Source organism: Heloderma suspectum, chromosome 4 (assembly GCF_057233095.1).
Source record: "Heloderma suspectum isolate Gila_16-S chromosome 4, 16-S_ref, whole genome shotgun sequence".
Lineage (NCBI taxonomy): Eukaryota > Metazoa > Chordata > Lepidosauria > Squamata > Helodermatidae > Heloderma > Heloderma suspectum.
This window is the reverse complement of record NC_139461.1, coordinates 142,903,015-143,047,193: the sequence shown is the minus strand read 5'-3', so window position 1 is coordinate 143,047,193 and position 144,179 is coordinate 142,903,015. Positions and strand designations below refer to the sequence as shown.

The following is a 144,179-nucleotide window of genomic DNA, read 5'->3' as shown; positions in this document are numbered from 1 at the left end:
AATATGGCCGCAATTAAACATAGTTGCTGCCAGGGGCTGTGCAGTCAGATCCTATCCAGCTGGAATAGTTGTGGTACTTCCACCAGCAGCTTGTGCAGCAGTAGCCTCTGCATGCTGTCCTTAGAAAGGGCTGGACATTTCCGGTAGGGCTCCTGGGCCTTTCGAAGCTGTGTGACAAGCAGAAACTCAGCAGGTAAAGCTTTTGTTATCGCTGCATGTCAGGAAAACCTTTAGCGCCTGAATTTCTGCTTAGCATGCTGCCCTTAAAGGCACAGAATCCCTATTAGAAGCAGTTTTGCCTGCCATTAAAATGTGATCTGCAGGAAGAGAGAGTCTGTTGGGTTGATGTTGGAGCATGTATGTGAACAATGCATCTCTGTACATGTTTAGCTTATCTGACCATACCAACTCAATTACAACAATTAGGGTATTACTCTTTCCAAAATGGTAGGAGGGAGCCAGGAGAGGTGAGGTGACCCAAGCGTGACGCAGTCACACCATGCCCCCTACGGGACAGTCCAAGAGTAACATCAGTCCTCTGCTACCTGCTTGGCAGGAGATGGCAAACATAAATATGGGCATGTCCCTGGCCAGTCAACCATTCACCTGCATAGAAAAAAGGGAAGGTGTGCACTCACAAGCACCATTAGGATATCATGGAAGCTCAACTGTCCCCCTGTCCCTGGTGACCATAGTTTCTAGGGTTAGTGGCTGGTTTTGCTCCTTCTCCACACTGTCCATTATCAGCCCATTGACACTGCCCCAGAGAATGGAGCCAGATGTCATCTGCATAGTCCCACCTCTTCTTTTGCGTATCCACCTCCTGGGTTCACTTCCTTGAGATGACAACAGAACTTTGGGAACCAGTTTTGTTTCATTGGTAACTGATTACAGCTCACTAGTTGATACTGAAAAAGGGCATATTATTTAATTGTTTTTGGGACATCATGATGTTAAAGTAAACTTTTAATTGTACTGAATGATAGGGCTACAGCTTGGTCCAAATACAACAGACATGCAGCTGCTCCCTTCATTCCAGAAGCCTATTTGTTGTACCAAATGTTCATTAGGGTACTGTGACTGAAGTATTTTGTGTGACAATGAATGTTGACATACACTTGTGCATATTGAGAATTCTAGACAAACTTGTGAAAATCTGAAAAAGCAGAGATACCCTGAGGGATGTTGGCAATTATCTAAATGGGGCTGTCAGCATTAACTGAAGGATCTGATTTAAGCCTACTACTTATGCAGTCAAATTAAGAAAGTGGAGTATAGACACCTTCACCATTCCCAGCATGTGCTTAATGCTATTCTCTAGTTCTCTTGTATTAAACTACTAAGCAGTACCAAAGAGAAACATTTCCACACCTGCAGGTCTCTGCTCATATCGCACCTGCAGATCTGTCTTTACACAGTAAGTGAGATTGTTTGCTTCGTGGATCAATAATCCCTTATCAAAGTCAATTGGTTGTACAGCTAATGGACAATATGGGCCATGAAGCCTGAGAACATCAGAATTCAGGCTGTTTCTAGGTGAAATAGAAATTGGCCCATCCATAATCCCTTTAATATATCAACAGCAAGCGTATAGCAGTCAGAAGGCTGATTCAGATGTGAATACAAAGTGAGGATCTCAGATGCATGTCGTATGCTTCTGTTTCTGTTGACAATAGGAAAACCAAGAGCTTGGGTGATTTTCAGGGATGCCATTTAGGTATGGAGGGGCAGTCTCTTCCTCTGCCTTTCAAACTGTGTGTGATTACCCTCAGGAGTACCAACATCTGGGGCCTGCTCTGCTTACTTATACGCTGAGTGTCTATTTTTATAAACAATGGAGTGAACTTATTCACTTTGCACACAAATCAAAGATACAAATCCCATTGCTTCAAAATTAAAAAAAGGTGGAGGGAGACTATCCTATATAATATATATATATATATATATATATATATATATATAATACCTATATATCTATATATTTTATTTCCATGTTTGAAATTTAGCCTTGATTATATCTAAGAGTGAGCCTTTGGGTCTTGCTGAACTTTGCTCCCCCGCCCCCGCCGCCACCCCAACAAATCTGAAATGGGGCCTCTGCCAATTTTTAAGGGGATGATCAGAGTGCAGTTCCATGTGCTCACAGCTGGGAGCTGTACTTCACAACCAGGGCCTTGTGATGTGTCCCAGGGAATGGCAGGTCCCTTTCCCTCTGAGACATTTCCACACATACCTGTTGTGGAACAGATGGAGAATCAGCACCTGGACTTGATCACTGACGTTAAGCCTGCCATACATGCTCTTCCATCAGCTAACTGGTGGAAGAGTGAAAGAAAGGGATGATTATGAGTGTGCCTTGCATAGGTTGCATGAAGCCAAGAACTGCTGTCAGCTAAGGAGGAGTTACACTAAGGGATGTCAACAAACATATGTAAGGTTTTGTTCATGGGAGGTTTTCCATAATACACATTGACGGTTTTGAAATTGTTCCTGTGTTGCCCAACAATGAGAGACAGTGCAGCTCACATAGCAGAAAATCCATAGTTCCTAGACACTTGCTTACCACGGAAGAATCACTAGATGTTGACCTTCAGTTCAGTATGCAGTATGAGATGATTCAGGGAGATAAGAGCAACTAATCTGTCAGTCTTCTCTGACTTTTTTATTGACTACCTGACATATTGTTATTTCAGTGTCAGTGTCGGCTGTACCTTGGTGTCACAAAAAATATGATTCATACACCTATTGGGCATTTATTGGACCTGAGACTGAAACCTTCTTATCAAAAAGGCCTCCTTTAAAAACAGGAGTATTTTAGATAAAGTGGGCCAATAAAGTTAAATGGTCCAAATTTTCCTCCAGTTTCTTGACACACAGTCCTCAGGTTAAACTTCAGAGTGCACATCACTTGTTTATAATTACACTAAAGCCTTAACACAGGGTTTCTTATAATACTCTGAAAAAAGCATGTTGATGGTGCACAGGTTTGAAAATAATTCCACAAGGGCAGTATTTCATGGAGAGTTCAGTATTGCATTGTAAATCAACTCATTGCGAAATTTCAACATAATGCTGGGCTTCAAAACTGTTTTTCCAACAAATAAAAATAAAAGTGATGGAACATCAGAAACCTTTATGGAACTTTCCAAGGAAAATGTATTGATGGGGCTGTATCTGCGAAAGTCTTTTATGTACTCGTTACAGCATCTCAGTTGGGTGCCATGTTGCAGAGTGATGGTTTACAAATAATTATTTGAACACTGATTCGCCCAGATACTAAAAAGCAATTATTTTATACTTTTTGTTACTCCATTCCACCACCACCCCTCGCACACTTCATGCAGCTCAAGTTGGTTTATGCAATAAATTGACAAGGTTCAAAAATGTGACGCCTCTGAACTTTCTAACCTTCTATGAAAGGGAAGAATTCTAAGAGCAATGGATAAAATTCAATTAACTGAGATGACAGAAAATAATCTACTGAGCAAATACATCAGGCAATTGGAAGCTTTCAAAAAAGAAATAACCTATTTCTTTCCTTGTTATCTAATGATACAGGGGTTTATTTCTCTACCAGTTAGAAATCTAGTAATGTTCCCTAAATGCTTTGGCAAGCAATTAAGGCCTTTATTGTGTGACTAATTCATTCATTTCCACAGTTAGCAATTAGCATATAGCATTAAGTACTCTATCTCTACCATCTTAAGGCTGCATGTTTCTGTGTGTGTTCATATGTGTGTGCTTATGTATACAAATTATGTACATATTTGCCCTGACTAGTATACATGGGCTCCATATGTGGTGCTTTGGAGAGGTTGAGATCTGAGGGGTGAACAATGCAAACAATGCTATTACATGTGCTTTTCCAAGTGTTTGACCCTTCCTACACCCCTGTTGTCACTGTGTTTCAGTGCATATTCCTACTCCTCCCATTGTTTTCCCATACCTGTTCCTCAGAGGAATCCCAATCCCAAATGATGGTGCACTGAAGGGGGACAGAGCCATATGCATGGAAGGATCTGGCCCCAAGCAAGGATGTGGCATCTGCTTTTCAGTTCTTGGTATAGATCAGAACAGGAGCGTCTGCAGTGTCTGAGCACAATCCAAGGGGAGAATTTGCTAAGCCAACATGTGACCAGTCTCCTTCTCACATTTTATAATTGCTTTGATTGATGTCGCAATCAGACTCACTAAAGGACGATCCCAAACTGTGTAATTGTGAGCCTGGTCCTGCATTGGTTTCAGCTCATTAATGAAAGCATCACCCATAATTATTATGCCCCCAAAAGCATTTCATATGCACAGTGACACACTTCAGGGTGTGTGATCGCTGTGTCATAGACACACTTCTCAGGTGCTGGCAGCACTTGACCTTTGACCTTGCTCCTCACAATTTCATCTCAGTCATGCTTCGGTGGCATTATAGGCTTATGATCTCTGATGATGCCTGCTTACTAAAGTCTCTGAAGTAGTCCCACAGGCTAGTGGAATTACTCATAGGTAAGGCGTGTAGGAGTTGCTTGGCTGCTAAGGATGTGTTTAGATGTGTAGCACACCCCTTTCCCAAAGGCTCTGAGTGGGTGACAGATTCGGCAAGTATTTAAAAAAGCCTGACATGGAAGTTCATAACCTACATCAGACAAAAGAAATGGGAGCACAATGAAGAGGAAAACAAAATAAATGATGGGGGGATTAATAAAAACTACCCTCAGGAGCACTGTTCAGGGAGGACAGGGGCGAACAGTCACTAATCCCACCTTCCCCTGCCCCAGGTTTCAGACCATATGAAAGTATGCTCTGCAGAACTTATATCTCTGGTTGACTCCCTGCTTCTACAAAGCAGTGACGTGTTATAAACAACTAAATAGGCTTGTGTGCAAAGGAGAAAGAGAGTGAGCGTAGAGTGACAAACCATCACAGTTCTCGTGTGCACCTCTGATCTAAAATTGAGCTGGTTTTCCACTCTAATGTCCACTCTGAGTTCCAACGCTAAGTATGGAGTTTTCACCATAGAGAGGCCAAGGCCTAGAGCAATGTCAATCTGCACTCACAGAGAAGCATGTAAAACATGGCTAGCATTGCATTAACGTTGTTCTTTGGGGTATTCATGGGAACATTCACCACATCAGTGCCCATTCAGCAATGGTGTGCATATGAATGATTGTGATATCGCTGATACCACAAAAAATTTTTAAAAATAAAATACACCATTTTGCTATTTTTGTGGTTAGCGACAAAAGGGCAAATTGAATGCTTGAAGTAAAGTGTTTCAGGTATTCCTTATGTGGATACATTTTTTACTATCCTCATAGAAAGTTCTCAACTTTTGTAGAATCTCAAGGAACCTTCCAGACCTTCTGAGAGTCACATTTTCCTCAGATGACTTAGAATGTTCTTAGCCATGCCCTCTGGAGAGTGTATGAGGCAGGACATCACCAATCAGTCAGTGAGATGTAAGACCAAAATGAAGTGAGGTAAAGTGGGAACCCAGTTGTGATATTGTGAACCTTATTTAACTGACAGTTCAAAGTTGGTTTTAGTTATATGTTGTTTGTGTATATTGTCTGTGTGCTTTTATGTAAACGGCTTCTAAACTTTGTATATTGTATTTTAATGTTTTAACTTCTATAAACCGCCCACAGAGCTTTGGCTATGGGGCGGTACAGAAATGTTAATAGTAGTAGTAGTAGTAGTAGTAGTAGTAATAATAATAATAATAGCGTAATTGTAAAAAAGTACATGTGTGTTAAGCTTGAAGAGTAGTGACTAATGAATGTCATATTTTATGCAACACCACAGATATGAACTGAGCCCCTGTCCACAAACACAATGGCATAAAATGTAAGCAAGGTGTTAACAAGCTCAGGTGATAAACATTGTGCCTGCTACTACTTTGATGGGAAGCTGCCTCAATTCACTGTGGCCTAAGGAGACAATACACTGGAAGATGACATGACTGCTGCCAAAGAAATGGCAGAAAAGTTCGGAGTTGAGCCTGTCTTCAGGGCAACTCATATTCATCAGAAGAAGAGACAGTTTGGTTACTAGTACAGAGATGATGTAAGGGGAAACTTGGAAGCAAAATTCTTCCCTCAGTTTCTCTTTGACTTGCACAGCAGAAGCCAGTGACCAATGGGCCTCCTCAATGTGTTTCCGAAAGTTGCAAATGGGGACACCACTCCACCACCCAACCCCGTAAGATGTTAATTGTGTCTCTCTGCTGTGTTCCCACCAAGATTGGAGCCACAAAGCTCAGATTCCCTATCTACTGTCAAGGCAGGGCAGCTGCCCAGCAGGGCAAGGACCATGCTGGTGAGAGTGCATGGGAGCTGTCCAACCAAGTAGGCGTCTCACACCAAGGAACAGGTCCCAAGAGGTGTTTTGCCAGCTGTGATCTGCAGCACATGCCAGTTCTTGCTTCCTCACCCAAAGTAGTATGCTGCCAGATGTGTACTGCACCATCTGGCCTGTGCCACACTCTTCACTGGCTCTGGCTGGGGTCCTGGGGCTGATTGTGGAGGATCTGGAGCTGGGGTGTATGACCAGTCAGGATGCCTCAGGGTGGTTCTACAGACTCTCTGAGTGTGGAAACTTCCAGGTTGGCAGCCTTGGGGTGTTACTGTCTGCTGACTCCCCTAGTCCTCACACATATTGGGGCCAGGCAGTGAAGCGGTCCAAGGAGGTCTCACCTAGTGCGAGCTCTTGGTTGGTCCTGGCAGGAAGGTGGTGAGACATGATGCACTCTTCCTCCTCAAGGTCTTTCACATGCAGATTCTTCCTGTGTTGTGTGTTCTCCAGAGTTTGCTGCTTAAATCCTCCTCATTTCTGTTGGATTTCGATATTGTCTAGATGCCCATTCCAAATGCTTCATTGGGCATGACCACCACCTTGTTCAATTTTGCAGATGTCTTATTTAAATATTACTAAGGTGAGGTTTCACTGCAGCCCACACTACATTTGTTTATTTTCTAAACGAGCCAAGCTGCACTGTAAAGACAGCAGTCATTTCCTTGGCGGAAAAAAAGGAAACATCTTTTCGTGGCCTCTGCAGTTTCAGCACCATCTTGGGTGGGCCATATTCTATCTTCATTGTGTTCTATTGCACTGAGTTGGCTTTAAGCCCTCTAGACTTGGAAACATGTTATCTTTGTTTCATCCCACATGAATCCTCAGCTTTTATTGATCCAAGCCAGGGCTGGATCTGCTATTTTGTTTTTTGTTTGTTTGTTTTTATCATAGAAAGCAGCAGAATTCTGGAGTTATGCCACAATCTCAGCTGGATGTCATCATGTCATCCCCACCAGCATATCATGAAGTGACATCAATGATTAACACAATAATAGAGGGATGTCACTTCATGATATGCTGATGGGGCATAAATAAACAATTAACATTTGGTGAAGATGACTTTTTCCCAAGGAAATATGCTTAGGACTGAGGTGTAAGGCCTCCCTGTGCAAAATGCCTCTGGAAAACATTGTATAAAAAAGAAGTTAGCATTTTATAGGAGTAGATCCTAATCAAGAATTGTAATGAAGAATCAACCATCTTCAATATAGCTTTCCTAGGGGGGTAATCTTTCTTTGTATATATGTTGCAAATATTACATCTAAGGTCTAGAACAGCACTAAAGAATGCTGGTTTCCTCTCAGATTCCTTCAACCCATCTGCCAGTTGGGGGCATCCTGAGACAATAGAAAAGCTTTTACAGATCAGCAGCACAGACTCTCAGTCCAGCCAAAGGGAGCAATTTCTTTTCCAGTGGGGTTTTCCACATGATTAATTCCAATATTCATTTTTAAAGGCATTTATTTGGAAACAATGTATTTAAATAGCATTGTATGTTTTCCTCTAGGTAAATCAAGAATCATAGGTGTATATCAGAGCAAACAAACAAACATATAAAAATGAATCTGATATTTTTAAACCCGTGATGTTAAGCCAGTGCAAAAGGCCAAAGGAAGATTGTATTTTGTTTTAAGCCAGCCAGGCTTTGTGTTTCAGTCATGGGTGGATTAAGACAAGATGAAATATGAGATGTTTACCCAGACGGTACTAAATTTGAACCAAGATATACACCAGAGGTCATTGGAGCCTGCATACTCTGCTGGTATAAACTGCATGGTGTACCTTCAAAGATGTCTAGTGGAACTCCAGAAATTTATACCAACTGGGAAGGTGGCCAGTTGACAGTTTCTGCCCCAGTACAGAGTGGCCATGTAAAGTGAAGGAAAGCAAGTTAATATGAATTATCTTTTGGTAGTGATTATGCTCCTTCTCACCTCCTGCATTATGTGATCTCTCTTTTTTGCCTCCTCTGAGCTCTTTCCCATATTGAAGCCCATGTGCTCTGTTCACAGAACAGCACAGAGGAACCACTGAGAACGGAGCCACCTTCTATCTGCATAGTTCCGCTCCTTCAGCTGCATAGCATACTAGATAAAGACCCCTTAGGTTTAATGGGTGCAGACAGGGCTGGCCCTACCATTAGGCAGAGTGAGGCAGTCGCTTCAGGTGGCAGATGCTGGGAGGAAGCAGCAAGGTATTCAAGGAGAGAGCTGTGTGCTTTGCAGCCTGCTCTGCGCCCCTTAAGTTAGCCTGTTGCCTTCAGATTCAGTAGAGGACATTGTCTCATCATTAGTGTTGAAGACAGATTCATCTGCCTGTCCAGACAGATTTGGTACATGGAATGGGCGGGGGTACCATCTTGTCCTTTGCATCAGGCAGCAAAATGCCTTGGGCCAGCCCTGGAAACAGAGAAGTAGGGTGGGTGAATAAGTCCAGTCTGAGTCTCACTTACCACCAGCCACTTCCCAAGCAGAGGAGGGTACCATTTATTCCACTCACTACAACAGCAAGTCATCATTCAGCAGGGAGTGGAAGAAGGTGAAGAGTTCTTCTTTCCCCATCCCCTCTTCTCCATCCACAAGTAAGGCCATTGCAACAGGAAAAGAAACGGGAGCATCTACACCAGCCTAAAATCCTGCATTTAAAACGGGGCTTTGTGCTTCCATTATAAATGCAGGATTACAACAACTCCCTTTTTCACGCTCTTCCTTTTGCCCCTCCTCTCCCCCGCTCCCCGTATCTGAGTCTTCCATGTCTTTCATTGATGTCGCTCCTCTTCTTGCCGCTTTTCCTTTTTTCATGAGGGAACTCAAGCGGAACACAACGGGGTAATTTGATAGCTCATTATCTGAGATCTATTTAAAAACGGAACAAAGGGCATTTAGTGCAGGAGACCTTGGAGGTTAACGGCATCATGTAAAGAGCTCACAAACTTCTGCAAGACAGCCATCTCAATAGCAGGCTAAAAGCTCAGTGTGAAGAAAGCCTGGGTGGGGCCAGGCAGCCTTTTCAAAACGTGGCCCTGCCCCCTCTTGCCCCAAAGTGAGCATGGCTTCCAGGCCCTGAGAAGGTGGTGATGGGCACTCCTTCAGGATGGTGGTGGAGGAAGTCATAATGGGATGCTGCTGTATTTGGAAGCCAGTTCCAAGGAAGGGGACGGACGTAGTGGCTCCCACATTACCACCCTAAAATAACAAGGCAAGCTGCAGTAGCATGCTGGGTCCATGCACTTGAATGTTGGGAACCCAGATAGCCCTTTGTGATCTATGGATGAGTGTTTTATTTGGATTTCTGCAGTTAAAACATAGCCCACTTCCACCTAGCAGGCAATTTCAGAACACCAACGTGTATGGGGACAGTTTAAAATACATAGAATTGATCTGGCAGACCCTTGCTCAAGCGAGTATGCGTTTGCAAGGTCAGGTCCCATGATATTTACAATGCTGATTGAAAGTAATTCTCCCAGTCATATTTAGGACCCAGTCTTTATTTAGGAACCTAATAAGACATGGATTCATTTAGTTTCTTTGAGTGTAATGGCTTCCATTTGAAATTAATAAATAGGAGCAGCTAAATACATGGATTATATAGTTGTCACTCATACATACTGAACTGAACTTCCAAATTTTCATTAAAATGAATATGAATGCAAAACGTAGTCTAGGCTGCCTTACAAGGTTGTTGTAATGATTACTGAGATGATGTATATGAATTAGTTCAAACCCTCAAAAAGGACTATCAGGGGTATCACACTGAAATGGTTAGAGCAGGAAACGACTTAACGACTGAACAACAACGACAAGGCAATCTGGGGCCCTTCAGATGTTTTGGACTGACTCCCATAATCATTGACCACTGGCCATGCTGGCTGGGGCTGATGGGCATCATAGTCCAAACTATCTAGAGAGCACCAGGGATCAAGTGCAGCCCCTCCACCAGTGGGATGGAGACTGCTGGTGGATTGGATTTCCCCTCTCCCCCTGCAGCCCCCAGACTTCCTCCGAAGGTTGGGGAACCCTTTGAAGCAGATTCGGGAGGGGTGCCCAGGGGGCTCTAGAAGGGATGAGAGCAAGGAGAAGCCTCCTTGCTTGAGCAGCAGTTTGCTCACATGACATTGGATTTAACCCCAGGTTGCCTACTCCTCCTGGATTAGATGGTCAAACCCACATCACCACATCTCCAAGGGCCCCGCCTGTCCTTTTTCAGAGAAAGGTAAAAACACACCACTGGTTTTAACATGGAAGGGGACCACTATAAGGAGCAGTGGTTAACCCAGTATTCTAGTCTGTCCCCTTCTACCTCTTTCACTAGCACCTCCTTCAGATGTTACACTCCTCTGCAGTTCCCAGCTTCTCTCATCTAACCACCTTCCCACATGCTACCTGCGCTGCAAAATCCTTTCATGTGCCCAAACAGCTGCCTCCTATTTCTGCCAGCTAAACATCCCTGTCACCAACATCTCCCTTGCCACTTGTGACAAGCCATCACCACCCTTTTCCCATTCTACCCTTTCCCCAGTAAATACTAGCAAAGTGAAAACTCCATACTCTGTGACAATTGCACTGTTAACGTAAATGGAATGCTGCATGCCAAAACATTCTAGAGCAATTGGTAGGCCATCTTCTTTGCTTATTAAGGACATCACTTACTTGACCAAGAATTTGTTGGGAATATATCAGGAGTGCCATGGGATGCACCAGGGACTCCAAAGGGCCTGATAAGGCTCCTAGGTCTTATGTTTGACAGCACTGATATAAAGGGTGATGATGATGATAACGATTCCCCTCAAATATCTGTTCAATCACTGCTTGAAACCAACTTTGTAAATTTTCAATGCAATTCCATGCCAATCTCTGTCAGATGTACGCACATTATATCGCCTGAAGCATCCTGCACATCTGGCCTGAAATGCAGGGTCTGCCTTCTTCATTTGAACCACCATGGCCATTAAGGGCAAGTGAGGGCATGCCATTCTGTGTTGGTGTCTGTGTGAAGAGAACAAGCATTTTGTCAGGTAGAAGGACAAGGACCAAATGGGCAAGGAAGGTTAGACATTACAAAAGGCTAGTTGCTGAGTGGAAAAGTTTACAGGGGGAAGCAGAAAGGTTAGGTTTGATTTCCACACCTGAGAAATGCTGTGGTGCCTCTAAAAGACTATGCCTGCCTTTAGGGTGTCCTACTGGCAACAATAATTTTGGGTAGAAAAGAGGTGGCAGCAGGACTAGAACTCAAGCCTTCCACAAAGCTACTAGAGAAGGCAGAAGACGACAGTGCCTTGGCAGTCTCCCAGAAGCCTAGTCCATGACATAGACTCTTCCTTCCCTTCAAGTCCCATGCATAGGACCCAGGCTTCCCAGCCATTTGTCCAATATAGAAGACAACTTTTCTGGAGCTATGGCTCAATAGAACAACACAGGCTTAGCATACAAGTGATTTCAGCTTTGGTCCTCCTGTCCTATGGACTCCTGAGGGCTGAGAAGATACATACCAGAAACGTGGTGTGATCTTCCATTATTCAACTGCAGGGAGCGGGGGCGGGGGGGGACACAGCTGGTGATGTGGGACAGGAGGTAGGATACAACTGCTGGAAAGAATGCAAAAGGAGAAACTTACTCCTCTGTCCCCCTCCTGGATTTTAGTATGCAGCTGCCACCACTGTGCAGTGACAGAGGGGCCCCATGTCCTTACTGGTGGGCATCACAAGACGGCAGCAGGGGAGTTGACACACAAGCACACAGCTGATGAATAGCCAGCAACACCCAGCACAGACACAGGTCAATGATAGCCAGCTACCCTCCACCACTATCCCACAATGCCTGCAACTAAGCCTCCGCCCCCTGCTTTCCCTTGTTTGCCATTCACCAAGGGTGCTTGGGGGTGAATATTCAGCTGCCAATTACCCTTGGTTAGAATGCCAAACTGCATTCAAGAAAGATGCCATGGCTTCTATCTGGGGCAAAAACAGGCTCAGGATGCATGAAAAACATTCAATTCCTTGGAAGTGTAATTAAAACGAAAGTCTCTCCAATGTTGTTTACTGACTGTGGAAATCTGTAATGTTTGTAGCATTCTCCATATGGGTTCAGTCCTGTCAGTTGCTAGGCCACCTTTGAGCCTTGCAGAGTGAACTTGGGTGGAAGCAGACATGATGAGAAAAAGGCCTGGCCTTTGTTGAGATGACCAGTTTCTCATCCATTTATGCAGTTTAGTAGAATATTTATCACCTCCAATATATTCCAGACATTCCAAGAACACTTGGACTCTCACCTTCAGCTGCAAAGGTTAAATCTGCCCAAGTAAATTATAGCTTTTGCTGATTTCATACCTTATTTCTCTATCTCTCTCTACCTCACCCCCCCCCCTTTTTAAGGGTTTCAGTTCTGGGGCATTACTCTGGGCACAATCCACTAATATCAATGGGGCTTGTGCAGGAGAACTTCCCAGTGGATTATGCTCTTTGTTTGCTTCCCATGCCCCCCATCGATAAAAGAATGGTAGGCACTGCATTATACTGTTAATTTTCTTTCCGGTGTGTTTGTTACCATGACTTATTTTGTGCCTGCTGTATGAGTTACCCAATTGTGTATGATGATTTTTAAATATGTTACTAGGAAAACACTTTCTATAGCTGGAGCATCTTTTGATTATGAATGAGAACTATGTGATCCATGCAGGAGTGTTTATTATTTATACAAAATATATAAGCAGGAAGAGTTGTCATAAATCACAAGCTGGTATTATTCTAGGGGTTCCTGACAGCCATATCTTTTTTTTATATAGAAAACTGGAATACATTAAATAATATAGGCACTGGGAAAAGATTTCAAAAACTGGATGATACTTGCATTTGTTCCATTCATTAGGTATAGCATTTAAAATCTAACTCCATATAAAGTAATCTTTAAAACACACACACACAGAAAAATTATGCAGAAGGCTATTCTATTTCCATGCATTAGCTTTCTGTTTCACTATCTAAGAATGCAATAAGAACAATTGGCATCAAACCCACGGGGGTTACTCATCTTATGTACCTCATTTGATGGGGAGCTTGGAAAATATCTGCTGTGTAACACGAGAAGCTGAGAAACAGCCGCCCTGCACCCAAACTGAATGGAGAGAACACGTTTCTCTGTTTAACCAGCACCTCACAATATCGATGACAAAAGAGGGTTACTTAGGGTGCAGTAGTCAATAGTCCTGCCTGAGCGTTCACTAAAACGTTTAATTAACTACATTTACCTTTTAAAGGAAAATTCATTGCTGTGTTTTTTTCTTGAGGTGACTAGTGCTTTTAACCACCGGCTGCTAAAGTGCATCCAGTGTTAATTAGCATATTTATGATTAAGTAGATTTAGCATGCAGTAATCATTCTCTAATTCAGTAAGAACTATCTCTGGTGAATAGTGGACATTAATGACAGTTGCAAGAGCTTAGATATTACATAATCACTAATTACATTCTGCACAATTAGTGGCGACTCCTCCATGTGCATCACTAATGGCTGATTCGTGTCATCAGCCTGTTCTGCCTGTAAAGAAATATAACCAGCCTGCATAATTTTCTGATTGTATTAGCATAGAGAAGGACATTATTAATGAAGTTTTGGGACCATGAAGAGGTTTTTATGTATGTGATGGACAAAAGCAAAAAGGCTCTCCTCAGTCTCATACAGATTTTGCCTTGATATACGTGTTGTTCATTACAAACCTCAAAGCCCCACCAATTTATCGTCTTCTTTTTTCTGATGCAGATATCAAATGTGTTAGGCCTCCATTTACCATATGCATATGGCAGAAAGAAAAGAGGAAGCTGACAACCTAAACAGTATAAAATTACTAGGAAAAAGGAACCATACAAAGCCCAGTTACTGAAACTTGTTTTGAGGAAAATAAATCACACAGCAAACCTTTTCAATAGCTACTGCATTTAATGAGGAACTATTACATATGAGCTGTTTGTTGTTTTTAAAGTATTAATATGAATAAAAACAGCACTTTTACAGAAGAAGTCTAGTAAGTCCCACCATGTTCAATGGTGCTTACTACATTATGTGTGCGCGTTTAGGATTGCAACTTAATGTGCAACATGCTATACAATTTTAACACAACATATTGCCTTTAAGTAAGCACAGTAAGATCACATTTCCCAGCACTTCAACACTGGATGCTGCTATCGGTCCATTCACCCAGCACAATGACAGGGGATGTGTCGCTAGCCTCCTAAAGACAATAGCCTTGCTCCAGAAGAACCAGGAGAAAAATGTACCCTATATATATAGAACGAGTATCACTCTTGCAATAGCACTACAATCACAACAGAAACACCAAAAGAAATGCAGAATCAGTAATGTGCATTATTTCACATCACAGGACTTCAGAGGCAGAAGCAGACATACTCCACAGATCGCAAACTTGTATTCATATGAATAATCCTTATGCACTGGGGAAATATTATTGGATGCCATATAGGTGTTAAAATGCCCTAAAAAGATCTTGTTGAGATGAGTAAATGTTGCAGACTGGAATTGTCTGTATTATATCATTTATATTTATGTTTCACAAAGAGGTTATTGGATTTTGGAACAAACTCTGTATGTATGTACAGTGGGAAAAAATAGGCTCCTGAAATAATTCTGACTAAGATTAATGGAACATAGTTTGGGGACATGGGATCTAATTTTGAGTCATTCCCCCATCATTTCACATGTAGGCCTTATTAATTTGCTACAGCAATACATGTAATAGAAAAAGAAATTTAATATTTAGTGAGAAAGCTGTGCTATTGATATTTTTGCTCATATCTCTTATTAACATAGAACAGTTATTTTAAAATCCCATCTATTTGATGTAACCCTACTCCTACAGTCACCAGTGGCAAACTCCTATTGATTTTAATGGATCAGGTTTGCAGCCCTTGTCAATTATTTCCCCCAAGTGACTGTCCCTGTTTCCTCTTTCCTGAATCACTGTCATTATGAATGGCTCAGCGTTCATTTTGCTAGTTTTGCATGACATTCTATTAAGTAACAAACATCCTGACAAATTAGATAATTATTTTCCATTCAACAGGGAAGAACGCTATTCTGGATCAGTGGCTTCCATTCAGGGGAAGCAAAAGCTCATTCACAGTCTAGAAATGTCTGGATTCATGGTAAACAAAGAGGGCTACTTCAGTGAAAAGATTTAAAAGTTAGCATTTTAGAGAAAATATCGTGGTGGTGATGAGATTACTAATTGCAATTGAGATCAACTTTTCCTTTTCTTCCTTCAGAATTAAAGTAAATATTTATTCATTTATTTTTTTATCACCCTCTAGGTTAACAGTAATTGCTTTTAGAAACTAGAAGCCAATGTGTATTTGAAAACATATAGGACAGTGACTCCAGCTTAGCAAAATGGTGAAAGCTATAGCCTTATTCATTTGCTACGGCAATACATTTGAAACACAAAAATTGTAAAAACCCAATCAGAATCCATTCTAATGAGGCTGCTCCAATTCTTGTCAATTCATATTTTAAAAAATGAACTGAATTACTACACTGTTACAAGGAACATCAAGAATGTGTGGCATTGGTGAAGAACCATATACTGCAGCATTCTCTGAAATAATATATAAGGCCCACCACTGTGTAACAAGAAACAGAATGCTATGAGGTAAGGAGAAAAGGAGATTGCTCATGTTCAAGCAGAGTTCAGGAAAGGCAAAAGCAATTTGGAAAGTCCAGCATTGGTCAGGACAACAATAGCTTAAGAAAAATAAACAAGGCTGCTGTCATAAGACCTTGTATTTGCTTACCTCCCAGTACATTCGTATGGACTAAGGTGTAAGAGCTTGATCTACAAACCTGTTAAGCTGGATTTAAGCAGCGAACTGCCTTAAATGCAAGTATTGTACCAAATGTATTTGGTTCCGTTTGTTGAACACCCTTTGATCCTTAGCCTATTATTCAGAAGTAAGTCCCATTTTCATGTGGGGCTTAAAATGCTAGCTAGTAGCTTGGAAAGCTCCAGTTCCTTTATTCCATTTCTAACCCAACCTTTCAAGTGATTCAGGGCAGCATACATGGGTTTCCTCCTATACCAACCCTATGAGGTAGGTTAGACTGGGAGAGAGTCACTAGTCCAAGACCAGTCAGTCAGTTTCATCATGGCAGAGTGGGGATTTGAACCCAGAACTCCCTGATTTAAGTTCAGCATGCTGTTTTTCACACTGGCTCGCCATCGCACCTGTGATATATTAGCTACTAATACACTGGCACCCTGATCTCACCCTTGCAAGTTCTAATGATTTCAATTGCATCTGTCTCCAAATAACTCTGTTAAGGACTTCAACCTTGCATCCTGATCCTAAATACACTGGACACAATGCAGAAGAAGTTAAGCCTGCCTCAGTATTGCTGGGAGGGAAAACACACACAATGGGATTTTAAAACTACAACAAACAATGTTGTTGTTGTTATGATTATGATCCCACCCTTTCTCACAAAGAGACCAGGGCAGCTAACAATCCACAAAAAGCATAATTAAAATGATGACTCTAAAATCACAAATATTAATACAATACAATACAACCAGCAACAGACTCAATCAATCTGTGGGAATCAGTGGGATACATATCCTCCTAAATCAGGACTGGGCAACTTCAGAGGGTCCAGGGGCCAAGTTCCCACTTCAAGAAGCTACTGTAGGCCACTGCCAAAATTGCCTTGCAATTTGGTGGCAGCAAAAAAGCCACATTTTCACTTTAAAACAAGGCATGCAGGGAGTGCAGGCCTTGTTATAACACATAATTGCACCCCTGGGAGCCCCAGAGAAGTGTGAATTTGCATTAAAACAAGGTGTGCGCTCTCCACATATCTTGTTTGAAAGTGAAAAGGGGGCTTTTTTTGTCACCACTGCTATGCCGCTGAAATTTAGTGGCAATGTGGTGGCAACTTCGGGGGTGGGGTGGGCCACAAAGAAGGCTGGGAGGTACATGTAGTCTGCAGGCTGCATTTTGCCCACCCCTGTTCTAAATACATGCAGACATAACTAGAATATTAAGCACCAAATGCTTCCAGGATACCCTAGTGCCACATAAACATTAACAGAAGTAGCAATAATAGTAGACATGCATATCCATTGTGTTGTTTTCTTTGTTGTGCTCATATTTAGGCCTTATTATTACCTTTGCCTTTCTCACCCCTCTGTTCTCTTTCCACTAACAACGCTTTGATTGTAGACTCCTTGGGGCAGGGCCTTGTTGTTTTTCTCTTGTAAAGTCTCATATACATTAATGGCAGTATATGTGTGTATAAATAAATACACATTTCATAAGTAAACATTAAAAACAAGAGTACATACTACCCTAGTTCTGTGTTGTTACAGGAAATTCAAATATTTACTGCTGAGAGACTGAGCAGAAGCACAGCAGAAAGTGACATGGCCAGTTCGCCTGAATATTGTGCTTGCATGCTGTATGCTGACAGAACTAGGAGTCTGTAGTACGTCCACCAACAAGCAGCTAACAAAAAAGGTTGAACATTAAATGGAAATAATATGGCTTAACATGGGGTAGAATTTGCAAAGTTGGCAAGAGGGGCAAATTTAGTAGTTGGGTAATAAACATATGGGGTTCGATCCAGACTAAGTTAGTCATGACTAAATCCCATTGATTTTAATGAGAATGAAGTTCAGCTAACTTATTCTGGATCCAAACCACTTCTATTAGGTTGCTTTGATCCAGTAATCTCACATGGATGCAGTGGAGCTCCTCAAACCACAATTTCCCCATTCTTTTCAACAGGGCTGCCTCTTAAAATGGAAGTGAATTAAGCCCAAACACACAGTGCCATTATACTGTATGCCACACTGTCTTCTGAGCAGGGGTAGCGGGGGGGGGGGGGAACTAAATGCAAATGTCATGTTGAATTTGGAGGAGGTTACAGTGTAATCCTAAATATGTCAGAAGTAACTCCTATTGAGTTCCACAAGGCTTACTCCCAGGTAAGTGGAGTGGACATAGGATTTGCAGGCGTAAAGTCCATTGATTTCAATGGCTGTCCGTGCCCCTAACTCTGTGCTGGACCACAATATTTAGAGTTGTGAAATGACCAAAATCTAAAAGAAGGAGAAAGCAGAGTAAATGACAATGAAACTCCCCACACTTCCCAAATCCCCAGTAATTAAAATAAATTCCTACTTTATTAGACCTTCAGGATATGGGAATAACATATTTGGACCTGATCCAGCTTCCACTGAAATCACAAATAATATTTTTTTACTGGCTCCACTCAGAGCAAGGCTGGATGTGCAGTTTGTTAAATGATGCCTTCTGGCCAGGCTGCTATAGGCCTAATTTACCATGTAATCACTCTAATTTCATGCCAGTTAGGTTCTATAGAAATCCGTGGTGTCACCCTGTTGTAAAACAAGAATCACACAATGCCCCCACTGGATTCGCATGTCAGCGGTGTTATCAGGAGCTGGCTTTTAACTGGGTCCGATCATACAATTTCCTCTGTCAAGACAAGCCTCGCATTGCTCTGGAGGCTGCCAACCCCCCCCCCCCTTGGCAATTATTCAAGTAGATAAATACTTTCATACTAGTAAGTTCTTATGGAAGAAGAAAATATCCACTCATGAATAATAGTTACCTTGGATTTCCAAATCTCTAATATAAATTGGGCTAGGATTATGCTCTCTCTTTTTCTGCATAAAGGAGCAAGTCATTAGATTTAGTTTCACATGATCAGATAAGATTTAAAAACAGTTTATGACATTTCCAGTGTGTATTTTGAGACAGCTGACAGATAATGTAATCCATTCCCTAGTCAGAGAGCACTAGGTTTTGAGAATCAAGAAACAGTCTTCAGAGATTAATGTTCGGCTGTAGCCTTTAGGTTCAATGGCCTGATCCTCAGCTCATGCAAGTCCAAGCAGCTCCAATGTAGATATGGCCCAGATATGCATATACCTACCCAGAAATCAGTGTGTGGAGAGTGCAGGGAGCACAGCCTTTAAAAGAAGCATTAAGGATTGTAATATAAAAAATTGTGACCAACAGAACAAGTGTTCTCTCTCTCTCTCTCTCTCTCTCTCTCTCTCTCAAAAACTGTGCTGTGCCTGTTTGCTGGGGCACAAAGGCTGCATTCTCTGTGGATGAAATGGCTAATCGTGTCACTGTTTTCTTTTGCTTCCAAGAAAGGATATTTAGAGGTTTCTCTTCTTCCCAAACAGTGCTCTCTTCTTGGATGTGGATTAAATGCAGATCTTGGAATCGAAGGGAATTTACATAAGTGCTGTTTGTCAAAGCAGAAGCTATTCCTTACATTATCACCCAAACATTTAAATCTTAATGACGGGCATTGTTGCCTAAAAGATGGCGATTTTCCTGCTGAGAAACTGCATTAGATTCAAGGGACGCAGCTCATTTCCATTCACTCAGCAGTCTCTCTAGAAATGACATGCAGTGCTTGAAACTGTTTATTTCCAAATTCAGGCCTCCTCCGCATCAGTCATCAGCTTCAATTACCAGTTTTCCTGGAGCCGAGCCATCAGGCAGCCTGACATCAGGGTCCAACCTAATTCCCACCTTCTCCAAAGTCAAGAGCATAATGTGCAGATGAAAAGGTGGGAAATAGCCTGGACTTCATTAGCATGCAGAGCCTGCTTGTTCATTTGCTTGCTGCGAATGAAAGTTCTGACACTCTGGCGCTTTCCTGCAATATGAGAAAAAGGCCTCTTCAGAGTATATGATGTCCTTACTGGCAAGGAAAGGTCATCAAACAGGCAGACACTGACCTTGCTCCCTGCTCTTCATGACTACTTTATTGATTCCAGGAACACCTCATTACATGCTGGATCAACATATTATTGCCATGTTCAGTGACTGAATTGTTTACAAGTGTCTTTATCGCCGGCAAAAGCCATCCACATGATGCACGACTGCACTCATTTGGATGTGACCTGCCAATTATGTGTTATCCGATATGTTGCTGGGTGTCTTGATCCTTGACCAGGTCTGCTGCCCTGCGTCAGTGCATCCCATTTACTACTTCTCCCTAACCGCTCTTTGGGAAAGTATCCATTAGCCTGTCAGTGTGTAAATTTGTTTTCTTACCTCCGCTACAGGAAATCGGGAGTGTTATTGCGCCATCATTTGCTATGCATGAGGTTCATAATCAGTTGGGGGAAGGATTTTTTTTTTATGGTGTCTCATGATAACCTACACAATTTGCAGTCAGTATGCATGGCGAGAGAGTAATGGGACTTGTTACAGAGCCACACATATAGGCCCTACAAGAGAGACCTGTCATATTTTATTCAGGCATCACTCCTGAAAAGCCGTTGCAAGGCCGATGGTTTACTGGCAAGGGAGAAACCAAGAAAGAATCCAGCACCACCATCTTCCCAAGTTGCTGGTTGCCTGGACCTAAAGGTTCAAAACTTATCACACAGGGAATGGATTTTCTCCTTCTGTGTCTGTTGGTTTTTCTCCTTGTAGCTTGCATTATTATCATCATCAACTAAATGCATGCTTGATTTTACTTTGGCTTGAAGCTAGCAGCAGCAGCAGCATTATAGGGCACATGATGTTCTACAGAAAAACATAAGCAAAAGACTGGTTCTTGCCCCAAAGAGCTTATACCCTAAGAACCCCATCCCATTATAGCTCCCTTCGTGCGTTTTTCCTTGTGAAGGGACTCCATGCAATTAAAGGATAGTGCAGCCATGCCACAGGCCTTGGTCCTGACAATGCACCCATGTCTGGCCCCACCCCACAACCTCCATGTGCTGAGAGAAGGTCTGAAGGGGAACTGGCTGGACTTGTGGGAGCCTCCTCCAGGCCCTTAACACGGAATAATGTGTGGAAGAGGCTGATATCCTAACGGAATGGGAGCCAACTGAGTAGAGCATGTCTCCTTCCGATAAAGATCTGTTTGGTTCAAGCACAAGCGCAATGTTTGCACATGACTGCACACACTTTTTGTTTTGTTTTATCTTTCCTTCACCCATGCATAGGAAACTGTATGTGTGAAATGGCCCAGAGAGGCTTTTACTGACGTAGCTACAATGGCATCTTTTGGTAAGTCAGGGTGCTTTTGCACATGCACTTTTGGTGCTGTGTTTGTCTTAGGATATTACCAGCATCCACCGGGAGTATGAATTTTCAATGCTTGTGCATGTAAGATGTCGAGCACCCCGTATACAAGAATGCTGCAGCTCCTGATGTGGTGAATGCCTATGTGAAGCTCCCATCTGTCATGTTATATTGACAGCTGGTTGAAGACTTTCTACCTATATAAAAGCCAGTTCCCATCTCAGGTTCCAGTCCCATTCTCTCATCACACTACATAATGGGATCCAAAGAAAGGATATGCAGATGAAGGATTGGGGGGGGGGGGGGCTTTGTGAACTGGGACTCATTCAGTTATATAGGAAGCGGCCTCATGCTGAGTTGAGTCATCTAGCTCAATATTGTCTTCAGAAGGAATGGGGACCTCCAGTCCGTGAGTCAAATCTGGCCCGCAGAGGTACTGAATCCAGCCTGTGGAGGCTCATCCGAGGCCCCACCTCCTCTCTCAGGCCCTGCCCCCCTGTGTGGGGATTCCCAATGCTAGAGGAAGGCCACTCCTTCTCTCTAGCACTGGGAGAGGAATCCCTGCTTTTCTCTCCAATCAGCGATTGGAAGAACAGCTGGCATTGTCAAGCTGGGACTCAGATGGAGTTTGGAGGGCTTCTCCAAGTGCCCGTCGGCCGAGCCCCTGCGCACACCACTTGCCATCACGACTGGGATGGTGATGGCAGGTGAATCCAACACACAGTTCAGCCACCACTCTTCCAGGGGCCAGTTCGGTACCTAGCTCCATGCCTCTCTCTGCATGGAGAAAAATAAAAGGGGTGGGGTGACATTGAGGGGGGGGGCTTGGGGAGGGGCCCCATCCCAGACATCATCTGGCTTACTGGGTTGACCTGAGTGACCCTTTGAATCAAAAAGCATTTCCAGCACTTGGTCTACACTGACTGGCAGCAGCTCTCCATGGAGATACCAGGGATTGAAAATGGGATCTCCTGCATGCAAAGTATTTGCTCTGCCACTTGGATCTCAAACCAGACATATGGATCATCAGGGACAGGAAGTTTGGTTTAGCCTTATTCCACTGTAGCCTCAAGTGCACTCAGTTTTTTTCTCCATCTTGAATAGCTGCCATTCACTTTGTAGAGAGAGAAAGCACAGAGCACACATAGACCTACTAAAGTCCCCAAGGGTCTGCAGTAGACAAATGCGTCCTCCTCACATATCAAAATGATGGGTAGTTTGCTAGTCCTGTTACGAAAGCAAGCCACACTGCAGCATGCAGTTCTCCTGAGCTTGGTTCTCTGAAACCCAGCCATAGAAAACGCAGCCAAACAAATACATCTCTATGAACATTTACTCACGTATGAGACAGCTCAGAATGTTTGCATCCCGTAATGTCATTAATTATTTTTGAAACTGTAAATTTTCACACACTTCCTTCAATATCTAAAAAAATCTATTGAGGTTTTGGAAGTATGAAAATGTATTTAACTCCAATCAATCATTTGCAAATATTGAATCAACTAGAAATTCTTTGCTCAGTGGACAATTGTATTTTAAAGGAAAGCTCTCTTGTCAGATTATCAACACTGCAATTAAATCAAGCAAAAGCTTTGAGTTATGAACACCACATAACAATAAAGACAACTGGTATTACACCGAGTAGTATTTTTCTATGCACAGCTTTTGTACATGGCTTTTGTAAACACTGGACTCTGGTTCTTTTTGCTGCGGGGAAATTTTTCACTGACACTGAGCTCAGATAACTGTCAAATTGCTCCTGGAAGAACCCTCGGGGACATGCAGCAAGCCATACAAGAAAAAGGACTGCTGTACAAATGGTTATGTCCTGGTGCTTAGGTGAGCTGCAAGGCTAGGTGTTCTGACCAGTGAAAGCACTGAAGGAAATCCTTTTATTAAGAGACTGGTTTTCTCAAAACGCCTCAGGATGTAACCACTAGTGTAGCTGGCTGTAATCCCCACCCCGCCTCGTGTTTGGCCTTTTTCTACGGCTGTTTTTGTATCCTCCTTTGTCTGTCATGCAGAGGCCCAGTGAAAGAGGGTGTCTAGCAGCTGATCTCAGGCAAAAAGCATCTTTCAGTGTATAATCTAGCCAGAGGGAAGTTGAGGACACTTTATCACTTCACATAATCAGGTTCCAGGCCGAAGTTGAATAAACACTGGAAGATTGGCTTGCATGCATTGAAAATTATGATTTGAAGATCTGCAGATTGTTATTCCTTTGAGGCTCTTTGGGACTGATGGTTTGGGCTTTTGTAGCTTTTGATGAGCCAAAGGGATGCTTGGGTCATCCAGGCTCAATTAGACACTAATTATCTCCACCATCTACCATGCTCCTAAGCAAAGCCTGTGGTCATCATATAAAGTCTGATCAGGCAATACAAGTAATTATTGTTAGGTACACAACCTGGTGGTACAAGGAAAGTTAATTTCTATGAACTACAAAGCTGTAGCTGAAGATTTTTGCACTTAATTTCCCATGAATTGTACTGAGGGTTCACAAATGTGAATCATATGTTAGAGGATCTGGAGTTATGTTAGTAGCTGCTGGGGGTGGGCAGCAGGGGGTGGAGGAATAAGTACAATGGTAGGGTTTGGAAGAACCCGTGTTATTTTCAGCTTCAGTGGATTAATGTGTGGTTGTGGATGAGTCACTTTGTATCTTAATTAGTATTCTATAAAATGGAGGTAATGAAGCTTTGTAGCGTATGAGGCCAGGTACAGTGTCAGTGATTAAAGAAATGTGAAAAATTACTGAAATTCCCACACGGGACCTGATGTTTTGGTGGCACTGGCAAACAAAGCTTGCATTCTGCAAGCATAGATACATTCCTGACCATCACTATAAATGACAATCCACAAAATCTAGAGGGAATCATATGAAAGAAAGAGTCCTGCAGCCATGCACAGTGTAAAAGATGTAGTTCAGTTTCTTGTCTGCTAGACTGCTACCAATCTGGCAGGGTCATGATGCAAACTGGTAGAGTCATCATACAAAATACCCCATTTTCAGGTTTTTCTTATTATTGTGGTAAACCAAATTTCAGCTTTCGACCTGTTGAGAAAGACCTGTTGAGAAAGAGAGATACCCTGGTGAATGAGTGAGTCAGGAAGGTCCAATCAACTTCCTATGAATGTATGAATTCACCTGGCCCATCATCATCATCTATATTTCTATACTGCCCCATACAAGAAGCTCCCTGGGCCCATGTCATGCTTAGGAATTCTTACTGCCTGTCATGTTACAAATACTAAACTGAAGAGTGGCATAAGTTCACCATGTTATTCAGGAATAAATTATCAGTCTTTTGAGAGATGCTTTCAGGTCTACATCCTGCTGAGCTCAAATACTGAAGCATTGGAACTGTGGACTTCCTGATCCATAACTCACAGCACAACGCTATGCATGTCAACTCAGAAGTAAGCCCTACTTAATTCCAAGGGACATCATACTGCCAGGTAAATGTGTAAAGGTTTGCCTCAGTTTCCTAACCACTAAACTATACTACCTCTTTCACTGTTTTTTCATTGAGATATGGCTAATTTAAAATCTCAACACTCTTTCACTCTCTTGGTCCCCTGTTCCCTTAGGTTTTACACTAAAAACAGAGCCCTAAATAGTTAAACTCTTATTTAAACTCCATTTAGGGTGTAATCCCATGCAAGTTTAGACAGAAAAAAGTTCTACAATTTCCAGCATGCCTGGGGCATGCTGGGAATTGTAGGACTTTTTTTCTGTCTAAACATGCACAGGATTGCGCCCTTAGCCACATTTCTGTCTTGCTCATTATAGTCTTCCCACCTCCTTCCTTCCTGTCTTATAAAATTCTCTTCATTCCTCTACCCCATCTCTGATTAAATGTTTTCACAAAAGCAATGAAATTTAGTATTTTGATGAATTCATTTTTTCTATAAATGATGTCAATATATTTACAGTGACAAGCACCTTGCTGTGAAAAATATCCTTAAACTGTAGTGCAGTACTATACTGCATTAGAGGAATAATTTCTCCCTCTTTGGAAACTTTAAAATGCAATGCATAAAATTAGAAAAATAATATTCACTCACCAAAAGGAACCTAATCAAGATCACACTGTCTAGTGTTTTCCACTACATCTGTCAGCCACCACAAAACTAAGGAAATTCTCAGCTGTATCCATGGAAACTTAACCCATTCTAGTGTACATTCACTGTAGATCCCGTTCCAGCATGAAAATTCTGTGGATGTAATTAAAAGTTTTTGTATCTGTGTAATAGTTGAGGTATACATTGAGCTTTGCCAGAGTGGGTTATGACATGTTTTTCACTGTGTAAACCCAAATATCTCAGTTAGGAAACTCTCTGTTTTGCAAAATCACTCTGATAAAGCAAGTATTTTCAGCTAGTATAATTTTCAGAAGAAAATTCAACCAATCAACAAAAACCTTTCTGAAGAAGATGGGTGGGGCAAGCCTCAACCCCTTTCACCTCACCCAGAGGGAAACCAGTTCCTACTCCTCTGAAGGTCAAACTAGACATGGTATAAGACATCACACTTACAAGTAAAAAATTAAAACTAGCTATGGGGGCAGGATTCAGATTAGGGCCAAAGTGCTACGGGAGGGGGTTTAACCATTTGCATCCCTCCCATGCCATTTTCCTAACTGAAGCCCCACTGTCATTGTCTCTTACTTCTCAGCGGCTGGGGCCTGGTTGTAATGATTGCTGGAAGCACTGGGTAGATCCTGGTAGGGTGTATCTGCCTATGCTAGACTTAGGGCTTCTTCACATGGAGCTTTTATCCTGCTATTCAGACTGGTTACTCATGGAAGTTTGCGGGTCCTTTAGATGACATCTTTAACCTCCAAGGCGTCTCCTGCACTAAATGTCCTTTATTCCATTTGTTTAAAGATTGGAGATTTAGAGCAACTCTACACGAGCCTAAAATCCCACATTTAAAACAGGGCTTTCTGCTTCCATTTTAAATGCAGGATCACTACATACTCCCTTTACACATGCTTCCTTCCCCCCTTCTCTGAGTCATCTATATGTTCCATTATACAGCCACTAGATGGCGCTAGATGGCCTAGCTCCTCTTATTGCGGGATTTCCTCTTTTCAGAGGGAATTCAAGTGAGGTAATTTGATAGCTCATTATCTCTGATCTTTTAAAAAAAACTGAATAAGGGTCATTTAGTGCTGGAGATGCCCTGGAAGTTCACTACGTCATCTAAAGGACCTGCAAACATCTGTGAGTAACCAATCTCAACAGGAGGATAAAAGCTCTGTGTGAAGAAGCCCAATGAGCTACAATGCTTGAGTGCCACCTGAGTTCCCTCCGTGAAAAAGGAAAAGCTGCAATAAAAGGAACAAGACCAATGAAACATATGGAAGACTCAGATAATGGGGAAAAGGCGGGGAGGAAGCATGTGTAAAGGGAGTCCATCGTGATCCTGCATTTAAAATGGAAGCAGAAAGCCCCATTTTAAATGTGGGATTTTAGGCTGGTGTAGAGATGCTCTTTTGATGGTTCATCAATTATTCCCTCTCCCCAAAGAACTCTGAGGATTGTAGTCCTGTGAGGAGAGCTAGGAATCTAACAGAGAATTATCGGCATTCCCATGGAGGTATATACTACAGTTTTCAGTCATTCCCTGGGAAGGGGAAAATACTTCAGCTAATTTATGTTTGAAGTGTAAATATGTCCTTGCAGCCCAGTCCTAACCATGGTTACTTAGAAGTAGAACTCATTTATTTCAGTGGGAGATACTTCCAAGGAACCAAGCTTAGGCTTACATAGTACATTCTTCAAAGCTGCTTTCCCGTCTATCAGCTTGTTGGAGGTGCTGCTACACTGTGCACGCCTGCTCTGCCTGCCCGATTCATTTTCCAAAGCTTGGTGGCCTTGAGAAAAATTCAGATTTCTATGAACAATAATGACTAAGGACAACTGAATAACAGGACAGTGCTAATGGAGGCATTTTAAGTCTAGCTAAAATGGCGCCAACCTCCAAAATTCCTTTAGAAATGTTGCGATCTAGATTTATAATAACAGTTGTTCAGCAATTGATGTAAATCTTAGAAGATGACAAAGACAGAAGGACTGCATGTTTTTGTCAAAGTGCTGCTTAGAAAAATATTTGGTGCGTACAAAATATGGAGTAAGGATAAGAGCCAATCAGGAGAACCTCTTCAAAGGGATAGCAGATTGGACCCAGGGCTCCACTCACAGAAAGTGCCTCTGCCCAATTTGGGGGGAGGGGGCTGTCTCTCCCCCTCCACACTACTGGTCACTCCATTCAGCAGAGTTTCCTGACCCTCTGTAGCATTTTCAAGGGTCTGGAGTAGAGGAAGGAGCAGGGAAGTCTGTTTCCATTAGCCCAGTTGCATGTGCCTAAATCTGGATCCACCCCCTGGTGAGCAAGGTAAGAGGGCAGAGAGTAGAATGGAAAGGCAATATGATGAGAATTGATTTGAGATGGGATGAAAGGCAGATTCTGGATCCTGCAGTGGAAGTATGAGAACTTGAGCTGCCTGGAAAGACAATATAAAGACTGCCTTTGATGGGAATGGTGGAAATTCAGTGATCCGGAAAGTGATTAGCAAAATTATCCAACTAGAACAGAGTGAACTGTTTTCTCTTTCCTGATACTTAAGCTAGTAAGGACGTAGAAGAGGTGGAATATGCTCTTAGTGGAAAGTGGCCTGTTTATAGAGACAGGGGTGATGCCTCAGATGGTTGAATCTTGTAAAGCAAGAGTGAACTTGGTCAGGACGCGGTGAATCCACTCTGGGTTTCAGTCAGAACTCTAAAGGAGTTATCCAATGTGCCATTAATTTTAATGGGTCTACTCTAAAAATGTCTAAATCGGGATTCAATCCACAGTGCTTAAATAAACCTATTGAATTTGCAACATTTTTAAATAACTGGTGTGTATGTTTCTGTTTTACTGGAATCCAAAGAATCTGTATTTGCTCTTGTCAGTAGAGGGCACACCATCTTACTGCAAGATGGCACCAACTTTATTATGAAGCTTGGGAGATGGTCATCGTGTACAGCAGAACATTGTTTATAATATTGTTTGGGTTTTCAAAACTGATTTGATATTATTTTTTAATATTGGTTTTAATATTAGCTGACCAGATCATCCCATTCTTGGGAAGAAGGGTAGGATATGACTTTTAAAGTAAGTAATATCCCATCCCCTGGAAAGAGAATAGAGTGCTCCACCAAAATACAGAAGTTGGCCATTGTACTTATTAAGGATAGGCATCAAAAATACCTTTGGCTGAGCATCTAATGGACAGAAAAGCAAATGGAGGACATCTTTAAATGTTCCTGTGTGGCAGATACAGTGTCTGATTTTATAGCTTGCCCTTTTTATATAGGCTCATGCCTCACATGAGCTGAGACAAACCATTTTGCGGTTAGGCATGATTCTGCACACAGTTCAACATTGTGGTTAGGAAGTAGTTAAATGAACTTGGAATTCCAGTATGATCTGATTTGCCTCTTAGAGTAAAAAAAAGAAGTCCTTTTTTTGAAAGTCCAGTTATTATTAGACAAACAGACCCACTGCAAAATTTATTAAATCAGTTTAGATCTCACATATAACTAGTTAACCACCACTTGTTACATTCAGACAAAGCAACTGAATTAAGCTGTCAGGGTTGCTAGCAAGGAGGTAGGTCAGGGCCTTTCCTCTCCTTTTTTTAATTGCCTGTATATTATGGCTTTGGAAAGGGACTTTTTGGGAAATGTATCCCACTGCTGGGTCGTGCGGGGTCCCATTCTCTATATAATCTGTTGCTTCTAGCCAAAATACAGCACTTCAGCTAAAGAGCTCAAACGTTTCTTTCCAGAAGAGTTGTGTGATGAGAACTTTATTTCTCAGACGTCTGCAGTGAGCAAATACAAAAGAGAGATTGAGGACATCATCCTGAATTGAAGTGAACACTCCTGGCAATTTTTTTGTGCTGTGATATTCATCCAGCTCTAATAAGCTAAGTTTCTCTCATTCAACCACATGCCTGACAGTATGATCTTTTTAAAGGAGGTCTGGGAAGGGATTTGTTATTAGGGTCTTGAAGAATGTTTGCCAGTATTTAAGGATCAGCTCTCATTACAGTGCAAGGACATCTAGTTTATTTACTTCTTATTCAAGACTGCTCTGAACTCTGGTGTAGTTTTCAATGACTTCAAGTGTTAGTCTAGTCAGTGCCATATTTAAGAGGGAAAGGAAATTGTTCTCCTGTGTACATGTGAGTTAGCTACAGAGTTAAACAAACAAAATATTAGGCAAACTTAAGAGATGATCTAGCCAAAGTTAAGCACTTTGAGCTTTGTTAATTGTACTGGAAGAGTTAAGCACATGCTTAGCTTTCTCCCATTAAAATAATGAGATTTTAAAGTACTTAAATGGATTGTTCCCAATTTGCTATGAAAACATACTTTAAATGATACCTCTATTAGGAAAACATTCCAGAGGAGTAGCAGTGTTAGTTCCAACAGAAAAGCAAATAGTTTTGTGGCATGAACTGATGCCACAGAAAAGATTAACTGATTTGTTGTGACATGAGCTTTCATGGATTACACTCATTAGAGCCATGTTGCTTGTTGCAACATCGTCTGAACATCTGACCAAGTGGGCTCTGGTGCACAATCATGTATGCCACATAATTCTGTTTGTTTTTTAAGGTGTCATAAGACACCTTATGCCTTATGGTATTTGTGCTATGGAAAGAATGTCATAATATATCCACTCAATTATCATCAAGGGTCTATTCACACCTGCACAAACATCTCTTGATTACTGTATATTTGATTATTCTCAGATTTATCTGTGAACTGACTTCCATGGAAAGCACTATGTCTGAGGTGAACACTGGGTTTCATTAAAGTCCAATCTGGTGCTGAATCTGTGATTCACACAAGGTCACCATGGGATGCTACAGTCATCAAGTGATGAGAATGCATGGGTAAACCAGCCACAGGTTCCTCCCCTAATCTCCATTACAGTTCTTGATGAGCAAGGTATGGTAAGAAAGTAGGGGAACTGAATCTGAGGTTACTGTTCCTCTCCTTAGCCTAAACCTTATGAAAAATATATGAAAGCCCTAGATGGGGTGTTGGGTGGGCCCTTATCAAAGTGGGACAAGTCCACACATTTCTGATCACTTGATGACTCAGCTCTTGAAGATTCACAGCTGAATGCATGAGCCCACTCCTTTCCAAAGACTGGCACTGGAAGTGATAGGATATTTCTGCAGATTCCAGAAAGCTATCTGCTATGTTAGTCTGTTGTGGCAAACATGACGAAGAATCTTGTGACATCTTAAAGACTAAAAACATGATTGTGCTATAAGCTTTCCTGCTACTAAAGTCCCTTTTGCCAGATGCATGAAGTAGTATCCTCAGCATACAGATTATATTTACAAGCCTGGGTAGGGTACAGAAGGGGAATTGCATTGGAGGCGATGAGAGCAAAGGAAGTTTTTGTCTGGGGTATTATACCTGTGATGATCCATTCACACATACAAGCCATCACTAGATATGGACTGTATGAGCCAGTGCACCACTGGCAAGGACATTTTCCAGTGACAGGGTTTGCTTGGTGGTGGTGTGTGTGTGAGAGGGCTGTCATTTCTGTCAGGCTTGTGGAGAAAAAGCGCCCACCAAATAGTGGCCCAGGTTCCCTGAAAACCTTGAATCCCAACATCCTTCCCATGCCTCCCCCAGTATCTGTAAGCATCTTGAATTAAATCTCATGGTCCACTCTTGTTATTAATTGCTGGCCACTGATTATTTTCATCCATCATTGCTGGCATCCCCACGCCTTTATTGAAAGTTGCTGATTAGGAAGATGAAACAAGAAGGGAGAAAGATACTGCCCAGGCAACTACCTCACCCCAGGCATGAAGGCTACCTACCCAGTGGCAGGCAAGCCTTCCCGCCAGAGGCCTCGCCAAACGTTTCAACTCTGAATAGTCCTGGCTTGGCAGATAATTCAGAAACTATTTGTATGAGCTATTTATCAAATTATTATCTGCACAGATGTTGTTTGGCTGAAGAGCAGCTGAACCTTCTCGCTGCCAGCCGCGGAGACAAAGGTCTGGAGGAATAATTGAAGATGTGCATGGAATATTAAATTAATTTACTGCTCTTAATTCTTATGCTAATCCTGACCTCTCCTACAGCCTATCAATTACCCTGCATAGAGGAAGAAGAAAGAAAGGAAAACAGTTTCTTCTTCTTCTTTTAAAAAGGGAAATATTTGCAATGAAGCCAGAAGCAAAGAGTGGGATTGTTTAATTGAAGCGCCAAGTCACAATTACGTGGCTTGGGAAGCAAGATTTGTTCAGTAGACAGAAAGGGGGGAGGGAGGGAGATGGAGGGCGAGTTTGTGAAAATAGCTGTGCATCTGCCAGGACTAAAAAGGACTCCAGCACTGGCAAAAGGAAACCTGGTTGCATCACCACAGCCATCACCACCACCTCTCCTTCAAAAAGAAATGATTCAAATGAACTGGGGCTCTTTGAGAATCACTGGAGTTTCTTTGTGCATGTCTGAATGACCAAGACCCGTGTATCTTTTTGGTGTTCTTTTAAAAAAATCCACCTTAAGCCAGCACATTGCCCCCTTGTCCAGGCCGGGTGGTTTGCGTTTCTTCTTGAGCAGCTTGCAACTCGCCAAACTGACTGACTCTGTGCTCTTGCGCAGAAGCATCTCCTTTTGATGGGGCTTGCACAGGTGAACGTCCCGCAGAATCAAACCAATTGGGTTCTGTGAGATTTCTTACTTTTGTTTATTTACTGAACTAAGGTGGAGCCTTCTTTCTATTTCTCCCTTCCAGGTCGTTTTCTGGTTGCATGTATGCAATATAACACAACAAAAAGAGCTGATGTTTACTATAGGAGTGGATGGTCTGTGGCCACACGTTAGAAAAACGAAAGAAAAAGAACAGACACGCACAGAAGGGCCAACTAATATTTATTTTGCCTTTTTTTTTTAAAGGAAAAATATAGCTAAATCGATATTACAGATGGCATGAGGTCATTCCAGGCAGGATGAAATGGGAACTAGTTTAGAAAAGGGCCTTTTTTCTAATAATCAAGAAAGGAAGAGATGTTTGGCGTGGGGGTGGAAGAAATCGCTTTTGGCGCTGTTTACACGTGCAGCGTTTAGTGGGCGTTTAGCCAAAGACTCCTGCCTTTTCCCTTTCATGGCGATTTCTATTACGGGGTAAATAAATAGGACCAAATAAACGCGATCCGTCTATTCCGACTCCCCCCCGACGACCTTTGGGAGACCTCGGCGGCGCGATGATGTCTCTCCAGCGCCTTCGCCGAGCTCCAGGGCTCTGCCGCCTTTTCAGCTCTCCGCAGCCGCCGCCGCCCTCCTTCTCCCCCGGCTATTCCACAATATCAATTAATCATGCGGCAGGCAAACAAGGAGATTTATTCCACTACAAATAGCCTCAAAGAGAGCTGCTGAATGGGGGTGATTAGCATGAGAAAAGCGGAGCAAAACTCCACAGTTCAACAGCTAAAGAGCAATTTGATGGGGCTGGGATGGGGAAATTACTTGATTAGCGTCTGTTGGAAAAGGATCACGCTGAAAGAGCACCGCAGTCGTGGCACAGCCGTAGAGGCGCGGATCAAGCCGGGCGACCGAAGACACCGAGGCAGAGAACCCTGCAAGCTCCCCAGGGCAGGGTCCTGCGTTCCTGTTGGCGTGGGGTAGAAAGAAAACCCTCGCGTTGGCAGGAGAGCAGCAAGATTATAGCGCTGGCGGCCGCTAGGCTCCGATGAAACGTAACACCCGCCCTCCGCCCCGCGGAAGGAAAAGCCACGCCACAAACATGGCACCCTCCAAAGTAACGGGCCGCCCAGAGCTTATGCGCGTTTACGGTGAACTAAGCTCTGGTCGGTTGCCGTGGAGCTCACTCTTAAATCAGCGAGTGCACAGGACTGTAGCAGCCCTGAACATTTACACTCGTTTCAAGGGCAGTTACTTCCAAATAAGCGTGCACAATAGAGAGGTGGCTTGGACACAATCCAGAGTTAAGCACCTTTTATTACTTTTGATTTAACTGGAAATAAGTTTTTTCTCGCTCTCTCTCGCCCGCGCGTACACACACAAACACACACACACACAAGGTTTCAGTCCTATTCACACTTACCTGGGAGTAGGCCCCACTGGATGCAGTGGGACTTCCGAGTAACCATGCATAGGACTGAGCTGTAAATCCTGCGCGCGCTCAGTTGAGTAAGTGTGGACTGAACGCCATCTTTGGCTCGACCACGTTCATCGTGGTAGGCAGTGAGGCGAGAGCGGCCTGAAATCCGCAGTCTTCGCTTCTCCCGAGGTTGCGGATCAGGCTGCGCGTGTGGGATAAAGGCCGATTTCGACGCCAACCTGCCTGTTGATTCCTTGAAAAAGGTCGCGCGCTGGGCTTTCCCGGGGTTCCGCGGGGAAAGATCTTCTCCCACGCACCTTCCTCCGCGGCTGCCTTAGTACGCACAACGTGGGCCAAGCGTGTGTCCGGTGCCGTAGTCCTGGAAAAGGGGCATGACCGTAGTTCCAATGCAGATATCCCGGAGGGGCAACCTCGGATCCGTTGCAGCAAAAACAACAGATTTATGGTGACATAAACTTAGAGGGCCAAAGCGCAACTCTTTAGGTGCAGCAGGCAGGTATATCTACCCTGAGCACAGACAGGGAGAAGAGCGGTCTCATTTTATTTTAGTTGAAAAGAACGAGCAGGCGAGCGACCGAACGAAAGAGGGGCAGGCCCAAAGGTCGAGCAAGACAAGAGACAGCAGTTGATATGTTACACCACTATGCAGAGCAGAAATGAATACAGAATCCAATCAAAATGAATGCCAGAGCCAAGCCATGTGTGTGACTTGCTGGGGCACTGGTGATACCTATTTTCCAGAGGGGTTGCCGCTGTTGTCGCAAAAGCAACGAAGAATCTGGTGGCACCTTAGAGAGGTTATACATATGTCATTATAAATAGCTTACTCTTGAAGATGCAGAGCTAGTGCCAAAGGGGCATACAATAGGCACACATGCTTTGATGGATGTTTACTGGGAAGCCCCTCTCCTAGTGAAGATGTAGATATTGGGCAGATTTACACGGCACCGCAGTCCCCAGGTGTGGATCCCCCCGCCCTGCGTACCCTATATACTATACATAAGATATGACTTCCGTTCTTATGACATTAATGACAATCGTATATGCTGTGCCCTGAAACCCAACTGGATATACAACTTGGCAGAAAACATTTTGCAGCTCCTGATTCTAAGCACATCCCATCGATTTTCAGGGGACAGGATTTCCAGATCATAGCCAGCGCATGGAGGCAATAAGGCTGGAGAACTCAAGGTAGTGAGTCGGGGTGTGCACTGCTTAGCAACGGAAATGGACCAGTGGGGGGATAGTGGCTCCAATTTTGGTGGGACTGTGCATCCATTCTGGGTTTCAGTCAGAACCAGCCAGAACTCTGAAAGAACTATCCAAAGCAGGGACCCTACCCCCCAAATGGGTTCAGCACCTTGCATAGCTCCTTTAGAGTTCTGGCTGGTTCTGACTGAAACCCAGAATGGAAGCACAGCCCTGCCGAATCGGAGCCGTCAGCCTCCACTGAAATGGGCCACCTCACCCACGTCATGGCAAGGGGTGGAGCCAAGGACAAGGGTGACGTGGATGTTATCCAGATAAACATTCGCATCTAGTAGATTCTAGTTTGCGAGTTGTTCCCAATCCAGCAAGAGAATCTGGGTGCTACTGAAATGTTGGCCCCTGTTGGATTCCCCATGTATTTAGTTTTGGGAGTTTGGAGGCATAGGATCCTAGGCTAAGAAGGTCCAGAGGGACAGCCGTGTTAGTCTGTTGCAGCAAAAAAAAAAATTTGTGGGTCCTTAAAGACTTAACACTTTTGTTAGGGCATAAGCTTTCGTGGGACGCTTATCCCCAGATGCATCTCGTCCATGGAACCTTATGACATAATAAATCTGTTTGTCTTTAGGATGCCACATGACTCTTTGTTGTTTTAGGTAAGAGGGGGTTTCGTTTGGGAGGGACGGTGGGATGGGCTTCTTAGCTCCTGGAATAATGGAAATATATACACTGGTATATAGTGTATAGACCAGTGGCGGCTGGCGGCTCCAATTGTGGTGAGGCTATAATTCTATTCTGGGGTTTAGTCAGAACCAGCCAGAACTCTAAAGGAGCTATCCAAGGTGGTGAGTCCTATCCCCAAAATGGGTTCAGCACCTTGGTAGCACATTTAGAGCTCTGACTGGTTCTAACTAAAACAGAATGGAAGCACTGTCCCTCCAAAACTGGAACCACCAGCCTCCACTGGTATAGACATTTTGCTTGAGTGATACTCCCACCAAACTCAGTGGGACATTTCCGGGTGAACATGCATTGGTGCAGACTCACGGCTGAAGTGAAATCCAAAACAGACATTGTTGCAAGCAAATGTATGAAAAACAGAGAGCTTCGGCTATTGGGCGGTATAGAAATGAATGAATGAATGAATGAACCAGACACAGGACTGGTTCAGACCTGCATGTTCATTACTTGATTGCTGCAATAGCAAGTGACTACTTGAATGTGTGAATGAGATCTAACACAATCATTTTCAATTGGAGCCAGTTCACACATTCAGCAGGAAGTCATCACGTGGGTAGAGAAATCAAGTTAGTATGTGCGTGTCTGAGCCAGCCCTTTATTCCATGTTAGTATGTGTAGAATCAGATCGGATCAGTTAGAGAAGGATCGAAGCAAAACGTGTCTGTTTACACTAATTTATTTATTTATTATCCCACCTTTCTAGCAAAAAATGGCAATCAAGGTGGTTACAGCTTTGCAGAAGCGCTTTCTCCTTCTCTTAAGTCCTCGGTAGGTCTACGGTGGTAGGCAGCAGTAATGTGGTGATGTCCAGCTTCTGTATAAATGTCTACTCTTGTCAATACAAAGGTTGAGCCAGTTGCAAAAGATCTTAAAGGCCCTTCTCCAGGAAGGAGTGGAATGGGAATCAACAGCTGCAATCAACGACTGTCTTGAAAAAAATAAACCAACAATTCAATCATCCACAAACCTCAGAGAGCAGTTTGATCTTTCCTTTCAATTATGCGCCTTGTTTCAATGCTATAAATGTTGCCCCCCTTTTGTTCTTTCTTTCTTGCAGGAGGTTTAAAGAAGTGTGGGCTTTGGCCAAAGAATGCAGTGATGCCCTGCTGCTTATCCATTAGTGCGGTTGGGCTTGCTCTGAGCCTGGGCTTTTAAATGTACAATAAGGAGCATGATGCGGCTTGCCTCACTGGCTCGGGAGACATGCCAACTGCCATTCACCCGGATACCTATTTCCAGGCACTCCACACCTTAAAACGCCAACCCTAAAAACACTGGTATCACGTACAGGAGAAAGCGGGTGAGGTGCTTCCAGAGCGAGGGTTCCTGGCGCCACCGTTCAAAAGGCACTGAAGAGAAGCGCTTTCACTAGTTGCTTAGGAGGCTCAGAGCTTTCAATCCTAGCTACACTTACCTTAGGTATAAGTTCTATAGAGCTCAGTGGGATAATTTCGTCGAAACACGCATAAGCTTCAGGAAGGGTTCTAGCCTGGCCTCCTCGCAACATGTCAACTTCCCCTGAGCAGCTGGGATTTCGTTTTTAAGATACTTATTCTAAATAGCGGGTTGTTCAAACACCCAGGAGGTTGCCCTTGAATTCTGATCACACACCTTCCTGAAAATCTGAATCTGCAAGTTGCATCTCTTCAGGCAACGTTCAGTGGAGGCTGTAAATCTGCTCTGGGTTTCGTGCAAACCAGTCAGAACTCTAAAGGAGCAACCCCAAATGGGCTCAGCACCTTAGATATCTCCTTTAGGGTTCTGACTGAAACCCAGAGCAGATCACAGCCCCACTGAAATAGGAGCCATCAGCCTCCACTGGAACAGTTGGCATCCTGCACTCAGATTCCTTCCCTTGTTTAGGTCACCTACCAAAGACAGTTTTTTTTTGTCGATTGCAGGCAGGCTTAGTGGGCTCTGCAGGATGCCGTGAGAGCCAGTGTGGGGTAGTGCAGGGCTGGGCAGGAGGTACCTCCACACCACTAGCCAGTTTCCTGTGGATCACTTGGTGTCTGCTGGCTGCTGGAATTCCCACCTCAAAAGGCTGTAGTGAGGATAAACAGGAGAAATCTTCCCTATGCTATCCTGAACTCACCAGAGGAAAGCTGAAAGCGTGAGGATGAAGTTCTCAATTTGAAAACAAGCTAGGTCAAAGTACTGGTTTTTAAGGCTTGCGAACCTATCAATGGCATTTATTGCCAAATAAATATGTAAGTGAACTGCCCAGAGAGCTTCAGATATTGGGAGAAATAGAAATGTAATAAGTTTAAAAAGTGGAAAATGTGCAAATGAATTCAATTGGGTCTATTTTTTATATAAATGGCAAGGTCAGGCTTGCTGATACGTTCAGACCCAAATACACAAGCATTTGTGGCAGGGATTGGCAGACGGGGAGGGGGCGAAGGGCGGTGTGGCGATTCTGGTTACCATGAAGTAGGCTGTCAGTCTGTTGAAGGTTTACAGCAACCACATTAGCAAGAAGCAGGGAAGCATCTGCGCATGTGCAATGCATTTGCGCTTGGAGCAGGTTTCTCCATCCTTGCGCATGTCAGTTTCCACACGGAAGCGCTTTCTCAGATGCTGAAGGCTTGCCTAAATCTGTCCCCCCCCCCCACTGCTGCTGCTTCTCCGTGTGGTCTTTCAGGAGTATTTCAGATGTGACAGAGTCCATTAAAGACCTTGCTTTAAGGGTAAGCAGTCTCCACAACAGAGCTGTCTGTTTCAGTTGTCATCCGCTGAAACCTATGCAGTGTGATCCTAAACAGGTTTACTCAAAAGTAAGCCCCCTGATTTCAATCGGACAGGGATGTCCTCCCATGTAAGTGTGCAGTTGTACTTGATTATGCAGGAAGGCCAGATTTTAATCTCTGGGGTTGAAAGTTAAGGGTGTTTGCGTTTAAATTTTGATGCTATTTTGGTTTTGCCATGCCACTGTATTAAGAAAGGAAAAAGAAAATGATTCAAATAGCTTTTGTTTTTTTTAAATTGTAAAATCTGGCCCACACGCCTTTCAATATCTTAAAAAGACTTTTAGAATACTTATGACAACCTACCATCCCTCCAAGTATGTATTTAATGATGAATACAAAAAGTATCGTAACTATATCTAATCATGATAATAATCACTAAACAGTGCAAACTGTAGTATTTGGAAAATTAAAACACATACTAAGAATTAGATGAAAATCAGTAGTTTACTATCCCTAATCGGGGGGGGGGGGGGCAGTTTACCAGGCACATGCCAGGAGGATATTTTCCTGTGGAAGGCTGACTGAGATGGATGGAAACTGCTGCACAGGAGCAAGAACAGGCATTCCATTTTGGTCCCACTACACAGGGAATTTCTCCTGTGCAAGCTTCATTGGTATGAATAGGAGCCTTGCAGAAGCACATACTATGTTCTTGCACATTTCCCACTAATCCCAATGGAAGTCCCACTGCAGAACTCTGCGATGTATTAGGCCTTTCCTATATGCCTATTTTTAATATTATGTTGTACTGCAAGCCATTGCACTCCTGGATTATGAGGGTGAAATATCAATCATTTAACAGCAATCCTATGTATGTTTACTCAGAAGTCCCACTGTGGGATTTACTTCCAAGTAAACGTGCACAGGATTGTGCTGCATATCACTCAAACTGCACGCATGCGCATTTTGTCTCAAAACGTTTCCGCCTAATGACTTCGCAGTACTCGTTGCGTGGAAAAGAAAACCCTTTGCATGCTATAGGAGATCGTGCACATTAGAACGACCAGATTCATACCCAAACTGTAAATAAGGATATTGTCAAAATCTTTATTTAAATTATTTATATACTGCTGTTCACAGAATATATCATAGCAGTTTACCAATTTAAGAATCAATTATACAACGCCATCTTTAAGACATTGAAGGTGCAATCCTATACATGTTTAGACTGAAAAAAGCCCTATAAATCTCAGTATGCCCAGCCAGCCATAGTGGTCGCTGTAGGACATTTTTCTGTCCAAACGTGCATAGGATTGCACCCTCAATGACGTTAGATTTTTAGAGTTTGGGTACTCTCTGCAAATGAGTGGATTACTTTAGTAGTTGGGCTGAGCAGCGAGGTGGTGGTGGGGCATCTAGGTCAGAATAAAAAAGACAGATGGTTTTGAATCATTCAAACTTGTGTACGCCATAACAACCACTGTCTGGGTCCTCCAAGCCATGGTTATCTCCATTTCTTCTTCCATTTCACATGCCATTCATTAATTGTATTTTTGTTTATGCTGTTGTTCTATCTGGAAAACCTTTCAATAAAATTCAAGTTTTAAAAATCCACTCCATTTACAGACCCAATAGTGTGTGCAACAAGGTTTTGGAGGTTAATTACTGACTAAATCGGTGTTACACAAACTTTAACAGTCCCACTCCCCTTTTGTTGAAACTACTTCAGCCAGACGAAGCTTGGAAATTCTTAGCTTCTATTTTTTCTAGCTAGTGACCACTGTCCAACTTGTTTGGAAGTTACTGTATAGGAAGTATGCTGTATGTGATGAAAAGAGCTTCAAGAATTGTGAAGAGGAAAGAAAACAATGTTCACTTTAATTCCCTGGATATTTGGGATTCGCTCTCATTCAAACTGAGCTACAACTGTTTCCAAAGATGTGTTTCAGGCTGCAGAAATAAAGTACTGAAAGATTTTTATTTTAGAATCCTGTTTTAAATACTGATGCTTCATTTTGAAAACGAAAGGGGCCACTCTCTTACACTCCAGTCTTAAACACAGGTGCAGCAGGATGCTATTGCACAGTGAACTCAATGAGACTCAAGTAAGTGTGCACAGAATTGCACACTTGTGGTGAGGCTGCAATCCTATATTCACTTGCAGCAGTCCTATGTCTACTCAAAACCTAATCCCATTGAGTTCAATGTGGCTTACTCCCAAGTAAGCGGGTATGGAATTGCAGCCTTAACTGGAAATAAGTCCCCGATCTCAAAATCCTTGACTTTGGCTGAAGCGTGCCCAGGGCTGCCTTCCTTCTAAAAAATGGGTCTGATCCAGTCAAGCCACTTGGAAGGCTGAAATTCCAAGTATCCTGATGAAGAAGTAAATTCCATCCAGTTCAGTGGGTGGGTCTTATAGTGTCAGAGCCCAAAGTCTCAACGATTTCAATGGAAGAATTAAACAACTCTTATCCATTGCCCCATTGAAATCAACATGCCTTCGTTAAAAGGGGTTCACTTCGGCTGAATGCATTTTTTGCTGTGGAATCGGGGAGAAAACCCAAGAGGGGGTCATTTGTGCTTAGAGAAACAACGGAATGAGCTGTGCTTGTTTACTCAGAAGTAAGCGCGACTGATTTCAGTCGGCGTTACTCCGAAGCAGCTGTCCATAAGATCGCAGCGCAGAAGGTCCTCAGATGGACCGAGGCTCTTTCACTGCAGTTCTCGATCCACCTCCGTGGACGCAAATGGAACTTACTTTGGCGGTAGGGACTCCATCCCGCGCACCCCGACCAGGGAGAACGTCTGTTGAATTCGGCGTAGTAACTTCCTAAGGCAACGTGCTCGGAGCGTGTCGGGCGCCGCGCCCTCGCTCTGCGTCCCAGGCCACCCGGGCCCCTCCATCCCGCGCCAGCATTTGCCCAGCCGCGTCCGCGTCTTCGTCTCTTAAGGAGGGGGGCGCGGGTGGGGGGAGAAGCGCACCCACGATCCCGACGGCGCGCGTCCTGCCGGCTGGGCCCCCTCCATCTCATTAGCAATGGGGGGGCAACATTAAGACAAAGAGCGCCGCGAAGTCTGCGAGGCTCAACAGGAGGAGGACGCTCCCCGCGGCGGAGGGAGCGGCGCCACGGCGAAAAGCGAGCCAGGAGGCCGCGCCGCGAGGAACGCCGCCGCGGGCAGAGGCGGGCAGGCGCGCGCGGGCAAAATTACTGCAGGAGCCGCTCGGAGGGGGCTTCGCCGAGCGCCGCCGATCCGCGTCGGAAAGGTCGCCCGGGCGGCGTCTGCGCGAGGGGAGAGGAGCGCGCGGGGGGAACACGCCTCGCCGAGAGAAGGACCAGAGCGCGCCGCGGGAGGCGGTCAAGGAAGGAGGCGGCGCGTTGGCTTCTCCACAGCGGCGGACCCGCGAAGAAAAAGACCCGGGTAAGCCAACCTGCCCGCCCGCCCGCCGCCGCCGCCAAAGACGCGGAGCGCGGGCGAGGCCCACTCGGGCGAGCAACCCGGACAGAGCCGCGCGGCAGCACCAACCAGCTGCGCCGCCGGCTTCGGCGGACTGCGCGCGCGCGAGCCCTCTCCCGCTCGGCCAAAGGGAGCCCGCCCGGGGGGCGGGGGCGGCGGCCTGCGAGCTGGGGTGAGGGAGCGCGCGGCGGACTCTTGGCCGCGCCGCAGCCTCCGCGTCTGCTGCCCTTGCTCTCCTCAGCCCGGCCTTCTGCGCTGGGCCTTCCCGCACGTGGCAGGGCGCCAGCTGCCCCCCGGAAAGAGCTCCTCGGGCGCGCCAGAGGATCCTTTCCGAGGGGCCAGTTTGTGCCCGGCGGGCTGGCGCGCCTCCCTCCTGTCTCGCGGAAGTAGCGCGCGCCCCTCGGCTTCCCTTCTCCGTCGGAAAGGCCGCCGAAGACCGCGAACGGCGCGAGGCTCTCGCAATTGCATTCCGAGGGCGGCTTTTCAGAAGCCAGCAATTTGAGACGGCTGGGTGTTATTTAGTGCGATATGAAATCAAATGATCCTATTTCTCAAATAACAGTGTCGGTGAGGAGAAGTGAATACTCTGAAAGGGGTAATTGTCTCCTGATGATATTTCCATTATCCCCAATCTTGGCCTTAAACGGCATTCAGCAGCCGCACTGAAGGGGGGGGGGGAGAGAAAGAGCAAAGGAAGTGTGCGCCTGTGCATGCGTGGTGGGGTGGGGTGGGGTGGGGGAATCAGTAATAATAATAATACAAAGAGACCCCAGCCACAAGCATTTTAGCAAGTTAAAATGATTCCCTGCTTTCCCTTCCTGGTCTATGTGATTTCCCCTTGCTAACTGCATCCGAAATATCCTTTAGTGTGGGGCTATTTCATTTAAGGGGAGATTGGAAAACCCAACTTTCCCCTGTCCTGCTTTAAAAATCTTACACCTTTTGTTTGGAAGTTGTCATAAAATCCAATGTTTTCTCCTGTCTAGGCATCAAAGAACTTGAGAAGACAAAATTCATTTGGTTGAAAAATAATAAAAGGCTGAAATTAATATAAAGGTGAAGAGGTGTGTTTTCTTCTACAGGCATGGAACAGTTTTCTATATGAAGTTCCAAACTATTTGCACTTCATTCTGATTTTTGTCCTTGCTTAAGCGGGTACATTATTTAGCTGCTGACGTGGGAGGAACTTTGTGAGAGATTTTTTGATTCACACACTAACCCCTTTTATTTTGCACTACAAACAGATGATCTTTTAGCAGTGAACTTGCTACTTTTTTCTTTTCCTTTCTTTAGCTCTAGAGAATGCAGACTTTCCCCTCCCTAATACACATGCAGGCCCACACGACGAAACGCAGACGAATTTGTACAGTGACTTTAAATAATAATTAAACGATAACTATATAATATCAACAATTAAAATAACGTAGATCATTGCTTTACAGATAACGATACCTTTGCCCATGGTTTCGCGATGGTTATTTCTTCTGTTGTCTTGCTATTTAAGAAAATACATCTATTTGCAACTCCAGTGACAATCCAGATGAAATGTAGTCTTTGGATGTAGTATTTTGGTTTAATTGGAATATGGATCAGGCTGTTCTATTTATTTTCTCCTCCAGGCGGCACTTTAAAATCTGGACTATAGACAGTGGATTAAGCCCGTGTAACTGACTAGAGTGGTGAGGAGCTGTCCACATTTTCAGCAACCCATTTGTTTTGATTGACTACACTTACATAATACACAGTATTTACAAAGGGCTTTTCCTAAGAAACCAACCTTATCTTAGCATATTTACTGGGTGAATTGCAAAACGAAAGGTGTGAGTTTAAAAAAGAGGTTTGAAATTTTGTGGATGTCCTCCCTCATTGGACAGATTTTCTCCTGTACAAAGCTATTTCTTTTTATCATGGAAACCACTGTATTTCAGTAATTCAAGATTACTTTGGGAGTTTGACATTTTGAGAGATCCGAGTATGCATATGTGTGTGGGTGGTGCCTGTGGTCATTTATACACTTATAGGTACACCATATTTCTCTGTATGATAATGTGTGTGTGAATCGAGTATTATGCTGTTCACATTGCATTGTGAACTCCCGGCCTCTGTTTGTGAAAGTCCAAAATGTATATATGGCTCTCTGGTATTAGATGTAACCTCAGTGATTGTTGTCAGTCGCATTCAGCTGTTTCTCCCCTTTTCAAAATGTACAAAAAAAGACCACCAAGATTGTCAGCATTCCCATGTTGATGGCAAAAGACTCTACATTTTGGACATTGGTTGTAATAGAATTGCACACACATTTACTAAAAAATATATTTTTTGTTGGTGCCTTTACCACTTCTGTTTATCTTCCTTCTAGAATTCCACACCAATGGATCAGGAGGGCGAAGACATTAAATGACTACATTTTCTTTCAAGGGCGCAGGGGTTCTTTTTCACTATTTTAAACTCTTAGGTTCCAGAGTGTTTTCAGCTGTCCGGTACAAGAGCAGCACAAATTGTTCTCTTGTTTCAGGTTTCCTCCCTCCAATACTTGGAAGCAATCCCCATTAATTGTAACGGAATTTGTTTACAAGTAAGCATGCCTAAAATTGGGGTATAAGCACAAAGGTAGCTAAAATAAACTTCTGTGCCTTTCTGCTGAGCATTATTCACCAAAGAAGTGGATTGCTGATTGTTATTCTAGCCTTTGTTTTCTTACACCTGATCGTAAACAGAGGAACTTGAAATTAGTTTCCCAATTATTTCCACTAGGCTTTTTTCACAGAAGAATTGGGGTGCTAGTATCAATAAAGAGAGAGGGAGAGGAGAGGAGGAGGAAGAGAAGGGGGAAAGGTGTTATCTGGAAACCTTGGAAAAGGTGAGTAATGTTTGTCTGCAGGATATTAATTTCTTAACTTCAGCTCTTTAAAAGGGAGAGGAATGCCTCACCCTAAATCAGAACCGAGCTGCACTTTAAGCGGAGGTATTTGTATAAAATTGAACTATGGCTGCAATCCAAATAAGGCCGGGATCCGAAGCACACACTTACATGGGAGTAACACATTGAAGAAGGAAATGGGATTAAGTTCCATGGAGTGTTTTAGGACTCCGCACTGGTCGGTTTGCATGTGAAGTGCTCTTTTCAAACTGGGTTGCCTGATTCATTATTCTTTACAGAGCTCCACCAGTGTGCTTGACACCTTTTATAGAGCTTTACAATGATTACATTGCTAAACTTAAAAAAGGGCAGTCCAGAGAGAAGCAAACACACCAATACACAAGCTGTAAAAAACAAAGGAGACCTACCTGAAACTACTCGTATCTGAATAACTTCAGCACAGCAGAGATGATTTTAAGGGGGAAAGGAGAGACAGAGAGATCTGGCACCATAAACATTTATTCACCTATTTAACAGAAAATGAGCACCATCAAATTATTAAATGGTCATGTTGCAGTCCCCCGCTTGCCCCATAATCACCATTTCAACAGGAAGGATTAAAATGCCAGCCTGCCTTCGCGCCCATTCCTTGAAAACCAAGGGCATCAACGCAGGAGGAGGGGGAGAGGAAAAGCAACAACCTGGTGTTACTACGGAGGACAAAACTCCTCGGTGAATTTAACTTCCCACGGTTTGCTTCCCGGGCTAATTTTCTCCTGCCTTTAAACTAAGTGGATCCTTACTGAACATCATTTGAAAAAGAAGACGACAGAATAACTGGACCATTGGTGCTCACCTGCACTGGCTGATACCAATCTGGGAAGGGCTTGGTAAACAACCCTCACTGCTGCTCTTCATAAAACATCCGCTAGAGCCCACGTTGATGATCTCCTTGGGAACAGGCGAGGGGGTCCTTGAGGGCGACCCCAGCGAGAGTGGAGACGGCAAAGGGGAGGAAGAGGGCAAAGGTCTCTGGCCCTCACCTTGGACAATCCCCACCACGGACAGCATGCAAAACCCCAGGAGAGGCTGCGTACCTACCTCCATTGTGGAGCCTTTGGCTTAACTCCTTCATCCAGACAAAGCTGAAGTATGTGTAATTGCCTTTGCACATAATCATCCCTGATTGTCTTTGCCTCTTCTCCCTCTCTTGTCGAACTTAGACTGTAAGCTTCTGGGGGCAGGGACCTGCCCTTTCTGCATATATTACTCTGTAAAGCACCATGCACATCAATGGCCTAAAACAACAAGTTAAATGGTGCTTCCTTCTCTCCCTCACCCCCTAGCAATCGCAGTTTTGAACCTCTACTTCTCTTCGCAGACACACACACATCCTTCTGAACTCTTCCAGTGCTCTTGGCGATGCTTAGAGAGGGCATTTCAGGAGCTGCATGGCGCCATGCAAATGCCCGCCCTTGACTGACCCCTCTCACATGCCTGAAGAGACCTCCGGCAAAGGGGGCTGCTTGCTCGGAGGTCTGCGTTTTTTGCCTCCTGGGTAGCTTGGCTACCCAGACCTCAGATTACTCTGCAGCTTCATTGTCTGCTGTTTGTTTTGGCAGGGCAAAGGTGGCCAAGGAGTTTCACTAAGCAGAAGATCCTAGTGATCCCAAAGCATCCTCCTCGCCACATCTCCTTCATTCTCTCTAGTAGTCCAGAATAGCCCTGCCTGAAGCCACGGGAGTTTCTTGCTCCCCAGAATAGGAAATTTCCAGGATCTCCAACTGCTTAGAATTGAGTTATTATTAGTATTAAGCTATCAGGCATGTAATCAATCATACTGCTGTTAAATTTTAATACATAAACAGGGCAGGTTCCCTACTGTCCCTCTGTAATTTCCCATAAACTGAAATTATTATAACAGTGCAGCCTTGAAACATTACGTAGACATGGTTGCACAGGGGCACTCACGGGTTCCTTCATTTCATAAGGAAGCAGTGTCATCCTTTACCATTAGTATTATTATTTTGTTGTCCTTTTTCAACTTTCCCCACAGGTACTTTTCCATTTGTGGATCTTCTTTTGTCAGCATGGGAAGATCCCCTCCTCCCACCCTTGTATTAATGTTTCAATTTTAGCCCTACTAACAACAATTCCTAGCATTTATATACAACTTTTATGAGCGCCTCAAATGCTTTGCATACATGATTCCAGTAACCCTTGAACAAACTTGTAATGTAGGATGGGACTATTATCTCATATAGCTGATGCAACTGGGGTGGGGTCGGGGGAAGGTTTGAGGCTGAGAGTTAGTTGCTTGCTTAGTATTCATTTAATGAACCTCTTCTCTATTAAAAATACCAGAAGCAAGCACAACATTCCCTAGAGTGTTGCCTCTTTTGATTATCATGTGAACAGGGGCCAGAAAAGGGCTGCAGCAGAACAGGCTGCACACAAGATCTGCCTGTCCCTTAAGCAGCAACATCGTCAGTGGTTTTGTTTTCATAAAAACAAACCCTTTACTGACTGCACAACATCCATGACAAGTCTGGACATAGCGACATATCTCACCAAAATGGTGTAGTAGCTAAAGGTGTTTAGATGTGAGCCAAAATGTCCCTGGCTCAAATCTTATTTCAGCTAAGCACTTAGCAGGCCTCCTTAGGCAAGCCTCTATTCTCTTAGCCCACCCCGTCTGCAGGATTATGGCACTGGCCTATCTTGCTGGGTTACTGTAACAATTACTTAGATAATGAATGTGAAACTTGAAATTCACTACATAAATGTTAAATATTGTTTTTCAATCATCTTTATTTTCATCTCCTTACTCCTCCTGTTGCTGTATCCCATCCCCTCTTAAAAGTAGCATTGGCTTAAGAGTTTGGAGTGTTTGCATTTCATTCAGAAAAGCTGGTTAATGATATTTGTTCATAATGATCCAAAAGGCCTCTCCCAACTTGTGAGTGATTCTCTGATTTTGTTCTTGGAAACTGTTATTTCCCTTCTTGGTGAATGCAGTCCAATGAAAATTACAGGTAGGAAGTTCAAAATGAGAAAATATGTTTTAATAAAAGAGGAAGGAAAGTATGGGCATGATCCAGCCAAAGCCAAGCATTTAAAAGTACCACTGATTTTATTTGGGTTAATTAAGCACACACTGAACTATGGCTGAACAATTGAGTCTTATTTTGCAGAGATTCTTTAAGGAGGGGAGTAGCTGTGTTAGACTGTGATAGAATAAACAACAGTCCTGTGAAACCCTGAAGACTGACACATTTAGTCACAAAAACATTATGCCACAATTCAGCCTTCCCTAATCTGTTTCCCTCCAGATGTTTTGGATGACAACTCCCTAGATTTCTGACCACTGACCATGCTGGCTGGACTGACGGAATTTGAAGTCCAAAAGATTTAGAGAGTATCAGATTAGAGAAGGCACTACATGTTATTTATCCCTTGTTGGGTAATTGATTGGCGCAACTATTATTTTTTTTTAAAAAAATCCATTTGATAGAGAATACTTTTGAAGATTGTGATACTCTTTCTCAGTAATCCATTCACCCAGCTCTAATGCATACCTGGTCGTAGATATAATCGGTTGCAGCTGCTGACCACTGTGTAGTATTATGCCTTCCTCATCTCTCCAGTCATCCAGTGCTTCCAGAAGCAAGGATGTTTCCCATCTAGTGCTATGAAGATCACAAGAGAAGCCACCAGCAGCAGTGACCAGTAGGAAACTAGGTGTTCCTGTATAAGGTTGCCTCCTTTTCCTTCACAGAGCTCACTTATCTTTCAAAAGTATAGAACAGATAGAAATGGAAGAGGTGCAGGTGTTTTCAGCATGGAGATGCAGTGACAGGGAAGGATGTGTCTGTAACTGTTCTGTCAGTCAAGCAGCTTTCAAAGGTGCAAGAGCCTTGCAAGAAAAGTAAGACTGGTAACCCTATTCCTATGTAATATTGCCATAACTCACTCATCCCACAACTGATAATACTTGATAAAAGCTGACTGTTTCCAATGTGTCTCCATTCCTATGATAGTTAGCAGACACAAAGAACCCCCTTCTTCTGTCTCATCTCAGATGTGATCAACAATGGGAGGGATGAGCAATGGGTATCCCATCATGACAACACCTATCAGCCAAGGTTAGGAGAGGGGGCTGGCACTTTTGCCACTGTAAACCATGGACTACTAGAAAAGGTACTTGGGTGTGCCCTAAGGGACTCAGTCATCTTCACCTGTCTCATGCTTAATGCTAGCATGATAAACCTCAGAAGGTGAGGAACAGCAGAGACAAAAATGGAATTATGGAAGATATGGGTTTAAGGGGTGGAATGGTCAACCAAATAGTTATACTGCGATGAGATCGATCGATCTTGTGCGTGCGTGTATGTAGAGAACAATAGCAGATACTGGTGAGAAACAAAATGAATGTGGATGAGGTGTTGCTAGATGGAATAGTAATCTATCTTCTATAATAATAAAAGAGTACGTCTGTCTGTCGGTGTCATGGCACCAGCACCATGAAACCTTGTCACCTGAAACTTGGCATGCATACTAAGGGGACTCTAGGGGTGTGCACCCCAGGTGTATTTTATTTTTAAAATGTATTCATTTTAATGTGTCCATGTGTTTGAAGTCTGCAATACCATCTTCAGTCACTAGGTGGCAGATGTACCAAACCACCATTTAGCTTTGGAGTCAATAGCTTGACACCAGTTTGAGGGCAGAGTTATACAGGGGAATGGAGTGGACAGATGCCTCCCTCAGGGAATGCTACGTTCCATGCAGAGCTGAGGGGCTGTGTCACAATGAGGCATCTAGGAGGCTATAACGATTCTGCTAGAGAACTCTTTGGGATGGCCTGTTAGGATATAATGCCCAGTGTGTCAATCATGTTGGCTCACTGACAATTTCTGGGCCCAATTCAAAGTGCTGTTTTTTTTTTAATCTTCCAAGTCCTTCACAGCATAGGACCAGGCACCTGAAGGACTATCTGTCTCCACATATATCTACCCATACATTAAGATCTTCAGTGGGAGGCCTCCTGTGGTGGTTCTGGTCGTCTAAGGTGAGGCGGGTGGCTAGCACAGAGGGCTGTTTTGGTGCTTGAGCTCCAGTGGTGGACTCCTTTCACCAGAGGGGGTTGCCTGGCACCTATCTTATTGTCTTTTTGACACCAGCTAAAAGGTCTTTTATTTTTTTAACCATTTTAGATAAGTTTTAATCTTGCTGTTTCATGCTGCTTTTATGATTTTGTGGCCTTTAGTTTATTACCGAGGGTTGTTTTGGGGTGTGTCTGTGTGTGTGGTGTATTTATATTTTCATTCTTTTCCCCTTCTTGTAAATGGCCCTGTGAATATGACTGAGACAGCATTGATACCTATAATTATTCTGCAAGCAGCATGTTTTTGTCTGTTGCCATGGAGTTGCTCTCTAGAGCAAGGCTTCCTGCTCTAGAAAGTAACTCCTCTTCAGGGCCCTGGCTTTTATAATATTTATCTGTCTTCAATAGTTATAAGCACTTCAGATGCAAAAACCAGGTCTCCTTGGAAGGAGAGGAGCAGTTGTAGCCCCCAATGTAAGGACTCACACTTCTTGCTTCTCCACTCTGCCCGCCCCAGTTCTTCATTTTGGTAAGCAATCACCTGAGAACTATGGATGGTTTTTCACCCCACTTAAAACTGCTTAGCTTGGGTTGGATTGTACTCATTGATTTTGTTTTGTCATAGCTGGGGACAGTGCTCTTAAATACCCTGGTGAAAGGAACACAGCTCCAAATTATCTCCTTCCCCTCATTTTTAGCTCCTCCCAGTGGAAAATATTCTTGTCTAACTGTTCTGGATCTCCCTCTGGAGGTTCAAGCAAATGAGAGGTTCCTGGCTGTTTGAACAGTACATTAAAAATGGGTCAGATGCAGAAGGAACGAGAAACAATGATAGAGGGGGCTGCTAAATCCTCTCCTTCCTTCTCCCTAGACAGACAATACAATTAAAATCAGTTTGTCACTTATTATATAAAGCAAAAATACATGATTGCAATTATTTTTCCTGTGCCTCACTGTTTGCTATGAGCAAAGCCCTGTAATTATTGTTGAACTAAACTATATGTTAAAAACAGGTAGTGTTATAATTTTCATGCATAGTCTGGACCAAGAAGGATATGTTTCAGTTTTGGCCGAAGACTCCTAAAATATCTGAGCAGGCATGATGAGCTATATAATCTAGATATTTTTAGATGGCATGAAAAAACCGAAGGGCACAATCCAATCGAAACTAAGCAGTTTTAATTTAAACTGATTTCACTGGAGCAACTGCTTAACTGATAAAGCCATTCAGCCTAAAATTGCTTATTTAGTCTCAGAGATGGTTAACTCTCCCAAGGAAATAAATTAAGCCTAAAATCGCTTAATTTTGGTTGGATTGTGCCCCATGTTAGCTGTTCCCTGGCCCAGCAGGTCCCAAATACAAGTTGATCTACCAAGACTTTTATCCATTTTGTCTTTGATCACAGGGTAATTTAAGTTGTGCAATTAATCAGACTTGATCTTGGTTATAGTTAATGAGCTAATGCATGGAGAATAAAGTTGTCTCTGCAGCCTTAATTATGTCTCTTCCAAAAATCAGTGGGAATATTCTGCACTCTGAAAGAAGACTGTTCAAGACTCAGGCCTTTTGTTATTGTTTTGTTATGACAAGGCTAGTGGAGAGCGGTTGTTCTACCCATTTGCTGCCTGTCTCGTCTTGTGAATGTTGGCAGTAGCTTTCAGGGTAGAAAACAGAAAACTGCAGGGGGAAAACTGATTTACCTTCTGGCTTCAGCCAGCAGATGGAAGGGGCCAAACACAAGGTGGGAAGTAGTAATTCAACTGGTGGGTGGGGGCAGCCATCAGTCGTTCCACCCACTGTCATCCCACTCCATGGCTGGCTAGAAGCTGTTCTTTTTTATCATCACATTAACAGTGGTAAAATCTAAGGACAGTTGAAAGGCTTCTTTTGTTTCAAACTCTTGGTGCACTTGTTCAACCTGGTGAGAAATGTACCCAAGTGGCAAACAATTATAGATAACATAACAAATTTAACTTGAGACACTTCACACTTAAGAGGATAATCCAGACATATATAGGGTAATTTATTGATGCTGTTATGATATTGACTGTTATTCATAGCGCTGATATCCTCACTGTATAAAAGCATTCTATATTCAGGAAACATATTATCTGGCTGTGTAAAGGAGCCATTAATCAGAAAAGTTAAATCTGTTTTCAGGGGTGGAGTTTGAGATTTAAAAAGAACCTTTTCCACAACATCTCATCCCTGCCAACACAGAAAGTAATTTTTTGGAGAAAAATCCAAACAATATGTCATATAGTACCTTGCCAAGAAGGACCTTGTCTTATCATTTAAATGTTGATTTAAAAAGATGTGATGCAGATGTACGATAGCTATAATATACATTAATATAGATATAATTCAGATAAAGGCTTGGTTCACGTAATGCCAAATCATGGTTTGGTGCTATGGGAACAAGGCTTGTACTCATACACTCTGATTAGTTTGTGAAAACCTTGGCTTGCTATTACATTTTAACAAACTATGGTTTACACTTGCCTACCAAACCAGAATTAAAAACCAGGGCTTAAAGCTTGTTTGCAATCATGGCTTGGAGGGCAAATACAAGCTAATTTGCTGATTCAGATATAACAACAAACTATGGTTTGCTGCAAACTAAGGAATAATTTATCGGAGTGGGTGGGAACAGCGGTAATTCTTGTCACTCAAACTATGCATTGGTATTACATGGGAAATGACCGAGTTCCTGCATCTCTCTCTCTCTGGAATTTATAACATACTTAATGCTACCATTAAAATACTCTCAGTGAGACTTACAGCCTTATCCTATGCAATATTTAATGTGCCTCAGCCCATTGATTTTGCTTAGGCACTCCTACCTCTGGACTATTAAGTGCATTTAATTTTGTCTGGATGATGCCCATAACGAGTCATTCATTGATTAATTTAAACCTAAGCAGCTGTTAAAACAAAGGGTGATAGTAGCCCATGTGATAAACTATCCAATACAAATAGCCAGCCCAATTTCCCAGACAGCCTGAGGTATGCACAGTTTCCCACTCAATATAACAGTGTTGGCCCAAGATAGTTTTGACACCAGAGTCAGACAATTCAAATGGTGTCTCCCATAGCATAGCAAAATGTATGCAGAATTGTTGGGATCTGGGAGCCTGTGGGCTGCATACAGCCCTTGCCCAGCCACAATTTTATTAGCATAATCTGATTTTAAATATTTTAATTCTTGGTTTTGATTTTTTTTCTTTTTATTGTTCACTGTTCAGGAATCTTGTCAGATATAGAACAGTATAGAAATCCTGTACATAATTTATGCAGCTCTCAGCATCATCTGGCTCTCTGGACATGCAGGCCCACTCCTGCTCTCTAGACCATGTGTGTGTGTGTGTGGGGGGGTGGGCAGATAGAGAAGGGAGATATCGAACTATGCAATCCTGCTTGCTGCAGACTCTGCACACTTTTGGCTCTGGTTCTTCCCATGATCAGTTGCCTCTACCCCCATTTGACATTTTCCTGTGGGTCAGTGGCTCTTCATAGGAAAAAGGTGCCCTGAAAGGTAACAGCGATCCGTGTACCTCATTGTTCAGTCATGGCGGCTACATGACCACGGAACATGTACAGCGCTTTGGACAGCGCTGGCTCTTCGGCTTAGAAATGGAGATGAGCACCACCCCCCAGAGTTGGACACGATTGGCTGGGGACACCTTTACCTTACCCTTGATCTAGCTGTTTTGAGGGCTAATGCTGGAGAGTCATCCATCTCCTAGCAGTATATGGAAAACAGAAACTGCTGGAGTGAGAAGACTGGCTGTATTGCAATGGTCAGAGCATTCTGGTCTAGCTGTGTGTTAGTAACAACTAGAAACACATTACATTAAATAAACAAATGATTACATAACTTACAATTTGCCCATCTTTTAATGATTTCCAAAATTGGTCACCTGAAGTAGCTTCTCTCACTCACCTCAGGCCTGTATAACTTGTTATGCACCAAATCAGCTCACCAGATATGTACGCTTGAGGGCCAAATTGGTGTGACACAGGTGACCCACACGCAAGAACCAGTGTTTTTTCAAGTTAAAAGCAGCCACTGGGAGAAGGAGAATTGGATTGGAGAAGTGACAGTGAGAGAGTTACGGAATTTTTTGCTCCCATACCATTTTCTTGCAGCAAAGAGTTGAATCCCCTGTCCCAAAGCTGCTATTTGCCTCATAGGAGAAAACATACAGGTATCCCATATATACCTGAGTGTTTTCCCTCATCAAGCAAATAACAGCTTCAAGGAATGATTTAAAGGCAGGAAAATGGTGTGTGTGTGGGAGCATTAACCCACCCCTTCCCCAACACCATTCTGATCTGCATACATTCTGTACTTTTAACTTTAAAAAACAAAACAAAATGGAGACACTGTTCAAGGTCACTTGACCACACTCCTGTTTTTGCCATCCCAGACAGGAAACAAAAACAGGAGGTTCACTGAGCCTCAGGTCAGGTGAGGCTCAGGTGAACCAAATACATAGCTATTTGACTGCATTTGGCTTGGTGGGCCGTAAGTTATGCAGGTGCTACCTACACCATGGTAAGTTGGTTTTGTACCCTATATACAACCTGTTAAAATATGCCAAGTTTGATTGCCCCATCCTAAAAACAGGTCTTAATCTCTCTCTCTCTCTCATTTTTATATTGTGTGGCAACAAAGCAGGAAGACCAACCTGGTGTATGTGGAAAATCCATGGTATGTTTCCCTGGGATTATGGTCAGTTTTGTGTTTATCACTTATTTCAGTTACTATGGGAACATGGTCATCATTCTTATTTGCTCTAAGCAGGGATTCTCCCTTTCTTTTTCATAGTTTTTATATCCCAATATAGTATCTGTCTATACAGATATAGATATTAAAAACTTAGTAAACGATTTAGAATCCCTTAAGTACAGCACAATCTGACATCCTCATTTGTATCAACCCAGAGTCAACAAATTCTTCTTTTCTCACACTTCTTTGGTTTATATAAAGTATAACAAGGGCACGTTGGTTGTATAAATTCTACAGCTGTGCTGGCAACAGGGGCTTGGGTAAGATGCTCACAGTAGAATCCCCTCCTCCCCGCAGCACCACTGCCTGCTCACTTGCACAGCCCACTGCCCCTGCTCTCAGCCCCGTCCATACAGCTGCCCAGTGGAGCAGCATGAAGGGAGGCTGCTGTTCCAACTCCTCACTCTTGAAATTGTTTGCTTGGAGAGGGCAGGTGAAGAGGCAGCAACAGCAAGTAGGAGGACCTGCAGATCAGGGGGCTCCAGAGAATGGCAGGGGTGTAGGCCTCAGCAGGTGTCCAACTACGCCTTCCCCTGATGCCAGTCCTGCTCTCCAGATGTCTATTGTTTTTTTTATTTGTGCTTTAGATGCAGTAAAGTTTTACCTTTAATAGTTTCCAAACATTTGACTAATAATTTTAATTTACATTGTTCTTGTATTTTTATTTCAGACTACCTCTTATTTTTTTTTCTGACTATACAATCCTTAAGATCATTTAACAGACCACAGAAACATTTGGCATTTTAAAAAATCCTAGAATTGCTTTGACTATTTCCAAGGATAATTCCCCTGAATTTCTTAGCCTTAATTACATTCTTACCACAGATACATGAAATCTCATTTCATTGCTTTACAGTAACAGCTGCCTTCAATCATTCCATAAATGACTGCTCCATTCCAATATACATTATTCCATAAATACTGCATAACTTCCAAAGTATAAGGCACCATTGCAGTACCATCTTAAAGCATTCTTTCTCATGGTGAGATATAAAGAAAATGCAGAACATTTTCCCCAAAGTCTCAGATTTCTTCTGATTATGCCAATTTCAGATCTTGCTGCCATTTCAGTGCAATCCTATGTACATTTACTCAGAAATAAGTCCTACTATGCTCAAAGTGTGGTGAGGCTGCAATCCTAAACTCACAGTGCAATCCTAAGCATGTCTACTCAGAGATAAACCCCGCTGAGTTCAATGGGACTTACTCCCAGCTAAATGTGCATAGAACTGCAGCCTTACCTGGGGATAAGCCCCATTAAAGAAAATGGAATTTACTTCCACTGCATGCATATGATTGCGCTGTTAATCATATAGGGCTTAATTCGACTGCAACCTTTCTCTTTGATATAATATACAGAATAGCCCTCTTCCTTTAAACTGTGCAAATTATTCAAATTTAGTAAGCTCTGTAAAGATGTTTGATAATCTTGCTTAGTGTCAAGAAGTGCTGGACTTGAAGATACTGATAAAATCGAATTGACCCATTTCTCATGTTTCTATTGTATATAACTCATCAGTAGGGGGTCCTTCCAGTAGCAACTAGGAATACATAGAATCTCTCCGAAAAATTTCTCTAGTCTTATCCAAACTTTTGTCTCCTTCAACTGTTTCTCCTAGGCAAATTCTCCAAATTCATCTTGGAGAACTCAGTGGTAATACTGAGTTGTATCCAATGCTGAACACATTTCAGTCTCATTCATTTCAATGAGCCTACTCGAAGTGGAACAAACTTTGGATATAACCCTCTAGTTCCGGTTCATATCAACTCCCTACTGCATGGAGTTTCTTTTCTACCTCCAGACTCCCCAAAGGGAAGATTTTCAGTGCTGGTGAGAGGCCAGTGACATGAATAGCACCGTACAATGTGTCCTGCGTTCATATGGTCTGTTGTTCCCAGGTAGGTATGTGTGGAGCCTCCCTGAAACATTCAACTATTTTTTATCAAAACTACTTATTTCCCTCAGAGTTCCTCAAAATACTTTTCCTGAGCAGAAACTCCAAATTTGCCTTAAGGCGCAATCCTACACATGTTTAGACAGAAAAGTATCCTACAACTCCCAGCATTTGGACTGCACCCTTAATAAGCTGTCTTATGTAAAATTCAGTGCTACTTTAGTACCAGCTTATTTCAATGAGTTTTGCAAAACATAAGAATAATCAGTATGATGCATTAGATAGAGTGTTAGACTGTGACTTGTGAGACTTGGATTCAAACCCCACTAGCCAACCACTTGATCTTAGGCAAGTTACTGTCTCTCAGCATATGATAGTCTTGAGGATAAAATGTGATAGCGTTATGTATTCTACTCTTGAGCACTTGGACGTACAAATGTTATAGACAGATAACAAGGGTGCCTTTCTATTTGGAGAAAGATTACTCTAGAACTTGGAAGGATCCAGTCCTCCATGTACATTGAATAAAGGCCTTGGAAAGTAATGTTACCCGAACAGCAATTTGTAGCTTGATTATATCCCAATTTGGTACACTATTATCCCACCTAAATGGATGTTATTGAATATGAACTATCATTAGTTCCTAAACAGGATATGCAAACTTATTCTGGAATGGATGGATAACTTTCATTGGACAATTCCTTTGGCTCACTCCTTGAGATTCTTGAGATTAAAACTAATACAGCCTTGTTCTTCTAGTTTCAACACTTGCTTTTACCACAAGCTTCTTCTGAACTGAGAACTGCAAGAGCTCATCTGGCAGATACTGTAGCATGCAAAATGCACATTTGTTTAATAAAACAATATATTTCCTGTTTGTACATCAGAAGAAAGCAATTATTGGTTTCAAGGAACTACAGCCCTGAGTGAAAGCGTTTCACTGCATTTAAATTCATTAAAATTTAAACATTAAATTCAGCATGTTAATTAGGACTGCGTTCCATGCACTGACACTAGGAAATGGATCTTAAACAACTGCTCTGTAGAGATACGTTCACTGGTCTTATTTGCTCTTTGATTACTAATGTATTTATAGTACTCTTCATTTAGGACTTGATTCATTAGCGAAAGTCTTATACAGGCATTATGTAAATTTTCTGTATGTCTTTTACACAGCTATCAGGGCAAACATTATTAATTGAATAGGAGAATAATTAAAATGTATTCTGTTGTGTCCTAACTGGTGTGGAAGTTTTAGCTGAATTCCTAGTTGCACACTGAAATCAAATAGAAAAGAACAAATATTCATTTTTAAAGGAAAATGTAGATCACAGCTGTATTTATGCAAATCTTTGTTTTGAAAAACTGCAGAGTAACAGACTTGCTGCATTTGGAGTCTTATTTTTAGATTGCTCTGTTTGTATTTACCTTCCATGCCACTTGCAGCCAGTCTTCTATTTGTTACTACTTGAACATAAAGTGTACTTTTTAAGAGATTGCCTCCAATGAGGCAAGGAGTGGCAGCTGTCTCAGGAGGCAGATTTTCAAGTGGCAGAGTGGGAAACAGACCCATTTGACCCACTGGCCACAACGATCCATTGGGACTTTCTGCTGTACAACCTGGCTGCATCTTAGAGAGGTGAGACACTGAGGTATCCTCCATCAGCTTGGCAAGGACCAACTATCATTTGGGTCTTCCCCTCCCAGAACAGTCTCCTGCAATGACCATCCATCTGGTCATTATATAATAGTATTGTGTTCAGTAACTGTGAGAAAGAGCCTGTTTGCACGTGATGAGAGGCCAGAGTGACTGAATTTCCCTGTGGGGCTTCTCATTGCAGCTTCCATTCTGAAAATTCAAGCTGTGGCAGGGGCACATTGCAGCTTGTTGTTATGTGCAAACTTGGCAAGCGTGGGTTGTTGGGGTGGTTAACAAGCCACCTACAACACCAGAAGAGGCCATGGGTTCTGGGTGGCGTGGTAACCACCCCAACAATCCACCCTCACTGGGTTCGCGTGTAATGACAAGCTGTGGCATGCCCCTGCTGTGGCATTGTAAATTGTAAAAAAGCAATTTAAATTGTAAAACAGCAAGGCCCATGGGAAAATTCACCCACCATGGCGTGCCGTTATGTGTGAACCAGATCAAAGAGTTGGTGTCTGAATTTGCCTCCCCATTCCTTTTCCTTTTTGTATCATGTCTCTTAGATGGCAAGCTATTATAAAATGTAAACCACTATGAGGGTGCTTTGACAGAATGGTACTGGTATATAAATTCATTATACCAATAAAAATTATTTTAAAAATAAGTGAATTGAATTTAAAAGAGAGAAATTCCACTCCACCAACTACAATAGAAAGGGAATAGGAAGACATATATGGTTTTCATATATAGCCTCCAGCTTTTTGGCAAATGGGCACAAATGGTTGCTAACACATTTTCAGTACCAACACTGCGTGACCGAGTATTTATGTAAAATAGACATTTATGTGTGCCATGTGCAATTTTCAGGACGATTAGAATAACCCACCCCCCTGATTTCCATTTAACATTGTGGAACCCTTTTTTGACTATTTTATTAATCTATTGGAGGCACAACTGTGCCTCCAATAATACAGAAAATAATAAATGAAATGAACGTCCTGTGGTCCCTTCTCAGCTGGGCTTATTGAACTGGCATTTCAAGGTACATCAGATATTGGGGATATCTGCCATGAGAACAATATTGGGCACAGATACATTGGTTAAGACAGTCTCATTCCAGAAACTAGGCCAGGTGCATATCAATCATTTGCCCTAATAGTCTCAACAAACAGCACAACAGAAGAGATTTTATGAGATTTTAGACGCAATTTCTGAAATCCAGTCTGGATGTTAGAATTAATATAAGATCCATATCTCAACTCTCCTGGTTATCCACTCTATACTCCTTGCTTAGACCTGAACTCTTTCAAAAGCAATTAATTTTTTAAATAAAGTATATTTCAGAACAAAATGGCTGAATAAGCTTCAGTGAACGCTGAATAGGGAGCTTGGTATAGGAAATTCTGTGAACAGATCGTATGAATGATACTTTGTGCTGGTCTACAGTGGCTCTGTCACCTTTAACAGTATACCTGCATGGTCTAGTTATATTGGTTTTTGGACTGGGAATATGTGTATATGTTTTTCTCCAAAATTTGGTTTTCTTTTATTATCTTATTGTTCATATATATCTGCACATTTTGAATTGTTTTAACTGAACTGAGTTTTCTTAAGTATAGGCTGAACATTTATTTATAGGTTCATTATAGCATTTGTATTGTCAGATAATTTTTCAGATTGTTTGGTTGTCCCTTAAAATTATATTTATTTTTGTATGTTCATGAGGGAAAAGTGGGTACAAATAAATAAAATAAATATGGATAAATGAATGAAGTAGAATTTCCTCCATGGGATCAATGGATTATTTACTGTAAAGTCAGGAAAGATGCAGGTATTTTCTGATTTGATCAGAAGTGCCTTTTCCAAAGGAAAGAAAAATAGTTTGGACCATGGGAAACTAGCAGGAACGTCAGTAAATCGTTACATTTCCCATCCAGACTGGATGTCTTCTCCTTTTCCACTGTATCCACAGACAATTAAACTTGGTTCTGAACCTATTATAGTGCAATAGTCTGTCATCTGGCAAATATGGAGGAATCCCATTCCTTTCCTTCACTCTTCTTTCTTTCTGGCCTGTGACAGAATTGCTTACAGCAATTACATCTGATCGATCTCTGGTGCCAGAGGGTTCATAATCTAAATATCAAGTTTGGATGGCTTCAGAATACAAAGGAAAATTAAACTAAAAATAATATATGCTTTCAATTCACCGACATTCTTAATGCTGTTACACACCTTGTCCCAAAATAAAGTTCTCACAACACACTTCACTCTACTTCTGTTCTGTTTCTCAGTTCTCAGCCCATAAATGCACAAATAAAAGGAAACAAATAAACAGAATGATAATAGCATTCATTTAATTTGGGGTGCAATCTTATCAAGTATAGCATTGCATACAGACAGCACTTGGCTACTGCCTGCAATCTACCAGACTATGTTGTCCTTTCTTGATGGCTGACCAAGAATGAACCGAAAGAAAGCCAATATGGCTGGTTCCTCTTATACATTGTGGCTTTATGACTGCTTATTGGCAGTGCTTCCGTGCATGCTCTTGTGCGTGTCTACTATTTTCACAACGTCTGCTCATTTTTCAGTTGCCCTACACCATGGTTCTACAAGGACCTGGAATGTGATTCAAAGAACATGTTATTCAGAGGGCCTGTAGTTTTAGGTGGTTGGGTTGTCTTGGAGAAGGGAACATTAAATTCAATAAAGACTCTTGTGGCACCTTAAAGATTAACACATCTGTAATGCCGTAAGACTTCATGGGACTTCTCCAGATGCAGGACGTGTGATTAGGGTTTCAGGTATACAGTACCCACAGTTGGAGATATTGTAAACAGTAAGGTCAGAAGGAAAATAAATGCAGGAAATATTGACAGTGAGAATCACATTACTAAGAGTGGCCATTCACAAAACAGCTGTTGCTGATAACACAAACATTTTGGCACTTTCTGGAAGTTCAATTCAACGTGGAACAAATGTTTTTGAAAACAATTTTTTAATTGTGCCGTTACATTTGGAATAAAATGAAATAAAAATTTCAATGGAACATTAAATATGACAGCGGAATTCTGACATGCCATGCAGGTTTTCTGTGCGAAGAAATGAGCTCAAGCCCAACCACTTCAGGTTGTTTAGTCTGTGGATTTGGTTCATACCAGCTAGGAGCTTTTTTAGTTTGAGGATCCTGGGACTTAATTTTTGTTACTCAGTCGACCATGGGATGACTCTGAAATACACCTAACAATAACTTCATTTGTAAAAGCTATTACACGAAGTAGGCAGCTATCCTATGCATACTTACCCGGGACTACCTTCCATTCAGTTCACCGGGGCTTTCTTCCAAGTACACAGGCACGGGATTGGGCTGTCTGTTAAATAAACGACCAGGGCGATCCAGCCAAATTAAAACACTTTTAAATCCGACCGATTTCTTCCAGTACAACACTTAAGCACGCGGTTAAGCCTGCCGTCCCACGTTACACTTATAACGGAGTAAATCCCATCGAACCCAGGAGGACTTACTTCTTAGTAACTGTATACAGAAGAAGACTGCAGTCCGAGACACACTTACCTGGGATTAAGCCCCCTTGAATTCAGCAGTGCTTTCTTCCGAGTCACGGTGCATCGGGACAAGAAGGTGTGCTGGGGGATCGCGCTCCTTCGCCCTCCCCTTCGGCATTCTGAGGGGAGAGAAAGGAGGCGTGGCCTTTCCTCTTTCTCTGGCTGATGATTGGCTTGCGAGGCAAGCTAGTTGTAGTGCATGTCGGGAGCTAACTTTGTAGCTTAGAGACACCGGAAAATAAACAAGGGTGCGTGGGCCTGTTTGCTGCGCTTGTTTGATGGCCGGCAGTATGCGTGGGGCCCGGAACCCTTCCATGGCTAGCTGCGGGGATGGCGACTATGATGAGCAGCTCCGCCGCCTTCAGGCGCATCTTCGGGACAGGTGAAATAGCCGCGCGGTCTGCTCTTACCTCCCTTTTTCCTCCCTGGGAAAGTGGTACGTTCCACCGCAACGGTTTCCTTCCTCTTTTCCTGCTCCCTCCCTGTCGTCTCCAGTTGGTATAATCCAGGACCGCTGTTACGTCTCCGGGTGGGGCGTGCCTTTCCTGTTGCTAAGCGATGGGGCAGGTTAGGGCCCCGGGCCGCACCTCGCTGGATATTGATGGCCCGTGAGATCTGCAAGGGTGCGGAGGGCTGGCAAAAGAGCTGAGGGCTGCGCAGAACTAACGTCTGTACTCCAAGGAAGTATAGCGGCTTTCAGTGTTTAGGTCGAGGATATGGAGTTTGCACTGAGCTCCCTGCAAAATGTTTATATTTATTTCCGTCTGAAGCCCCAGGAATAAGGTGCTTGAGCGCCTTCTTTAGTGTCAACTGAGCTATACTTCAGAAAATGTAGACTTGATGTGCAGTACAGAAAATGAAGTTCTGAGGTGGTAGAATGGACTGAACCTCTTAAGGGAGATGTGCTTGTGTTGCATTTTAAATGTCACCCTCCACACACAAAACGGAACCTCCCTGGAAGCAGAAAATTTGCAAGCAGGGATAAGGCTGAGCTATAATCTCACACTTGGATGTGCTAAGTTATTTTCCTACTTGTTGTAGGAGGTGTTGTGTGTGTAGTGGAGCATTCAATAATAGTACCCCCATCTCAGGTTTAAAGTGATTCAGTCCCTTCTTATATCTCAGGACTTGGCCATTTCTTTCTTCCTCAGGCCTGTCACAGAGCAGAATGAGGTGGACTGAAGCGATGGAATTCTGGACGGTACTACTTCAGATTCCAGGTGGGATGGTCATCTTTGAATGTGAAAAGCATCTAGAAAAGTAGAAAATCAAACATTGCAGCCATACACATGTCTATGTAGAAGTAAGTCCCTTTGGGCCTTGCTCCCAAGTAAATGGGTATAGGATTGCAGCCTTAGTGTGGGACTTTCTCTGATCTGTTATTTTTCTACATGAAAGGTGCTTTTCACATGGAATATTAAAAATCATGACTCTCCCACCTGGATTCTGAATTCAAACACTTCAGCCCACCACCACCACATTCTGCCTAATATGTAGAGGAGCTCTGATGCCTTTAAAGAAAGCTTTAGACAAATTCAAGTGGGATTGGTCTGTCTGACCATGATAGCTGTCAATTCTTACATTTTAACCTGAGCCACAGGGTACAGTGAAGGATACCTTGTAAGTATGATTGTTCTGGTACAAAAGCTGCATGTTTACCTACCCTTAAAATTGTTGTCCATAGTCCGGACTTTTGTAGTATTTTCTGTTTGAATATAAAAAACCCTCTTTCCCCCTTTCCCTGAATCTAGCTAATGCTTTAAGGGTGTGTTGACATGACACTAATGATAAAATCTGGCCTAACTTTACAGAGTCCAGCTACATGAGAGTTGGTGTAGGTCAGGCTTTAACATATATTCAAAAGTTGCTCTCTGTCATATGTGAAAATGATTGTATAGACACAAGCTGAAATGTGTTTCAGCAAGTGCTAGGTGGCTGAAGTGTGATTATTATGTGAAAATGTAGGAATATTAAAATGGGTATGTAGAAATGATGTGTGTGTGTTGACATATCTTGGCTAGGATACCTTTTAAGGACTGTTAAATGTTAACAGATAAGTACTTGGATGGTTGTGCTTACTGAATATTGATGTTTTGTACCGTGATCATAATACTGTTGTGTTGAAATCGCTACCACAGTGTAGCAAGGATTGCTGAAAAATTGTGCATGGATATAAAACTGATGTAGATTTTGTGAGAACGCTATTGTGAATGGCATGTTTAAACTTGCTTCTAGGCTTTGGCTGCAATCCTATACTTGCTTACCTGGGAATAAGTCCCAATGAACTCAGTGGGATTTACTTCTGAGTAGACATGTATAAGATTGTGTTGTAAACTTCCTGGTAAATGTTTTTCGAACATCTTACTCCAACAACATCAGGGAGATGTCATCCTGTGTATCACCAGGCTAACCCACTGAGTTGACATGGGTAATTTTGTACATTTATTTGTACCTTCTAGCTATTTAAGCTCTGCGGTTTCTTCAGTTTTCAAATTAGGATGGCCAGACACAAAAGAATATGGGGCTCCTGTACCTTTAATAGCTGTGTAAAAGACAAAATCTTAGCAGGTGTAGTTTGAGGACACCAGATTATTCAGGATGTTTAAAACAAAAATGATAGCAAAGAGCTCCAAAAGGATCTCTCTAAATGGAACTCTCTAAATTGGAGGAATGGCCATTAAGATAGTTCAGTATAAATAAGTGACACATCGTGGCAAAAAATCCTAACTTCACATACATGCTGGTGGTGGCTGACTGTAAAAGGATCTTGGGGCTGTGGCGGATACCTTGATGCAAATGTTGACCCAGTGTGCGGCTGCTGTGAAAAAGCCAAATTCTATGTTGGGATTGTTAAGAAGGAAATGGAAAATAATACTGCAGTAATAAAGCTGTCAATATGATAATCGTTTTAATCAAATCTATGGTGCGATCACACTTAAAATATTGTGTACAGTTCTGGTTCCCTTACCTCAAAAAGGATATTATAGAGTTGAAATAGGTGCAGAAAAAGGCAACCAAAACCATCAAGAAGCTGGATAACTCCCCTTTGTGGAAAGGTTACAACATTTGGGGCTTGCTAGCTTAGAAAAAAAGATGAGTGGTGGTGGTAGAGGGGAACTTGATAGAAATGAAAAATTGTGCATAGTGTAAAGAAAGTGAATAGTGAAAATTTCTCCTCTCATTATACTTGGACCCATGGACATCTAGTGAAACTAAATGGTGGGAGATTCAGGGCAGATAAATGGAAGTACTTCTTTACACAGCGCTTAGTTAAAGTATGGTGTTCGCTACCACAAAGTGTAGTGATGGCCACCAACTTGGATGGCATTAAAAGGGATTAGGGGATTAGACAGCTTCATGGAGGATAAAGCTATCAATGGTTACTAGTCATGATGGGTATATATTACCTTCCGTATCAGAGGCTGTATGCTTCTTTGTATCAATTGCTAGGGAACATGGGCAGGAGGGTGCTATTGCATTTATGTCTTTCTTGTGGACTGCTCAATGGTTTGCTATTGTGGGAACAGAATGCTGGACTAGATGCACCTAGGGATTCAGTGAATGTACATCTAGTGAGTGGGTTTGGGGTGAAGGGTTTAGAAGGGGTAGGTAGGTTAGGAATAAGTATAGGATGATTAAATAATAACCTATACAGCTCTCCTTGTATTTAATTAAAAATTTAGTTGTTATCCTGTGTGTCGGTTTGATTTATTAATGCTGATAAATAGAAAAGTCTATTTTTGTTGTTAGTATACCTATATTGGTTAAAGGAAACCAGTTAACCCATTGGGTGTCTCATTGACACACAGTAGAAGGGCTGAAGCTTTGGGATTCATTGAGGACAACTGGCCAAAGCTGAGGCAGACATCCTGTGGTTTATTTTTCAGTTTCAACAGGTGGAAACTCGAGGAAGAATAACCCGGAGACAGGAACTTCACAGGTTACCTAGCTACATTAAGGTCGTATTGAAGTGTTTGTATTTTTCCTTCCGCTTCCATGGCCTCTTCTTCTCCAGGAATACATTAATAGGATCTGTGTCACCTGATGTGTGCCTTGTCCTTAAGGGCCAATAGCACATCAACCCATTCTACAGATTCCATGGGCACATCTACAAATTTAGCTGGGTCTCCCTCTATGTGACTAGTACTCAAATGCATAGAGAATGTTTACATGGAACATGTTGCCCTGGAACTAAAGAGATGAAGGTCAGCATGCTCTGGCCTCATGAGTTAGCCAGGGGACCCACTGGGAGGCTGCCCCACTGGGAGGCTGCTTCGCAGGGAGAACATCACAGCAAGTAGGACACTAACCTGGCCCTATACATCAGCCAGAGAAAGAACTGCTACAGGGAACTTGCTTTACCCTTCTCTCCAGAAAGAGCACATCTAGGAACTTTGTAATTAAGAATTAGTGTTTGAGGGTTACATCTAACGTTATGCTACTGGACTTCCAGTCATGCAGCAGGACTTCCCCTTGCTTTACTCCCCCTGCATTCGTTTGCACACTCCAAACCTGAAAGACCACCTTCTCCCTTACCAGTTTGCCTGGTTCCTAAGGTCTTCTGGAGAGGCCCTTCTTTTGAGACTACTGCCTTCAGAGGTGTGTTTGATGGTGATCCAAGAGAGGACCTTTTTGGTGGTCCCTCCCAGGCTATGGAACTCCCTCCCAAGGGAGGCTAGGTTTGTCCCCCTCTTTGATGTCCTTCCATTGGCAGGCAAAGACTGCTTTATTTAAGAAGACCTTTAACCTGTAAGTGGGTCTGGTGGCTTTGGTGCTGTTTTAATAATATTTTTCTTGTAACTTACGTTTTTATTGCATTTTAATCTATTGTTTTAATCAATTTTAACTGGTTCTGTAAGCCACCTTGAGTGCCATTTTTTGAAAGAAAGGCAGGATACAAATAAATAAATAAATAAATAAATATGCTCGTTGCAGGGTGTGTGGGAAGCTGCAGTGGAGAGGGGGAATCCATTCCACCAGTTTTTTCCGTTCTGCTGGCAGACAAACAGCTTTGGATACAAGCCCGAGTTTGCTTTTTTTTTTTTTCCCTTTTCCCTCCCAGTTATTTTTCCTTCTGTGTTATGTTGTTCAGATTGTAAGCCTGAAAGCAGGGACTGTTTTATTAATCTCTTTAAGCCACTCTGGGAGCCTTTTTTGGCTGAAGAGTGGGCTAAAATTCTTTTAATGATAATAATATACATTACTGCATCAGATGTTCTGAAACTTATTCTATACAAGAGTATTTTAAATAATTAATTAAAAAAGAAGCATAGAAAAACACTATCAGAAGAGTCGCTTCTTTCCGTCATTTCAGCAAATAGGAATACCATAAGTGTATATTGAGTCTGATTGAATTTATTCTTAACTGGGTCAAACAGGCGCTATGAATGGGGAGATAAAGCAGGTAGGTTACTCTTAAGGAAAATTAAAATGCCTTCGTTGAACGATGTAATGTAATTTCTTGCCTATTACTGAAATATGGGAGTTCCCTCTTGAAGTGGGAGATATCAACACGAAGGTTAAAAATTATGGGTCTCTATATTCCTCACTTTATGATTGACAGACTGATCCTACAATCCTGCTGATGTTGGTGTAATGTCAGTGAGATCCTATGCATGCCTAACAGCAGATATGAAAAATACACCAGGTCTGCAATATGATTGCATGCACACTTATTTAAATCAAACAGTAATAAATATTTCTAAATAACCAAACAAATAAAAACAACTTCTACAAAGAATTTCCATTCAGGGGTGAATTAGGAAGTTTGTTGGTAATTCACAATGAAGTCCCCAAAGATGGTTTAAAATGTGAAGTATATGATACTAGACATCTCGGTTCAGCCAAACCTAGATGGATATTTCAGGATTTACAGTCAGGGCCAGAAATATTGGAACAAGGATAACAGTTTTGGCAGTTGGCCTCTGTACACCACCACATTGAAGTTGAAAGGAAACACACCCAGATGGGAGCGAAGTCAGGACTTTCAGCTGTAATTCAAGGGTGTGTGACAAAAGTGGGGCACTAACCATTCAGGAAGTACAGCCAGTGGCATACCCCCCCCCCCAATCGTTGGTGGCTCATAAGTAATGGAACAAACCAACATTTCAAACTTAAGGATTGCCTTTAATACCTGGATGAAAATCCTTTGCAGTCAATGACTGCCTGAAGTCTGGAACCCATGGACATGACCAAATACTGAGTGTCCTCCCTCGAGGTGCTTTGCCAGGCCTTTACTGCAGCTACCTTCAGCTGCTGCTTGTTTGTGGGTCTTTCTGCCTTCAGTCTTGTCTTCAGTAAGTGAAAAGCATGCTCTATTGGGTTGAGATCAGGTGACTGACTTGGCCATTGAAGAACATCCCACTTCTTTGCCTGGAGAAACTCCTGGGTAGCTTTTGCTGTAAGTTTTGGGTCATTATCCATCTGCAATACGAAGCGGCGTCCTATCAGTTTGGCAGCATTCGGCTGAATCTGAGCAGAAAGTATAGCCCTATACACTTCAGAATTCATCCTGCTGCTTTTATCAGCGGTCAGGTCATCAATAACCACCAGTGACCCGGTTCCATCAGCAGCCATACATGCCCATCCCATAACAATGTCTTCACCATGTTTGACAGATGATGTGGTATGCTTTGGATCATGAGCTGCTCCTTTCCTTCTCCATACTTCTCTCTTCCCATCATTCTGGTACAAGATCAGTCCAAAGAATCTTATTCCAGAACTGGGCAGGCTTTTATAGGTGTTTGCTAGCAAAGGCTAATCTGGCCTTTTGGTTCTTGAGCGTTACCAGTGGTTTGCACCTTGTTGTGAAGCCTCTGTATTTACATTCATAAAGCCGTCTCTTGACATGTTGACAATGACATGTCTACCTCCGCAGGAGCGTTCTTGACCTGCCTAGATGTTATGAAACGGCTCCTCTTCACCATGAGCAGAATTCTGCGGTCATCCCCTTTAGTTGTCTTCCGTGGTCTTCCAGGCCTTTTGGTGTTGCTGAGCTTGCCAGTTAATTCCTTCTTTTTCAGGATGTTCCAAACTGTTGTATTGGCCACTCCCAATGTTTTTGCTATCTCTCTGATGGGTATATTTTGTTTCCTCAGCCTAATGATGGCCTCCTTCACTCGCATGACACCTCTCTGGACCTCATGTTGGGAGTTCCAGTGAACAGCAACCAAATGCAAATGTCACACTCAGAACCACCTCCAGGCCTTTGATCTGATTTGATTGGGGGGGGGGGTATGCCACTGGCTGTACTTCCTGAATGGTTAGTGCCCCACTTTTGTCACACACCCTTGAATTACAGCTGAAAGTCCTGACTTCGCTCCCATCTGGGTGTGTTTCCTTTCAATTTCAGTGTGGTGGTGTACAGAGACCAAGTGCCAAAACAGTTGTCCTTGTTCCAATATTTCTGGACCTGACTGTATACTTAACTACATGACATCAGATCCACATGTATCCAGAGAACTGAATGATGAGATGATCTGCTGCATAAAGGTTTCACATTTGCTCTTTATAAAACCTTTTTTTTATTTGAGTGCCAATGTGAATGAATGCAAGCCAGAGCCTACTGAGAACTTTGGAAGAATCCGATTTGCATCCAAGATTCATACTTTGAATCCAAGCTGCTGTAGATGACAGATAGGTCAAAATATGTTTGGCCACCTGTATTTTAGTGTACAGTCTTTACACTTTATGGCAACTTTGGGTCTTTTGTTGTGAATTGCAAGATTATTTGCAGTACGTGTAGGAAAACATTTGTTTTAAAACTTTGGACCTTGAAACTTGCTTTTATTGGTTTGGTAACTTATAAATATTAATGTTTTAATTTCAGTACATTTATATGTGTGATATATACATTTTCTGTGACTTTTTATGTTTATTGGTTGTGGTTTAGGACAGTTGCTTTTAGTTTGTGTCCCACAGCAGAATCAACATTGCAGTTGGGCAAAGGCTGAAAAAAGGCACATGCATTCATGCCATGTACCCTAACGACAGTGCAGTATGACTGGCTCATTGACTAATAGCCTCTGGTAACGGTTCAACCCAAACATGCCATAGGGCATGTTTCATTTTGCTCAGTCCCCTTCAACCCATCCAGCCATCCTCTTCATTTTGTTGATTACCTGTATTTGATGGTTACTGTCCCATACAGTTTTTATTATATTTTTATTATTCACCCTCACAACCACCAATTTACACAACTGAATGCTGGATTTATTATTTAGTGGTAGTGGGAACAAGAGGGCAGTGAGCTATTGAGACCCCCCTCTCTCCAATTAATGTTCCAGTAGTGAAGCCTGGATATAAACCCTCAGTAGATTGTATACCCCCAGCACCACCTTCTGGGAACACCCCTGTAATAAAGTTCCCCTAAGCCCTACTCCAGCAAGGCAATCCAGAAAGATACCATGACTGATGGTATCAAAAGCCAATGAGAGATACAATACAAAAGAATAAACAGAGCGATGCTCCCCTGTCTTTCCAGATCCAGGCTGTCATCCACTAGTATGACTCAAGCTGTTCCTGTTCCAAAACTTGGCCGAAAATCAAACTGAAATAGATCTGATTAATCAGTATCATCCAAAACTGCCTGGAGTTAAGATGCAACCACCTACTCTACCACCTTGCTTTATGTAGTATTCTAGGATCTAGAGCTACTCCAGCCATGGTAGGGAGGCTTAAACTTGGTAACAGTCCTGAATTTTACTTCCCTTGGCCTCAGAAATGGAAGGGAGAGGGTTAATAAACATCTCCCTCCTCAGTCTTCTCTCCCAGCAGTGGAGTAAAGGCCTGAGCTGTGCCCCCCTCAGCATCCTACCCGCATTGCCATATATAGTGCTGCAACCCTGCACAACCCTGTGAGAATTTCCTGCCTTCTTGTGAGACTTCTTGTGGGTTTGCATCCTTGCTACCATGGCAACAGGGCTGCAGCTTACCCTGTCACTCACATGTGACTCTGAAGGAATGCATGGCTCCTTAAATGAGCCACACATGTACTCTTACCCCACCTTGGTGTTTTGTTTCTCTCATCACCCATAATGATGGGTGGATGGGACAGGGAAGCATTGTCTGGATTTGCCCCACATGGGCATGATCCCAGATGTCCATAAATTTAGGGTTTGATACTGGAGGGTAGTATCCTTTACTCTTAATTTGTTTTTGTTCTCCCTAGCTGTTGTGGTTTCTGCAAAATGCAACATCACTGAATTCTCGTAATCCAAGTTCCCACTTGTGTGCTCATGGTTTTTTAGATATGGGAGCAGAGTGATGAAGCCCTATGCTGCGGGTCTTGATAAAGCACGTATGTTCATGAGGTTTATATATACTCCCTCATGTGCTGTGATTGGGAGTTAGTTGGGATCCAATCTCTTGTAGCTGTGGTTTCAGAGAGGGAGGATAGGGTGATAGTCTAGGACTTTCAATTGACTCTAATGGAAGTGCTTAAACATATGCCACCTCTTTTGCAGGTATAACATTGCACCAATTTTGGGTGGAGGTGGAGAGGACTGTAACATATGCATGATAATGTAAATGTTTGTGTTTGAGTTGTAAAATGTTATCCAGGTAAGTTAGAGTCAATAGAATGTTGGTGTGTGAGTGAAAGGTGGGAGGGGCTTGTGAGTGAGAGAATTTGAAGGTGTTTAAAACGGAGAGAACAGACAATTCAATGGTTGGATAAGGTTTAGGGATTCAGTGAACGTAAATTTAGTGAGTGAGGTTTTGGGGGAAGGGTTTAGAAAGGGTAGGTAGGTAGATTAAGAAAGTATAGGATGATTAAATAGTAATATATATTACTCTTCCTGTGTTTAATGAAATTTAATTTTATTTATTATACACACACACACACACATGTACATCAGTTTAATTTATTAACGCTACTAAATAAAAACATCTATTTTTCCTGTTACTACTCGTGTATTGGTTAAAGGAAACCAGTTAACACACTGGGTGTCTTATTGACACAAAGTAGAAGGGCTGAAGATTTGGGACGCATTGAGGACAACTGGTCAAAACTGTTGACCAGCTTTGGCATCCTGTCTCCCCCCCCCCCCCCCCAGTTTCAAGAGGTGGAAACTGGAGGGAGAATAACCCGGAGCAGGAACATCACAAGGACCAATGAGCATAGGATTCTGATGATGGTCTATTCCCCAATGATGCTCCAACCCCACCTTTTTCCTGTTGTGCTGGCAGTCCTGTCAATGTAAATATTATTTCATTGGCAGCTTCCCATTGGTGTGAAGGTATTACTAAATTGGTGTCATTTTTTTTACTGCCAATCCAAAGGGTGTAACTCATGGAAATAATTGCTCTGTTAGATTATTACTTTGAGACATTTTGGGAAGAATCACCTTTAAACATGCTGACAGAACCACCAGTTGAATATATGGAGGAAACCATATCTATATAAAAGATGAAAGAAGCAATGGAATTACTTGCTTCAGGGAAACTTTCAGGGGAAGATACATTTTTCAGGTTTCTACAAAGGAGAGTTCTACAATCCTGTCAAGAATCTGCTAGTGCCGATCTTTACATCTAAGAACAATGAAATACTTGTTTAAAGGAATTTGTCCCAAGATATAGGTTGAGATGGGTTTTATAAAAAGTAGATTTGCAGCAATCTTGACAGGTGCATGTGTTACTCTTGTCCATGGCAACAGATACGGAAGAATACTCAACGTCTTTTTTAATATTATTATTACTGGCATCTTTTTAAAATTATATCTACATTCTACATCTCCATTGAAGCTCAAATCAGATTACAATTAAAAACAAAATTAATGGCGATGTATTCAGGTTTGCCACCAAGCTTACCCTCAGTCTCTGCTCTTTGATATGTGTGTGATACTTCAAACACTCCTTCATTGCATTCATCATACTTATATTTTTAGGTTTATGTAGAGATGCAAATTTCTGGAGATTTTGAAGCCATGAAGAAAAAAAAAGTTTTTTTTCCTGTTATTTTGGAAAACAAATTTGTGGAAAAAATGAAAAATAAGCAATACTTATTTTTTAAGCGCTCTTTACAGATCTAAAGTCACTTTGTTGCTTTAGGGCAGGCCTCCCCACTCTGATGCTCTCCAGATATTTTGGACTTCAGCTCCTATTACCCTTAGGCAGGACAGCCACTGGTCAGAAATGCCGGGCATTGTAGTCCAAAACATCTGTAGGGCATCAGGTTGAGGAAGGCTGCTTTAGGAACATAAAGCAGCCTTTATGTTCCTAAAGTTATATTATGTATAGCTTGGTTTGCTCATAAAATTATTGTTATATTTGAAAACTTTAAAAAGTGAACTTCATTAGTAAATTTGTAATTATTGTCTGAATAAACTATACTTTAAAAATTTAATATACCAAACATGACTAATTTTATGAGCAAACCAACTTATACGTAACATATTTTAGGATCCTACTTTATGTCTAATCAAAGGGAACTTCAAGTAGTCCCTGAAACATCTGAATCATCCTAGAAGCCAGAAGAAGCAGGAAGAACTGGAGTCAGAAGAAGGCAAGTCCAGAAACACAGGACTCTATAGAACAAAACCCAGACTGTCAAGAATTCTTCCATATTATGATATGGTGACTCTATTCACATGTTGGGAAACTGAGCGTGACTTGGAGCATTCCAAAAAGTTGATCAGTAAAAGATATACTGCATAATTTTAATAAGAAGTGGAAGAAATAACTATGCTGTGAATCTTACAGAGAGGATTAAAAACATTTTCCCCCATGGCTTCATTATCTCCAGACATTTTACATCTCTAGTCTTTCTATAAAAGTGTTCTTATTATATATTTTTTAGAAATAATGTGGGGGCGGGGGGGTAAAGGCAAACAGTATATAAACCCTTGTCTTAAATTCTAGAAGAAAATATTTCATAATCCAAAGCTGTTCAATTTGTTGGGAAAAAACCCCAAAACAGTCCTTGGAAAAATGGGAAAAAATGGATTTTCCCCCTGATTTTTTCCAGGTTCCCCCCCATCCCAGGCTTTCACATCTCTAGGTATATGCTAAAAAACAACATGAAGTGGCCCTTGGCAAATACATATGGGTTTTCTTGATCAATTAGTGCCAATAGGTAGATTAGTATTGGCATCTTAGTTACAGAAAGTCATACTACAGTTCTCCCACATGCAGTGTTTATACAAAGTAATTATTATAGGTCTTGTAATTTGGGGGGAAATTGAAGTTTGAGTTGGGAAAGTAGTTCTAACTTCTAATTTCTTTATTTGATCAAGGGCTATAATATGGGCATCTGTCAAGCCTATCACTTGTGCAAAGTCACCTTTGTACAGCATAACTCCTAGCTACAGTCTGAAATACATTTAGAGAATGTCCATTGGATGGGCGTCCGCAGAAATTTTTCCGGGGGATGGTGCGGCAAAGCTGCAGAGTGGTGTGTGATTGCAGTTTGCATGCATAGCATGCACTGCTATAACACACCTGTGGATTTTCCCTGTGTGACTACACATACTTTATTGCTTAGAATCATATTCCATGACATTTAGAAGCCTACAGAGAGTGACAGAAAATGCTGGGAATTTGACAGCACTAATGCAGGAGAGTATTCTAGTGAGCCCTTCATGGATTACTGCCTTGTTGTGGCGAAGGGGCTTGCGTAACTCAGTGAAGCCATAAGCTATGCTGTGCAGGGCCACCCAAGACGGACAGGTCATGGCAGAGAGTTCTGACAAAATGTGGTCCACTGGAGAAGGAAATGGCAACCCACTCCAGTATTCTTGCCAAGAAAACCCCATGGAACATATCACAAGGCTAAAAGAGATGACGCCGGAAGATGAACCCCTCAGGTCGGAAGGTGTCCAATATACTACTGGGGAAGACCAGAGGGAATTTCCAAGTAGCGCCAGAAAGAGTGAAGTGGCTGGGCCAAAGCCGAAAGGATACTCAGCTGTGGATGTGTCTGGTGGTGAAAAGAAAATCCGATGCTGTAAAGAACAATATTGTTTAGGAACCTGGAACGTTAGATCAATGAATCAAGGTAAGCTGGAGGTGGTCAAATATGAGATGGCAAGATTGAACATCGACATCTTGGGAATCAGCGAACTAAAATGGACAGGCATGGGCGAATTTAATTCAGGTGACCATCATATCTACTACTGTGGGCAAGAATCCCTTAGAAGAAATGGAGTAGCACTCATAGTCAACAAAAGGGTGGGAAAAGCAGTACTGAGGTACAATCTCAAAAACGATCGAATGATCTCAGTACGAATCCAAGGCAAACCATTCAACATCACAGTAATTCAGGTCTATGCCCCAACCACTGAGGCCGAAGAAGCTGAGGTTGATCGGTTCTATGAAGACCTACAACACCTTCTAGAACTAACACCAAAAAAAGATGTCCTCTTCATCATAGGGGATTGGAATGCTAAAGTAGGAAGTCAAGAAATCACCGGGATAACAGGCAGGCATGGCCTTGGTGTACAAAATGAAGCAGGACAAAAGCTAATAGAGTTTTGCCAAGAGAACATGCTGATCATAGCAAACACTCTTTTCCAACAGCACAAGAGGCGACTCTACACATGGACATCACCAGATGGTCAATATCGAAATCAGATTGATTATGTCCTTTGCAGCCAAAGATGGAGAAGCTCTATACAGTCAGTCAAAACAAGACCTGGAGCTGACTGTGGCTCAGATCATGCTTCTTGTTGCAAAATTTCAGCTTAAATTGAAGAACGTAGGGAAAACCACTAAACCATTCAGGTATGACCTAAATCATTTGTTGATTTTCAGTCGTTCAGTCGTGTCCGACTCTTCGTCTCAAATATTTTGGCCACCTAATGCGAAGAGAAAAGTCACTGGAAAAGACCTGATGCTGGGAAAGACTGAAGGCAAAAGGAGAAGGGGACGGCAGAGGATGAGATGGCTAGATAGCATCACCAGTGGAATGAATATGAACTTGAGCACACTCCGGGAGAGAGTGCAGGACAGGAAGGCCTGGCGTGCTATGGTCCATGGGGTCACGAAGAGTCGGGCACGACTGAACGACTGAACAACAACATTCTAGTGAGGCTTCACACAAGAGTTATACATCAGTGTGGAAGTCACACAAAAGTCATACATCAACATGGGAGTTGGAGTGCCTGGTTTTAAAGGAGAACCTAGTTATAGTGGGCATAATGGAAACCTGATGGAATAGAGAGAGCTGGGATACTGTTATTTCTGGATATAAACTCTTTAGGAAGTACAGGAAAGGGTATACTGGAGATAGTGTTAGATACACTAAAGGGGGCAGAGTCATCCTCGGAAATGCTGTGAGTGACAATACTAGGTTTCAAAAGATCTTGTTCCCCAGACCAGAACACTTTCTATCTTGAGATGGAAAATGAAATCAGGGAGGCATCTAGATGAGGAAGTGTAATAATGGGTGACTTCAATTGCCTAGGGATGGACGGATTCATCTCCATACGATCCCATCAGGAGATTGATGAGCTGCTGTCTCTGCCTGCCTGCATGAGCTGTGCCATGGGAGCTATGGGACAGCTTGGTGACCACCCGGGAAGTGCTGTGAGGCTATTGCCTTACCGAGTAACCATCGTGCGCAGAAATTGCGGCTTGGTTACTACTGCAAAGGGCTTTTTATGTCTGTAATGTTGAGTCATTACATCTGTAAGGCAGCCGCAGGCCCAACATGAGGTTTGCAGAAGTAACCAAGCTGTAAGCGGGGTCTGGGTGGTCGGGTCGGGGGGAGACCATCGGGCTTCATCCCCTCCTCGGACTCTTGCATCATCCCTACAGTTACCCCTATATTGATTGGAAAAATGCATGTGAAGAAGTTAAATTTCTCGATTCCCTAAACGATTGAGCCCCAGAACAGTTAGTTATGGAACTGACCAGAGTGGAGGTGACCTTGGATTTAATCCCAAGTGGTGTCACCCAGGAGCTAGTATGAGATGTAAATGTTGTCAAACCAATTGGAAACAGTGACCACAGTGCTATCAACTTTATATTTAAGTGGATTTTTTTAAGAAAGTCCTACACAGCCATATTTGACTTCAAAAGAGGAAAGTTCTCTAAACTGAGGGGGCTGGTAAAATGGAAGTTGAAAGAGGGAGTCAAGAGAGTTATATCTCTCAAATTCTTGGAGGTTATTCAAAACTGCAATAATAGAAGCTCAGTTAGTATGTATACTGCAGGTCAGGAAGGGTAGCACCAAGTCCAAGAGCTCACCAGCATGGTTAACAAGCAGTGTTTAGGAAGCTATTAGAGAAAAGAAGGCTTCCTTCAAACAGTGGAAGTCTTGCCCAAATGAGAACAAAAAGGAACACAAACTTGCACAAAGGGAATGCAAGCAGATGATAAAGAGGCAAAAAAGCATTTTGAGGAGCATGTCGCTAATAACATCCAAGCCACAATAAAGAATTCTTTAAATATGTCAGAAGTAGGAAACCAGCTAGAGAGGCAGTTGGGCTGTTGGATAGTGACAGAGTTAAAGGAATACTAAAGAGGGGTAGGGAGATAGCAAAGAAGCTGAATTAATTCTTATCATCTGTCTTCACTAAAAAAGATGTAGGGCAGATATCTATGACTGAACCGATGTTTTTAGAAAGGGAACCTGAAGAACTGAGGCAAATAGTGGTGACAAAAGATGCAATTCTTGACCTTATTGACAAACTGAAAGTTAATTAATCACTGGACCCAGATAGTATTCATCTTAAAGTTCTTAACTCAAATGGGAAATTGCTAATCTTCTAACAAAAATATGTAATGTGTCCCTAAGATCAGACTCTACCGAAGGACTGGAGAATGGCCAATGTAACATCAATTTTTTAAAAGGGATCCAGGAAATTACAGGCCAGTTAGCTTAACGTCTATTCTGGGTAAATTAGTGCAAAGCATTATTAAAGATAACATTTGTAAGTATATAGAAGGACAAGGCCTGAAAAAGAATCAACATGGCTTTCAACCAGGGATTCTCATTATCATACAGCCCTTATACAAACCTTTTGTGCGACCACACTTGGAATACTGTGCATAGTTCTGGTTTTCACCCCTAAAAAGGGATATTGTAGAGTTGGGAAAAGTGCAGAAAAAGGCAACTAAAATGGTCAAGGGGCTGGGGCATCTCCCCAACAAGGAAAGGTTACAACATCTGTGACATTAGCTTAGAAAAGAAGCAAGTAAGGGGATACATGATAGAGGAGTACAAAATTATATATGGTGTGGAGAAAGTGGATAGGAAGACATTTTTCTCTCTCTCTCATAATATTAGAACCCGGGGTCATCCCATGAAGGTAGGAGGTTTAGGACAGATAAAAGGAAGAACTACTTCACACACTGCATAGTTAAACTATGGAATTTGCTACCACTGGATGTAGTGATGGCCACTGATTCGGATGGCTTTAAAAGGGGATTAGATCAATTCATGGAGGATAAGGTTATTAACGGCTACTAGTCATGATGGCTATATGCTACCTGCAGTACCAGCAGCGGTATGTCTATGTACACCAGTTGCTGGGAAACACAAGCAGGAAGGTGCTGTTGCACTCATGTCCTACTTGTGGGTTGCCCACAGACAGCTGGTAGGCCACTGTGTGAACAGAAGGTTGGAGGAGATGGACCATTGTTCTGATCCATCATGGCTCTCCTTATGTTCTTAAGTGGCATCATGAGCTCCAAGTAAATTTGTTTTGGCGTGAAGGATGTTAAAAAACAACAACCTAAAAATAAGAAGGGAAAAACAGATCCACAAATACAGAAGATTAGTCTTAAGGATCTCATACTGGATATTTTATGGCATCCCTGTCCTTTTAATATTGATAACTTTATTTCAGTTGTCCTTGAAATATTTCCTTCGTCTTGGAAGCATTAGTGAACACTCTAGCAGTGGAGTCTGTTGATGGTGTCTTTGGCAGGGGGAGGAGAAATGAATATGCTTGACATTAATATTGGTTTCTACAGGAGCTTGGACTTTTCACATCATTATCAGCCACTTTTTATATTAACATAATACGTTTGCATGGCTTGAGTTTTGAACTTCAGGAATGTTTTTTTTGGAATAGGGTATTTTTTCCTGGAACTGCATGTTTTGTGTGTAGTTGCACATTTTGTTATGTAAAAAACCACAAAAGCAGCTGCGCTGGACCATGAGCAAAATATCCAAAATCCACAATTTACTCCTTCCAGAGTAAATATTTTATATGTAGTCTCCAAATAGGTACCACTGGAAAAGGCAAGTGTATCCGATGAGAATTACCACCTCAGATTGTTTCATGGTCTTGCCTAGATAAGGATTATAAAGCATTTCATTTAATAATAATAAATTATTGGTGGCTTGAAATATATGGTGGAACATTAATGGTGTCTAGTTCATTATCAAAATGTGCAAAGTCCCTTTTCTCTACTTCCTTTCCTTTGAAACCATTTATAATGTAATTTGTACAATAATTTCATCTTTCTGTACTTGTTTCAGTGAAACTAAAAGGATGGAGTTGGAAAGAAAAATGCTTGACTTCAGCAAATCTGATTCTTGCACGTAAGCTTATTTAAAATTTAATATTTTTTTTTATCATGTAGTTTTGGCTATGTAATATGATGTAATTTGAAAGTGTTGCCATCTTAGAATTTGTGATACAACACTGGTTGGCATACAATAATAAATATTGTCATGCTGTATCATCTTGATACAGTACTTAAGTAGGTACTTAAACTTACTGGGCAGAAATGCTTGTAAGATGTTTTGAAAATTGGAACATAAGGTGGGTGAGGGGAAAGGGAGAAGAAATATAGGGAAAACTAAAATGTTTATCCTGGATTATTACTTGATGGAAACAGACCCCTAGCTAAAAACCTTGAGGTGAGGTGAACACACCGGGAAGGGAGGATAGAGAGAATCAGTGCAGAAAATCTAGAACATAAATATATGTAGCCTAATATTCTTGGAATTATTTAATTGTATGAAAGTTTAATAAAATGTAGTTTAAGTTTGTAACATTTAAAAAGGAGTGTCTCATGCTTGTAAGTCATTCCTGTACTGCATTTGCATCTGTTGGCCAGAACGCTGGAAGGCTGGAGGAACAGAGCAGGCTTAGGCTTCTGAGCACCTGGGTAGATTATGGCCTGCCTGCTCTCCTCGAGGTTTCCACAGGTAAAAGGGCCAGAGGCTTTGTTCCTTTTCTAAAAAATGAAAATGCTGAACTTTCTAGAAAGGGACCTACGTTTCTCCTTTGGGGAGCTGACAGACAATTAATTTTACTCACCCACACATGAACTATGCCAGTGATGCCAGATTTCCTCCTTTGGAGCTACTTACTATGGGTTGCTTTGGGCTGGGGCTGTTTGTAAAGCAAGAACCTTCCTGGTTGCATGCATATGCATCCATATACATTTAATAAACTACTGCAGTTCTTATTATTTGCAGTGGTGAGCTGCCAACATGCCTGGAGGGTATGGTATACCAAACCTATTGCTCTCCTTCCCCCATAGCCATAGGACAAACAGCTGCTGGCTCTTGGCTGTTACATGCTTTTCCTCCTAGCAGTACCTCTAGGTTAAGGCAGCTAATGGGTGGTATCAAAAGGCACTTGCTATTTGGAAATGTTTGGATGAAACAGTGGTTTATCCAGGAGGTGAGAATATGTGTGCACAGCCTATTCACAACTACTGAACTTTGGTAGTTGTGAGTAGGCTGTGCAAAGGGCAGTATAGCATTAAAAAGGAGAGTGGAGGGAGACACAGGTGAAGGGGTGGTGGTAGGCCCCTCAAGGTACATGTGCATCACGCCACCTTGTGGTACCTTAAAGACAAAATTGTGGCATATATTGTGCGACAGTAAGTCTTTATAGCGCTTAAAATGCATTTGTATGTAGAAAAGTGGCTAATGCTAGAATGAAATAAATGTGATTCTACAAGACTTTGGTTTTTGCTGCACCTGGCCTATGCTGCTATGCCGCTGGCATGAACCACAGGGAAGATTTAAATTGAGATACAGGGAGGAACTAGCCCTTTTTAGATTTACTAGTTTCACTGAGAGAGTATTTTTCTTTGTGTGTGTGTGTGTTTGTGTGTGTGTTTTAATGTAACAGTGAGCTGCTAAGATCAGGAAGCTGCAATTAGGCATAGTTTCTTGTTATGTCTGAACCCAGGACTATGGTTAATTGCTCCCAAACAAACCAGGAATGGAAACCAGTTTTAAACCAGACATAAGTGGGCCCGGTAACAACAACCCATTGGCATGGGTTGGCAAGGCTGCCAGAGAGTGTGTTGACTCCCATGTGCTTACGACTTCAGTTTTGAATGAGCTTTTCATCCCGTTCCTGTGTTGTTTGATGTGACATCTGAACCTAGTGCTCTGGACTGTTTAGGGTTAATCAACCCAGAGTTTAATAATCACCTATGGTTTGTTATTAGATTAAATCTCTGGGCTGTTTGTCCCTCAACAAGGCAGAGGTCTGAGTTTGGATGTCACATTAAACAACACTAAAACTGATTAAAAGCAGAATTGACGAGCATGCAGGAGGCAGTGTGCTTGCTCCCTTGCTCACAGTCCCACCAGTTCATGGGTTAAACAACCCATGAATTGGCATTACATATGAACCAGGTCCGTCTGTTTTTCCTTTCTCCTTTTAAAATAGATGTATATGATGTCTACACAAAACCCCAGGATGAGCTGCCACTCCTTTCCCAGGATGAGCCAAGGAAAACCCCTCTAAAATATATGTATTTGAGTCAAAAGAGCTCTTAGAATTGGAATGACTTTGGAAAGATGTAGGAAAATTTCTAAGCAAAGGAAAAGTACATAATATTGCTTTACTTAAACTTGGACGAAGGAATTTTTTTTCATCAGAAAGCATATATGGGTCAAAAGGCCTACTAGTCCATGAGTGTCATTCTAGTCTTGCTACAAAACAAACACAAGCTAGAATGTAATGTTTCAATCCATTTTTCAATGTGAAATAAAAATACATGAAATAACGAGAAATAATAGAGAAAGATCCAGCCAGAGTTAAGCTCTTTAAGCCCCATTGATTTCATTGGGAGAGATTTAAGACTTAAGTACTTTTAAGTTTAGCTGGATTATGTCCATAGTTTTCTAAAGAGAACAGCCAGTCTTCTAATCAGTTCTATGAACAATGGAGGAATGACTGACTTTCAGTACCCCCCCTCCCTTTTTCACCTTGGGTATCTGAAAACTAATTTATTTATTTTAAATCAGTGTTCCTTACACGATGAACTACAATCCCAACCAGTAAGAACACCCTTAGGAACCCAATCTAGTCTGCATATGGGTACACTCTCTTTGTGCTTCATCCAAGTTACTACTTTCCCACATTTGTAATTTGAATGGCACAGAAACTGCATGGGGATATGAGTGGCACACATGGAACTCCCAGCCTCTACCTTTGTGCTGTTTGCGCACATGCATAGGTAGACAAGAGGGAAAGAGGGACACGGGAAATAAGATTGCATTGAGCCAAATAGAAATCCTCTGGGCACATGTGGAGTGGATCAGACTATGCAGCAATTTTATTTTCTTAATTATAGCCTTGGACTTTTGTTGAACAAATCTGGGTACATGATTAAAGTGGAAGGTAATACAATTAAACACTATTGCAGTTCTTACTCCATATATTTTTCTAAGGGTGATTGCGCTGGGCTGGCCTCCTGTGGAGCTTATGTGCAGTAAATACTTGACTTCCAAAAGGAGCTATTTCTCTTTTTGTAGTTATGGCTGTATTTTATTTTTTCCCTTGTGTAGAACTAAATTGCAATACATGAAGCTTAAAAAATACTTAAAAGAAATATGTGAGCGTCAGAAGAAGTCTCTGCTCCGAAATCAAGATTTGTTGAAGGAATTCGATTGCATTGAATCTCATATTAGGAAGTTTGCTTCAAGTTCAGAGTCCCTTCAGAAGCTGAAGGTATATATTCTATACTTTAATAACTGATGATGGCCTGGTTCACATGTAATGGCAACCCTGAGTGTGGGTTGTTGTTGAATCATGAGTTATGGTTATGTGCAAACCTTGCATTATGGTTTAAGAGTGGGTTATTAACCACAAACAACCCAGGAAGAGAATCCATGTTTTGTTGTTGGGTTGTGAACTCTGGGTTGTTCATGGTTAACAACCCATAGTTAAACTATAGCCCAGAGTTCGCATGTAATGACAACCCACGATTCAACAACAACCCATACTCAACCTGTACTCTGGGTTGTCATTATGTCTGAACCCAGTCAATAAGTGCTACCACACTTCTGATATCAGATATCCTAAAAAAAAAATTTAGAATAATTTGTTGTGTGACACATGCAAATATATAAGTAATGCGCTGAGCCAAAGTACCCTTGTAGTTCTGAAAATGAGAGAGAGTTGAGGGCACAGAATCCCTTAAAAATCCTTCTTATAATACTGTGGTTCTGTGTCTGCGTTCCTACTTACCAGATGTATGATATCTTGGTTCTATGACCAATGCAACTGAACCTAAAAGAATAAAGAGAAATATCTCCAGGCATTTCATTACAATTTCTTGTGATTTTTTTTCTTTGTCTTGCTTGTGACTTCAAATTTTAGTAGCTATTGAAGCATTCTGGAATGGTCTCATGTTATTGTATAAGAAGATTGTTGTTTGATGAACGGTGTTACTTTGGACTTAACCACATCACCTTTCCTTGTTGGTTTCTGCTGTATTAACGCTTTTTGTTGGGATTCATTTGGATGTCAAGCTCACACTTCTTATCCTTTTGTTGATAGAATCTTCATAGGAGTAGCTGGTTACATATATGCCATCTGAAAAACAAAACTCTTAAGAAATGATCTTACAGTCAGAGGTTGTGTGTAGGTAATAAGGTTTGAAGATGGTATTAAAAGTTGTAAAACATTTTTCTGTAGACAAATGGCAACTGTTACTAAAGGAAATGTAAGATAATACAATAAGGTCATGGTGAATATGAATGAATTGACACATGGTTGCTCATATCTACGACAGGAGGAAACCCACAGAATGTCATAGATGGTAATGTAATAGGTTTTACAGGAAAATGAAGAAATTTTCTACAACAAATGTTTTAACTTTTGAGCCATTATGATATACCTATATATGAAAGTCACTAAAATATTCAGAATGCTTATTGAGAATCCTGTTCAGAATGCTCCTGCTATTTATTTTTTTAATAACATGTATAAATATATATTATACTATATGTTTATCACTGTGTGCAGTCCAGCCAAATAAAACACTTTCTAGGTCCATTGATTTCAATGGGAGAGTTCAAGCACATGCCCCATTGAGATCAGTGAGACTTGGTTCTGCTTAATGTTTGCTGAATCACAACCTGCGCTGATAAGTAGGTTGTTTAATCTTAATCTAGACACCTCTCTCTTTATATTAGGCACAGTACAAAAGAGAAATTAAAAGTAGGCTTATACTTGAGAGAGAGAATATATTAAAAAGTGAAGAGAGAGATGATATTAAGCATCAGGTAAGTTAAAATATTTTAAAACCATGTAATGCACATTGAGCCAGAGTTAAGAACTTCAGAGTCCCATTGATCTCAATAGGAAAGTTAAGGGCATGTCTAAGTCTCTCCCATTTAAATCCATGGGACTTGGAAGTACTTAGCTCTGACTGGATCATACCATAATCTTTATTAATTGAAGAGCTTTTAGTGGCTTCTATTTTATTTAGTGTTTTAAAAATCTTGTTGCAAAACCCTTATTTTCACCATGCAGTTTAAACTGTGGAACATTGATGAAAAGGCACTTTCATTGTGAAATTAATAAATAGGCAGAAAAGCCCCCACTTTAGCTTATGTTCCATTCATCTAGTATTCTTATGTATTGAACTCAAACAAGTGTGGCAAAATCTTTTACATTTAAGTCTAAACCTGTAGCATTTATAATTTTGTACATTTTGACCTTCCCCTTCCCCAAAGAAGCAACAAAAATAGATTGAATATCTAAACCACAGACAAAGGCTGACAAGGAATACTCAAATATATTCTGCCATATATCTGCAGTAATGCAGCCTTCTAATCCCTCCTCCTATCTCCATATAAATGATACAGTTCAACACCAGAGCTGTTTTTCTTCCCTAAAAGCAGGAAAGCTCTTTTAGATGAAATGTCTAAAAACGTCTTGTAATAACTTGGAGCATGCTGGCAAGAGTAGTCACTTGTGACTATGTGTGAAACCCCCTCAGCTAGTCGATATTGTAATAAGCCAAAATGGGTAGCATCCATTATTCAGAAAAGCCAACAGCATGCTTGTCCCTTAGGCTACAGCATTCATTAAGGAAAGCTTACTGGGCTGAAAGCTGGAAACAGATGATAACAGGATATGATTTTCATATTTAATGCATTCCTTGGAAGAGTATGTGTGCTGCAGATTGATAGAAGAATCAACTGCTACTTTACTAAAAGACTTTCTAGTTTGCCCTATAGCTACCGATGGAATCATTCAGCCAAGAAATTAACTTCTCCTCCTTTTACCTGCTTTATGTATCAGCTAAGCAGGCTGTCTTGCTGCCAGTAAATGTTATTATGCATTTAACTGTTTGGTATTTAAGACTCTTATCAGGAAAGAAACAGAGGCAACACTATTTTATACATATATATATGTGTGTGTGTGTGTGTAGTAGGAGGAGGAAGGTTTTCATTTTTCTTTCTCCGTTGTGTTAACAGGCATTAATCTGAGTTTATAGATGTTTTTCCCTTGCTGTAGATTAAAAAGGTGGAGAAACCTTGAATTTAGGCCATTCTTCATAATATACAGAGCGATAAGCCTCACCAACCTTGACCGATATAAGTAGGCCTTCTACAATGTATGAATTGCATTTGGTTCAAATATTGATGAAATGCCATGGATAGAGTTCTGAAATACTAAGATGGTCTGAAAATGTTTGTCCTTGGAGTTTTTGATCTTAAAGAAAACTGCACTTCCTTGCTGCTCTATTTACATAAATACCTAAATATCAGAATTCCAGAACCATATAGTACTGCAGTACTATAGTACCCCCGAATTGTGAATTGTTGTCATGGTTGCCAATTAGTTTTTTATTTACTTATCCTCTGTATGGAACCATGTATAATGATGGTGCGTTTTAAATAATGATTGGGATCCAAACAGCACTAGATATGAGCAGGAAATGCTTCTGCTACACATGAGGCTGAGAAATCTTTCTCTAAGCTTCATTTTCTGTTCTGGAGGTTTTGGGGTGGGGAAGTGCAAGTGGCTTCAGGGAGGCTGGAAAATTTCCTGTTTACGTGGCTTCCACGCATGGTCTTTTGGAACCCAGCCAATCATATATATATTTATATATCCTGAATTTCAAGTATTACTTCCATAAACAATCTCAAAATAACCAGAGCCTCTTGTAGCAACCAAGAGAACAACTGACAGTTCAGATGGCATACGTACTGAGAGGAAGGGTGGCATAAGCTCTCAGCTCCTGTCTGTCCTCTGGCCAGTAGGCTGGGAGTCATACTTTCTTTGTGCTGGCCTCGATGGACCAGGGAGATAAATGAAATTGCACAGGATCATCCTCTCAGTAAGAAACCTGAAAGTAGATCCCTGTTTTCAAAAGGTACAGATGGTCAATACAGTATTTGAATGCCTTTGTGACTCAGTACAAGGCAACGTATAAGGGTGCTTGGTGGGCAAGTGAATGTCAACTTACATGCTTGTCATGACAAGCCCTGAGTGGTAGGGGAGAGGGTTAAGTAGGCTGCTTTTGCATGTATAAAGGCCGTTTTCCAGTATTCTCTCACATTCTCCCTATGTTTCATCACACTCTAGTGTGACAAAAACTATTGGGGACACAGCTGAGACTAGGGTCAAACCCTGCCCCTCAACTTTGAAGAAGGTCTGTGGTTAAATCCTCAGCACCTTCAGTTTAAAGAATCTCAGGCAGCAGTAGTAGGAAGGACCCTGCCTGAGATCCTGGAAAGCTGCTGCCAGTCAGAGTAGACATAGATGGGCCAATGGTCTGATTCTACAAGGCAGATTCTTATGTTCATATTTGTTGGTTTACTAGGTTTGATATTGAACTACTTGGTACAGTCAGCTTGTGATCACCTACAATATTTTGGTTAAAATATTAAGTGTCTTCATGTTTACTGACTTCAGTGCAAATTGAGGATGCTTAAGCACATAGTATTTGGCAATGTGCAGAACTGTGTAGATGAATTTACAAAAGCGTGAGGGCACAATTCCATGGGAAGTTCTCCTGTACTCTCTGTTCATTTCAGTGGGGCTTGCATAAGAGACCTTCTGGCCGGATTTTGCCTACTTGTCTATCTTGGGCCAAAAAAGCCTTTTAGGTATAGGTTCATTTTTAAAACGAATAACACCTTGCTCTCTCAAACCTGTGCATCATCTTTTAAAATTCCCATCTACCATGACAAAAAATTATTCTGTTGATTTCAAACTGTGGTTTTCAGATGGTGCCAGAAGCAAGACAGGCAGGAATTAACACCAGGACAGCCATGTCAAGAGGACTATATCACACAGCAACGATCTTTATGGGCCGCCAAATGTCAGCTGTCTCAAGCGTTGAAGATTTCAATGTGCTGCAGAAATCTTCGGAGCTCACAAAGAGCTTTTCAATTTCTGACCAACATTCACATAGACAACCATCACAGAGCAGTTATATGACAGACAGCTGTGTAGTACAAACTAATAGTGATCTACAGCACTCAAATAAGCCTGACAAAACAGATGGGAAGACATATCTGCTGATGGGTGAGGAAATGCCAGTCACATCCAGTGTATTATATGAGAATGGAAGAACTTGCTGTTTAACAGTAGAAAGCAAGACAAATAATTGCCGTAGTAATTTTGTGGAACGCAGAACGTCTCCTGAACTTAACTCCCTGTTACATGGAAGATTAAGTCCTGAGAACAGAACCACCGATTTAAAAAGTGACAGTTCCTGCAAATCATTGGAAGAAATACTGACACATGAGCACTCTGTACTAAATGAACAGGGATCTAAACGGCCAATCTTATTGGTTTGTCACCCTGAGCAGCTTGTTTCTGGAAATGACCACTCAAGAGAGAAATTCCCAGGTATAGTGATGATGTGTGTAATGGGCTTGCAAGGAGGAGGAAAAGCTCTTCTGTTATCTAGCTGGATTTTTATGATGGTACCATCACTGCAAGTTCTAAAAATGCAAAGGTAGTGCTAGAGCTGTGAAAGGCCAGGAAAAAAATTGGAAAAATTTGGGGGAATTTTTTTTTTCCCCCCGAGGACTGTTTTTGTTTGTTCTCAAAAAATTGGAAAAATTGAACAGGTGTGGATTATGAAATATTTTCTTCTAGAATTTAAGACAAAATATTTATATATTGTTACCCAGCCTTTACTCCCACAAAATGATTTCTAAAAACTATGTAATAAGAACACTTTATAGAAAGACAAGAGATGTAAAATGTCTGGAAATAATGAAGCAATGGGGAAAATATTTTTTTAATCCTCTCTGCAAGATTCCCAGTGTAGTGAGTTCTTTCATTCCTTATTAAAATTATTGATCTAAAGTATATTTTACTGATAGAAAATTATGCTCAGTTTCCCAACATGTGAGTTGATTGCCACTGTGCACTCTTGGGAGTAAATGTGTATTCTTGACAGGTTGGCTTTTGTTTTGTAGAGTCCTGTGTTTCTGATGATGTAGCAGTCATTTAATATAGTTCTAATCTATTCAGACAATAATTACCAATTTACTAACTGAGTTTACTTTTAAAATGTAATGATAATTTTATGAGCAAACTAAGTCATACATGAAATAAGTTGAGGAACAGAAACACTGCTTTATGTTCCTAAAGCAGCCCTCCTCAACCTGGTGCCCTCTGGATGTTTTGGACTACAGTACCAACATTCCTGACCATTGACCATGCTGCCTGAGGCTGATAGGAACTGAAGTCCAAAATATTTGGAGGGTACCAGGTTGGGGAAGCCTGTCTTAAAGCAACAAAGTGACTTTAGATTTGTAAAGAGTGCTAAAAAAATATTTATTTTTCAATTTTTCCAAAATTCCTTGTGGAAAAAACTTCTTTTTCCCACGGCCTCAAAATTTCCAGAAATTTTACATCTCTAGGTAGTACATTTTTAAATTCAAAGGATAAGAGGGATGCAGTTTGGGACTATGCATCGCTTACATGAAGTTTGGTTTACTGCCTGAACTACTGTAATGAGACATCATGTAAGAGACCTGTATCTTTTATTTGCTCCATTTAGGTACAGCTTTCTAGATCACTCACTTGTTCTGAGATAGAGGCATTTTTTCCTGTTGCCTTCATTACTTTTAAAGGAATATAGGAATGCAATAGAGCATAACCTGAGAGCCTTTAAAGGGATAATTCCGTTGGAATACACAGTTAGATGGACTTTCCAAAGACTTAACAGTTCTACGATCTCTCTTCTTAGATTTGTATTTTATGCAGGAATGGAAGTCAATATGCTTTTAAAATTGGATTTTCATTAAGTTTATCAGTGTTATAACTGGTTTTTCTCTCTTTGTAGTTTCTTGCTGATAATGATTTATTACTGCTATCTGTTCTTTTTTTATAGTTTCAGTGGTAGAGATCTCTAGCTTCAATTCTTGCGGACATATTCCTCATTTATTTATATTTATATCCTGTCTCTTTTGAAAGAAAAACTCAAGGTGGCTAACATGAGAAGTTAACAAGTGGGTCAAAACAGGCCAATAGTAGATGCTTTGTGGTCTCATGTTTTTATTCTACAGGACAGCTCATTGTTGATGTAATTTGGAAGGGGAGGGGCCTGGTGGAAATTGACCCCACCAGGCAAGCATATGGGACCTTGCCCTTCTCTTTCCTTTTGCAGCATTGAGTGGTTTTGCAGTGTAATTTTTAATTTTCTTACAGACTTCTAAAAACTGTCCTCTTCAGATAGGCTATGAGATGGTTTGTTTTTAACCTCTGGTTTTTGTACTTGTTGAATATTTTAGCTGGTTTTATAATTCAATATATTGAAGCTTACATTGCTTTGGACAGTTTTTTGAAAAGACAACGTTAAAAAAGCCATTATGATCTATAATTGTCATCCATGCCAACTCAATGGGCTATATGTGGGCTGTATGTGCTTGTAATGTAAAGTAATATTTTTCAAATATTAATTATTATTTTCATGCTGTAAGGTTTTTATTTAAAGTGGAAGTAATAGACTTTTGTTACAGTTCCTGAGGATAATCTACAACTGGACAAAACTGCACAGGAGGAAGAAAGTGAAAGTTCAGATGGAAGCAGTGATCTTACTGTTTCTTTGAGTGAGGAGGAGGAAGAAATGAATCTGTCGAAATTACAGCCAACTTTACAGAAAGTAGGCTGCAGGATGTGTTTGAACTCAGTCAACGCAACATATAACAAGGAAGAAGAACATCCATGTTCACAAACATTATGCCACTGTATCTCAAGTGGAGGCTCATCTTCTAGGCCCGCAATAAGGTAAAACTAAGCCAGTAATATCTTCATTACTTTCAACAGCAGTGGCATTTTCGCTTTTCACCTTACTGAAATTTAGTGCAGGTGTGTGCGAAGTTTGCTTGCTGTCATTCCCCATAGGCCTTGTTCACTTCCAGCAGCAAACTGCTGCCCTTGATGCCTCACTTTTACACTTGCTACTGAGCGTGACTGTTTCACTGCCCCTAGCTTGCAGAGAGAAGGCTGAAACAGTTGTATTATCTCCCTGTGTTCTGGCGTAACACACCCTTCCCAGCATCCCATTGGTTTCCCTTAGCTGTAAATGCTTCTGGATAGCCAGACTTTCTCCTTTTTTGTGTCGCTTTCTAGCTGCTTTCCAAATACCTGTATCCCAGCTTTCCTGCCTATTCCCAGTCTCCATGCTTGCCTTTCCAGTCCTATCTAGGCTTTCTGCAAACTCTACCAAAATATAATCTATCTGAACTCTGCCTTGTTCCTTCTTAAACATGAGCTTGAAATACTCATTATTATCCTAAGTGCTAAATGCTAGAGGCTAAATTTTTAAAGGCTCATTTCCAATAGGTTTTGTGGCTGTACACACTGTAGTGTGGTCAGGTACCAGAATTCTTTCCATGTTGCTTTCTCGACTGACTCTGTTCCTCTTCCCCTCCTGCATACATGTATGCAGGCTGTATGTGGTACGCTGGGTCATTAGTTGCCTACTACTGGTTTAGTATGATCTTAGAAAAATGTAGGGTTTATTAAATATCTCACAGTGGTCACCTTCTTCAGGTCTTGGAGTCACATCACTGTGCCTGGCTTTCTTTATGTCATTACTCATCTTTGTACATAACTTAACATAACTTTGCATGCCATTTGTAAACTGAATAACCTCTGTGATGTACCATGACCATCCAGAGTATTGTAGCTTAAATAGTATTTTACAGTTTTCCAGACATTGAATTTGGGAGGAAAAATGTACATTGTTATAAATGACAATTTTGTCCCGGTTCACTCATCATGGCCAATTCCTGCATTGTTTAACCCAGGAATCGGTAGGGGTGCATGAGGGCAATTGAGTGCACTGCCTCCTGCTCTCCCACCACTTCTGCTTTCAGTTAACAACCCAGGAACACCCCAACAACAAACCTGAATTAACTCTGGTTTGTTTAACCCATAATCAACCCAGAATTTCTAGATTCGCACATCATGAAACAACCCAGGAATGGGCCATTCCTGAGCTGTTAATTGAAAGCGGAATTGGGCAAGTGGGCGGGAACCAGCATGCTCACTTGCTCCAGCACACTCACAAAAAAATCATGGTTAACAAACCATGGGTTGTTTGTTCATGTGAACAGAGTACAAGTGTGCTTAGTTCCAGTGGTACACTATTATAAATGATGGGGCCAATTTATAGATACTGTTATACTTTTAGGTATTTTAAGCCTATACACCCCCCCCCCATACAAAAACTATTTTAAGGCTTTACTTGTATATACAATTAGGCCACTTCAATCCCACTTACTTTGATCAGATTTCAGAAGCCTAACAGTGCACTAGATTGCAGTTCAGTTCAGTGTTATTGTTTACAACCTTATCACCTTATAACAATGTAACAGAAAGAAAAGGTTACAAAGGTAAAAATGAACAAATTAAGCATAGGTAAAAAATGACTGATAAATCAAAGCTGACGGACTAAAATTAATGATAAAATTTCCTAATACTGATTTCCAGCTGTCATTCTGGTTTAGATGAAGTTGAAGATCTTTCTCATTATCTGGTTAATTGTTCTTTAACACAGGACATTAGGGATTGCACTTTAATACTTTAACAATCTTCACATTTTATGTTTCCTCTTCATTCGTTGTGGCATATGTATCTTATAAGTTCCAGCACCAGTTTTAGCATGTATTGATACATCCAGATTCCCCACCCCCTCCACCAAGTTTAAGTTTTGTGCTCTGAGCTTCCTGTAAGGTGTTTAAATAGTTTTGTCTTGTAGGTATCAACCTATTACTATTGATTCTTCAAGCCTCTCCTTTCCAGCATAACAAATGTCAATGAACAAGCTGGTGGATAGCTACTGGTGTTGTCAAATTTGCTACTTGTCAGTATTGTCAAGCTGGAGGTGAAAGGCTCATCCTGCACTTTGTTAGTTCCCATAACTAACCTGTGCTTCATTTAGAGCCTTTAAAAGTCCAGCCTCTCGGATTTAGCACTAAGAAAGATAATGAGTATTTCAAGCTCATGTTTAAGAAGGAACAAGGCAGAGACCTTTTGCTTGTGCTGCTTCAGCTGCATTCAAGAGGACTTAGCACAGATGGATTGTGCATTACAAAATGTAACATATAATTCAAGCTGTCAGCTTAATCAGACTGTTTCCAGGAAGCAACCTGTAAAAGAGAAAGACCCCTTGTTTGCTGACCCCTGATCCATAGCCTGCTGCATCATGTCATCCATTTTGCTTTTCTTTATTTATGTGTCTCTTCCTTCCCCTCCTTTTTATTAATGTATTCCCTTCAAGTGGCACCCTGGAAAGACCACCCAGAGGGAGGAGCACAATAGGGAATGAGCTAGCTGAAATAGAGATATTGTACGACTTCAGCGCAATGAAAAGCACCGTTGAACTGCCTGTGTGTTCTCACTGGTTTGATGCGTGTTAAGTCTAAACTTGAAAACTCCACTCCCGCACCATCTTCATTTTCCACTGTTCTCATTCACTGTTGTGGAAGTGCATTGCAGTAGTGTTCAGCAGTTTGAGTGAATATTTTACAGCTTCATGTGGGTAATCCACAATATATACTAATGTTGTAGACATTTCAAAAACCTTGATTGTTGTAGTAGTATGGTTTATAGGCCAGCTGTGTGTTTGCTTTGTAGAGTTCTGCTGACAAAGCAGGCAGTCTGAAATAAAAATCTGAGTAGCTATTTACACCTCTGTAAAAGGATTAGCAGTACCCCATTGTTAAAATGCTTAAGTCTTAATTTGCATCATTATAGAGGTATCACTTTACTGCAGTCCCCCTTAGGTCCCACTTATGTTTTGTACCTGTAGGGGCTACTAGCCTTTTCCATTCACATAGGTGTAGAATTTTTAAAAATACAATCATTTGTGGCTTGTTAAATTAGAAAGGGCTAAATGCGATGTTGTTTGAGCTATGGCTTGCAGGTCATTGCCTCATTGTTCAAATTTGCATCTGAGATCTATTCTGTCCCTTCTCTAATCATGATGATGCATACAATTTCCTTAAATAATATAAAATATAATTTAAAAGTCTTAGGGGAGAAACCAATGGTGTCCTAGTGCTAGTGCTAATGATATTGCCCTAGCATAAACCAACACTTATGTAATATAACTAGCACAATGGGAAAAAGTGGCAATTTGCCATCAAATCTGGTGACAAATTACTTTTTCTCATTGTGCTAGCACACTGTTCTTAGGGCTAGCGCTGAGACACCATTGGACATTACCCACTTGTGCTAAAACAGTCTATCAGAGAAGGCTCATAATTTCTAATAATCAAATCAAGACAACTTTTTCTGCCATATATATGTTTTCGACAATTCCAGGGTATATAAACCTGAGGTGGGAACTTGAGGTTATGGCAGATACAGGGCTGCCACAGAAAGCAGCGACACCCATGTCCCTTCTCTTCTCATCCCTGTAATGACTAGGCATACTTGGCATGTATGGTGAAATCTTTACACTGTCAGTTTCTCTGCTTCATTGGTTACTGCTTGTGGTGATGGGAAACTCACAGTATGATGATGCCACCTTGCGCGGTATCCTTGGATATTACAGGGAGGGGAGGAGACAGGGCTCTTGTTTTCAGAGGCAGCAGTACTTCTGCTGTAACCTCTTGTTTGTGGCACGATACATGTAATATTTGCTGTATAACAGAAGGGGATGCTTTGAGCTTATAGAAGCTAAAAATTATTTTCATTCAGCATAGATGCTTTTTAGTTTAGCAACAAGAGAGCTACATTAATCCTAGTAGACTCCACACTAATCCACAGCAAAAAGAAAAAAATGTCTAAAGGTGCTATATAAGACTGTTACATATGTGTCCGTGTTTAGAAAATGGCTGGATACTTTTCAACTTTTCGTTTTATACAGTACTATGGACACATGTTGTTGTTGTTGTTGTTCAGTCATTAAGTCGTTTCCGACTCTTCGTGACCCCATGAACCATAGCACGAACCATAGCACGCTGGGCCTTCCTGCCCTTCCTGTCAGCTTCAGCTTCAGTATCTGTCCTTCCAATGAGCACTCAGGGTTGATTTCCTTTAGAATTGACTGATTGGACTTCCTTGCAGTCCAGGGGACTCGTAAGAGTCTTCTCCAGCACCACAGTTCGAAAGCATCGATTCTTCGGCACTCAGCCTTCCATATAGTCCAGCTCTCACAGCCATACGTCACTACTGGCAAAACCATAGCTTTGATGACATGAACCTTTGTCGGCAAGGTGATGTCTCTGCTTCTTACTATGCTGTCTAGGTTTGCCATAGCTTTCGTTCCAAGGAGCAAGCGTCTTTTAATTTCATGGCTACAGTCACCGTCTGCGGTGATCTTGGAGCCCAAGAAAATAAAATGTCACTGCTTCCATTTCTTCCCCTTCTATATGCCAGGAAGTGATAGGGCCAGATGCCATGATCTTAGTTTTTTTAATGTTGAGTTTCAAACCAGCTTTTGCACTCTCTACTTTCACTCTCAATAAGAGGCTCTTTAGATCCTCTTTGCTTTCTGCCATTAGGGTGATATTGTCTGCGTATCTGAGGTTGTTGATAATTCTCCCGGCAATCTTAATTCTGACCTGTGATTCATCCAACCTGGCATTTCTCATGATGTACTCTGCATATAAGTTAAATAAGCAAGGCGACAATATGCAGCCTTGTTGTACTCCTTTCCCAATTTTTAACCAATCGGTTGTTCCATGTCCGGTTCTTACTGTTGCTTCTTGACCCTCGTACAGGTTTCTCAGGAGACAGGTAAGGTGGTCTGGTACTTCCATCTCTTTAAGAATTTGCCACAGTTTGTTGCAAACACAATCAAAGGCTTTAGCATAGTCAATGAAGCAGAAATAGACGTTTTTCTGGAATTCTGTTGCTTTCTCCATGATCTAGTGAATGTTGGTGATTTGCTCTCTAGTTCCTCTGCCTCTGCGAAACCCAGCTTGTACTTCTTGTAGTTCTCGGTTCACATAGCGCTGAAGCCTAGCTTGTTATGTTGTTGCTAAAAACATAATCACATTGTCTCATAGAGTTTCTAAAATCTATTTCTTTAAGGGATGTACTTGATGAGACAGAGGCAGCCACATCTGTTTTTTTACATGTGTACCCGATTCATGTATTAAAGTTGCCACACCAGGGGTGGGTAACTTCGGGAATTCCAGGGGCCATTTTTGCCCCCTCCCACAGCCTGCATCCTCCTGCCCCTTCGTGGGGTGCCAAAAACGGGGGGGGGGGATCCAAATGGCATCCGAAGCTGCTACAGAGTGCCAAAATATTCAAAATTATATCCTGAATTTTGAGGGGAGGGATGGGGGCTGCGCAGGGGGGTGCATGTTGCCCACCACTGTCTTACACCAAAGGGGAGTGATACAGTAGTGGGAATGGGAGGATTCAGGTAATTTTTGTTGTAAGAAATAGATGCTACTCCCTCCTTTATGCATGAAGAGAGCACTCATTTGAATAAGCCAATGTGATACCACCACTCGGTTCACATTTGTGCGTTCACTTCATTTTTTGATATGAATACTAATAGTTATAGCCTATTATACCATTTATAATAGTATTATAATTATTATAACCTAGACCATTTGTTGTTGTTTCTGCAGAGAATGTTTATCATTTGAAGGATTCTCTCATCTCCTAACATTCATAGAAGAGTTGGTGACTAGAGCAGTTCCTGAATGCCTGTTATTATACCAGAGAAAAGCTGTGGATGCAGCAGAACTGGATACCCTGATAAGGTTTAATGATTATTCTAATTTCACTGGGAGAAGGAGTTAATATACTGCCTAGCTATCTAGTTTCCTGGGTTTAGTGATGATGTTACTAAAGAAAACAGGTGTTAATGCTTCTGGGCCTGATGGAGTTGGCAAGGCTGTTTCTGCACAAGGGACGTACCCAGCTCTTTCCCCCATTTTCCCCATTTCTGTTAGCCAATGGAGTAGGCCTTGTTCCTCCCCTATGATGGCTCAGTCAATAGCAGAAATTATTATCCTTTGATGTTAGTAGAAGTTGAGTCTACATCTTGGAAAGACTTTCCTTCAATATTTTTCTGAGCCATCAATTCCTGATTGATGTAGTTTCTGACCTGAGGAGGAGACTGCGGGGAGGCCTGCTAACACCAGCAAGGATGCTGCTTGAACAGTTCACAGGATAGGTGGTACTCTTTGACCCCTGTAAAGGCTGCTGGATGAAGACCTTATCTTGCTAGCTATGCATTGCCTCCATGTTCACTGTGAGTTTCCCTCACAAGGCTTTGCCACTGGGCAAGGTGAGGCAGCCGACTTGAGCACCAGATGTGGGCAGTGGTGGAGGAGTTCCTGATGAGATTTGCAAGCGTGGCCAGGACCAGGCTGCACAAGTAATTCCTTATGGGAAAATCAACATGGGAAAAAGGGGGACATTTAAACATGCCTGATGAGCTGGTGAGCTGAGACTCAAAAGGGTCATGTATAAGAAAAGGAAGGAGAGACATATTACCAAGGAGGAGGACAACAGAGTTGCTCAAACCTTTAAGGACAGTGTCAGAAAAGCAAAGGCCCAGAATGAGTGAAGGCTGGCAAGGGATGCTAGAAACAACAAAAAAGGCTTCTTTGGCTATGTTAGGACTGAGAGCAAGAAGAAGATTGAGGGAAGGGTAGGTCCGCTGCTTATGGAAGATGATGAATTATAAACAGGACACAGAGAAAAAGCAATACTACTACACTATTATTTTGCCTCAGTCTTCTCCCACAAGGGGAATTGTGTTCAAGCTGGGACAAGTAGAACAATGATATACAGAGGGATTTGCAGCCCAGAATAAGTACAGACATGGTTAGAAAGCACTTAACTACTTTAAATGACTTAGGTCTCAAGGACCAGATGAATTACATCTCCAGGTGCTGAAGGAGCTTGCGGACATTATTTCACAGTCGCTGTTTGTAATCTTTCAAAACTCCTGGTGAACCGGTGAGGTGCTGGAAGACTGGACATGGTCAAATGTTGACACTCTTCAAGAAGGGGGAAAGGGTAGATTCAGGAAACTACAGACCAGTCAGCCTGATGTCAATACTGGGCAAAATTCTTGCACCCATTAAGCAGTCAGTCTGTGAGCATCTAGAAAATAATGCATTGATACCTAGAAGCCAGCATGGGTTTGTCAGGAAGAAGTCATGCCAGACCAACCTTATTTTCTTTTTTTATAAAGTTCCTAGTTTAGTAGATCATGGGAATGCAAGTGACATAGTATATCTTGATTCCAGCAAAGCATTTCATAAGGTTTCCCATGATATCCTTGTTGACTAGATGGTAAAATGTGAGTTGTACTGCAGTTAGATGGATCCACAGCTAGTTCAGCAACCATTCTGAACAAGTGTTAATTAATGACTCGGCATCCTCCTGGTGGGAGGTCTTGAGTGGAGTGCCAGAGGGTTCTGTCCTAGGCCCTGTGCTGTTCAACATTTTTATAAATAACTTGGATGAGGCTGTAGAGGAACAGTTGAAAGATCTGGGTATGTTTAGCCTAGAGAAGAGAAGATTAAGGGGAGACATAGCAGTCTTCAAATCTCTGAAAGGCTGTTATGCAGGAGATGGAGCAGACTTGTTCTCTGTTGCTCCAGAGGGCAGGATTAGAATCAACAGGTGGAAATTGCAGGGAAGCAGGGATGCTGTAGCTCGGCGTTCTTCACTGCAAGGCCTGTGGGCCAGCAGTGGCTCTCAGTCACCTCAAGTGCAGCTCTCCTCCTTTCTCTTTTTGCAGTACCTGCTCACTCTTAGCAGGAACTCTCTAGCTTTGGTTGTTGTTTGCTTTGGTGGTGGGCCAGCTACTGTGATTTGGGCTACTGAAGGAGGCTTTGGGGGTGAGGAATCAGGAGTCCTGCCACTTGTCTGTAAGGTGGCTGAGTGGGAGGAGAGGAAAATGCAGGCCCACTCTGCCAATTAGCTGTTCGTGTAGGGGGACACGAAGAGTCAAAGAGCAATGTGATTGGCTAGCTGCAGTGGTGCACTCTGCAGGCACCGGAGGTGGAAAGAAAATTAAATGTTTGGGCGAGAGAGAGAGAGAGTGTGGAACAATACTGGGAATTTTTTTGCAGCACTGAGTAGAGTACACTTAGTGATGAGAAAAATATCCATCCCAATTGAAGGACCAAGTGGACATGTTGGAATTTGCTTTCTGGGAGAGAGCTGAGGCCTCTGGCCAAGAAAAGGCCCCCAAGTGACCTCAGCAGTGGTAACTGGAGCCAAAGTGGTTCATGCTTGAAAAATAGTGAAGAACACTGATGTAGCTGCACCCTGCAGTGCAGAGCCTGCGTTGCGCAGGGGATTGAACTAGATCCGAAGTCCCTTCCAACTCTATGATTCTGCGATTTAAATCAAGGCAGGAAAAAATATGTTTTTCATAGATTTCCTGAAAATGCTATAAATCTGACCACTAAGCCTTATTAATTTACAACTAAGTAGAGTATTATTGACATTCATTCATTCTTACAAGCAGAGTTTGCATCTCTTTGTCTCCCTGCATATATTGTGCATGTTTTCCTTTGTGAAAACCCTATGTTTGGGTGGAGTGTAAATATTCATATTTGGGAAATGATCAGATTGGTTGTTCATTTGGATAGAAAAGATTCCTTCAGCTCAATGTATCTGGTAGAGGTGTTGATTCCATTTAGTGATTAACTATATGATTAACATGCTTATGTTAACAATATTTAATGTTAACATAGTTGTTATTTAAAAGAAACTTAGTATTGAATTAAAACAATTAAAATCAGTTTTCTTTCTGATTTTGCTTTCTTTAAATCACTCATTTTTATCGACCGTGTTATATTGTCAGTTTTAACGAATTGCTCTGCCTTGCTTGGCCCAGCTCCACCACCAGCACAGAACTACAACAGTCCTGCCTGTCTCTCTGCACACGTAGCTTTAGACACAGAAGCCAAAAGCCCAGAACTTTCAAGCAGCAGGTTCCGGTAGTTAGGCCAGACAGAGTCATTTTCATGAGATGAAAAACTAAAAGGAATGCCCATATTTGATTGAATTTCTTACCAACGTATATGAGTGTGACAGAGCCATTAATTCATTTTTATGAGACTGCAAGTATAGGTTTAGCCTGTTCATAATGACACCTAATTTTAATTATCTTATTTTTAAAATCATACAGAAAGTTAATAATTTATGGTGTTTTAAAGAAAAAAATTAAAAATCTATTTTTAAATTAAAAATTAATAAAATCATAATCATCACTTTTTAAAAAATTCACCCTGGGGACAATGTAGCCATCCCTCCTGCCCAAAGAAGGTGGGAGGGGAATGGAAAGCATGCATAAACCTGTAGGATATACTGTATCTTTATAGCAATTGTTCACTTCTAGACCTGCCTCAGTTCTTTGGGTTTTGCTGGCCCATATCTTTGGCTTTCTGGGACGAGGGGGCAGGTGACTTAGTAATATGGGTTATTACTGATCTGAAATAAAAAGTTCCTTTTAATGCTAGTTTTGCACATGTTCAGGGGTACTCTGCATGCTCATTTGGTGGGGAAGAGGAAGTGTCAAAACATCTCCTCTTGCCCCCTCGCCCTGCAGGGGGAGAAATAAGGAGTACAGAAACAGCGTGGGGGAGGGACAGCTTAACCCTTTTCTTGTTCTGAATCACCAGTCACCACCTCCAGAAAGATTTAATATGTGATGAAACATACTTAAAAAACCCTATGGCATAGCAAGGGGAGGGGAGCCATTTGAGAAAGGATTACAACATGGAAATGGCACGTGGAAAACACCCCTCTTCCCTTCCTCTTTGTTCCTAAATGCCCCCATAGGAGTCGGCTTTTCCACATTTCACCACAGGCAGCAAAATATCTTAGGTGGGCCCTGTCAACTCAACAAGAGCTGTGCCCAAGTCCCAACCTACAAGTTAAGGCAAATGCATATAATGCTAGTCCAGTTTAGATATGGAAAAGCTAATTCCTATAAGGTCACCCCTCCCCTTGCCACCCTATAGGATTTTAAAGTATATTTCATCACATTTTAAATCTTTTTGGAGGAAAAGTAACCAAGGACTTTTGGTTCCTCCAGTCATCTGGGGGAAGTGCCAGATGACTGGAGGAGGGCTAACGTTGTCCCTATCTTCAAAAAGGGTAAAAAGGAGGAACCTGGGAACTACAGACCAGTCAGTCTGACATCAATCCCTGGGAAAATTCTGGAGCAGATGATAAAGGAATCCATCTGGAAGCACCTTGACAACAATGCCGTGATTACTCGAAGCCAACATGGATTTGTCAAAAACAAGTCCTGCCAGACAAATCTGATCTCATTTTTTGATCAAGTCACCTCCCTTGTAGACCGTGGGAATGCTGTAGACATCATATACCTCGACTTCAGCAAAGCTTTCAACAAAGTGCCCCATGATATCCTGATGAGCAAACTAGCTCAAAGTGGGCTAGATGAAACAACGATCCTGTGGATCCACAGTTGGCTACAGAATTGGACTCAAAGAGTGCTTATCAATGGGACCTTCTCAAACTGGGGAGAGGTAACGAGTGGGGTACCGCAGGGCTCAGTCCTGGGCCCAGTGGTCTTCAACATTTTTATGAATGACTTGGAGGAGGAAGTGCAGGGAATGCTGATCAAATTTGCAGATGTCACAAAATTGGGTGGGATAGCTAATACTTTGGAAGACAGAAACAAAATTCAAAGTGATCTTGATAGACTGGAGCACTGGGCAGAAAACAACAGAATGACATTTAATAGGGATCAATGCCAAGTTCTGCACCTAGGAAAAAGAAACCAAATGCACAGTTACAAGATAGGGGATACGTGGCTCAACCACACTACAAGCGAGAAGGATCTTGGAACTGTTGTCAATCACAAGCTGAATATGAGCCAACAATGTGATGTGGCTGCAAAAAAGGCAAAGGCTATTTTGGGCTGCATTAATAGAAGCATAGCTTCCAAATCCCGGGAAGTACTAGTTCCCCTCTACTCAGCACTGGTTAGGCCTCATCTGGAGTACTGTGTCCAGTTCTGGGCACCACACTTTAAGAAAGATGCAGACAAACTGGAGAGGGTTCAGAGGAGGGCAGCAGAGATGATCAGGAGACTTGAAACAAAGCCCTATGAAGAGAGACTGAAAGAACTGGGCAAGTTTAGCCTTGAGAAGAGAAGACTGAGGGGAGATATGATAGCACTCTTCAAGTACTTGAAAGGTTGTCACAGAGAAGAAGGCCAGGATTTCTTCTTGATCATCCCAGAGTGCAGGACACGGAATAATGGGCTCAAGTTACAGGAAGCCAGATTCCGGCTGAACAGGAGGAAAAACTTCCTGACCGTAAGAGCAATATGACAATGGAACCAATTACCTGGGGAGGTGGTGGGCTCTCCCACACTGGAGACCTTCAAGACGAGGCTGGACAGCCATTTGTCAGGGATGCTCTGACTTGGATTCCTGCCTTGAGCAGGGGGTTGGACTCGATGGCCTTGTAGGCCCCTTCCAACCCTACTATTCTATGATTCTATGATTCTAGGACGTGGTTGATGATTCAGAAAAGGAAAGGTTAAGCCCTCCCTCCCCCATGCTGCTTCTGTATTCCTGACTTCTCCCCCCATGGGTGGTGGGGTTCTACAAGGACCCCTTGGGCTACTGTTACATACATTTTCAAGTTATGTGTAGTTTGTGCCTCATTTGTAGCTTGCTTTCCATAACGAGAAGTTAATCAACCATACTGGAGCAGTGTGCTGATAAGATCCCTTTCTAGCACAATGTGGAAGAAACAATTTAGTTGCTTCTGAGTTGTACATTCCTCATGAATGTGTTGAAATGCAAAGACTTCTATATTTGGCAGTGGAACTAAGCATTCTCAGTGTCACAATGGTTATACCTGGAGGTGGTCCCATTGGCCAGGCTCCAGACCAGGCCTCGGCAGGCTGTGTTTCTCCCATTCCAGACAGAAATAATTCGTATGGATTGAATAATTGATGGATTCCAGAGGGATTTGGGGGATTTTCCTGCTGACAAGGCTGGTGCTCCGGTCGAAGCCCAGGTTTCTCTGTGGAATGCAGAGATGACTTGGGTGGTTGACACATTCGTGCCCAAGCACCCTCTCCCTCTGAACAGAGCCCAGCTAACTCCTTGGTATACACCCAGGCTGAGGGCAATGAAACAAGAGGGGAGACGGCTAGAATGCAGGTGGAGAAAAACTCTTGCTGAGTCTGACTGGATAGACCTCATTATTGAGCCTACTCTGACAGTGAGGGTGGCAAAGAGACAGTTCTTTTCCACCAGCGTTGCATCTTCTCAGTGTCGTCCAGTGGAACTTTTCCAAGTGGTTTGCAGCCTATTACATTCTGGGCCAGGGAGAGAGACTGTGGAACCCTCAGTAGCATGCTGTGACGAGTTTGCATGGCACTTTGAAGATAAAGTCACTCGGCTTCATCATGAATTGGACACCACGATTAATGCAGTTCCATTAGTAGAGGTGTCCAGAGCACCCTCTGGTCCAGTTTTATTGGATGAGTTTCAGTTACTGAGGCCTGAGGATGCAGACAAGGTGCTTGGCCAAGTCTGGTCAACCACCTGTGTGCTCAACCCTTGCCCTTCATGGCTTATTACATCAAACAAGGAGGGGATGTGTGGCTGGGTCCAGGAGGTTGTAAATTCCTCCTTGAGAGAGGGAGTGGTGCTGGTCTCTTTAAAAGAGGTAGTAATCAGGCCGCACCTGAAAAAGCCTAACCTGGATCTGGAGGATGTTAACAACTTTAGGCCGGTTGCCAACATCCCTTTACTGGGCAAGGTGCTTGAGCATGTGGTTGCAGATAATCTGTTTCATCCAAGAATCATTCATTCTTGGATGAAACAGATTGTCTAGATCCATTTCAGTCGGGCGTCAGGCCTGGTTTTGGAGCGGAAACTGCCTTGATCGCCCTGTGGGATGACCTCTGCTGGGAGAGGAACAAGGGGAGTATGACCCTGTAGAATCTCCTGGACCTCTGAGTGGCTTTTGATACCATCGACCATGGTATCCTTCTGAATAGGTTGTCTGGGTTGGGAGTTGGAGGCACTGCACTGCACTCATACTTGGATGGCTGATTCCAGAAGGTGGTGCTGGAGGATTATTGCTCTGTGCCTCGGCAATTATGCCATAGGGTTCCACAGGGCTCTATTTTATCCCCTATGCTGTTCAACATCTACATGAAACCGCTGGGGGAGGTTATCTGGAGGTGTGGACTGAGTTGCCATCAATATGCCGATGACACCCAGCTCTACCTCTCTTTTTCATCAAACCCAGGTGAGGCAGTGGGTGTTCTGAATCAGTGCCTGAGCATGGTAATGGACTGGTTAAGGGCCAATAAACTGAAACTCAATCCAGACAAGACGGAGGTACTGTTAGTGGGTGGTTCGTGTCCAGCTAGGTGATGTTCAACCTGTTCTAGAGGGAGTTTTACTCCCCCTAAAGGATCAGGTTCGTAGTTTGGGGGTGCCCTCGGACCCAGAACTGTCACTTGAAGCACAGGTGAACTTGGTGGCATGGAGCACTTTTTATCAACTTAGGCTGGTATACCGACTACAACCTTATCTGGACAGAGATAGCCTAGCTACAGTTATCCATACTCTGATAACCTCTTGTCTGTATTACTGTAATGCGTTACACATGGGGCTGCCTTTGAAAACACTCCGGCAACTTCAGCTAGTCCCAAATAGGGCAGCAAGATTGTTAACAGGGACTGGCCAATGAGATCACATTATGCCAGTACTTTTCCAACTGCACTGCCTGCCAGTCCATTTCTGGGCCTGACTCAAAGTGCTGGTATTAACATTCAAAGCCTTAAATGGCTTGGGGTCAGGTTATCTGAAGGATCGCCTCCTCCCATATGTGCCTGCCTGGACCCTAAGATCATCTTCAGCGGTCCTTCTCTTTGAGCCCCTGTCAAAGGAATTGAGGCAGGTAGCTACCAGGAAGAGGGCCTTTTCTGCTGTGTCACCTTGGCTGTGGAATGAGCTCCCTAGAGAGGTTCGCCTGGCACCTATGTTGTACTCCTTCCGGTGCCAGGTGAAGACCTTTTTATTCTTCCAGTATTTTAGCATTTTAGCTTCCTAGTCTTTTATTTATTGTTTATTTATTATTAAATTTATTAATCGCCCATCTGGCTAGTCACCCAGCCACTCTGGGCGATGTACAACATACAATAAAACAGTTTAAAACAATAAAATTCTACAATAAAAACATTTTCTAAAATACCCTAACACACCCCAAATGCCTGCCTGAACAACCATGTTTTTAATGCACGACGGAAGCTCATTAAAGAGGGGGCATGACGGAGTTCCCTAGGGAGGGAGTTCCCTAGGGAACTCTAGGGAGTTCCCTAGGGGCCACCACAGAAAAGGCCCTCTCCCTCGTCCCCACCAGTCTAGCTGTCCTGGCTGATGGGACAGAGAGAAGGCCATCCGAGGCTGATCTTGTTAAGCGGCCTGTCTGGTGCTGCTGGAGGTGCTCCTTAAGATAGGCTGGGCCGGAACCATATAGGGTTTTAAAGGTCAAAACCAACACCTTGAATTTGGCCCGGAAAACAACTGGTAACCAGTGCAACTCCTTCACTTCGCTCCTTCACTTCAGCACTGGAGTGATGTGATCTCGCCGGCGGCTGCCTTTAATCAGGCGAGCCGCCGCATTCTGTACCAGCTGCAGCTTCCGAACTGTCTTCAAGGGTAACCCCACGTAGAGCGCATTACAGTAGTCTAAACGAGAGGAGACCAGGGCACGTACTACCAATGAAAGCAGGTGGTCGGGAAGGAAGGGGCGCAGCCGCCATATCAGATGGAGTTGATACAGCGCTGTCCGGCTCACAGCTGACACCTGAGCCTCCATGGACAGCTGGGAGTCCAAAATGACCCCCAGGATGCGGACCTGGTCTTTCAAGGATAGCCGTACCACATTCAACACCAGGTCAACATCCCCTAGCCTCCTCTTGTCTCCCACCAAAAGTACCTCGGTCTTGTCAGGGTTCAGCTTCAGCCTATTCCTCCCCATCCAGCCACTCACCGTCTCCAGACATTTGGACAGGGATTCTACGGCCAACCTTGGTGAAGATTTGAATGAGAGGTAGAGCTGCGTGTCATCCGCATATTGATGACACTGCACCCCAAACCTCCTGATGATAGCCCCCAGCGGCTTCACATAGATGTTAAATAGCATCGGGGAGAGGATGGAACCCTGTGGCACCCCACAAGTGAGTGGCCACGGGTCCGAAACCTCCTCTCCCAGTGCTCCCCTCTGGTACCTGCCGGAGAGGAAGGACCGGAACCACCGCAATAGGGTGTCTCCAATGCCCAACCCCTCCAGGCGGTCCAGGAGGATACCGTGGTCAACGGTATCAAAAGCCGCTGAGAGGTCGAGGAGAACAAGGAAGGAGTATTCACCCCTATCCAGAGCCCTCATATCATCTACCAAGGCGACCAAGGCCGTTTCTGTCCCATGCCCAAGTCTGAAGCCCGACTGAAATGGGTCTAGATAATCAGTTTCTTCCAAGTGTGCCTTCAACTGCACCGCCACCACCCGCTCAATCACCTTGCCCAAAAATGGCAGATTTGAGACTGGGCGAAAGTTGTTCAGAACTTGAGGATCCAAGGAGGGCTTCTTTAAGAGTGGTCTTATCACTGCCTCCTTGAGGGCTGATGGCATCACTCCCTCCTCAAGGGAGGCGTTCACCACCGCCCTGATCCCCTCACTCAGTCTTTCTCTGCAGCCCATAATGAGCCAAGATGGGCAAGGATCAAGTAAGCAGGTGGTCGGCCTTACAGATGAAAGCACCTTGTCCACTTCATCAGGAGGAAGAAGCTGGAACCGATCCCACAAAACCGGTTTGCCACAGGCCGCCTCTTGCTCACTAACTGTATCCACAGCGTGCAGAGTAACACACCTAATCTGATCAATTTTATCTGCAAAGTGCCTTGCCAAGTCCTCACAGGAGGCCTTAGAGTGCTCCAGTGGTTCCGGAGCCACAGGACCGACCAGGCTCCGGACCACTTGGGACAGCCTCCTGGGACAGCACTCTGCAGACGCGATGGAGGCAGCATAATATTCCTTTTTTGCTGCCTTCACCGCCACATGATAGGCTGAAGATACAGCTCTAGCCCGTGTCTGATCGTCTTTGGAGCGAGACTTCCGCCACCGGCGCTCTAGCCGTCTCACCTCCTGTTTCAGTGCTCGTAACCGCGGATTGAACCATGGTGCAAGTCCGAGCCCTGTTCAGGGGGAGAGGGCGTTTCGGAGCCACCTAATCTAATGCCCCAGTGATTGCGGCATTCCAGCCCCCCACCAGGGTCTCGACCTAGTGGCCGTTGGCGTGCCCCAGAGAATCCCCAAGTGCGTTCAGGAATCCATTTGGATCCATAAGATGCCTGGGGCGGACCATTTTAATGGGTCCTCCACCCCTGCGGAGGGGTTGTGGAACCGAGAAGTCCAACGTCACCAGATAGTGAGCTGACCATGACAAGGGGGTGGTGGATATACCCCCGACTTCCAGATCACTCCCCGCTTCTCCAGAAACAAACACAAGGTCTAGTTCATGACCGGCTACATGGGTGGGCCCAGTTAGAATATAGTGCAGCTCCCAGGAGGCCATGGTCTCCATGAAGTCCCGAGGTGCTCCTGTGAGGATGGCCTCCGAATGTACATTGAAGTCCCCCAACACCAATAAGTTAGGGGACTGTACATGCACATCAGAGACCACCTCCAGCACCTCGGCCAGGGAGTCAGTCGTGCAGCGGGGTGGACAGTACACGAGCAGAATCCCCAGACTGCCCTTCGGGCCCAACCTCCAGTACATGCACTCAGCAACCTTGGTCTCCTGGAGAGGGGGCCTGGTGAAGACCAAGGACTCTCGGTAGATAACAGCCACTCCCCCTCCCCGATCCCCAGCCCTCGGCTGCTGTGCATATGAAAACCCGGCTGGGCACATAGCCGCAAGGGTTGGAGCACCGGCCTCAGCCAGCCAGGTCTCCGTAATACATGCCAGGTCTGCACCCTCATCCAGGATCATGTCATGGATGAGAGAGGTTTTCTGGGTAACAGACCTGGCATTGCAGAGCAGCAAACAAAGGCCAGAAGATGGGGTCACTAAAACACTTTTAGCTTTAGTGTTTAAATCTGTATTTTACACCTCTGCTGTTAGGTTTTATTCTGGTTGTACTGTTATATTGTGGTTTTAAGCTTTCATATTTTATATTGTTATAATATATTTAACAATATTTTATATTGTTTTATGCTGCACTTTGTGGTTTTAATTTTTGTGAACCACCCAGAGAGCTTTGGCTATTGGTCGGTATAGAAATGAAATAAATTAATTAAATAAAAAAATGTCATTTTTGAAAAAAGTACAGTGGATTTGGATGTGGCAGGCTCATGTTCAAACTTCCCTTCAGTCACCAGTTCAAGACCCTCTGCAGGTTTTGAAGCAGAAGTGAGAAACATGCTGTTGATCTTCAAGTAGTTCTTTTCAAATGTCCCATCACATTCTTCCCCAAAGGCAACTTCCTTGGCGGTGCAACTCTACCAGTGTGTTGGGGATCGGGGAAATAAACTTCCTTGAACCTAAGGATACCACAACAGAAGAGTTAGGTGTACATGATATTTGATCTCTTTGAACTCCGTTCATTACAGTTTATATTTTTAATCCATGTCCTGGGGGAACTAGTATGATTCCATGGATAAGTATAACTGCTTATAATGGTCTTAAGTAAACATTTAAATAAGTACCTGTTTTTGTTTTACAGTCTCTGTAATGAAACTGGCAGCTTAGAGCAAGAAGACCTTGAGGTATGTGAAGCACTTGTCCTTCATCAGCTCCAGAGATTATTGCAAAGTACAATGAATGGATGCCTTTTACCAGAGAAAGCATTTAATGATAAAAGTGAGATGGTGGATGAAAAACAAGTCAGGTATGACCATTGTTAAGACTTGCACAATTAACATTCTTATAGGTCATGTATATGACTAATATTGAAATCAAAGAATTTCAAGAGGGGGAGCTGCATGCATTTGAAATATCAGGTTCATGATTTAACCATTCAAAATACCATTTATAAAGGATCTTTTACAGCACAGTCTTATACATACCTACTCTGACATTTGTCCCATTGTGTTCGATAGGTATTATTCCTAATTAAGTGTGTGGATTGCAGCCTTGAACAATCATTTTGTGTTTCTTTATGAAAAACATATGCCTTGGCTATAGGGAGTTCAGGGAACAAAGCTATCCTTTGCACCAATCACCCCAAAGGTGGTGGGTAACTCGGTTAAATCCACTGTTGCGCAAAGAGACTTCTGCTCGCACAGCAGGATTTCCCCTTGCTCTCCTCCCCCCTATGACCCCCCCCCACCATATCTGCTGCAAAGGGTCCCCCAACCCTCAAGTAGATTTGGGGGGCATGTAGGTGGGCACAAGTGGGAGGCGAAATCTGTTTTGCCTGTGGTTCCGTTCTGCTATATCCAATCCTCTGAATCTTCAGACCAGTACTTCCTAAATATAGGAGAGCGGGGCTTTTCTTAAACTGCTTGCTGATTTGGATTCTTGTTTGCAGTCCCTTTTATTTTTGCTTTTTCTCTTAAAAAATACTCCTATTTCCATAATTCCTTCAGGTTGCTTTTCACTAATCCTTACAAATGACAGCTGCAACTCTTTGCTTGAGATTGGGGTCTAGTAACAGTTATTTAGGCATTCATTAATTTTAAGGTTTAGAATACTGTACCGTTTAAGCCCTATTTGGGCATTTTCCCTCTTGTTAATCACATGATGGAGAAAGTGGGCCACACCATCTCATCTGCACTGGCCCCAGCCGTAACCATTCACACATGGGGGGGCACATCTGTAACAAGGAAGCTGCTCTATGTGCATAGGCTCCCCCCATAATTTAGAAACCAGATCATGCTGTGCTCTTCTCATCACTGACCAAGTCCCCCAGCTTCATGCGCCACCCAAGCCATGGGTGCTTGGCCTGTGCTGGGAGGAGCAGCTGTTCTTCTTCCCAGCGCCAGCCACCTGCTGCCTGCACACCTGCTGTTATCTCTGATTTGAGATTGGATATAATGGGAGGATTCCTCTAGGGGGTATTCTTCCCCCCTAGGCCAAATTCCACCCCCTGGAGGGAATGGGGAGACTCCACAGGCTGGATGTGGAACCTCTGTGGGCTGGAGGTTCCACATCCCTGCTTTAAAGAACAAGGGTCTCAGGCCAAGCAAAGCTTTAAAAGATAAACCCAGCACCTTGGATTGGTTCCAGAAGCAAATTGATAACTAACTTAACTTACATAGAACAGGTAGAATATGTGTACGTCTCCCAGTAACTGTTAGGGGATGTGCAATAGTGTTCTGCACAAATTAGACTTCTCTTTGAGGGCAGGCAAGCCCCATATAGAATGCACAGGAGTAATTAAGTCTGAAAATTACAGAAACATATCCAGAATGAGAGAGAGCCTCCATATTCCAAAGTACTTAGAAGCCTCCAAAGTACTCAGAAGCCATTTTAGGGCCAGACCTCTCACAAAGTGATGTGCAAAGACGAATGTTACAAGATACAGTTAGGCACATAACTGTATTGTCACTAAGAGGAAAGCCACCGTGAATCACAGAAGCTATTCATATTCTTAAGGCAAATAGAGACGTTTTCAAGGCCTTCTTAAAGGCCTATACTAAAGGGGCTACCTGTAAAATCAACCAGAAGAGAGCTTCATAACTGTGGTGCTGCCAAGGCCCTGTCTCTTGTGCTTGCTGACCTAGCAGGTTTTACCAGCAGCCACCTGAGCAGAGCCTTCAAAGTGGAGTGTATGGGCAGAACTATACTGATGAAGGTGGTCCTTAACATAACCTGTTCCCAAGGTGTTAGGGCTTTGAATGTTAACGTCAGTTCTTTGACTTGAGCTCGATGTTGCGTGTTCAGACTTTCTGGGCCTCGTTAGCATCTGGGTGGCCAAATTTTGCACCAACTAAAGTTTCTGAACCATCTTCAAAGACAGCCCTGTGAAAAGCATGTTGTATCCTGTCCCTCCTCCAAGGAGCTCAGATGTGCATGCATAGAGGTTAACTGATTTTATCCTTGCAACAAGAGTGTGACGTTACTTACCTTGTCAGCTACATGGGTGAATGAGGATTTGGACTCCCATCTCCCTGGTCCAAGTCCAACATTTTATCTGCTGTGCTATACTGGCTCTAACACTAATATTTAGATCCTAAGTATGCACTGTTAAGACCTGCTTGGGATAAGTTGAAATTCATGTTATTCCAATTAATTTCTGAGTGCTATTTGAGGAAATATGAATTTCAGAATGAGCTTAATGGCTTTTTTTAAAAATAAAGAAAACTTGTGTTACAAAATTTGAATAACAGTGGATAGCTCTACATCTTTATTGATATATGCTGTTTTGTTTACCAAATTTACATTTATCTTTCCTTAGGCCTGAATTGACATCTTATTTTGCAATGACATGGGAACGTTTAAGCAAGCATGTCTTATTCTTGCAAAGGCACCATGCTTTATTTGAACAAGAAGTGAAAGACATGTTTGGTACCTTACTGATTTTGGAAAGACATGAACAAGATGGCCTGGTCAGTACTTGTTTCATTGGCTGCTGATATAATTTGTCTCAATTGTTTGTCTGTATAGGGCAAGAGACTTACATCTGGAGAAAGGTCTTGGGAGAAAACAAAAGCCTTCCAATTTTTTTTTAATATAAAAGGTCTTGCAAATATTGGCTCTGCTGAAAAACAAAGGTGTCTTAGGCATTTAGCTAACAATTGTTTCTTGGACTGTGAATACATTCCACTAAGGTAGAATATATAGCTTATTCCTGAGGTTTCTATGCTCATGAGAGATGAGTAAATCTAGCTTTTTGTCTGTCTTAAAGGAAGATCCTATTCGTATTTACTCAGGAGTAAGTCCCATTGAGTTTAACTGAGCTTACTTCAAAGTGGGTTGCAGCTGTAGTAATTTGCATCTCTTATATTAGGGATGGTCAACTTCTGTATTTTCTCAGAAGCCACTCCATTCACCAGATACTGGTCTAGGGAGCAGAATTCATTTATTTTCATTTAAGAAATTTCTTACCTGCTTTTCACTATAAAATAATCCCAAGGCAGGGTACAAACAATAAAACACATTAAAATAATATAGTGTTGACAAAAACATAATCAAACAGAGGAGAACAGTAACAGATAAATAACAGTACAGAATGTAGCAAAAGAAAAGTGAGAAAAATTAAATCAAAAGCCTGGGTAAACAAATATGTCTTTAGCTGGTGCCAAATGCTTGGATGATTTAGTGCCGCACGTATATGACCTGCAAGGGAGTTCCACAATCAAGATGCCTGTATGGAGGTGGAGGCAACCCCTGTCATGGCTGGTCAGGCTCTCTGATAAAACTGGTATCATTTAGCAGATAATATGAGGTCATTGATGGCGGGGGGTGGGGGGAGTTGAGGATCTCATGTGCTTTCTGAAAGATACCTTCAAGAGGAAGTTTGATAACAGTGGCATTTTGCTTTTCCAGAATGCCCACAAAGCAGCAAAATAATAAAATGTGTATGAGATACACCAACCAGTTGGTTGGTTTAAAAATATATTAAGGCAAAAGCCAAGGGAGCTGAAGCTGATTTTTTTTTTTTACAATTTATCAATATTACTTAATTTTATATGTACTATTATAAAACTGCTAAATATTGTGGCAACGTAGGGTTTTTTAAAGCTTCTCTTGTTTAATAAGCAGGCCAAAAAGGAACAGACATGTACTTGTTTTTATTATAATGGTGATTTACTTGTGTTGTTGTAGGCTACACCATTATTGAAAGAGAGCCTTTCAGAAGAATATGAGGACAGGTCATTTGCTTGTAGCGATAAAACCTCTTGTAAATTGCAGACAAACAATTGCAAAAGAAAGCAAGGTAAATATGCACAATGGCTTGGCAGCAGTGGTGAAAAAGAATAAAGTAATACTCTTAAAAGACTCATTCTTAGTCTCCTGCAATATTCAGTACCTCAGGAAGTGTTGATAAAATGCAGCAGTGAAAACTGCAGGAGATATTTGCACCCCTTTAGCAACTGTGGTGATGGTGGGGACACAGCTCTGTAATTTATAGGGTGCTGCTCTGATCATATCAATTATATAAAAGTAGGATTTCATGTGTGGAGCACTTTGTGCTGTTGAAATGAATGGAGCAGCATCTGTTTCTTCAAAGCTCCACATAAGCAGTGGAGCCCATTTTTGTACTGGGGCTCCAACCCTGTGGAATGAAAATATATTTGTATTTGAAGTTATAGCTGAATAAGATCCTTTTGTCTGTGGCTTAATAGTAGCAAGTATTTCTGTGCTTTTGAAGAATTAACATGTTTTCTGATTTAGATGCAAATTAGAAATGGAATGATGAGTTATCCTATTAAAATATATCATGCAAAGAAAATGTCTCTATATTGTAAAATATACTTTTCTACAGAAACCCTGAAAAATGTATGTGTTAGGAACATTTTTGTAACTTGTTAGTGCAGAGGAAGCAGAGATAGATTTTCCCATTTCTTAGAAGAAGCTCCATACTGAGAAAAACATGTGTTGGCGTTTCCAAATTTATTTTGAAAAAATAGATTTGTTAGAAGAATTTGTTTTGCCAAAGGAAGTAATTTGGTTTAGGAGCGGGAGATGCTGACTTTCTCAGTGTGTCCTTGCATCAAAGGCCAAAAGAGACAAGCAATTAGGACACACACTCCTTTACACAGTAAACATAACCAATCAAGTTTAGATTGCTTTTCTAGATTCTTATCAAAAGAGAGAGGCTATGATTTAAACTAATGTGGGGGGTTTATTTGTTTTTATGTATATCAAATATTTCTTTTGGATTAATGCAGTAATGGTGCTCGTTATCGCTGGTGAAGTTATTGCTTAAAAAAAAAAAGTCTCCAGACCCAAACTATTCAAGGTATTTGGCCAGTTTACTGTTTTCTTTGGCAGCTGCAGAAATAGTAGCAGCATATTTGACTAAAGTTCACAGTAGGATCCTTTTGTAAAGAACTATAATGGACAGTTTAGATCAATAAACAAGAGATAACAAAAATGAAAAATTAAAGGGAATGGGGCTTAAAAAGAAAACAAACTGGTCTGATCACTGTGACTTTGAAATGTGCTTCATTATTGTGTGTGTTCACATACAGAAGTCACAAGCTGGTGTGAAGATGAGAGCAAGGAAGAAAGCCTGGTGGAAAAGATTCCTATTACAGGTAAAAGTAATGGCTGTATAATAGCCTCAAATACAGGGTTTGACTTTATTATATAATCAAAACGTTGCATTTCAGTGGCTTGTGAATCTCCCTAATAGTGAGTAAATTCCGCTACTACATACTGAGCACAGAGATTAAACACAAGATCATAAAGTCCACGCTTATGTTAACATAAACCAAGAAGGAAAATAACAGTGCCTGTTTTAATTCCTTGTAATCATGTTATACGTTTTAAACCATGTGAATATCCTCTGTCATTTTAGCCTTTCAGGTCTTGGTATCGGTGTTACAAAGGTCAGTCTCCATGGGGAAGAATCAGTAATTATATAGCAAACTACAGATGTTTCTGATTTGACTCTTTTCTTTTCTGTAGTAATTGAATGTGTATCATTAGAATAAGCAGGAGAAAAATATAGCAGACAAGAAGCTGGGCTTGTGCCTCAGTTACAAAGGCGCTCTGATAATTTAAAAATATTTTGCAATAAGGTTTCATCGAGACCTGTTAAGATCTCTCTTTCTGGAAGCTATATTATGTTTGTTTAGAAAGAATATCAAAGATAGCATGGCAGTTTGGTTTGAGGATATTGTACACATTAGCATCCTTGACAGATGCCCATTTGTAGTAACTAAATGTAGCAGACACTTTCTTTTATACAGAAGAAAAAGCTTAATTGCAAATATAAATATTGGAATATCTGTGTGCAAACAATTAGCAGAGAAGTGTTGAGGATTACTTCTTTCAATAGCTATTCTGGCTTTTTAATGTGAAAAGTGCTTAAACTGATATATCTGTATGCATGCATGTGTTTACTCTTTTGTGAAACAAAAAGCAAAGCTAGCCATATTGATTATTTTAAAAATTCCAAAATCCACATTAGGGCAATACCTTTATTAGGCCATCTCAAGGTCACAAAAAACATACACGCTTTTGAGGCAAGGCTACACGTATTGAACAGCCAAATCTGTACTCTTGCATACTTGTTAAAGAATGGTGGTGGGGGGTGCCTTCTAAAGTGCTGTTTTGGCATTGGTGGAGGAGGAGTCACTGGCGAGGGAGGCTGGAGGCAGCACTGGCGAGATTGCGAAGAGTGGTGTGGACTTTTTTGCTGCTGTTACTGAGCAGCTTTGTAGCCACTGGGCACAAGCTGTAGTGCTGGGTTCGGACATCATGACAAGCCACCCTGAGAACAAGCTACCCTTAACAAGCTTACTATAAACCATGGGTTCTCAGGTTGTCTTGTTGGGGAAAAATAATCCACGCTGCCTGCACTGGGTTTGGACATCACGGTAAGCCACATGGATAATTGTGAGATGCAAACCCAGTCTATGTGTTCACTGATTGGCTGCTTTTTGCATATCAGTAATCACCTATGTCAGTAATCCAGGAAAGAAAAAGCAGCCCTAACCAGTAAAAAACTAAATAGTAGATGGAGGAACAGTGGTACCAAATAGGATTTTTCAAGATATGGATTATGAACATTAAAATCAAATCTTTTCCCTATCTCCCAGCCAATTTCTGCCTAAAATTAAAAAGGGGAAATATTTAGCATACCCCTACAAATTGGTGTGGTGGTGACATAGTTGTGGGACATGGGCTTCACTTCCTGCTTAAAAATACCCCAAACCCTCTGAATATCCACATTGCTGTCTACCAATGTGTTCGGACCTAGTTTAAAAATTAGTCTGTGAACAGAGAATTAGTGAAGACTAGCAGGGCAAAGAAGGACAACTAAAAATAATAAGTATAAATGCAGACAGAGGACATAGGAGTGGCCATATGTTCCTGGGGTTATTTCAAACGTTATGCACTTATTATGCAGAAAGCACTCCTATGCAAGAAAAACTATGGATATGATTCAGCCATCTTTAAGCTCCATTGTTTTCAGTGGAAGAGATTAAGTGCTTGCTTAGCTCTTTTTGTAAATTGTGAGACTTGCAGCTTGACCCTATATATATTTACTCAGAAGAAAGTCTACTGGGTTCAGTGAGACTGACTCTCAGGTATGACTGCAGCCTTTGTTTAATTTGTGCACTGTGCATAGACTTCCTTTTGCAGGCTTTTGGGTTCTGCAAAAATACTGATGTGTGTAGTGTACCCAGCATACCTTGGGCAGGTGAAATATTAAATAGTTACATATAGGCAGTGGTGGCCAGATCCAGGCTGCTCTTCTTTCATACAAACATAGGCTTGTGTGTGCACAGTGAAATCTTTTATTTTCTTCTTCAGCCAGCAGCTCCCTTATGTTGCAGTAGGCTATATAGTTCATGAAAGCTAATGCCAGAATAAATTTGTTAGTTTTTAAGGTGCCACAAGACCCTTTGTCCTTTTTAAAAAAGGCCCTTGCTGTGCTGTGTGTGGGGTAGGAAGGCCACTGTTTGGGAAAGAAAATAAACAGTCCCATTGAATGCAAAGATCTCCTAACACTCTTGTGTGGGTCAGGGTCAGTGCCTGTGCATTTGATTCCAGGAGGTAAGAGATATTTCCCTTCTCTATCGCCTTTTTCATTTTTAATGCAGCATATTAATTTAATAGAAATGGTAAATGAGATTCAAAAAGTTTGCGTAGAGTGAATATGGATGTAACCTTTTAAACGGACATGCTGTGACCACAGTTACCTGTGTGTCCAGCTTTGCAGTTTGCATGACAGACATTCCAGCAAGTAGAATGCTGCCCAGCCATTCATCTTGCCCTTTTCCTCCAGCTTCTGGCAGGCAGTCTGTCTTTTAAAAAACATGTTACAAATGTATATATGTTCATATCTGTATACATTGATCACTTATTTAAAAAACTGCAAACTTTAAAAAACTGTTGCAGGGATTACAGGCAAGGCAGGTGTTTTGGTCTCTCCCCTCCCCCCACCCATTTTATTTGGTTATTTTCATCTGGTTTAAAAACCATGAGCTTTCATCATAATATAAGGCGATGGAAGAAAACCACATATAAGCATGCGTTTTGTTCAAAATGCAAACATGTTGGTCTATGTAACAAGGAAAAATTATAAGCAGAAGAGAGTCATTGTGTAAAATAAAGAGATATGCAGGTATGGCATTTTTCTATAATCAGTGTGTTGGTGATGTTGTTATTATTATTGGTGCCAGCCCCAGTTTTCTGAGGGCCCTTGGTTAAGACATCTGCAATGGGCCCCTTCCCTCAGTGAATCTACCTTGTCACTGCCATTGTCATCAGCTGCTATTGCTCTCCATCCTCTTTCTCATTGTTGTTGCCACATGCTTGCTTGACTGGCAGAGAGCAACGAGCAAGTAGGCAGTGGTATCTACTGCTTCTGCTTCTTACCACCACCATTGTCTGGGCCAGAGCAAGAAGCAGGAGAACAAGCATGTTGCAGTGATGAAAAGGAGGAGCAACTCCAGGGACCTTTTGTCAGTGGGCCCTGCTGGAGTGTGGGCCCTTGGCAGGTGACCAACCATGCCTACCTTTGACGCTGGCCCTGATTATTGTTTATCTCATGTGCACTAGCCAATAGGCATCATATGCAGTTGACTTTGCCCTTGGTTCAAGCTAAGCCGGAGTGAAAATTCACAGAACAATTTTTTCAGAGATTACTCTGTGAAAGTAAAAGGTACATTTGTAATAAGTGCTCTGAGGTGACATTCAACCTGCTGTCATTGCTCTTAAAATATTATCTCTGCATCTATTCATAGTAAGCATTCTGTGAGTAAAGCTTTTCAGTAAACCAGATGGCATCCTTTATTTTAAAAGTGACACTTTGAATTTTTCACTACACACATTTTGTCCTGCAAACATGCATTCCATCTAAACCTCTTTGTACCTTGGATGACATAATCTACAGCTGTAGCAGGCTCCAAGTTTTCTCATAACATATCTGCAGTCTCTACTTTCAGTGGTTGATGATCGCTCTTGGGTCTCTCCTCAACCCTAAAATTCTCCAGAAGTGGTACGAGAGTTGAGGCCAACATATAATCAATAACACTCCTCCCTTTAATGGAGATGAAAGTGTATTGGCTCTCTACATCCTCAGGGCTATTTATTTCTATTGCATATTCTAAGTTGAAACTTATAAATCAGCTTAGATAAATTTAAGCCCACTCTGTTTATGTGAATACCTACACAGAAATATAGAAAATGTACACACTACGTACAACTTCTTAGATATTGCATAGTGCATTGGCTATTCGTTGTGGTTTGTTATTCATTATTTGTTATTCGTTGTGGTTTGGTTTTGTAAGCCTTTAGGGATGAAGTGGTATAAAAATGCTTTAATAACAAAGAAACATGAAAGGCCTCTGCCTGAAACCCCGGAGAGCTGCTGCCTGCCAGAATAGGCACTGCTGGGCTAGATGGATCAGTAGTCCGATCTCCGCCCATACCACCCTTGTATCTGGCCTTGCCACCTTCCACATGTTGGAGTGGGAAGCCTGCTGTACTTGTGTAGTGGGAAGCCTGCTGTACTTGTGTAGTGGGAAGCCTGCTGCACTTGTGTAGTGGGAAGCCTGCTGCACTTGTGTAGTGGGAAGCCTGCTGCACTTGTGTAGTGGGAAGCCTGCTGCACTTGTGTAGTGGGAAGCCTGCTGCACTTGTGTAGTGGGAAGCCTGCTGCACTTGTGTAGGCTCCCCACATGACTTAGAACTCTGGGTTCGAAATGACACAGGAAACCTACTTGAGTACACAGGCTCCCTGCTATAGAACTCTCCCCTCCAATACATGTACGAGGCTAGTGAGTGTCCCCCCACTCTCCCCCCATGCGATTCTAATTGTCATAGTGTCATAGAAAGTGGCAACTAGAATGCAAATTAATGATAAAATGCAAATAAATTAACAAGTCACTGTGAAGGAGAGATAAAAATCATAAAACTCTGAGAAGTAAACTCTGGGACACAAATAAATGGCAAGATTTATTAATTGAAGGTAGAGAAGTCTAGAGAACACCCAAGGGGACTAGTATGGATTTGTTTCCTTTGGTTGGCAGTAAAAAAGGTAACTCATTTCCTCTTCCAAATTTCCATGAGAAGCTGCTGGACTAGATAAATTCTAAGATTGTAAACCTGCAGGCAGGGACTGTCTTGTTTCGCTGATTGTTTATGTCTCATTCCAGGAGCCTTTCTGGCTAAGGAGTGGGATAAAACTACTTTCAGTAAGTAAATACAAGTAAACTAAGGCCCTTTCCAAATTGGGGCCTTTAGCATTGCTGAGGCATTGATCTTCCACAATTCTGCTTCTAGTTGATTAAAACTGTGGTTCCAAATGGTGCTTAATATAGTACTATATTTCCCATAACAGGCATAATCATAAGTATGGCTACTCGGAAGGAAGTTCCATTCATTTATAGAAAGTGTGCATAGGATTGAAGCCTTCAGGTGGAAAAGGTCTCTCCAGTTGGTGTAATGAATGCACCTTCTGCTTCTCCTGGCTACTCACATTGACCCTTTAGTTAGTTGTTTCCTCTTTGCAGCCAAAGCAATCCTATCATTTGCCCATTCACAGTTTAATTTATTAGTGCAATTGCATTTTACATATGATTTTTTTTCTCTCACGTACACTCATGTTTGCACACAAAGTCGATATTAGACTTTTTGCAAAAGTCTGGTGATGGGAAAAGAGGCCATGTAGCAGAACATTGGTAATAGCACAACCAAGAAATGCAGGGCAAGCAGTGGAGAAAGGCTGGGCAGCATCAGCCATGGCATGAGTGTCTTGTGGACCTCTCCTCTTGCCAGTGAGTGCATCAAAGGTGCTCTGCCAGTCCTTATTGGACAGGGTGTTTCTGCAATTGTATTAGTAGGGAAGTTGCACAATCCAGGTCTTTAAAAGGTAGGAGGAAAATGCTGTAATATATCAGTTTGGCAGTGATTGTTGTTTGGATTCTGAGTGATGGATGTCAATTCCAGAATAAACTGGCTTACGTAGAACCACCCTAATGTACCTTTGAGCCTTCTGAGTGCCAAGTATTTTATTTTTCAACTGTTATACTAACGTTACTAATACAGGATAGAAAACAGAGAACAGCATTTTTTTTAAATGGCATGTACATTCTAATGTCGGCTAGATTGCCTCTGAATTACAGTTGCTGGACATGCAAAAACTAATTTAAGTGTCATATGAAAATGAACATTTGAAGAAGTACTTGGATTTCAGGGGATTTGAGGTAGCAGGAATTGATAAAAGAATGGGTGTGCTTAAGTTTGATACATTGTTATTCCTCCCTTTTTGAGATTAGATCTTTACTGCAGTATTGAAAAAGGATGAAAGGGTAATTTTTAGTTAACCAGACAGTAAAGATCTCATTTTTCATAATTTTCATTTCATAACTAGATGATAGGTTTAGATTCCCCAGTTTAAACCTCTACATGTAACAACAGAAAAGTGTACACACTGAAAGACAAATTGATAATATTAATAGCTTAGTTTTGATAGCATATTCCAACATAGGCTAGGATCCAGAGATGTCTATCTAAGGGACCGCCTGTCCCATTATGAACCTGCCTAGGTATTAAGATCTGCAGGAGAGGCCCTTTTGATGGCATCAGTACCCACAGAGGTCAGTTTTTCGGGCATGTGTGAAAGACCTTTCTCCTGTGATGCTCCCAAACTGTGAAATGCACCCCCTTAGGAAATATGATTAGCCCATCCTCTCCTGGCTTTTAGAAAGCATGTGAAGAAGCATCTCTTTAATTTAGTTTTAAAGGTGTGCACCTCCTTGATGGTCTTTTAGCAAATAAGGTGGTATAAAAATGTTAATAATATATAATAAAAATTAAAAAAATACGTGCAGTGTGTGTTATCATTCATTTGATTATTATTCAGTAAGGGAGTTTAAGTTGTCTTTTCCAATGTAAGGTATTTGGAAATCTGACAGCTAGATATTTCTGCTTCCATCTACGGGAGCATATTAACAGTCATCCCACCCCCACTGCGTACTTGAAATTGGTGTGGTTAAGGAGTAGCAATAGAGTGGATTTCCTCCCCCCCCCTTTTTTTTTCAATGCACCTTATTGGTGAAGTTCCAGTTGTAATCTGATTAATAATCCAGGACTGGGAGATGGTTAACACTGAGTACAAGGGAATATTAGTCTGTGCTTCCTCAAATGAGCCTAGTTAGGAGGTGCTTGCTGTTATGTGGAGAGCTTTAAGATTGAGTTAGTTTGCCTTATTGCACAATGTTTGCACAGGGAGCAATTTAGGACAGGAGCAAGATATCACAGTCCGAAAGAGGTGGTTAAATAAGCAAGGGCATTAAACTAGCCATATACCTTAATTATCCCCCCCCCCCCCCGGCAGCCCGTGCTGGTGGTAACAAAAGAATTGTGATGTCTGTTGAATAGTGAGAGGACTAGACAGGAAAGAATGGAAAAATCCTACTTGTTGAAATCTAGCATCTTGGGATTTCAATCTGTCCCGAGATTTCAATTTCCCTCATCAGATAAAATGGGTGCATACAACCAGTATCATCAAAACCTCCACTATGCTCCATTTTCAGGGCACCAGAGGAATTTATTCACAAAGAAACAAATAGTGGTGATAAAACTTTGCAACTTGCAAGGGAGGGAACAAGGAAATGATTGGCTCTGCCCTCTCATGCCAAAGATTCCAGCTTGTGAAATTTCCTTCCATTCATACAATTATAATCATATGAAGCTGAAGCTTCAAATTTCTACAAAGCTAATTATGTTCAAGATATATGCACACTAGAGTTTCAAAAAGCACCACTCAGAGTTGGACTAAAGAAATCTCACGTAGAACTCATGCATATGAAACTACTAAAGCCAGGGATTGCTATGTCCTGGGACTCACCCCTGTGGTTCCACATTGAGTCACACTTCTCACCATCTCGGAGTCATATATCTTCGTAGCTCAATACTGAACCATACTAATGTGGATATGTAGCTGAAGGCATCAAGGGGCACATTTCAATTTAGCCCCGCTTTCCACAATGGACAGTATTGTCTTTGACTCCATTAATTAGATTCAAATAAAAAATATTTGCAAGAATAACCTTAAAAAAGTGTGATCAACTAGGCAGATCTGCTCACAAGCCTATTTAAATGAATGGGAACGATGCAAGAGCATCGCCTATTGTCCTGAAAATTGCTAGTATATTCAAGCTATGTGTAAAAGCACCATGTATATCTGGAGGCCATCATTCATGTCTCCCAACTCAAAAGACTAGACTATTATAACATGCTGTATCTATGGTTGCCCTAGATGACTGTCTGGAAGCATAAATTGGTGTTTGTTGTTGTTGTTTATTTGGTCAGTTGCTTCCGACTCTTCGTGACTTCATGGACCAGCCCATGCCAGAGCTTCCTGTCAGCCGTCGCCACCCCCAGCTCCCCCAAGGTCGAGTCCATCACCTCCAGAATATCATCCATCCACCTTGCCCTTGGTCGGCCCCTCTTCCTTTTGCCTTCCACTTTCCCTAGCATCAGCATCTTCTCCAGGGAATCCTGTCTTCTCATTATGTGGCCAAAGTACTTCAATTTTGCCTTTAATATCATTCCTTCAAGTGAGCAGTCTGGCTTTATTTCCTGGAGGATAGACTGGTTTGATCTTCTTGCAGTCCAAGGCACTCTCAGAATTTTCCTCCAGCACCACAGTTCAAAAGCATCTATCTTCCTTCGCTTAGCCTTCCTTATGGTCCAGCTCTCGCAGCCATAGGTTATTACGGGGAATACCATTGCTTTAACTATGCGGACCTTTGTTGTCAGTGTGATGTCTTTGTTCTTAACTAATTTATCAAGATTTGTCATTGCTGTTCTCCCAAGAAGTAAACGTCTTCTGATTTCCTGGCTGCAGTCAGCGTCTGCAGTAATCTTTGTGCCTAGAAAGACCAAGTCTGTCACTGCCTCCACGTTTTCTCCCTCTATTTGCCAGTTATCAGTCAAGCTGGTTGCCATAATCTTGGTTTTTTTGAGGTTTAACTGCGACTCAGCTTTTGCACTTTCTTCTTTCACCTTCGTCATGAGGTTCCTCAGCTCCTCCTCGCTTTCAGCCATCAAAGTGGTATCATCTGCATATCGGAGATTGTTAATGTTTCTTCCAGTGCTTTTAACTCCAGCCTTGGCTTCATCAAGCCCAGCACGTCGCGTGATGTGTTCTGCGTACAGGTTGAATAGGTAGGGTGAGAGTATACAACCCTGCCGTACTCCTTTCCCAATCTTAAACCAGTCAGTTGTTCCATGGTCTGTTCTTACCATTGCTACTTGGTTGTTATACAGATTCCTCAGGAGGCAGACAAGATGACTTGGTATCCCCATCCCACCAAGAACTTGGCACAATTTGTTATGATCCACACAGTCAAAGGCTTTAGAATAGTCAATAAAACAGAAATATATGTTTTTCTGAAACTCCCTGGCTTTCTCCATTATCCAGCGGATATTGGCAATTTGGTCTCTAGTTCCTCTGCCTTTTCTAAACCCAGCTTTACATCTGGCAATTCTCGTTCCATGAATTGCTGGAGTCTACCTTGCAAGATCTTGAGCATTACCTTACTGGCATGTGAAATAAGTGCCACTGTTCAATAGTTTGAACATTCTTTGGTGCTTCCCTTTTTTGGTATGGGGATATAGGTTGATTTTTTCCAAACTGTTGGCCATTCTTGTGTTTTCCAAATTTGCTGGCATATGGCATGCATCACCTTGACAGCATCATCTTGCAAGATTTTAAACAGTTCAGCTGGGATACCGTCATCTCCTGCTGCCTTGTTATTGGCAATGCTTCTTAAGGCCCATTCAACCTCACTCCTCAGGATGTCTGGCTCTAGCTCACTGACCACACCGTCAAATCTATCCCCGATATTATTATCCTTCCTATACAGATCTTCTGTATATTCTTGCCACCTTTTCTTGATCTCTTCTGCTTCTGTTAGGTCCTTGCCATCTTTGTTTTTGATCATACCCATTTTTGCCTGGCATTTACCTCCGATGTTTCTAATTTTCTGGAAGAGGTCTCTTGTCCTTCCTATTCTATTATCTTCTTCCGCTTCCGTGCATTGCTTGTTTAAAAGTAATTCCTTATCTCTTCTGGCTAACCTCTGGAATTTTGCATTTAATTGGGCATATCTCCCCCTATCACTGTTGCCTTTTGCTTTCCTTCTTTCTTGGGCTGCTTCCAGTGTCTCAGCAGACAGCCATCTTGCCTTCTTGGTTTTCTTTTTCTTTGGGACGTTTTTTGTTGCTGCCTCCTGAACAATGTTGTGAACTTCTGTCCATAGTTCTTCCGAGACCCTATCTACTAAATCTAGTCCCTTAAATCTATTCTTCACCTCCACTGCATATTCATGAGGAATATTCGTGAGCTCATATCTACCTGATCTGTGGGTCTTCCCTATTCTCTTTAGTCTGATTCTAAATTGTGCAATAAGAAGTTCGTCATCTGAACTACAATCAGCTCCAGGTCTTGTTTTTACCAACTGCATAGATGTCCGCCACCTTTGGCTACAAAGGATGTAGTCAATCTGATTTTGGTGTCGACCGTCTGGTGAAGTCCATGTATAAAGTCATCTCTTAGGTTGTTGGAAGAGAGTGTTTGTTATGCACAGTGAGTTGTCTTGGCAAAATTCTATCAGCCTATGTCCCGCTTCATTTTGTTCTCCCAGACCATGCTTGCCTGTAATTCCAGGTGTCGTTTGACTACCCACCTTAGCATTCCAGTGTCCTGTAATGAAAATAACATCTCTTTTTGGCATACTATCCAGTAGGTGCGGCAGATCCTCATAGAACTGATATACTTCTGCTTCTTCAGCATCTGTGCTTGGGGCGTATATTTGGATCACTGTGATGTTAAATGGCTTACCCTGAATTCGAATTGAGATCATTCTGTCATTTTTTGGATTGTATCCAAGCACTGCTTTAGCCACTTTATTATGAATTATGAAGGCTACTCCATTTCTTCTGTGGTCCTCTTGTCCACAGTAGTAGATCTGGTGGTCATTTGATGTGAAGTGGCCCATTCCAGTCCATTTCAGTTCACTGACACCCAAAATGTCTATATTTAATCTTGACATCTTCCCAATAACCACATCCAATTTGCCCTGGCTCATAGATCTTACATTCCAGGTTCCTATGGTGTGTTGATCTTTAGAACATCGGATTCGTCGTTCACCACCAGCACCATCGGCTGCTAGCCGTCCTTTCAGCTTTGAGCTAGCTGTGTCATCACATCTGGGGCTAGTTGAACATATCCTCTGTTCCTCCCCAGTAGCATTTTGACCATCTTCCGACCTGGGAGTCCCATCTTCCAATGGTATACCGACATATCTCTGGTTGTGCTGATCCATTTAGTTTTCATGGCAAGAATACTGGGGTGGGTTGCCGTTTCCTTCCCCAGGGATCGTATTTAGTCTGACCTCTCTGCCATGACCTTCCTGTCTTGGGTGTCCCTTCACGGTTTAGCTCATGACGTCACTGAGGTGCTCAAGCTCCAGCACCACGACAAGGTAACGATCTCCTTCGCTGAAGAAAATTGGTGTACAATGTGGCTATTTGTTTCCTAACAGGTAGCTCACCGAGAGCACTTTAAACGCATGTTCTAACATTTGTACTGGCTTCCCATTTGATTTTCAGGAACACTTCAACATACTGGTTTTGACCTATAAACTCTTAACAGCTTGGGACTATCTCTAATAGTCTAAAAGACTATTAGAGATAGTCTTTTTCCTTATGCTCCATTGTGGCTTTAACATCACTTGAGAATGTCAAACCTCTGTGCATCAGGTTTGAATAGCAAGACCACATTCAAAGTGGCTGCTACTCTTTCCCTAGAGATCTATCAAAATCCAGTCCTCTGTCTTTTATAAGCTCTGTAGGACTTCCTTGCTTAGAACTGGCTTTTAATAGCTGGAATTAAGCAGGTTCGGGGCAGTTTTAATTTCTCTTATATATACATTTATTTGGGTGCGCTATTGGTATTGTGCTGTTTCTTTTTCATGCAGAGGAATCCTATGCATGTTTACTCTGACAAAAGTTCCACTGTGTTCAATGGGGCTTGCTCACTGATAAGTGTGGTCAGGATTGCAGCCTTAAATTGTTCTTAACTTTTAAGTCTTGGAAAATGGTGGGATCAAAATGGAGAAAAACATATGAAGCTGTATTATACTGAATGAGACCACTGTTCCATCTAGTTCAGTACTATTACTCTTGACTATGGCTCTCCAAGGTCTAAAGCAGAGCCCTTTCCCATCCCTGCTATCTGATCTTTTAACTGGAGATACCAGGCATTTAACCTGAGACCTTCTTTATGCACAAAGCAGGTAATCTACCACCGAGGGATGGCTCCTCACTAAAGCAAGTATGATCAATGTGATTTATATCCTTAGGAATAGGTGTATGTAACTACCAGGTGGCCCAAAAGTAGGTATACAGTTGTTTAGAATGTTGATGGGAGGGGGAGAGAATGTGTGAGTAGAAGATGTGTGGGTGGAGTCAGAATGACAGTTGGGAAGAGTGAGTGACAGGGAGTGACAGTTAAATCAGTTAAGTGTAGAGAGTGAGGGGAGTGAGTCCCTTAAGTAGGTATACAGTTGTTTAGTTGTTTAGTTATTTTTTTTAACTGATATTGTGAATGATGGCGGCGAACTTGAGTCAAGAACAAAGAAGGTGGATTCTAAAGCAGTACTGGAAGACTGAAAATGCCGAGTGGGTGCGCACAGCGTGGCAAGAAGCATCTGACACTCCTCCACCAACACGTCTGACAGTTAATCGTCTTAGAGATAAATTTGAAGTAACAGGTGCAGTGGCTAATGCACTGAAATCTGGACATCCTAGAACATCTATGACAGAGGAAAATGAGATGAGAGTTGCTCTGACATTTGTGAACAGTCCGAAAAAGTCCATACGACGTGCATCTAAGCAGCTATCCATACCTAGAACGTCCTTGCAACGCTTAATGTGTAAATTGAAATTGAAGCCGTACCATTCAAGACTGTTACATGGTGTTCTGGAGGAAGATGTTGGTTGCAATTCTGTGAGATGATGTGTAGCCAAATCTGTAATGAACCAGACCTTCTTGATAAGATCATCTGGTCAGATGAGGCTTCTTTCAACTTGTCAGGCCATGTGAACAGGCATAACTGTGTGTATTGGGCAGATGAAAATCCTCATTTGACTATCACATCTCAACTGAAGCATTTATGGACATAGATGTGGACCGGAATTTGTTGTACTATGTGTCACAGTGTTCTGGACAGGTTCGAGGAATGTTGCAACGTCGATGGAATACATTTCGAGCACTTAAGAGATTAAACAGTGTTAAACAAATGTAAATGTAATAAACAGTGTAATAAAATGCAAATAAACTATACTGTATACCTACTTTTGGGCCACTCTGTATGTAACTACATACATGTGCCAGTAGGAAAAGGTCTATAAACCAGTCCATTCCATACATGATGATAAAGGTTTTGCTGTGTTAATATGAAACAAAAGACGTCACACTGTCAACCCAGATTTATGCCCATTTTTACCATCTGAAAGTAGGTTTAAAGAGACAGTGCAGGTACTCTATGTTTGTGTAAAGCACAGAAGTGTAGGGGAAGTTCAGATTAGGCTCAGGAGTTGGAAGCAACTGTGAACCATTAAACAGTATGCGTAGTGCCATATTGTACAGCAGGACAGAAAGCAAAATATACTGAAGAAAATGCCAGTTGTTTGTTATCACTGTTTCAGTATTTTTGTCAGTTGTCTGTATCACCATTTCAGTATTTTTCTATCAGTAGTTCACTTGACATCAAAACCAAGAATGTCCTATAATGTGTTTTTGTATATGAAGTAATGAGGGATGTTTCTTGTGATGGAAAAATTACAAAGTTCTCTAAAACTTAAGTCTTATGCTTTGCAAGCTGCTGTTCTGACATCATATGAAAGTAGCACTGGAGAATGTCAAAATATTATTTCTAGGGAACTCTTTTATAGGGTTATTGTACTCTACTTCTTCAAAATACATACTGCAAATTATGTTTTACCCTGTTGCCTATGAAGTATCTATTTCCACTGGCTTCTTCAAGTCAGAAGTTACTGTGTATGATTGCTCTTAATTTAATTTAGCCAATTACTAATTAAATGTGTTTTGGGTTTATCCTCCTTATAGGTTTGAATATTGACAGCAGTGGTCTAAAGGAACAGAAAAGCAATGCAACCAGTTCAGGACCTAGTTTTTCGTCTCTGGAAAGAAGAAGCCCTTTGTCAAGGTATAGTCATTAAAGTGTTCCATTCTGAATAGTTTCAACCAAGTGAGAAATGCCTATAGAAAGTTAATAGCCCTTGGCAAAAATATTTTGATGTAAGGGTTATGGTTCAGTTTTGTGTTTATCTAAAACAAGAAGTTAAAATTTTGTACACCTTAAAAATATTTGCACTAAAGCCAGGTATTGTTTTGCAGCTGTTGTTTTCTCATTTTAAGACTCAATTGACATCTCAGTGAACCACAAATTAGCGTGTACAGCTGCTCTCAGTAGGACTACTTAGAGACCAGACAATGGAAGTTGTCAGGAAAAGGGCAGACGTAAAACATAAAGTCTTGAAGAAATAAAGTGGTGTGTCGTCTTCTGGATGTAGTTGAGATGTAAATGAGCTTCAGCTCAATACTTATTTTTGTATCCTCTAAAAGAAGTATTTGATACTAGATTATTTGTTACTTTCTTCTTTTGTGTTTTCAAATTGAGAGCATTTAATTAACGTTCTCGCTTTTTCCTAAAGAGGTGCCATTTATCTTCTTTGAGTTCTTTGAGTAATGTTTTGTTACGTTGTTTTTTTTCTGCTAGCAGCATGAATCAAATTACTAGCAATCAAGCGGTAGTAGCAAATGAAGCATAGTAAACAATCGTGGAATTTTAGATTGGCTTTATATTGTTACATAATAATTGTTAATACACTTTCATGGCTTGGTTCTGCTTGTGTTGCTCCTTCTTGGAAACTTTCATTTATGATGCCTGATATATGTGTGAGTTTGTACACACAGTTATAGTGTCTTTCATGTGTCATAATATCTTTCATGATTTAGCAGTATTCATGATGATGTTTTATCTTTTAAGGTTCTTAGACTGTCTGATTTTTAAGAACCAGTTTTCTGTTCAGGACTTGGAACAAAACTAACTGGCCAGTATAATATATAAATAGTCTTGTATTTATGCATTACTGCAGTGTAGTGTATTTTATATCTGTTTTTCAGGAAGTGGAAGTGGAAATTAATACCTTTTAAGGTGTATTAGTTAAAATACATTCATTAAAATTATTTTATAGGGAATAATAAAGTAATAATATCTAGTGTCCTAAAATTCAAAGTAGCTTTTAACTATTATTTCTGGTATAAAAAGAACAGGTATATATATAAACACCAGAAATATTTTCAAAAAGAAATGTTCTGCGGGACAGTAGTTTGCTTTATAATATGAACTGGCAGTTTCTAGCATTTCTGAAATGCTGCTCATACAATGCAAATCCTGAAGCCTTGAGATTATTTCTAAAAATTCGTATGCATGGCAGATAGATTTTTAGGAAGCATTTACTGCAACGTATCATTTTGTGCCCTTAGTTTTGGGAGAAAATACATTTCATAGTACAGTATGAATTTTTAGTTATTTTTTAAATGAATAGTGTGCATTTTAGTTTCCTGAATAACTAGGAAATAAAATGCTTTTTAAAACCCAATCGGTTGGTAACACTTGCTGCTTTACACTTGACATCTACCTTAGAAAGATGTTTACAGGCACAATGTAGCACAGCAAAGTGTGAAAGAATGGGAAATGACTCAGGTGCTTATTTGCAATTGGGACACAGTGAAATTTCTTAGAGGCTGATGTCTAAGGATTCCACTTATTGTCACTTCTTGCGCTTTATTGCTTTTACAAGTGGTCTTGAAACCCAGTACTTGAAAATAAACATAACAGTCTAGTACCACTGTGGTACTTTTAATTTTTTTCCCCTTTGCAATGTTTAGTCACTGAGCTGATGAGTGACCTCGAAAAATACCCTGATGGACCTAAATAAAAAAATGGCTTCCTCTGATGTCCTACAGACAATAATTATGATGTGCTAGTTAAGCCCAAACTACAGCTGAGGGATTTTACTTTAAAGCAGAGGCTTGGATGCAAAAATGCATTTATAGCTCTTTGTCCAGCACCTCATTATGCGTGGGCCTGATTCATTAAGTAATTGGTTTGCAGTTGTTTACATGAGTATTAAGGCTTTCTATTCAGCCGTCTTTGAGAGATACATTGTGCAAATGTTGCATGTTATGAATGCAGAATGAGGGGCAGCGGACGAGTCCCATTGGCTAAACACTGCACTCTGTTGAAAAGCTAGAGAAAGAGATTGGGTGCTGCTTTGCATAGCAATGACTTTCTTAATAAGCTTTACAGATTAATACACACAAGCTGTAAAAGATGCAAAGAGATACTCTTAGCACATTTATCCATGCTCATTTCACTATTATGGCACTGGAGATGGGAAGAATTGAGTGCTTTCATATTCTTTTTTTTCCAGTGCAACTTCAGTGCATGAGACTTAATAGAATCCAATGTTTATTGTATTATAAATCATGGGGGAAGTAGGCAGACCTGCAACAGTTTATTATTAAAGATTCTTTCAATGTAAATCTTTTTCCGCCATTGTGTGTCCTACAGCAAAATCATTTTGTGGTTGAGTGGGGATGAAAGGCATAATGTACGAAGGAGTGAGTCTTAATAGGAAGCTGCTCTCCGATTGAAGGCCACTTGTTCCCTTTTGTTTGGAGGTGCATGCCACAGCTTCCTCTTCTCCAGCAAATATTACCCTGTTGTCTCTTAGCTTAAAATCGTTTTCGCACAAGGTTTTTGCAGGTTAATACAGATATGTTTAAAGTGAGATGTGAACTTCTTAATTTGAGGATTATAATAGATTGTCAAAGGAAATAAAATATGTTTAAACAAATGAAATGATTTGAAGCAAAGGGTATCATTAGCTGAGTCTTAATCTCTAAACCAATGGCTGTGGTGCAATGTGTGTGGCATTTTGTAGTTCTGTAGCCATACAATCAGCCAGTGGAGGTCAGTAGCATTCTATTGTTGCAGTTTGAGGCTGGATTTAATTTCTTTTTCTTTATCTTCTTTGCTTTGCAACATTTTAAAGTTAAAGCTAAATCAGAGGCCAAAATGTGGAATATTCCACTTGTAAAATAATGTGCGCTGTTGACTTTCAGTTGGGTTCCAGAAGTAAGCTATTAAGGCAGAAATCCTGTATCCACTTAAGTAATTGGGAGTACACCCCAATGGGACTTACTTCTGAGTAGACATATATAGTCAATGGGACTTACTTCTGAGTAGACATATAGGATTACACCGTAAAATGGTTTTCAAATGTTCTCCTTAAGCGGATGCTAATTTTTTAAAATGCTTTGTTCACTTGAGTAAATTGCTGGTTAATGGTGACGGTTGTTTGTGTTAATGACTTCAAATTGTAATGTAAAGCAGGGATAGGCAACCTGGTGCCCTCCATATGTTTTGGACTACAACTCCTATCATCCCCAGCCAATTGTCAGGGATTATGGGAGCTCTAGTCCAAAACAACTGGAGGGCACCAAGTTGCTTAGCCCTGCTTTAAGGCATTTATGCAATGAATGTGCCTTTGCTAAGTGCCTTAGCTCATTCTATGCAGATAACCACAATGGCCATTGGGGGTCACTGTTTCTTGCGAAATTTCCACAGCTTTAACAGGCGAAGTCTGTTTCCAAACCAAATTAATTTACAATTATGTAATGGTGCAAGTTATTTAATTTGTGGTAGTTTATGTCATCGTTTCCTGTTTTAATTGTTAGTGCATACTACAGGAAGCATTATTTTTGTACATATATAAATACCACAAAGCTTAGGCATGTGACTACTGAAAGTTGTTATTTGGGGGTATTATATATGATTCCTAACTATGGAAATAATGTGTGTATTTTTGCTTTGTTCTGGTTGGTTGTTTGGCTAATTCCAATAATGATGTAAAATTCAACCCTCCATTGTCTTCTTGACTTCACCCCACAATCTTCCAGCTCCATGTCCACAAGTCCCAAAGTTCCCTTGCCTTTGTCCTATACCTCCCTTCCTTTCTATGCCTCTCTCCTGCAGGCACCTCTCCTCCACCCGCTCATTGTAGTTAGTGATGTAACTGACTTATATGTTCATTCTGTAACTCCCATAATGTATACTAAGCACTCTAAGCTGAATGTGCATGCAAGTTTGTGGTATTCTATAATGTTTGCTCAATACTTTGTTCAAGCTGGTGTAGCATAGTGGATAAAAGAGAGAAATATGAATTGGGAAGTCCCCATTTTGCATCTTTCCTTTGGCATAAACCTACTAGGTGTTTTTAGGGAAGCTCCTCCCCCCCCCCCCCCGCCTTTAGTTTGGGCTACACTAGAATGCCTTTCATTTATGAGGCACTGCTGGCCAGTATTTTTTCTAAATGGAATTGCTGCTTTGGGGGCACACGCTTAATGAGTATAGCGCAGTATCGACCGTTTGCATAGTGTTGTAATTGCAGGAGAAATAGGAGGTGTTTGAAAGGTCACGTGTGTTTGATCATTTCTATTTGTAGTATGAGCGCATGCCACAAGCCTCAGTGTAGTGCTGCAGTTGTGGGAGAAACTGAAGGGTGCACCGCCATTGGTTTGTTTTTTAAAAGTCCGCTAATTGTATGTATATCTTCAATGTTGCGCAGGACTGGAAGTTTAAAAATACATTGTGTGGGTATACAGAGTTGTGTGGGTGTGCACTAAAAAAATAACCGGGTTGGGGGAACCACAGAGGAGGAGATAGATGGGGAAGGGGAAGTAAAGAAGGTAGGGAGGCCATGGTGCTGTTTTCGATGTTTGTTTATTTGTTTTAGACCAGTAAGTGCATGTACACCTTTGCACCTGTGCAGAATGTTTTAACAATTATGTGGTTATTCACAGCGTAGTGACAAATTCCCAGTTTAAAAAATTACTGATTTCCTGCCTGCAAATCCCTTAAAATCAATGCAAAGAATAAAAGGAGGAGAAAGACATAGGAGGGGGAAAACAAGTGGGGGGAAATTTGAGTTTTCTCTGCGCCAGCTGCGAGAAGCAGGGGACGGGGAGCTCAGACTCCTGGGTCCGAGGTTGGAGTACTGACTCTAACCTCAGATCCAGGAATCGAACTGTCCTATTAGGGCTGGCCCTACCATGAAGCAGCCCGATGTGGGTGCATCAGGCAGCGGAATATGGCAAGAGGGCCAATTGCACTGTTCTCCCCCTCCAACGGGGCTGCCACTTCTTGGTCCTGTGTTCTAGTGATATTATATCACTTCTACATCAGGTACACTGACTACCTATTTTCTTCTGGGCCCAATTCAAAGTACTGTTATTGACCTTTAAAACCCTTAATAGTTTGGGACCAAGTTACTTAAAGGACTGCCTACACCAATATGAATCTGCCCAAGCATGAAGATCAGCTATGGAACCCTGAACATGTGCCTGCCAGGAGGGTTAGTTAAGTCGGCACGCATCAAAGCCTGGCCTTTTGGTGTTGGCTCCATATTTATGGAACTACTTCTTTTGGGAGTTATGATTAGCTTCCTTTCTTCTTTTAGGTGGACCCTAAAAACATTTTTATTTTAGATTGTTTTTAATTAAGAGGGTAGGGTTGTAGTTATATATTGTTCTTAATGGCTTTGTTTTTAGCTCCCATGGTAGAATGGCTGGCTTGAAACAGGATGCTTTTAGTGCTGTTTTTGTTTATTATTGATCTTGCTGTTCACCATCTTTAATGTCTGCTTCACAAACATAAGGCGGTTTATAAATCTCTTAATGATCTCTGATTCTAATTGGAAGGAGGGTAATGACCAGATAATAGCCATCTCATTCAAGTGAATGAATTTTTCTATAGGGCCACAAGAAGAGGAGACTAGAAGACCATTCTATTTTTCTATAGGGACACAAACAAGAGGAGACTAGAAGACCATTCAGTTCATTGACTTCTCTAAAGGCAGGATTGTCTAGATCAGGTGTTGGGGAACCTGCAGTCTGGGCCCTAATTTCATGTGGCCCTCAGAGTCATCTGGCTCTCCAGTTGCTGTAGGCCAACTCTTCATCTCTGGGCCACCCCTCTTTTCTGAAACACACTCTCTTGTGCCTCATGTGTTCATGCATATGAGATTAACCCAAAGCATTCTGATAACACTGAGAATAGGAGCAAACAAAATCATGCCAGAGATACCTGTATTATTCATTGAAGAAGTTCAAATAATATACATAACTTGGAAAAGTGAGCTAAACTGTATTCTATAGAGAGATTACTCTGATGAGAGAAATGGCTTTCTGATCTCATATGTGATCAGAAATATATGCAAGCTGACTACACACTGTGCTTCAGGAGAAGATTTTGCTGGCAGTCTAGTGTAAGTCTAACAGACCCTCCTGAAAAAGCTAAATACCACTTAACTGGACAGATGAACCACCAACAAACAATATCTCCATCTTCTCTGGATTGAGTCTTAATTTATTGGCCCTCATTCACTCCAATACCTTGCCCAAGCACTGGTGCAGAACAACAACTGCCTCACCTGTATTAGATTTAAAGAATAGGTAGAGGTGGGTGTCATCTTGGTGACATCTGTCTGCATTCCCAGTGGTTTCATGTAGATGAAATGGCCCAGGGAGCTTCGGCTATTGGGCGGTATAGAAATTAATAAACAAACAAACAAACAGATGTTGAAAAGCTCACTGAGTGAATGAACAGGGAGAGCTAACAACAGTTTGGCAGCAGAGCTTGGCGGCAGAGATCAAGGAGTGGTCCCTAACAAAATTTCCCTGTAAGGTAAGTTGACAGTGTGTGCCATCAACTGAGCTGCTAGGGGAATAATAAGAAGGAAGGACCCCTACACTGGTAGCGAAGAGGGAGAACCCATAAGGAAGAGAAGATGGACAGATGCGATTCAGTAGTAGTGACCTGCAAGGTATGCGGTATGGTTGTTTTCCTGCCTGAAGATAAAATGGTGTACATGTGCAGCAAGTGCAAGCTGGTGGCATTACTAGAAGTAAAGGTAAGAGGTCTGGAACAGCAAGTAGTCACAGTCCAATGTATAGGAGAGGATGAAGAGTTCGTGGACAGAAATTAGGAGGCACTGCAAGGACAACTGCAGGGGGCCACTTGGAAAGAGGATCAGGATGAATAAAAGGAGCAATATACATGGATGATAGTGACACTTAGGAGAAAGAGATTCAGAAGGCACTCTACACCAGTGGAACTAAGAAACTGCTTTGAGGCTCTTGCAGAACTCCTAAAGAACAGGTGAAGTACTGGAGGAGAGCAGTGTTGTCACTATCTTCAAATAGGGCAAAAAGGAAGATATGGGGAATTATAGACCAGTCTGACATCAATACCTGGTAAAATTCTAGAGTGGATGATGAAGTGCTCAGTCTGTAGGCACCTTGACACCCTATAAGATGTAATAATCCAGGAAAGGCAAGCATACAAGCAGTTGACCAAGCACCTTGCGTACCTCCTCAGACCTCAGCAACTAAAACTCATCCAACACAATTGGATGATACGTTCAACTCTGCTTTGAAACCAGCGAGTCTTTTTTACTGTTTTTCAGGCAGGTATATTACAATAAGGTTCTTTCCAAAAAGTGTCTGGCTGTGGGGTCTTCAAACAAATATAACTTATCAAGTCAGATCCTGCATAGGAATATAGGGCACCTTTTCAAAGTTAGCATTTCTGTTGCTAACATTTTACAGTTTGGGGGCTGAGCTATGCCTTCCATGCAAACACATGTATTTAAGTCCTCATGGTTGTTGCTGTGGCTATAGAAAAGCAAGGTTGTGAGGATGTAATTTAGAGCAGAAGAGCAAGGGGGGATTAATCCTTTCTCCACCCATTTTCCTGCTCTAGATCCCTCCTGCAGGGTTTCAGATGCATGTTTACCCTTGCAAATATACATCTGTGTTCCTGTGCAGTAGTTCTCCCATGCATGTCCCAAGCTTCACAAATAAAAAAGGGTGACACAAACACAGAAATATTGCTCGACTTAAATGAGAGCCTATTAACTAACATCACAACAGAAAAGATGATGGGGCAAATTATTGTGTTGAACTTGCACAAAACGGATGTGCAGTAACACTTCTGCACATCCTGTAAGCCTCAAAGTGATGCATTGCTTATATGTGCATCTAATGTAAATGGCCCATTATCTCCAAACTGCTTTGAAAAAGCTGTGATACAATTTGCAGAGCAGGAAACAGTGGGGAGGGTGCTGAAAAGCAATCATGTGGCAAAGCTTTAAGGGCCAAAGTGTACATTATATGTGGTTGTATGTTTCTTTTTCCCAGTGAGTTTGTTTCCCTTTCCCAATGAAAAGCTCCCATAGGAGGTTAGAATTATGAGCAGAGGACCAGAAAGGTAAACACCTGCTTAACTAGGGGTGCCCTCCAGATGTTTTGGCCACCACTCCCATTGTGGTAGTCTCTGACCATTGGCTATGCTGGGTGGGGCTTATGGGAAGGGGAAACAAACACTTGGAGAGTGCCAGGTTGTCTATCTCCGTGTTTAACTCTTTCTTTGCCATTTCTTTGTCAAGCAGCCCCTCTCCCCCATCAGTTCTGCTCTCATGATTCCAAACTCCTGCAAGTGCTTTTCCTTGGGGAAAAAGTATTATGCACCTACAGAAATATGTTGCTTGGCCCTAAGCCGCTGGACTTTGATACATCTAAGATGAGCTTGAATTGTGCCTCACGAATGTGTTTTGTGTTAAGTAAGGGGTAAACTCACCTAGAAGAAGTAGTTCTACAATATTATTCTCTAAATTTGAATTTGCCTTCTTCCGTTTTTTTCCATGGAGGGATTATTTGCCTTTAATTATGAAACAGCAGAGTGCCAGATCATGATGATCTTGATTGTATTTGCTGGCTTCTGAATGTAAACATTGGCTGCCAGCAGGCTTTTCACCTGTTTTCTCCTTCAGCTAATTTCAATGTGCTTGTGCATTTTGGGGGGAAACGCTATATGCCCCTCCCTCTCTAGAAAGCCTCATGTGAAGCAGCAGGCTCAGCATACACAGCTGTGATTGAAGATTTCTCCACCAAAAGGGTGGGTTGGCCCTGACAGTGCTGATCTCTTTTTGGAGGGGTGCCATGGAGAAGAGGATGCCTGATTTCAGATTCCCCAAACTGGTGGTGTTGCAGTTGACAATCTGTTTGGCACTTGGCATGTAACCTCAACCCAGCGAGAAGCACCATGCATATGCTGCCAGTACGAGATGTGGCACCCCTATGTGTCAGTCACCTTTGTTAGATCAGGGCATATGGGTGCAAAGGGTGTATCAGGGTACATGGCTTTACTGAACTCTCACTTTTTGTTTTTATTTGGTCGATTCCCATTTCAATTAAATAATAAGTTCCTTCATTGTAGCCTCTCTTCAATGATTTATCACACACAAACACTTTTAGCTTTGCACCTTCTGACAAGCCTCTTTTGAGGATCAGAGGTCCCTCAGGAATGGCCTGGGATATGGCGCACGGGAGTGACTACACTGGGAAGGGAGAATCACCACAGGTCAGGAGCAGGCAGTTTGAGAAGGTCAGAAGACGATTTCAATTCACGTTTTAAATCAAAATTTCTTAGAATGTACTTTATAGAAGCACTATAGAGATACACCAATATTTTATGTGCTCTAATTCAAACCAACATGTATCGTAATTTTAAAGTGGATATTTACAGATTAATTAGCCATTGATGCAGACTTGTCAACTGGACTGCAGTGAAAATGTTTAATGTTAGCAGTCTGAGCAGCCTGTCTCAGAAAATATCATATTTCTTCTGTTAGACCCCCACATTAAAATAGATTGGAGGTCCCTTTTTTGGTCCTTTATCACAAGACTCTTAATAGAATAGATAATTCTCTTACTTCCTTGCCCCTTGTGAGATTATTTTGCAGCAGCAGCAGCAACACAATACACATGCAACGTACAAAAGATCAAAATGATTCTAGCTTGTTTGGCAGATTCAAAAGGGTCTGTGATGCTCAAGACACAAGAGAATTAATTTAGCAGAACAAAATGGTGACTATTTGCATCAAGATAGATCAAAAGCATCTGAAAGCTTACAATATTTACATAGGACTAAGGGTGCAGCTATGGGAACCCAACTATTGAGTTCTAGCAATACATTTTCAAGCCAGAAAATAAAGATATATGTGTAGGGGTTAAAAACTGAATTTTCTTCTAATACCTTTTAGAATCTAGGTGGTTGACCTTTTTAAAGCCCAGGTGTGTTTAGCAACATTCAGGAACATAACTTGGCAACTATGAATAAATTTCAAAGCCCTTTTATGCTACTAGCGGACTTGGCCTTCAGCAAAAATCTGTTTCCGACAAGCTAAGGCAGTTTCTATAGAATATACAGTTTGAAACTATTTACAGGCTTTTGATTCATGTCCTTTTCCTGTGTTGGCTTTCCAGCTTGCCTTATACCAGCATGCCATATGCTGTGTTTGTGTGGAATAAAAGATATATAGCTATAGGGTGTGTGTGTGTGTGTGTGTGTGTGTGAGAGAGAGAGAGAGAGAGAGAGAGAGAAATACACATTTAGACATCTACATGCTCGCTCATCTTATTTTTTAAAATCCAAACAATTGCAAAACTGGGATAGGACTGGGGAGGAGCACTGGTAATGTCACAAACATTAACCAGTAAGCACCCTTCACAGTAAACATCCTTTAGTTTTTGTCCTTGGCTGAAACTGAACCATGCTGAAAGCTTGCAGAAACATGCTTCTTTTTAGAGAGAGCTCACACTGGTATAGAAAAAGATAAATATGTACTAAACATGGTGAAGGCACCTTTAAGCTGGCTCACTGCTTTTAGGGTGCAATCCTATGCATGTTTAGAGAGAAAACACTCCTACAACTCCCAGCATGCCATGCTGGGAGTTGTAGGACTTCAATACTAAACATGCATAGTATTGTTCCCTTAGGTTCTCACCCTCCATATGTTCTATTTCAGAACTGTATTCAAGTATGTGTGAGCATAATCAGAGGAGCACTGATATAAATGTATGCCTGCTAATCCATTTTTAAATATCTTTTATAGGGATGAAATTCAAAGGGGAATGGTGTCTACAATAAAATCCAAAGGTAGGTATGCCATCTTTTGTAATGACTGAATTAATTAGGGATGCCAACCCCCCCCCCCACCCCGCCCCCATGCAAGGTTTGTAAGAACATAAGAGCTGGATCAGACCAAGGGTTCTTACAATACAGCATCTTGTTTCTAGCAGTGGCTAGCCAAACACTTTTGAGAAGCCCACAAGTAAGACTAGGAGGCTTGAGAGTGAGTGAGTGTAGGCTGTTTTGTCATCATAGCCAACCAGTGGTCATCACATCTTTGGGATAGGCAGGGCATGGTGACATGTTGTTGGGTGGAGGGAAGGCTTCCACATGCACCTGAACACCACAGAGTGCAGTAACTAGAGCGGTGTAGTGTAAGCAATATTAGTTATCCAGAAGATAAATTTTTTGTTGTCTCTCTCTCCCTGCACCCCCCCTTTTTTTTAATCCAGCCTTCTGGGGCGATTCTGATGACAGCAACTCTGATATTGAAGCAGCTCTGCGTCCTCAAGTGCAATGCTCAAATGAAGATGAATTTGATTACTTCTATGACTGAGGTCCTAACATTACACACACATACATGTGACAAAAAGCGCAATGGCAACTTTCCATAGGGAAAGCTTTGGGAGTGGGGGGACTTGAAGCAGAGGATTCTCTGGCATGTTTACGTACTGTATTCTGCTGACCATGTTTCCACTTCTAATCATCCCCTTGGCTGCTTTTCCCACTTTGTAGGGTTTCAAATGTGTTTGTGCATGGACATAAAGTATTGTTCCAACTTGAGAAGCCTAAGACTTCACCCTTGCCTTTGTAAGCACTTCTTTGACATGGGGTGGGTGGGATGCAAATTTGGAGTGGTGAAACCGGGTAGGGTAGGGTTTATGTACACCCCCCCCCCGCACCATTTCTGTTACCCATCGATTCACTCAAAGCAGTTTTTCTTGTTCTAAAATGGCCATCAGGCTACTGTTATATGTGCTTACATATAATCTGCAGTTTGGGCCCAATTTAGGGCAAAACAGATGTGATGCTATTTAAATTAGTGACTTCATTTAAAAATAGCCTCTGGGGGCCCTGATCCACTTTGGGATTGTGGGTTGGGGCACTTTAACCATTTGCTCCCATTGCAATCTCTATCAGGATTTCCTTCTACCTCATGACTGCTCTTTGCATTAGGAGGAAAGCTGCCATTTGATGGACATTTCCCTTCCAATGAAAATAGCCACAAGTTGAGGGTGGGGGAGTCAGATTAAGACTGCAGTGGGGGCAAAGGGTTAAACCCTACCCCTTCCACCATACCAATCTATATCATGCTCTCCTTTAATGGCTGCTAATCACTTAAAATTTCAAACAATTAATACATGTGTGAATAACATTACAGCTGTTTTGACCCTTACTTGGTAATTGGGATGTAGGAGTAGACCACATTATTTTAGAAATCACATTATCTAGTTGTAATCGTTACAGTGAACCTATAACATAAGTCAGTATTAACCTCTCCCCTGCCCCCATATTGCAAATGGGGGAACTGAGGATGAGAAAGAGTGGCTTGCCTAATACAATCTAGTGAGTTCACAGCAGAGATGAGACTCAAACCAGGGACTTCCTGATTCACAGCTCGCTTTTTTAGCCACTATGCTAAACCAGCTTTCTGGATGGATAGTCCTGCCTTATTATAAGAACTGGGCCAGGTGTCCCAAGTTTCCCAGACTGCTGTGATTCAGTGAACAGCCTGCAAGAAGTAAAGCTATGGCACTATAGCTTCCAATTAACTGCTGGGGCAAGACCCCCCCTTTTCTGACTGAGAAGATTCTACTTATTTCAAAGCTGCAATATTTAATTAAAAATCCTTAATAGATTTCAAAATATAAATCAAGAACAATACAGAGGTCAGGACTTTAAACATATGATAGTAATAGGAGTTTCTTAAGCAAATTGCCAGGGGTGCATTTTATTGAAGAACAGGTATGACAACGAAAACAAGGTAATGTTTTGTGGCTGAGGCTCATATATGAAAAATTATATAAAGCACTTTGAACACTTGAAAGCACTATATACATTTTATGAACATCCAGGTGTGTGACAGGAACTTATTTAGGAATAACCAAACAGTAGTATAGCAAGACTGCCTTTAGGATCAGAATACACTAGGAGAGGCCTGCAAATTTGTAACCCACCAAGCTGAATGCAGCCTACCATACATTGTAGTCTGTAAGGTGCTTTACAACCCCTCCTGTTTTTGCAGTATGGAGCAGAGAGCAAACCCAGGTTTCTCGAGTTGTAGAATAGGGGTGGGGAACCTCTGGCTCACCAGATGCTGATGGACTGTACCTCCCATCAGCCCCCGCCAACATGACAATGGTCAAGGATGATGGGATGTGTAGTCCAATAACTTCTGCAAGTGCAGAGGTTCCCCTCTCTGTCCTAGTAGATTGTCAGAGATGGCTGCCATCCTTCATTTGGCTTGGTGTGTCACAACTTGTGCACTGTATTTACTAAAATACAACCAGATCACAAGACAAAAACAGGGGATTAGAGAAATCCTTGAAGAACATAGAACAGGAACTGGCACACTGAAAAAGCTCTACACTTGGAAATTAGAACAGACTAAATTTGGCTGGGGATGGGAAGAGGGAGGAGTAAGAAGTTTTTCCATTCTCAAATCTGTTCCTGCCTGTAGTGTGAGCTGTCTTGGCTCCCTTTTAAACAAGTCTTCCTCTATCTATATTCTCCCTTAAGGCCATTTTCCCACCCATAAGCAGGGCAGTAAAGTAGTCATTCAGATCTATCCATAAAGTATGTTTCACACCAAGGGAATGAGGTAGTAAACATCTGACGAAACAATTAGGTATTATTTAAAGAGCAAGAGGTGCCAAGAGATAGAAGGTTTAAAAAGTCTTAAACTGCCTTGTGAAAATGAACAGGAGAGTGAAGGAGGCAGGTGAAGCTAACAGCAGATGCCTTCTTGAGTTGGACTGTCCCTTCTGCTACAGGATGAATGGATACCAGCTGCCTTGTGGGAAGGATTTGGATTACTTTATATTTTTGATATTGTTTCATCATGATGTTATTAATGTATTTTAATTTTACTTGTAAGCCGCCTTAGAAGGATTTATACTCTTAAAGGCAGGGTATAAATCACTGTAATAAATAAATAATGAAATCTAAGACATTTTACAAATTGTCCCTTAAGTATTCCATCTCGATTCGAACACAATCCCTTCTCTAGGAAACAGTGAGATGTATCCTACATGGAGTAGTAGTGAATTGGGTGATGACACATAGCATATGTTATGTGTAATTATTTATTAGCAATGTTTATATACTGTTTCTCATTTGAAACAAATCCCAAAGCAGTTTACAAAAGAATAAAAACGCACAAAACACACACATATACACACACAATAGTATCATGCCATTGGGTACGAAGATAGCTCATGGCTGGGGGAAAGCCAAGAAAACAGATGTATCTTCAGTAAATGCCTAAAATACTCCAGCACTGAGGCCTTGCTTACACTTGCTTGTATTGAAACGTGGCAGTAGTTTAGTTATTCTTCACTCCCTGCATTGTACTCATCCTATTTCCATTCATGCTCCAGATTCTGTGCCAAGGAAATCTAATTGCATCAACATTTAAAAATTTTAAAAATCCAAGGCTGTAGACATGTTTGTCTGCTGCAACAAAAAAAGTGTCTTGTAGGACTATTTTATGGAAAACTGATGCTACAATAAATGTGTTAAGTCTTGAAGATGTTACATAACTCTTTGTTATTTATTTGTTTATATTTTATAATTCTCTCTCAAGATCCCGGGTTTAAATATTTACAAAATGTGTATAAGTCCAGACAGACATTTAGAGCGTTGTAAAGATATTTTATAGAGGCTTATGTGGGGACTTTATTTTGTCTGAACATGCATAGAATTGTGCCGTAAGTCTCGCTAAGTTAAAGCTCTGGAAAGAATGAGGGCTGATACCTGCCATTTCATATGCTGTATAGCTGGTGAGATTTACTTTGCACTGTTAAGAAAATATAGGGCAATTGTGGGTTTTCAAATATATCTTTAACACAGAGAGAGACAGATAACCTTTCTTTTAAGTCATGTGATTAGAAAATCAAGGAAGGATAACCCTGGATCTAAATACCAGTGCCACAGCTCAGCTTCCCTTCCACCTATTCAAACCACCTTATCCAGAGAGTAAATGTTGCTGAATGTGCTTGAGCTACAGTTACTCTATACATAGAAACAGGCCCACTGGGAGATTAAACATTTTCCTACATTAAAACAGGAGAGCTATTATGGTCAGTTTACTGCCAAGCCTGCTTCAGAAGCCGGTTCCAAACAGGCTATTTCAGAGTGATGGCAAAACCCTATCGGGATGGCCACAAGCCTCTGAACTTGGAGGCTTATAGCCATCCAGCGCAGAGCGGTAGGAGCAGCAGAGCAATCACAGACTCCAACCTGAGATCCAGGAATCCGAACAATCCTATGTCTAGGCGCTATAGGATTGCACCCTAAATCAAAATAACTTGAGGCAGGTGCAGAAGAGCCTTCATCATTGTGTAATAACATGCATGTACACTCAAGCAGTAATTGTTAGTGTAACAATATGAGCATTACGTTCAGGATACTGTCATTTTCATTTGTGAAATGGTGTAGATTGTGGCTTTGAAATAAAGTAGCAAAAAAAAAGCAATTGTAAAAACAAAACAAACTATTCAAGGCTCTAGAAAAATCTGTTTACATTTCTCTATGACCCATATACTCCATTCTATCCACCAGTACTCTAAGAGGGCACACCAGCAGAGAAATGTGAAGGTTTCCAAGATTCTACTTCAGAAGCTGCTAACTTGCACAGATAACTGCTTGCATACGTAGGGCAACATTGAAGGGACCTATTACAGTGCTGGGCCTAGCTAACATCTATGTATGCAATAACTAGTGTTCTTATTGTTCTTTCCTTCTCTGAGGACATCCCAGAAACACCTTGCCTCTCCTCACAACCTAGGCCCAGCTTGGAGAGGAGAACTAGTAAACGTACCAACAACCTTTATCTTCATTTACCATAACAAATTAGCATAGCATATAACCATATGGTTTACCCATAATGGCAGCAAATTGTGAGTTAAACAACCCAAACTTAACCTACAACTAGTTGCTACGTTAACTTTGGGTTGTTTAACCCCTGATTAACCTATAGTGTCTGGGTTCGCACTTCATGGAGCAACCTCCGATTTGAGGTTGTATATTCAAAATGGTGGCAGCACATAGTGGGCATGTGCCACAATTTCCCCATTACATGCCAACAGGGCCAATATCATGACAATAGTGTACTCCAAAATCTCTTTGAATTCTACATGACTTTTTTCCTGGAAAGTATGTTGTACTACCAGAAGTACAAGCTGGGTTTCGAAGAGGCAGAGGAACTAGAGATCAAATCGCCAACATTCGCGGGATCATGGAGAAAGCAAGAGAATTCTAGAAAAACATCTATTTCTCCTTCATTGACTACGCTAAAGCCTTTGATGGTGTGGATCGCAACAAACTGTGGCAAATTCTTAAAGTGATGGGGGTACCAGACCACCTTACCTGTCTCCTGAGAAACCTGTACGAGGGTCAAGAAGCAACACTAAGAACCGGACATGGAACAACCGATTGGTTCAAAATTGGGAAAGGAGTACGAGAAGGCTGTATATTGTCGCCCT

General features: G+C 41.9%; 1 protein-coding gene and 1 long non-coding RNA gene across 8 annotated transcripts; one reads left to right on the top strand and one right to left on the bottom strand.

Moving 5' to 3' along the window:
* Window positions 1–22,748: 22,748 nt before the first annotated feature.
* On the bottom strand, window positions 22,749–34,294 carry LOC146347485 (uncharacterized). The gene is made up of 3 exons (XR_014790312.1): window positions 33,593–34,294; window positions 25,501–25,650; window positions 22,749–24,501 (listed from the first exon to the last, which is right to left on the bottom strand). It is a non-coding gene; the product is annotated as an uncharacterized LOC146347485 (long non-coding RNA).
* A 27,497-nt stretch (window positions 34,295–61,791) lies between these two features.
* KIZ (kizuna centrosomal protein) lies at window positions 61,792–143,572 on the top strand. Of its 7 annotated transcripts, none has more exons than XM_084850718.1 (15): window positions 61,864–61,952; window positions 65,458–65,529; window positions 78,999–79,061; window positions 82,284–82,446; window positions 83,916–84,005; window positions 86,964–87,591; window positions 89,718–89,985; window positions 95,799–95,933; window positions 107,934–108,098; window positions 110,610–110,760; window positions 111,980–112,091; window positions 113,350–113,415; window positions 127,479–127,578; window positions 138,458–138,501; window positions 138,927–143,572. In XM_084850718.1, the coding sequence occupies exons 3-15, from the start codon at window positions 79,012–79,014 to the stop codon at window positions 139,028–139,030; spliced, it is 2,076 nt and encodes a 691-aa protein (XP_084706844.1). In that variant the 5' UTR covers window positions 61,864–61,952; window positions 65,458–65,529; window positions 78,999–79,011; the 3' UTR covers window positions 139,031–143,572. The 7 variants fall into 7 exon arrangements, with proteins under 7 accessions (XP_084706841.1, XP_084706842.1, XP_084706844.1 ...); XM_084850721.1 differs by lacking the exon at window positions 61,864–61,952 and adding an exon at window positions 62,025–63,190; XM_084850715.1 differs by lacking the exon at window positions 65,458–65,529 and having other exon boundaries at window positions 61,792–61,952; window positions 138,927–143,571.
* The last annotated feature ends 607 nt before the right edge of the window (window positions 143,573–144,179 follow it).

What these genes read in the sequence shown, in the direction of transcription:
- KIZ (XM_084850715.1), top strand. Translation starts at nt 61,849, where the DNA reads ATGGCCGGCAGTATGCGTGGGGCCCGGAACCCTTCCATGGCTAGCTGC. An exon ending in AGTCCCTTCAGAAGCTGAAG is followed by an intron (nt 82,447 to 83,915) that starts GTATATATTCTA and finishes TCTTTATATTAG; the next exon opens with GCACAGTACAAAAGAGAAAT. An exon ending in TCTTCTAGGCCCGCAATAAG is followed by an intron (nt 89,986 to 95,798) that starts GTAAAACTAAGC and finishes TTGTTTCTGCAG; the next exon opens with AGAATGTTTATCATTTGAAG.